Below are 144,179 nucleotides of genomic sequence, written 5' to 3'. Positions count from 1 at the left end.
CAGACATCTATTGTTTTAAAAATATTGCTTAATTACAAAAATATCTTGTATCAATATATTTATCTCTATATTTATCATTTCTGGTATTCTTCCTTCCTTTTGTATATCTAATTTTCTATGTAGTATAGCTTTCTTTTTTCTCATAGAATTTCCTTTAACATTTTTTCATAGCAAAGATCTGCTACTTAGTACTTCTTTCAGTTTTGCTTGTCTAATAATGTCTTTATTTGGCCTTTGTTTTTGGAAGTTATTTTCACTGCGTGTTAAATTCCAGGTTGATCTTTTAAAAATATTTTGGTGATATGCTGTCCTCTCCCCAGGAGTCTGCTATCATCTTATCTCTTTGTCTTGAACACAATGTGTCATTTTTCTCTGGTACTTTTAAGAGTTTCAATTTATTGCTGGTGTTCTGCAGTGTGATTATAATGTCTGTAGGTGTAGTTTGCTTTAAGTTTCTTCCAAATGGGGTTTAGCGACCTATCTGGGGTTTACTGACCTGCTTAGATTTATGTGCTGTATTAAAGTTGTTATTAAATTTGGGAAACTTCTGACCTTTATTTCTTTACCTTTATTTTCCCTCTCCCCATCTCTTTTATCATTCTGGAACTCCAGTTACATATTTTAGATCATTTGATGTGTGTGTGTGTGTGTGTGTGTGTGTGTGTGTGCTAAGTTGCTTCAGTCCTGTTGGAATCTTTGCGACCCCATGGCCCACAGCCTGCCAGGTTTCTCTGTCTATGGGACTCTCCAGGCAAGAATACTAAACTGGGTTGCCATGCCCTCCTCCAGGGGATCTTCCCAGCCCAGGGATGGAACCCATGTCTGTTATGTCTCCTGCACTAGCAAACAGGCTCTTTACCACTAGCGCCTCAGGGGTGGGATTGCTTGATGTTTCCTCAAAGTCACTAAAGCTCTGCTCAATTTGTTACTGTGTTATTTTTCTTCTTTGCCTCATTTGGATAGTACCTATTGTTGTGTCTTTAAGAAAGGAGTCCTGATTTCTTTTTGTGAAGTATTTTTTTTTTTCTGTTTTTAACCTCCAACACGTATTTTTCACTTCACACATTATATTTTTCACCTCACACGTTGTATTTTTCACCTCTAGAGATACCATTTGGGTTTTTTTTAGGTCTTCTATTACTTTTGTCATGCTTATGTTTCCCTCTACATTTTTTGGAGCATATGTAGATTGCTGATAGGTGTTTTAGTTTTTCTTTGTATCATCTCTTTTATTTTTGGCCAAAAATAATTTCTTCATTTTTCTCCTGGTTATAGGTCTTATTTTCTTGCTTCTTAGTTTTTCTGATAATTTTTTTGTGTGTGTGTATACTGGACATTTTAGATTTTATTCTTCAGGATATTAGATTTTAATGCTTTTCTTTCATTTTAAAATTTTGTTCTGATATGCAGTTTAGTTACTTTGAATCAATTTAATTGATTGACCTTTTGAAGTTTGCTTTTAAGTTTGATTAACATTGATCTGGATCTGGCTTTAGCTTAGGACTGATTTAACCCCACTGTTAAGGTTACACCATGGGGGAATACAGAAAGATTATATAAGCAGTTATATAGGTTTTCAATGTTTCCAGTTATTATCACCATGCAGCAAGTTACCCCCAAACTTAGAAGCTTCAAATAACCATTTTTTATAATGTTCACAAATTTTGTACATACGAGACACAAAAAAGGGGCACAGGAAAAACAACAGCCTCTGTTTTACTATGTCTGGGATCTCACGGGAAGACTTGGCAGTTTGGGGCTAGTTATCATGGGGCATCTTTACTCTAAAGTCTGGTGGTAGACCCAGCTGTCAGTTGGAATCTTTTCAAGTGTCCTGTGCTTCTTCATTGGTAGCTTCATTGGTAGCTTCAGGATAGCTAGACTTCTCACATGGAAGTTCAGGTCTCCAGAATGGGTGTCCCAGAAAATAAAACAAATTGAATCATTTTTGATGATCTAGTTTGAGAAATCATGCCTTCACTTTCACTGCATTCTATTGGTTTTATAACCAATGCAAGTCACAAACCCACCCAAGATTCAAGGGATGGAGGCACAATTCCAATCTCAATAAGAGAAGTGTCGAAGAATTTGAGACCATTTATTTGAAACTACCATGACAATCATTAAAGGAGTTAATAATTCAGAGTAATGAAGAAAGAACTTGAAGTTAGATAAGGGTTTCCATTCCATTTCTACCATTTTCTGGACAATTAATTTGCCTTGAGCATGTGTCCTTATCTATGAAAGCAAAGGATAATTGTTGTAATTGAGTCATTGTGGGGATTAAATGAGATTAAACTTACAGAGTGTTTATTAACTTGGTACATAGTTAATGTTCAATAAATAATAGATCTCTGCAACCTAAATTAAATAAAAATATCAATACTTAACTGCTATAATAACCCATGCTACAGAAATATCTTAGAGGGTATAATTTTAAAGTTAGATTTTAAGAAAAGTAAGGACTTTTGGAAGCATCTTGCAAAAAACCCCCAAAATTACTGAGACAGAAAATAAGCTTTATATACTGAAGACAAGAGAAAGGAAGACTAAAGAAGACATTAAACTTCTATCAAAGCAACACTTCCCACCCAGAGTCCCGGGCAAAGTAACAGTGAGAAAAGAGCTCCCTCTCTGCCCAAGTGTAGGTCTCAGGGACATTAGGGGAAAGGGCCCCCAGTGTCTCTTGTGCCAGACTTTCAGACACCACTGTGTGAAATGTCACACTGTTTAAAACACAGACCAGGGTTTTTTGGCAGCCATATTGGCAGAACATTCCAACTTTTGTCTGAAATGCCTTTTAAAGTATTAAGTGTGGTATACATGGGGAAAAAACAGCTCAAATGAGCTGCAGAGCCCAGGAGAAGAAGAATAAGCTGTGAACAGTTCGTTGCGCTCTCTAATTTTGGTCAATGCGCAAAATTAAGTTTTGTCAAACTCAGTGTCTATACTGTTAGGACAGTAAATATTAGATGCACATTGACAATCTTAATGTACACCAGAAATGAAAGGCACAGTGAAATAGGAAGCCTGCACCAAAGAAAGATGATCATGTGTCTAATGTAACATGAAATAACTCTACTCGAGTGTTAGGATTCAGTCACGTCAACATTCTGCTCCAAAAGCATCACGCTATAGATGAGCGGCCAAGTGACACCAACCTGGTAAGAAGGGCGCTGTTATACTCTGGCCATGGTTGCTCTCTTGTTGCATCTGGTGATCCTTTTATGTACATTGCTCAAAATTCTGATACTGAAATGTGCTGTGTGTGCATGCATGCTCAGGCATGTCTGACTCTTTGCAATCCCATCGACTATAGCCCTCCAGGCTCCCCTGTCCATGAAATTTTCCAGGAAAAAATACTGGATGTGTTGTTATTTCCTACTCCAGGGGATCTTCCTGACCCTGGGATTGAAACCTGGTCTCCTGCATTTCCTGCACTAGAGGAGGATTCTTTACCGTTATGTCACCTGGGAAGCTATAAACACCCAAATGTGCTACAAACACCCAGAATTTGAAAACCAATGGCAATCTGATAGTCTTAGGTTTCTGATGAGATTTCCATCACTTGAGAGTTGTATGACCTTGGGGGCCTTGGACTTGTTAATCTTTCATCATATGTAAAATGGGCATAATAATGCTTACTTCCAGGACTCTTGTGAGGGCTAGATGATGACAACTAATAGCTATTATTTTATTAGTGATATATATCTAATAAAACATTGATTTCAGATTCCTCCCTGAGGCATCCTGATTTAGTAAATATAGGGTGAAGCCCAGAGAGACAGTCACCATTTACTTATTTTAAGTTCCTTAGTGATTCTAATTCTTAACTAGGTTTGGAAGTCACCAAAATAAACTTCCAAAGTAGTAAAAGCCAAATGTGTAGGTTATGTTCAACTTTTGAAAGTATCAAGTATAGCTTGTTATATAAACCATATTACAATTCTGTGAGGTGGATATTCATATATTAACATTCCTACTTTATAGATTTCTTTAAAGAAGAGGTATTGCTCTAATTTACACAGATAATAGCAAAAAACTAGAGAGAAATTCTTCTGCCCTATGGTTCAATGCTTTTGCTATGAACAGTGTTTCTAACTGCTTCATTTTTAATGTTTAATTTCTGTTGAAACAGATGGATTTAGCTGTCTTTAAGCAAAGAAGAACCATATGACTGCAAATTATCCATAAATGATAGTCAATATTATAGTCAAAATGTGTCTATATACATTGTGTATGTAAGTTACCTGCTTAGGATAAAACAAGAAAATTATCTTCCACTTTTATCTTCTTGCACTCACTTCAGGATGTTTCAAAGGAATTGAAGATGTTGTTTTAGGGACTTTCATCTTCTCCATACTCCATGAAAATTGCTAAAAAAAAAAAATCCCCTAGTCTAGTTTAGAGTCTTTTTACTTTCTCTATTCTTGATTAATTTTAACAATCACAATGTTTATTAAAAAAGATTCACTGGTTTTAATTAACTGAAGAAATATTGATGAGGATTTTAAAGGGCTAATAGCACTTAGTAAATAAAAGTTATTGGGTTGGCCAAAAAATTTTCTCAGACATTCCATAAGATGTCCTAGAAAAATCCAAATATTTTGACTAACTCAAAAATAAGATGTATTGTAATGTTACAATTCATTATCATGAACTAGAAAGAAAAACATTATTATATAAGCTTCAATCTATTTTTCAACACCTATTATACAAGCTTCAATCTATTTTTTCAACACCTATTATATAAGCTTCAATCTGTTTTTTCAATGCCTATAAAGCAAAACTTGAGTCAGCATCTGAGAACATGAATGTAGAATTTGTGGTGGATTCAATTCTTAGAACCTCTCCCATAATTAGATATGCCATTAGTCATTTGAGAAGTTTGTGCTTTTGACTAAGAAAATAAGACAAGATGAGAAGTTGGAAACAAGAGAGCTGAAGGATTTCCCATAAACTTCAACACCCTTATTAGCATTTTTATTCATTGTGTATCTTCAAACTTTTGATTTCTAAACTCTTTTTGGTATGCTTTCCCCACACATCTAGTGCCAAGTGGGTCCCCACACGGCTGAATGTCAAAACAGCCCTAAGTCAGCATTCGCCTACTTCTCCCTTTGTACCCAAGGATGTGCCTTCTTTGTTTTCTGTTTTAGATCTATTAATACTCATTTTACTTGTGAGTGTTCCTTCACTGTGGAGTGAGGTATGGAGTCAGTAAATAAGCTAGGTGATTTTTGTTTGTTTTGAGATCTTCAATTCTGGGAAATAGTCAGGGAGTAACAGCAACGGCACGATTACAGGGTATTAAGAAGGTTTACCCAGGTCTCACGGTGAAGATACTTGGTCTACAGCTCCTCAGTCCAGTGGGAAGTCCTAATGGCCTCCTGTTCCCTCAAGAGTACTGGAGTTCATCAAGATATATTACCCTTCCCGGAGTACATTTTATCTTGTATCAGCTTTATGTCATTCATCAATTATTGATATCAACTGAATAGATTGCTGGGAGAAATATCAATAACCTCAGATATTCAGACGACACCACCCTTATGGCAGAAACGGAAGAAGAACTAAAGAGCCTCTTGATGAAAGTGAAAGAGGAGAGTGAAAAAGTTGGCTTAAAGCTCAACATTCAGAAAACTAAGATCATGGCATCTGGTCCCATCACTTCATGGCAAATAGATGGGGAAACAGTGGAAACAGTGTCAGACTTTATTTTGGGGGGCTCCAAAATCACTGCAGATGGTGATTGGAGCCATGAAATTAAAAGACACTTACTCCTTGGAAGGAAAGTTATGACCAACCTGGATAGCATATTTAAAAGCAGAGACATTACTTTGCCAACAAAGGTCCGTCTAGTCAAGGCTATGGTTTTTCCAGTGGTCGTGTATGGATATGAGAGTTGGATGGTGAAGAAAGCTTAGTGCTGAAGAATTGATGCTTTTGAACTGTGGTGTTGGAGAAGACTCTTGAGAGTCCCTTGGACTGCAAGGAGATCCAACCAGTCCATCCTAAAGGAGATCAGTCCTGGGTATTCATTGAAAGCACTGATGTTGAAGCTGAAACTCCAATACTTTCGCCACCTCATGCAAAGATTTGACTCATTGGAGGAGACCCTAATGCTGGGAAAGATTGGGGGCAGGAGGAGAAGGGGACAACAGAGGATGAGATGGCTGGATGGCATCACTGACTCGATGGACATGGGTTTGGGTGGACTCCAGGAGCTGGTGATGGACAGGGAGGTCTGGCGGGCTGCAATTCATGGGGTCGCAAAGAATAGGACACAACTGAGCGACTGAACTGAGCTGAACTGAATAGTCAATAAATATTCATTACCATCTCCTATGTGATAGCACTATCCTAGGCACTGTTAGGAAGGGAAAATTGCTCTTCAGATGCTCTTGGATAATCTTCTTTCATCTTCTTTTTTGATAATTTAATTTGATCATCTAGGATTCTAAGATTTTTGGATTTCATATTCCTTTAGGAAAGGTAAACACTTTGGATCATTTCTCAGAAAAATGCACATTCACATGTGCATGACCTTTGCAAACATCCTCAAGAAGTTCATGGACTCTGGATGCCCATCCATGACACCTTGAATAGCCTTGGGTTTCAGATTTAGGACCGTGGGCATGGACATTTTTTTTTTTAATAATTAGCAATGATAATTATTGCAAAAATAATGAGTATCTTTTTTTTTTTAATTTATTTTTTTTTATTTATTATTTTTTTTGTGGACATTTTTGTATATCATTTTCTGAATTCCCAAGAAGAGTTTTGGACCAAAGGAAATAGGGAAAGGGATGAGAAGGAAGAGTTGAAACAAGAAGATGAGGGACAATATATTTTTAAGCATCTGGTTCTGAAGATGGCCCTGAGAATGAGTTGGCTGTTGGAAGCATAGGTAGAGAACATTTTTGTTGTTTCAGAAAATTCTACTAAACAGCACTTCACTGGAGAATCTTGGCTTGGATACAAACTCTATGAGACGTACATACTTGGGAATGAATGTAAACTTGCATTCCTCAGGGACAGAAAGTAAGGAGCCTTTGTGGTGGAAGCCAGAGGGCACAACTCAAGGTTCAAGAAGTGTTGAGACCAGTTAGATTGATGGGTTGATGGTGATTACAATAAGAAATGTAAAATGTGTGCTAATGGTTTTAAATGATTATGAGTTGATTGTAGTCTCAAGTTTTATCCAGCGTCTTAAAAATCCAGCATATTAAAAAAAAAATCCAGCATATTGTAAAGCAATTATCCTCCAATTAAAAAAAATAAATTAATTTTAAAAAAGCAAATGACTTCTGAGGTCAGGAAAAAAACAATCCACCCTTTCTGCCATTTATGCCATGGAACTCTACCACCCACTCCTCCTATTCTCTGCTGTCATCTATTAACCTTCTAGGAGATGGGCACTTTACTCATTCACTGCAGACTTTCCACCTACCTGCGTTATAGTTTTCCTTTGCATCCCACATGTGGGATGGGTTCAATAGCTAAGTGGATGATATGTATAACACCCAGGTTTCTCTATTCCTTGACCTTCTCAGGTACAATGATGTTTTGTATTTCATTTTGCTCACTGATTTCCATAGCCACTCTGTGAATTACCTATAGTTTTCTAAACTCCAAAATAAGTAATTCAGTCATTTCCTTTCTTCAATAAAACCACTTACTCTTCCAGTTTGGTTATTTAAATATGCCTTCTGCAATTCCCTTCAGCTTTTTTGGAAATTCTAGCCCATAGAGAAATACTCCAGTTTATCTTCCTGCCCTCCCTATGCTGTCTTCACCCTTTTTATCCATTCTAGACTCCATGGCATGTTTTTTTTTAATTTCTTAAAAATACATTAACCATCTTTGTTCCTCTAGTCTTTTCACTTCAACACAACTCTTTGTCTTTTTCCTACTTGCACTTGGGCAAAAAGCATTGCGGTTGAAAGTCATACAACCAAATAGATTAATTCGATTGTAAATTCATGGTTACAAATATTAACTGTGTGCTTATTTTTTGATTACATGCATGTCTCACTAGTGAAGACAGAAGTGAGGTCTATATAGAAGGAGAATCAGTTGGTTGAATGTTAGGAAAATAATAAAGACAGTTTACATTTGCTAGATAAAATATAGGAAGCAAGGAAATAGGGTTGCTAGATAAAACGTAAGATGACCAATTAAATTTGAATTTTAGATAAATAATAAATGAACTTTTAGAAAAAAAATATGTCCCAAATATTGCCTGAGATTTATTTACATTTTTTGAGTGACTAATACTTTTATTTAGTAAACTTAGAAATACAAACATAAACAACATATAAACTTAAAAGATATATCAAATACTGTTTTTTTAAATAACATTCAATTTACTGTGTTTGTTAATTTTATATGTTAACTTGGTGAGGCTGTCATGTCAAGATATTTGCAAAATATTATTCTGGATGTTTCTGGGAAACTATTTTTTAAATAAGGTTAATATTTAAATCAGTAGACTCTGAGTAAAGAAGATTATCCTCCACAACATGAGTAGGCTCATCTACTCAATTGAAGGCCTATTTATAGAAAAAGACTGACTTCTTTGAAAAGAGACTTCTGTCCTTAGACGGTCTTCAGAGTTGAAATTCAGCTCTTCTCTGGGTCTCCGGTTTGTACGTCTATTGGGTAGATTTTGGTCTTGATAGTTACCACCACATTGTGAGCTAATTTCTTAAAACAAAATCTATCCCTCTCTCTCTAAAATAGATACAGAGATATTTTATACAAATGCATGTGTGAGTGGCTTCCTTGGTAGCTCAGCTGGTAAAGAATCTGCCTGCAATGCAGGAGACCTGGTTTGATTCATGGGTCTGGAAGATTCACTGGAGAAGGGATAGGCTATTCACTCCAGTATTCTTGGGCTTCCCTGGGGGCTCAGTTGAAAAGAAGCTGCCTGCAATGTTGGAGGCCTGGGTTTGATCCCTGGGTTGGGGAGATTCCCTAGAGGGAGTGGCTACTGACTACAGTATTCTGGCCTGGAGAATTCCATGTATAGTCCCTGGGGTCATAAAGAGTTGGACACGTCTGGGCCACTTTTGCTTTCACTTTTCACTTCCACGTGTGAGTGTATACACATATTCTATTAGTTGTGTTTTCTCTGGAGAACACTAATACAAATACTATTCTTTGCTTACCTGAAATTTGAAGTCAATTTGATGTCTTGTATTTTTACTTGCTAAAGCTAGCAACCCTGATTACCAGGTATAGGAAACTGAGTAGACTAAAGAAGCATCCAACCAGTCCATCCTAAAGGAGATCAGTCCTGGGTGTTCATTGGAAGGACTGATGTTGAAGCTGAAACTCCAATACTTTGGCCACCTCATGCGAAGAGTTGACTCATTGGAAAAGACCCTGATGCTGGGAGGGATTGGGGGCAGGAGGAGAAGGGGACGACAGAGGATGACATGGCTGATGTCATCATCGACTCGATGGGCATGAGTTTGAGTAAACTCCAGGAGTTGGTGATGGAGAGGGAGGCCTGGCGTGCTGCGATTCATGGGGTCGCAGAGAGTTGGACAGGACTGAGCGACTGAACTGAACTGAAAGAAGCATAGTAAAGTTGCCCTAAAATGATGACCTTCACTCTTGTCCTTGCCATATGGGGCTTACGGTCTGGTAGCGGGAGGAGATGTGTAAGAAAAAAGTGCAATGAAATGATAGCTCTCATTGTTATTGAATTGTTTTCTGTGAAAGGAGTTTCAATAGAGGTTAGGTGGAAAGAACATGAGGTTAAAAGAAGTTATCACCAAGGATGCAAAAACAAGTGGCTAGGGCACCAAAATGAAACTTTGCCTACTCTATGGCACATAGAAAACACTGGATGTGCAGCATATAGTAAGGAGTTTAGATTTGCTTAATGAAATAGCCCACACTTTTTAAAAAGATAATAACCAATGGGTTGAAGTTTCTATTGTTGGCAGAAGCTTTGCATTGGAGTGATTCTAGTCTGTTCTTTCAATCTGAGCATGAGTAGAAATTAGGAAACTTATTTTTTTGACCCAAAAGTTCTAAGGGAAGAAGTAAAAGTGTGTCTTCAAATCTCAGAGGTACTTCCAAATCTTTATACATACCTCTGCCTATGTTCGGTTAGGATCTTCAAGAATTTTTGACCGCTCTAGAAATAGGCCTGATTGCAATATACAGTTCAGGATAGCTTTAAAACATTAAGACCATGTATGTGATAATTGTCTCCTCACTAAAAATCTGAGTATTTCATGTCTTTAATATCACCAAGTTGTTGTCTCTTTGTTTTAAATAATTTAACATTGAGGAATAATTTTCTATTAAAGATTTAATTTTCCTGTTATAAAATATAAGCATTAAGGGAGAGTTTCCTATTAAAATTTTATACTTCTATCATAAAAATAACATAATAACATTATAAAATTTTTAGGCATGTGAGAAAAATATCACACACAATTTTACCACTCTAACTTAAAATTAGTAGCATTTTGGTATTTTTATTTCTGTCTTTTTTGTAATGTATTTTAAACCTAGCTGTAAAATTATGTCAATGCATTTTTTCATATGATCATGTGATCCTGCCCAGTTGTTTGGTCAAATGCTCATCTAGAGTCGTTCTGAGGTATTTTTTCAATGTGATTAACATTTACAATTGATTTGCTTTGAATAAAGCAGCTTACATTTCACAAGCTGTGTTGGTCTCACCCAATCAGTTGAAGGCCTTAAGACTGAGATTTCCCCAAAAGAAGAAATACTGCCTCAAAATTGCAAGATAGAAATCCTGTGTGCAGAATTCTAACTGATACAGTTCAGTTCAGTCACTCAGTCATGTCCGACTCTTTGTGACCCCATGGACTGCAGCACACCAGGCTTCCCTGACTGATCCAATTGCATTCTATTGAGTTGTTAAATTTACTTGACTGTTAGGTTATTTTGGATATTTTAGTTTTTACCAAATCAATAAACATATTTATGTACGTCTGCATATTTTGAGTTACTCTATCTTGGAAAAGATTCCTAAAAGTTGAACTATGAACCTTAATAGTATGCCTCATATATGCAGATGGCACCACCCTTATGGCAGAAAGTGAAGAGGAACTAAAGAGCCTCTTGATGAAGATGAAAGACGAGAGTGAAAAGGCTGGATTAAAGCTCAACATTTAAAAAACTAAGATCATAACATCCATAGCATCCTATCACTTCATGGCAAATATAGGTGGGAAAAGGGAAACACTGACAGATTTTATTGTCTTAGGCTCCAAAATCACTGTGGACAGTGACAGCAGCCACAAAATTAAAAGACACTGCTCCTTGGAAGGAAAGCTATGACAAGCCTAGACAGTATATTAAAAAGCAGAGACACCACTTTTCCAACAAAGGTTTGTATAATCAATGCTATGGTTTTTCTAGTAGTCATTTACAGATGTGAGAGTTGGACCATAAAGAAGGCTGAGCACCAAAGAATTGCTGCTTTTGAACTGTGGTGTTGGAGAAGACACTTGAGAGATCCTTGGACTGTAAGGAGATCAAACCAGTCAATCCTAAAGGAAATCAGTTCTGAATATTCATTGGAAGGACTGATGCTGAAGCTGAAGCTCCAATACGTTGGCCACCTGATGTGCAGAAGTACTCATTGGAAAAGACTCTGATGCTGGGAAAGATAGAAGGCAGGAGGAGAAGGGGATGACAGAGAACAAGATGGTTGGATGGCATCACTGACTCAATGAACTTGAGTTTGAACAAGCTCTGGGTGGTGATGATGGACCAGGAAGCCTGGCGTGCTGCAGTCCATTGGATTGCAGAGTCAGACACGACTGAGAGACTGAATAACAACAATAGTATGCCTACATACTTTTGCCAACAATATAGTATTCAACCCATTGATTACCACCTTTTAAAAAATGTGGGTCACTTGAATGAGCACTCCAAACTCTTACCATAGGTTACACATTCAGGGTTTACTGCAAGCAGCCTTTGTCTATGTACAGGGAGCTTGCAAAATAAACAGAAAATTAAAAAGAATCTCCTCCATGCATGCCAGGCAGAGGGAATAGGAAGTGCAAGGCTAAGGCCCTTAAGTGGAAATCAAGTTTAAGTTGATGAAAGAAGACCACTGAGGCTGTTGCAGAGTGAACAATGGAGAGAATGACAGGAGATTGCCTGGACCGAAGGGCCCTGGTAAGGTGTAAGGGTTATATCCCAGGGGTTTTAGAAGCGATTGGAGAATTTTAAACCTACAGTGCTGGCATGATCCAACTTATGCCTTTAAGGATGATTTTGGCTGCTGACTGAAGAAGCAAGAGTAGAAGCAGGGTAGCCAGTCAGGAGGCTATTTCAGTAGGCAGGTGAGGGATGATAGGATTTGAACTAGAGAGGGAGAGATGAAGATGGCAAAAAGTCATTGGATCGGGAAACAAATTTGAAGGTAGACTGAAAAAACTGGCTGTTGGATTGTATGGTAGTGATGATAAAGGAAAGATAGGAGGTATAGTCTGTAGATTTTCTAGCCTCTACTTATCACTAGGCACAAGAAACTACTATAAGATGATCAGCAAGAGAAAAATACCATCTTTTAACCCCCATTATCACACACTGGAGATGAGGCCCGGCCTACTTTTTTCCTGAATCAAACTCATACTTATCAGGCCCTGATGAAGTTTCAAACAATTTTTTATAAAGAGTTTACATAGTCGTTTCCAAGTTGTACAGAGATGGAAACAGGAAAGACTTTGTAACATTATAGTGACTGCTCCTTTATTAAATGACCAGTGCTAAGGTCATTTGTTTTGCATGCTAGTGAGGAATAAAGCTGGGTTTCACGGATATGCTTTTGCTTCCAGCCTCTTCATCCTTTCCTCTGTCCCTACAGCTTTTTCTCTTTAGTACTTTCTCCAAATTATGCTTTCCTCCAGAATCCGCTGCCCCTCATCCTAGAATCAATTCTCAACCTCAACAAGCTCTTCTTTGTGTCTTGATCATTTAATGATACTAGGCACAGACTATCAGTGATTTTTCTTCTCTGTCCAATTACTGTTATTTCACAAAGGGAAGATGATTACCTTTGCAGGCTACTAATTTATGGATGAATGAGAACTCAGTTTTAGCCCTTTGGATAGGCCTAGATGGTGAAGGTAGAAATGATTGTGGAGATTGTGATGGAAGTGTGTGTCTGTGTTTGTGTGACATTAAAGGTAGTTTTCTCCTAGAGGTTTCCTAAAACTTTTCACAAGCTCAGTGATGGATTTCCTTTTCACCTGTTCCCATCTGACCCTTATAAGAGGTATATATTCCTATTATTAACATACCATTAAATAATTTTTTAAAATGAACCAGTGACCCTTGCCTTCTAATCTTGAAAATCTCATTCCTTATCTTGAGTTATCTTGTTAAGCTTTCTGCATTAATTGATAGTGAATGATACCATTCACTTCTTTTTTTAAGTCTTATTTTTAGTTACTTTTTAATGAACAGTTTTCTCCCACCTAAGAGGAGGGGTGAACAATGAAAATTTTGCACATTTTACTGTGTATGGCGTAGAAATTCTCACCTCTGCAGAGAACACAAAATTTTGTGATCTGTATATTGAAATTAAGAGAAACACCATGGAAGTTATTTGTTGTCCCAAATCTCATGCTTGTTAAAATAAGCAAAAGTTTGCATGGCATGCACGTAGAGCAAGAAAGAAACTGAATTTGGCTTCTGCCTGTTCTTGGTGCAAGAGCTAGACAAAGTGAAAGCCAGAACTTATAGGCGTAAACTTCTTAAATATCACAGAGAAGAAATGATGAAGAGACAAAGCTGGGAGTTTCCAATTCCAGTTCTTTCCACTCCCAATTCAGACAAAGAATTACTGAAGTGATTGTGTATTTTTTAAAAAAACATATCCTTTTGCTTTCTTTTCTGATCTAAATCTTAAGAATTCAGACACTTTCCCTTCAAAATCTTAGACAGTAGACATGTCCATTTAATTATAATCCAATACTCAGTGTGGCAGAGAGATATATTTATTAACCCAAATCCATTTACCAGTTCATCTTTAAATATTCCCAAGTTTTAGATGGATACATGATTTACCTGACTACAGATTCCATTTCCCAGCTAGATGTATCCGTGAGATTAAATTCTTTCTAATTGGATGTCACTGAAAGTGATGGATGCCAGTTCCTGGCTGTATCATTAAAGAGAATAAGCAAGTTGTCCTCAATTCTTCCCTTCTTATAAGATAAATTTATGAGATCTATACAAAATACCCTGGAGCCAAAAACAAAATTCATGTTTGGAACTGTTTCTTTGACTTACTTTTCATTGCTTTTGCTATTATTATCATCCATGATGGCCTGCCTCTGAGAATTCTGCCCCTCTGCCTGACTGTCAAACTAAAATGGCTTTGTTCAGGACACTGTCCACCTGTGGATGGCAGGAAGGAAGAAACTGATATATCCTCTGCCTGAGGCTTTCCATTAAAGGAGGTATCTGCAAGATTAATGGCCTTTTAACTTTGTATCTTCAACTCTGCCCATCTCTGTTTTACAAAAGAACTTGGCATCCAGACCCAGATAAGATGTTTATTTTGAGACATTAGTCTGCTATCTTTTTGGTCAACCAGCTTTCCAAATAAAGTAAGATTCCTTGCCTCAGCACCTCGTCTCTTGGATTTATTGGCCTGTTGTGTGATGAGCAGAGCAATTTTGGACTCAGTAACAATTATACTTATTTAAACCACCCTGTTCTGGAATCTCATTTTAAAAGCAGGTTAAATTGTACTTTAATTCCTTTATAAGGTAGTTACTACCATTGCAAACACCTAAAATTTGAAGACACTGGCTAGGTGATTGGGCAGGGAACAATGAAAACATATGTATTGTGACTGAAAAGCATATGATCCTTATACAAATAAGAGCAAAATATTTGTTAAAACTGTCATCTATGATACCTTGGAAGGATAATCATGTTCTTACTCAGCCTTCAGTTATAGAAAAAGTCATTGGAAAATATAGCAATTTATTGGATTTCTTTTCTGTCTTTCTTTTTTTTTTTTTTTGCCTTTGCCTTTTCAATTAAAATTCTTCAACAGAGAGCTCAGACAAAAATTAGCTATTTTTCAAGCAAAAGGAAAAGATACATGCTTTTCCTGGAACCAAAAATTTAAGTGGCTGTTGCCTTCCCACCCAAGCTGTTGTTTCAGGTGACTTCAAGATAGGCACCACTGAACAGAGTGAGAGAAGGATGGGGAAGGCACAAAGACCAATGAATATGATGCGAGTCAACAGACTTAAGAATGTGGTCTAGGGAAGCACTTGAATTATGGTTATTTACATTTTCCTTTTTTTTTTTTTTTTCCATTTATTTTTATTAGTTGGAGGCGAATTACCGATCCCCCCTCCTGCCTCCATCCCATCCCTCTGGGTCTTCCCAGTGCACCAGCCCTGAGCACTTGTCTCATGCATCCAACCTGGGCTGGCGATCTGTTTCACCCTTGATAGTATACTTGTTTCAATGCTGTTCTCTCAGAACATCCCACCCTCGCCTTCTCTCATACAGTCTAAAAGTCTGTTTTGTACATCTGTGTCTCTTTTTCTGCTTTGCATATAGGGTTATTGTTGCCACCTTTTTAAATTCCATATATATGCATTGGTATACTGTATTGGTCTTTATCTTTCTGGCTTACTTCATTTTTCTGAACAGGAGCTAATAACCTAAAAGCCTATAAAGGTTTTGAAGAGATTATATTACTGAAGGAAACAAATACATTGTTTATTAAGGGCTGAGACTATTCAACTCCAAAGCATCACTTAGTGTCCCAAACCTGTACCATCAGAAAGTGAGTTGTGGGACTTACCTGGTGGTCCAGCTATTACGACTGCACGCTCCCAACACAAAGAACCTGGATTCAATCCCTAGTCAGGATCCCACATGCCACAATGAAGATCTTGCATGCAGCAACAAAGATCTCATGTGCCACAACTAAGAACCAGTACAGCCAAATAAATAAATGAAAATTAAAAAGAAGTTGTTTAAAAAAAAAAAAAGAATGTGAATAGTGAAATTTGAGAAATGCCTACAGGAGGCATATTATTCCATGCCTACTTTAGACGTAGCTGGGGAGTGCAGTGGAGAAGAGGGTTCCACAGACTGTAGAAGCACGGTCTAAGCAAAACACCTAGTGTCTTAATTTACAAACACTAAATTTGTGGTGTTGCAAATTTCATGCTCATTTGTAGCATGAAAGGTCTACTCTAGTGCAAAAAGCCAATAGTGGATCTCTGATTGTTCCTATTCCCAGCTCCTGCTCATAGATGAGAGATTTCATACCTTGAAAGGCAACACCAGAAAATGGGGCTCCCACCCTCTTATATCTCCAATTGGAATGGTGTGGTATTACTCTTCAAAAGGGAGGCCACGACCTTACCCTTGTTTCCACCTCCTATACCATAACACAGCATATGTCCAAGGAGGAAGATAAGGTAAGAGGATTCAGCAGCATTGCCAAATGAGCTTTATCTTCTTTAGAACAGAGCATGGAAGAATTCGTGGAGCAATTAAGAGAAGGCCAACAGCTTCATGAAGCTAGTAGCAAAAAATGGCAGACCAACCATTTTAGCAGAGAGAAAAAGAGAAAAAAATTGCTAATGAGCCATGCATAGCTCACATTCATCTCTGGGAGTGGGGTGTTTTACAAGGTTGAATGTGTGCAATAAGTGTACCCACATAGGAGCAACTAGGGTGAATCATTGAGAACCTGTCCTTGAAAGAACACACAGATAAGCCTTCCTAACTCAAGGAGCTTAAACATGACTTCTGACCAATCACTGGCTGAAAATGAAACTATGCTAACTCACAGTGATTTCTAGGAGGCCAGGCTTGAAATATAAAAGAAGAGAAAAAACCTGAGCAGTGATGTCAGATGTTGCACACTACAAAGGAAAAAGACTTCATATTATTAGTTCATGCAAGCCACAAGCCAATAAATCAACAAAAAACCCAGAAACATTAATAAGCCTTGTAATGGGAGAAGGAAACTAATCAGAATCCAGACTTCCTACAGTATAATCCCTTAAATGTCAAGTTTTCAACAAGAAATCATGAGACATTTGGAGAAACAAGATAGTATAATCTTTGAATGGGAAATAATAGTAGGCAATAAAACTACCTTTAAGGTGACCCAAATGTTAGACATAGCAGACAAAGACTTCAGTGCAGCAATAATAAATGCATTTGAAATGCATGATTTCAAACCATGATTTGAAATCAAATGCATGCTTAAAGAATTAAAGCTAAGTATGGTAATTCCAAAGAATAGCCAGGAGAGATAAGAAAGCCTTCCTCAGTGATCAATGCAAAGAAATAGAGGAAAACAACAGAATGGGAAAGACTAGAGATCTCGTCAAGAAAATTAGAGATACCAAGGGAACATTTCACACAAAGATGGGTTCGATAAAGGACAGAAATGGTATGGAACTAACAGAAGCAGAAGATATTAAGAAGAGGTGGCAAGAATACACAGAAGAACTGTACAAAAAAGATCTTCATGACCCGGATAATCACAATGGTGTGATCACTCACCTGGAGCCAGACATCCTGGAATGTGAAGTCAGGTGGGCCTTAGAAAGCATCACTACAAACAAAGCTAGTGGAGGTGATGGAATTCCAGGTAAGCTATTTCAAATCCTGAAAGATGATGCTGTGGAAGTGCTGCACTCAATATGCCAGCAAATTTGGAAAACTCAGTAGTGGCCACAGGACTGGAAAAGGACAGTTTTCATTCCAATCCCAAAGAAAGGCAATCTCAAAGAATGCTCAAACTACCACAGAATTGCATTCATCTCACATGCTAGTAAAGTAATGCTCAAAATTCTCCAAGCCAGGCTTTAGCAATACGTGAACCATGAACTTCCAGATGTTCAAGCTGGTTTTAGAAAAGGCAGAGGAACCAGAGATCAAATTGCCAACATCCGCTGGATCATCAAAAAAGCAAGAGAGTTCCAGAAAAACATCTATTTCTGCTTTATTGACTACGCCAAAGCCTTTGACTGTGTGGATCACAATAAACTGTGGAAAATTCTGAAAGAGATGGGAATACCAGACCACCTGACCTGCCTCTTGAGAAACCTGTATGCAGGTCAGGAAGCAACAGTTAGAACTGGACATGGAACAACAGGCTGGTTCCAAATAGGGAAAAGAGTACGTCAAGGCTGTATATTGTCACCCTGCTTATTTAACTTATATGCAGAGTACGTCATGAGAAATGCTGGGCTGGAAGAAGCAGAAGCTGGAATCAAGATTGCGGGGAGAAATATCAATAACCTCAGATATGCAGATGACACCACCCTTATGTGATTGCCGCCATGAAATTAAAAGAAGCTTACTCCCTGGAAGGAAAGTTACGACCAACCTAGATAGCATATTAAAAAGCAGCAAGGGAAGACTGACTCATCACAACACGCGGACACCAATAAGATTATGTTTCACCAGAACAAGCTTATTTTTCATCAGATATAATCAAGGGTGAAGGCAATGAGATAATATATTCAAAGTGCTTAAATTAAAAAAAAAAAAAAAAAGGTCCACCAAGAATCCTATGTTCAGCAAAACTATGTTTCAAAACTGAAAGTGAAATAAAGACATTCTCAAATAAGGACTGACAAAATTGTTAGCAGGCAAATTATTTTATAAGAAATACTAAAGAATATTCTTCAAACTAAAAGGACATGATACCAGATAGTGTTTTGAATCTATATGAAAAAAAATAAAAAATGCCTCTATAGGAAATTATGTGAAAATAATAAAAGACAATATTAAAAAAAAGAAGTGGAGAGAATAACACTATAATAGGGCAAGGAAGTGACATTGATTATAACTTGAATCCACAAGAAGAATGAAGAGCACTAGAAATGGTAAATAAGAAGGTCAGAATAAAAACTTTAGAAAAATATCTTTCCTTCTCTTAGTTTCTTCAAAGACATAAGATTATGTTAAACAACAATTACAGCATTGTATTGTTGGGTTTGGAACACATATAGACATATATGACAGTAACAGCATAAAGAAGGGGATAGGGAATGGAGTTATAGTAGCATAAGTTTTCTAAATTTCAGTCTAATTAAGTAAGCATAAAATCTGAAGTTGGATGTACCTTTCCCTTTCTCCCTTTCTTTTGACTTCTCTTCTTTTCATCAGCTATTTGTATAGCCTCCTCTGATAACCCCTTGGCCTTCTTGCTTTTCTTTTTCTTTGGGATGGTTTTGTTCACTGCCTCCTGCACGGTATTACGAACCTCCATTGATAGCGCTTCAGGCATACTGTTAACTAGATCTTATCCCCTGAATCCATTCGCCACAGCCACTGCATATTCATAGGGAGTTTCATTTAAGTTATACCTGGCTGGCCACGTGGTTTTCCCCATTCTCTTTAATTTAAGCCTGAATTTTGCTATGAGAAGCTGATGATCTGAGCCACAGTTATCTCCAGGTCTTGTTTTTGCTGGCTATATACAGTTTCTCCACCTCCAGCTACAAGGAATGTATTCAATTGGATTCCAGTATTGACCATTTGGTGATGTGTATGTGTAAAGTCATTTCTTGTGTTGTTGAAGAAGGGTGTTTGCTATGACCAGTGCATTCTCTTGGCAGAATTCAATTAGCCTCTGTCATGTTTCATTTTCTTCTCCAAATCATAGGGAGAAAGGGAAAAGTACATCCAACTAAATGCAGAGTTCCATAGAATAGCAAGGAGAGACAAGAAGGCCTTCTTCAATGAATAGTGCATAAAAATAGAGGAAAACAGCAGAAGGGGAAAGACTAGATAGCTCTTCAGGAAAGTTGGAAATATCAACGGAACATTTCAACCAAAGATGGCACAATAAAGGACAGAAACAGTAGAGATCCAGTAGACACTGAAGAGATCAAGAAGAGGTGGAAAGAATACACGTTTGCTGATACAGTGGGAGACCTCCAGCTAGAAGCGCTATTCCAGGAGCCAGGGACAGGAAATTCGCAGGATGGGGGAAATGCGAGCCTCCTTCAGGGAAGAAGAGATCAAGGATCTCAAGGGAAGGGGAGATACATGGCCCTGCCCCTGGAACTTCGTCCTCTGAGCAGAACTGGAGTTCCCTCTTGTATCAGCGAACTTCTTGCTTCAAATAGACGCTGGCAAACACACAGCAGCTTGCTGTTTCTTCTTCCCCGAAGAAGGCTCGCTTTTCACGCATCCTGCGAATTTCCTGTCCCAGCCTCCTCGAAAAGTGCATCTTAGATTTCCTTTCTAGGGTCAGTTATTCCTGAGCCTGGGGAAATAGGGAGTAGCCCCACTCTCAAAAGGAAAGGTACAGCCACTCAACACATCTCTTGCGTCCCCTTTACTCTGTAGGAGAGGTCTAGTGAGCCAAGGTCACATACAGACCTCCAGTTCGGCCCTGAGGACTGAAGTTCCAGAGGCAAGGCCATGTATCTCCCCTTCGCTTGAGATCCTTGCAACACATTTCTAGCTGATAGCAGTACTGCCCATGAAGAAGCAAGCAGCAGGAGAGTTTTTGGCATGACTGGGTGCCTTCCTGGGTGCAGCTCTTCAAAGGGGCCTTTCCTCTCCAAGTAGGCCCCAAGTCCCTCTGGGGAGGGGCTTTGGCCTTCTTCCTTCCACATTGCCAATTGGTGGAAGAAAGCTGGCTCTGTGAGAGGTACGAAAAGAGAAATTGGGTGTATTTTCAAGCTCTTGCTAGTCTGAACCACTTCTGGGCCCACTCGAGAAATCAGTCGCCCTGGAGCCCCTAGGTCGGGTATGCTGGTTAACAGAGTGTATTCCCATCAAAGCCCAGAATTTTCCAGAGAGATCTTGGCTCTTTATAGCTCTCCTACAAAGCAAAGGGGACGCAAGAGATGTGTGCATGTGGCTGTATCTTTCCTTTTGAGAGTGGGGCTACTCCCTATTACCCCAGGCTCAGGGATAACTGCCCTTAAGAAAGGAACTCTAAAAAGCGCTTTTCCAGGAGGCTGGGACAGGAAATTCGCTGGATGCAGGAAAAGTGAGCCTCCTTCAGGGAAGAAGAGACAGCAAGCCACAGTGTGTTTGCCAGCCTCTGTTTGAAGCAAGGGGTTCGCTGATTCAACGGGAGCCCTCCAGTTGTGCTCAGAGGACCGAAGTTCCTGAGGCTGGGCTGTGTATCTCCCATTCCCTTTGCGATCCTTGGAAAGACATTCCAAGCTGAGATCAGTACTGCCAAAGAAGAAGCAAGTAGCGGGAATGCGTATGGCATGACTGGGTGCCTTCCTGGGCTCAGCTCTCCAAAGGGGCCTTTCCTCTCTATGTAGGCCACAAGTCCCTCTGGGGAGCGGCTTTGCCCCTCTTTCTTGCACACTGCCAGTGGGTAGAGCAAATCTAGCTCTGTCAGATGTCCAAAAAGAGCAATTGGATGGATATTTAAGCTCTTGCTAGTCTGCAGTGCTTCAGGGCCCACTCGAGCAACATGGGCGCCCTGTAGCCCCTAGGTCTGGTATGCAGTTTCACACACTGGGTGTTTTCCCACTAAAGCCAACAGTCTTCCTGACAGGGCTCACTAGAGCTCTCCAACAGAGCAAAGTGTACACAAGAGATGTGTGGAGGTAGCTCTACCTTTCCTTGCAGTCCAAGGGACTCTCAAGAGTCTTCTCCAACACCACAGTTCAAAAGCATCAATATTTCAGTGCTCAGCTTTCTTCACAGTCCAACTCTCACATCCATATACAACCACTGGAAAAATCATAGCCTTGACTACAGGGACCTTTGTTGGCAAAGTAATGTCTCTGCTTTTTAATATGCTATCTAGGTTGGTCATAACTTTCCTTCCAAGGAGTAAGCATCTTCTAATTTCATGCTTGCAATCACCATCTGCAGTGATTTTGGAGCTCCCCAAAATAAATCTGACACTGTTTCCACTGTCTCCCCATCTATTTGCCATGAAGTGATGGGGCCAGATGCCATGATCTTAGTTTTCTGAATGTTGAGATTTAAGCCAACGTTTTCACTCTCCTCTTTCACTTTCATTGAGAGCCTGCTTAGTTCCTCTTCAGTTTCTGCCATAAGGGTGGTGTCATCTGCATATCTGAGGTTATTGATATTTCTCCAGGCAATCTTGATTCCAGATTCTGCTTCCTCCAGCCCAGCGTTTCTCACGATGTACTCTGCATATAAGTTAAATAAGCAGGGTGACAATATACAGCCTTGACGTACTCCTTTCCCACTTTGGAACCAGTCTGTTGTTCCATGTCCAGTTCTAACTGTTACTTCTTGACTTGCATACAGATTTCTCAGGAGGCAGGTCAGGTGGTCTGGTATTCCCATCTCTTTCAGAATTTTCCACAGTTTGTTGTGATCCACACAGTCCAAGGCTTTAGCGTAGTCAATAAAGCAGAAGTAGATATTTTTCTGGAACTCTCTTGCTTTTTCGATGATCCAGTGGATGTTGGCAATTTGATCTCTGGTTCCTCTGCATTTTCTAAAACCAGCTTGAACATCTGGAAGTTCATGGTTCACGTACTGTTGAAGCCTGGCTTGGAGAATTGTGAGCATTACTTTGCCAGTGAGATGAGTGCAACTGTGCAGTAAACCAGGCAAATCAACTGGAATGGAAAAGGGAGCCCAGTGATCTGGCTTTCACTGGGACTCCTTTTCCAGTCTGGGGCCACTGAATTTTCTTCAAATTTGTACTTGATTTTATGCCTCCAGCTGCTTCAAAGAAGACACATCTCTATCTGTTACCTCCTCCTTTTATTACAATGTATTGATTACAAAATATTAAAATATACAAAAAAAGAACAAAAAAACTTAAGTAAAAAATCAAGAAGTTTGGTGTGTATACTAATCTTTATTTAGACTAAATATATGTAGTCTATAAAACCAATTTTAAAACTTTCTATAGCTTTTAAAATCTATAAGCTATTATTTTTACACCAGTTCCACAAAAGAAGCTTTCAGGCTATCAAGAGGAGCATGAGATAATGAAAGCAAGGTCATTACATCTTCTAAGAATCCAATCAAGAGCTTTCGGTCTTCTTCCTACAGAGGAAAAAGAATGATAATGAATTTCCAAGCAATCAGGTAGAACTTAAAAACCATCATTTTGTATCTACAATTAGAAAATTTTATCAAATAAGGGAGAAATATCCTAATTTGGAAGCATTTTAATTAAAGATATTTACTAAGCATATCTATGATCACAATGGTATGAGGACAAACACTATTCTGATTCATAGATTTAGACCTGAGCTGTCAAATATGGCAGTCACTCACCACATGTGGTAACTTACACTCAAACTAAAGAGAAGTAAAATCGAAGATTCAGTTCCTGCGCTGCACTAATTACAATTCAAGCTCTTTAACATCCATGTGTGGTTTCCTCACTGGACAACTCAGATGCAGATTACTTGCATCGCTGCAGAAAGTTTGATGAGATAGTTCTGGTTTGAGACATGAAAAGGGTATTTTTTTTAATTAAAATTCATTTTAACAGTTTTACTTCCCATTAATTTTGGCTCTAAATGCTTAAATATAAGCCACTAAAACAGTTATCCTCCTAAGAGTAGAAATTGATATCTGAGAAATTATTAGTGATGAGAAGTCGCACAGTTGCTGAAATACAGACCATTGTGTCCTTAAAAAAATAGTCACACCTTTGATTAAAAAATTACCTTTATTTTTAAGCTTTCTTTGACAAACCATTATTTTAATAATCAGAAAATATTTCTTCCTTTCTTTGTTTACACAGCACACTATTAAGAAATTTGTTAGAAAAAGAAAGTCTGCTCAATAGTAAAGTTTAAAAAGATAATTGTATGTTAAATTAGCCAGAATCTGTAAGGGAAAGAATCTGACATTCTATCAGGAAATAAATATATAATAAATTAGAGTCAAATATTTTGTCTTTAGGGCTATATTATGTCAACAATAAGTGGCTTCTATATATATCAGTATCAAAGCTTCCTGGTGGCTCGGTGGTAAAGAATCCACCTGTCAATCAATGCAGGAGATGCAGGTTTGATCCCTGGGTCAGGAAGACACCTGGAGAAGGAAACGGCAACCCACTCCAGTATTCTTGCCTGAAAAATCCCATGGACAGAGGAGCCTGGCAGGCTATAGTCCGTGGGGTCACAAAGAGTTGGACATGACAGAGTGACTAAAAAGGCACATACATCACTAGATCCATGAGGAAGACTGGGTTACCATCTAACTTTTCCTACATGGTCAGGTTAACTTAGAGTGAGGCAGAAATAAAGAACTGACCAGAGTAATGCTCACCATGAATAAAGGATGGACACAGCAGTTTTATAATATGCTGGTCTGCTTAGTGAAGGACAGAAATACTGACAAGCCACCATCAGAGCTATGGTGGAACGGAGATCTCACTCATTTTTAGTTGCTTACTGTATCAGAGGATCCACAAAATTTGGAAAATAAACTGTAAATCCGAAAAAACTTAGCTGTGAAGTAACAGCTATAAAATATACTGCTAAATGAGCATGAATTCTTTGATTTGAAAATTTACTACAACACGATTTCTCAACTTTGAAATTTCAAAACAAGTAATACTGCTTACGTGCTTGATTCAAAATAGGCTTTGTTTATCAAAGCAACAAGGACAGTTAATTTACCTTAACAGAAAATTTTGTTTAGTAAGAAAGACACTGGCGTGTGCTTCCTTAAGCAGTGGCAATCTACGATAGCCACTCAGTTCTCATTTTGTAAATAGTAGCAAAGCTCTTATCTCTTTAGATATTTGGATTTCACACAGTTACTCAAAAAATACGTCTATATTGATTTATTCAGTAAATCTATTCTGAGGGACTACTATGAGACAAACCTTGTATTTCATACTTTATCAAGCCTTACAATATGTATCTCATATTTATTATGCCTTAAAATACTATTTATGGTCAAAATCAACAGACTTAGCATACTTACTGCCCAAGCTTAAAAATGAGAGAGGAAAATACTGACATCGCCTTTGTTATTCTGCTGCAAGAGCTTCCAAAATTAAAGAGGAAAACGGTGTATTCATGCTGTTGTGCCTGGTAATGTGCTAGGACTTAATCTCCACAAATTGAAGGACAACGGATGCAATCTGTTAAGGTTACATGACTTAAAATATTATAAACACAGATCCTGTGTGTACCTGTATTATGAGGTAGTCTGAGAAACTAGGGTAGAAACATTAAAAGAATACTGCACTACTTTAACTGAGTTGGAGCTTCTACTACAAGATATCTTATGATATTGTAGAACTACAGTTTAATATTATAAGATGGTTCAAATCTGTTTTGGAAGAAGAGTGCAATAAATATGAACGGCTATACTTTGAATTCAAAAGGCAAAAGAAGTTAGGAATTAGTGTGGAAAATTTGGGGGAAAAAAGATTTTCCTCTTTGATTTTCCCATTCTAATCCCTTTTTAAAACTTAATTTGGATTTATTTTATTGTTTTCCTAGGATTACATTCAGATTAATTGGGGGGAGTGGTCAGGAAATACTACATAGGAATTATTGTGTCATGATTTCTAAAAATGCTTTATCTTGAGTCCATATTTTCAACTCACAGGTGGGACTGCCTCACACTTAAAAATGACTGATGTGCCTTAATACACAACGTGTTAATTTAAAGCAATGCTATGTAGAGTGAGGTGGTCTGCTATACTGGTGACCACCAATGAACCACCTCCTGGGTCAGGCTCTCATTCAGTTTCCTCTTTTTTCAATCCGGATTGGACCTGTGACTTGCTTTAACCAACAGAATGCAGTAGTAGTGATGTGCTAATTCCAAAGCCTAGGCTGCAGCCTAGCAAATTCTGTTTTCTTACAATTTTGGGAACCCTAAGCTAGCACAGAATGAGTCTGGCTCTGCCGCTCCTCAGGACGTGCAGACAGAGAGAGGTCCTAAGACCGTGGGGACTGAAGCCCAGCCACGCTTCCAGGAGCCCCACCAACCAACCAGGTGAACGCAGCCACACAGCGACTACCAGCAAGAACAGCGGAAGAGACGCCCAGCTGAGCAAAGACCATGAGCAGTAAAAGAGTTATAACAATCCTTCATGTTTCGGGATTACAAAATACTTTGCTAAAAATGATGAAACAGTATGTTACAGCATTTTGCAGTGTGCTTCAGCTAACACATGTGCTTTGTTTATTAATGAAAAAATTATCATGAAACACAGAGAAACTTCTACATAAGTACAATCTAACACTTTTAAACAAAATATCAAGAAGCACACAATCTCTAATTTTATTTGTTTAACAGAGATAGTCCTCAAGAGACTTTATTAAAATATGCTTTCTACTATAAATTATTTATTGAATAAGAATAAATAAATTTGTTTCTCATTTATGGGTATTATTTTCACTTTTAAACACATTAAAAGACATAACATGAGCTATCTTTCTAAATAGAAAGGGCTTTTACATTTTCCAGGCAAAGAATTTTTCCCTTACCTGAATATAACACTTATGTAAGGACTTCTGTTGTATAAATGGGGACAGTAGCTTTAGTGAGGACCCCATTTCCTGCTGAGGAATCTAAAAATCACAAAAATAATTTTAAATATCTGAGTATGCTTTAAATGTAAAGCAAAAAGTCAAAGTCATAGTACAAATTATATTTTAAACTACAATTGGTTAAAAGGCTTACAAATAAATGTTATCATTACTTTAAAAATACTTTGATCAAAACATATATACACTGGTGGTTGTGAAAATGAAACTGAATACTTTTCAGAGCCATTAGCATACACAATTTTGATAGATGGGAAAAACTTTAATGACCAAAATGAAATGCTACACTGTTATTTGCATAGTCATAAATCAGAGCTTTCTTTTAACACTTTCCCAAGTGGCCATACAAGCATGTTGTATGAATTTTCAGGCTTCTAATTTGCAGTATTCAGTAAAACATCAAGGTACTCAGCTGAAAGGAGACACCTAGATATATATTTAACCTGCTTCTAGACATCGAGACCTAGTTTCTAGTATTAGCCTAGTTCCAGAGCTCTTCCTGCATACTGCACAGGGGTTTTTCAGAAGCCAAACAGAACCCTGACTATTTTCATGGAGTAGGGAGGCTAACTACAGCTTGGGGAGAGGGAAAAGCATCCAGCCACAGCTGAGTGTCCTGTGACGACTCTAAGACATCAGATTTTCTTATGCAGCATGTGTAAATGATTTTTTAAAAACAGGTCCAGAGATGATATGGCAGTTGTGATTTATAGCACCAACAGCTCTCATTTACTGATGTTAGGCATTATTTGAAGCATGTTACATTTGCTTTTATGTACTCAAACTTTTAAAAATTGCTTTTTTCTATTCTTACATGGCTTTAAATTCTTTTCAGAAAGTAGTATATACAGAATTCAGTTAAAAGCATGTATTTAACCATCTTGAAGGTATTTTCACCAAAAAAGAATCTATTTTCATATCAATTACTATTTGAGGTTTTTTTATTCTCTTGGCAAGAGTCATTTTATCTTTTGGGGAGTACTGATGTTGGCTGAGTGTGACTATGGTAGCTGAGAGGTAAATCGGAGGCTACGTACATAAGCTTAGGTTGAATTCATACATATAGACTGTATATAATTACCTCGTAACTAATAATTCTGAAAGCTATCATCATCAGAATGAATAATTAACTAAACAGATAATACCAATTTTTAATTCCAAGTAATTAAACCATTAGAAAGCTATCAAATATAAACTTTAGGAAGCATTTGTCAAAAAACAAAAACAAAAAAACTCACTTGTCAGGAAGCATTTAACAAGAGGCTTCCTGTGTGCTGTTTTGGATCTGTCAGGAACCCTCTGGCCCTTATTGATTCCTGAATATTCAGGAATTAAGAGGAGAGGCACGCCTTTCCCGGGGCTGAGGAATCCATGCATTTCTCATTACAGTGATAAGTACCTTCTTCCTTTTTATGAGCCATATGGTAAAAGGTGATTGTTTGCAACTCTCTCTTTGATAGAGATCATCTTATGTTTTGTAAGTCTGGAATTTTAATCTTTGTCTTTGCTGAGAATAACCACCTGGTAAGACAGTATATATGCCCATGCCATGTTGATTAAAACACCTTTGCTCCATCAGAGCTTTGGTCCCCGTGTCTTTCTTTCTTTCTTTCCTTCTTTCTTTCTATTCCTTCTCTCTTTCTCTCTCTCTATTTCTGGCTAATTCCTTGGAGCGCGGAGGCCCGCTGAGCTCACTTTCTTGCCCAGGCTTCTGAAACCCTCTCCAGAGGGCGCACTGTGCCTTCACCCACTCGAGAGGGCGCCTGGTGCCCACGTGCAGCCGCGCGAGCCCTGAGAACAGGGCTCTATTGGCTTTCCGCGTAAACCAGGGGATGTCAGCCTCTTTCTCTCTCTTACTCTCCGGACCACCAGGTTCCGGTCCACTAAAGGACCAACACTCAGTGACATTTTCAAACTTAAAAGGAATCATTTATTCACTCTCTAATTACCTCTGAGGACAGACAAAAATGGAGTTTTCCAGATGACTCAAATCAAATCACTAAGGTAAGACTGAGATAAGAATTACCTATACATCCAAAACAGCCAAGTTAAAATACAAACCACAGGGACTATACATTTTTGTCCTTAATATTTTTCACAATTCATTCCTAGAAATTCATTCCTAAAAATACACAGGGACATAAGATCCACACATAAAGGAGTTCTTGGTGCTATTACCAGACTTCTTAAGACAGTAATTGAAAACTATGAACAGAGGGGCTGGAGCTGCCCATTAAAGCCTGTAGTTTCTTAAAAATCTCATGTTTCATTACAAAAAATACATGTATACCTTATATTCTATTCAGTTACACCTGTTCTAATTTTTAAAAGTTCTAAGTAACTAATTATGAATTACATGCTCTGTATTTTTTCCTAATTAGTATTTCAGTTGCACCACTTCAAACCTCCAAGGGTACAAGTAAGTACACAGTCTGAGAAGGTCAGGCTTAGGTCAGTTTGATTACAGTGAAGGTAGATATTTACAATAAAACTGATAGAGATCAATCTTACTACTACTCCATGGAAAGGATATTAGATGTAGCAGAGCTGTAAACCCAAGAACTCCATAGTATAAATTTTTCTTTTCAACTGTACTTGTTAGTTTAGTTATACAATTTCAATATAATGAACAAAGTATTTTTCTGGAGTAAAAAGACTTAATTGTTTGTAAAAATAATAATGCACAAACTCACCAATATTTTCTTCAGACAGCCTTAAAATCTCTTGGAACTGAGGTTTTACCTAAGCAACCTGAAGAAAAGATCCAGAAAGTCTCAGGTTCAACAGACCAGTCAATGGTTAAATAAAATGTTTCCTACCGTTGCTACTACTACTGATTTTTAAAGATTCAAGTAGTCAAAAACACAACAGTTCTTAAAAGCCATAGGAAAAAAGAAGTGTCAAGTCTCTGAAAACAACATCTTTTCAGAGATAAAATATTTAAAAAATCAATTCAGGTCAGCAAGTTTTCTGAAGGACCTTAAGATTCCTTCACTAAATTAAAATCATTTCCAAGGTGACTTTAAGTGTTTGAAATTACTACCTCCCAAAACCGAACCTGATGATATAAAGGATACTTAGGCAGATATATGATTAAAACTGTTGAAAGAAAATGTTGTATATAAAAGGAATGAAAATGAAATTCCATTCATTTAGGATATTCAGTGAGTAAGATACTCATTATGCTATATCCATTGGCTTAGTCTTTAACTTTTTTAAAATTTAATTTTAAACACGAAAGACAGAATTTAACATTAAAGTTTTAAGTTAGAGGGAATGCTTGTTTCAATTTTCATTTTTAACATCACAGATTTCAGGCCTCTGAAGTCAACCACTCAAGTGTTAAAGTGAATTCCTAATTGCTTTTGTAAGAAAAAGTAAAATAAATAACAGTTACTTCTTCTGGAGATGTCAAACAGTTTTTGCCAATAGTGATTCCCAGTAAAGTCCAACTATACTTAATAATTAGATGTTAATGAATGATTTGGTTTCTCCTACAGTAACATTAAGCTCTGGTTTTTGCCCTCCTATCAATAGGTCAGGCATATTAATTTGCAAATTCCATTTAAACTGAGATGTAGACCACTGTGAAAAGATTAACCTACAACATCAGATGTACAGGATTAAATTTCATTTCACACATGAAAAGATTAAGTACAGATACATTAAATGATTGATTCAAGGATACACAGAGTCATAACCCATTTTCTGAATTTTGTCAGTCCACTATACCAAACTGTCATGCTCTAAATGTTTCAAAAACTACAGGCTCAGTAAAGAGGTGCCACAAAATTTTTACCTTTTAAATGTCTTAACATATAGCAACTACATCTTTATAAGGTTTTGTTAACGCTCTAAAGAACTGGCTCAACAATCTTGTTATGAAGACAAATGGATTAACAGGATTAAAGAAGAAAGTAGGACCTAAGTACTTTCCAATTTTAATATTTAAACAACAAAATAACCTGGTTAGGCAAATGTGACAGTGATTGAAATATGCAGCATTTATCTCAAGTGTCCATTCTATTCCAAGAGCTCCTATCTTGTAGCAAGTATTCTACACAAGCTGCTTTGTTTCTATAATCACCTGAGTGAAAGTGAAAGTCGCTCAGTTGTGTCCGACTCTTTGCGACCCCATGGACTACACAGTCCATGGAGTTCTCCAGGCCAGAATACTGGAGTGGGTAGCCTTTCCCTTCTCCAGGGGATCTTCCCAATCCAGGGATCTAACCCAGATCTGCTGCACTGCAGGTGGATTCTCTACCAGCTGAGCCACAAGGGAAGTCCAAGAATACTGGAGTGGGTAGCCTATCCCTTCTCCAGCAAAGCTTCCCGACCCAGGAATCGAACTGGGGTCTCCTGCATCGCAGGTGGATTCTTTACCGACTGAGCTATCAGGGAAGCCCACAGTCACCTGAAGTTCTGACCAAAGCATATAGAGGAAACGGGGGCTTCCTGAATCTCTGGTAGATTCAGTACAAGAAGCACGTTCAAGGAATTGCAGTGGAGTCCCCTAGCTGATACTTTCTCTGCTGGAAAGCTCTGAGACATCCACAGTGAGCAGACCTTAGATTTAAATGTGGATACAGACTAAACTTTGGCTAAATCATTTTCTGAAAATCAATCAAGATATGAATATTACAGACCAGAATTTTCTTTTATTATCATAGTTTTCTAAGATATTAAAAGATAATTAGAATAAAGGAAGGGCTCCTGCTTTTACTTACTCTGCCATAGCATTAATTAACACATTACATGTTTATATGTCTTGCATATAAGAAAATATGAAATACAAGTTTTCACCTTAGTGTTTGTAAAAATTTGGCCAAATGTCCGGCAAAGGCACCAGAAAAATCTGGAGAATTCATGGACACAGGCAGTTGAAGTGACATTAATTTTGCCAACTATTTCTATAAGCTGTGGTAACCTGAATAAGAAAGAAAGGAAAATTGGCAGGGGATACAAATAAATGACTGTTTCCTTGCCAATTTCTGAAACAATCCAAATCAAACAATCTCTTCCGCTTTTCACAGCCAGTAAAATTAGAACGCAAAGGAGTTGTTTGGGACCCCTTGAAAAAGTCTTAACTTTATATTCTGTAAACTTCTTACATTTTAATAGATTGTCATGAAATATATGGAACCTTAATGGCAGAGTTCTAAGTGTGGTGTTAATAAGACTTAAGTCAATGGAGGTGATACTTCATACAAAAGCTTGGCTCACATGGCACCATATATTTTAGCCTCAAAAATGAGAAGTCTGGATGTCGTTTACAATCCACTGCCACTTTTAGATACTAAGGGAGCAGACAGGTCTTTCTGCAGTAATACAGACACAGATAAGCACAGATAAGCAACTACATGTCTACAGGTATAAATCTTCTCTCCTGAAGACAGTTACCACAGATGACGCCAAGTTATGTTTTGTTATTTTTAAAAAAATATTTCGCTATACTTTGTCCCTCAGTTCCCAGGCTAAATATCGTGAGCTATCTTCCATTCGAGTAGCTGAGATGTACCAAATGAACATGGAGGTGGTAACTTACAGCTGACTGACAGCCCTCCCAGCCGGTTGTACCCTCGTGTTCCAGCTGGTAGCCATAAAGCTGTAGTGGCAATGCCAGCTGCTCACGACTTCCAATAATAGTAGATACATCTTGAAGAGGTGACACAGGCCGAGGGAACCCACTGTAAACACAGAGACATGAAATAAGTCATGCAGAAAATGGTGGTTTGGAAAGTTAACTCTCTGATCAGAAGAAAAGTAAGGTTCTGCCTCCTAATATCTATTTAGCATATTTTAGACTTCAAATACAAAACTAAAATACATTAAATCACTTTCAGAAAAAAATGAAATGTAGTTGATCCCTGCACAATCAGTATATATAGTCAGACCTTTGTGTCAGAGATTGCTCCACACCCACAAATTCAACCAACCATGGCCCAGGCAGTACTACAATATTAACTACAGAAAACTATCCATATATAAGTGGATGTGTACACCTCAAACTCCTGTTGTCTAAGGGTCAGCTGTAAATTTCTCTTGCATGTGAACAAATTTAACAAATCTCAAAAAATTAAGATTTTATGAGACTAAATAGCTAGTAAACGAATACTGAAATGAAAGAGTTTGCCAGTAAAAAGCAAAACTTTATTTATTTTAAAATTTGCTCCAAAATAAGATCTCAGTTAAAATATGGATTTGAATTTAATCCACCAGACTGCTTATGTCAATAAATAGTAACTACAATAAGATATTTCCTTCATGGAGTAAGAAACTAATAGGTTGAGAGCAGGGAAAAATTGTTTAATATCGGAGAATAACCTAAAATACACTAAAGCTTGAGCTGAACAGGATTCTTAAGTATTTAATCTCCAATATTAAATGCTTTATTTAGCAAGTTTTCCATAGTTTGATAACCATTAAATTAATATAAAGTGTTAAAAGCAGTGACCAGTAAGATAAAGCCATATAAAATAATAATAAAAAATTATTATAAATATTATAACCAGGGTTTCAAATACAAACTTTAAAAGTTTTGGGGGAAAACTGGAAAAATGACTTTAAAGATTGTGTAAATAAATAATGAATATACATTAGTATATTTTCAAATTTGAACATATCAATAAATTTAAGATCCTACTGATTAGATTAGATTATTAGATTCCAGGTCTTAGCTGGCTCTTAAGTGAAGAATGCTACCAACAGCTCAACTGTTGAAGAGAAATTCCTAGTGGCCCAACAGCTCCTGCATAGAGGTTAACACCCTAAAAAGACACAATGAAGGATGCAGCATTTTCTCAAAGCATATGAATGGCTTAATGATAATCATTAAACTTAAGAAAACATGACATAAATTTTAAAATGCTGAAAGACAAAATTAAGGTGGTATTATCTTCCTATGCTTCCTAAAGTACTTAACAATATCTTAAGGACAGGTAAAGTTTGTCCCTTGTTAGTTAAAGTCTCTACTTGCTATCATAATACACAAATAAATGAATTTAGGTAAAATGGTATCCCACACTCTCTGAGCTTTCTGCATGAATCATCATTATCTCAACCTAGGAATCAAACAGATTTGGACAGTGAGGGATAGTTGTACCTCATATTTCTATATCATGTCGAAGCACATCTGATCATTTCAAATAGGATTATATCATTTTGGTCACAATTTGTGATACTATGATGGAATGCATATTATTCCTTAAGAGATATGACAAATTACTGAAAAACAGCGGAAGAGTTAAGAGTCAAATAGATAATGTTAAGATTTATTATAGGAAAAGTGAGGTCCAAAGATTTAAAGCGAGGTCCAAAAGAAGTAAAACAAGAAATAAGCAATTACTTGGATAACTCAGGGGTTCCCTGGGGGCTCAGATGGTAAAGAATCCGCCTGCAATGCAGGAGACTGGAGTTTGATTCCTGGGTTGAGAAGATTCCCTGGAGAAGGGAATGGCTATGCACTCCAGTATTCTTGCCTGAAGAATTCCATGGGCAGAGGAATCTGGTGGGCTACAGTCCATGGGGTCGCAAAGAGTCGGATATGACTGAGCAACTAATACACCATGGATAACTCAGTTGTAAAAGATAAGTAGTCGGAACGGTAAGTTTGAGGTTTAGGAACCTACCCTATCCATTCTCAATTTTCCAAGTAAAACTGGCATTCTTACAGTATATACCATTTTTATGCGATGCTTCACGCATTGTTGGATATACTGCTTCATATCCCAGAGATTACAGGTGGCCCAGTTTACTTTATATGGAAACTGTAACACTAAAAACACTTGCGTTTATACTCCTGTTTATTAGAAGCCCAGAAGAGATATGAATAATTTCACAAATCTGAAAATCTCATACATACTAATAGCTTGTCTATAGCCATTTATCCTGGCGGTTGGGTGCTTTGGGGCTACCACGTGCCATGGATCAAAGGTCACTTACTGGTTAGCTGGACTCTGAGCTAAGAAAATAATGGCTTTTGCTATCAATTTCATTTATTCCTGAAAATAAATTATATTCTTTTTTCTGGGGAAAAAAAAAAACTGTGCTGCATATGCTTATATCCGTATCAAGGACACAGCAGGAAATAGCAATTACACTTTCTTTCCCCTACTGAAAGTAACACAAAACAGCTGAGGAAGAAAAAAAATACAAAGAAAATGAAAAGCTTCACAAACTAGCCCTGGTAACTATTAATTCAGCTCTGATAATAAAAGAAAACACTTCTGACTTACCACACTGAAAAAAAAAAAAAGGCCACAAAAAGGCTCTAGATTAAGAATGGAGAGGAAGAATAAATATTGTAAAATAACACCATGAGGCTTATCCATAAATGATGAAGCCAGGTAGCTCCCCTTACGTATCATACAATCTCTGACCATGCAGTTCCACACATATAACACATTTTAGTAATTATGCTGTCATACAGTGACTTGTGGAGAAGGAAATGGCAACTCACTCCAGTAATCTTGCCCAGCAAGTCCCATGGATGGAAGAGCCTGGTGGGCTACAGTCCTCGGGGTTGCAAAGAGTTGGCCATGATTTAGCAACTAAAACAAAGTGACTTTTACAATTTTAATCAAAAACAATTCTGTGGGAAGCTAAGCTGTCAATGTTCTACAACTCCCTTCCATATATATATATATATATGTTAAAATACTTTATGTTAAGAGTCTGATAAAGATTCTTAAAATCTGGGGGTAGAAAGGGCAACAGTGTCGTTTCAGAGGCTGATATCTGATCCTGGTCCTGTCATTTGACAGCTGTGGTAAGTTAAACAGTTTCCACACCAAAAAAACAAAATATAATTCAAAGAGTTCTAAGAATGAAATAATAGATATTATTTATAAAGTATGGTACATAATGTGTACATAATACACATGAAAGAAATGTTAGTTTTTCTCCTAGACGCTGAGACTTTTAGTACAAAAATTAGTTTCGTTGTATCGACTTTTCTTTTTAGGAAGAACAGAAAACTCATTTTAAAGAAAAAATTTCATTTTAAAGAGTGAGGGCATGAAGGAATGCAGTGAAATAAAGTTAAAACATTTTGACATTGTGTAAACAAGAAACCTTTGAAGGCTCATATTTTAAGTTATCTCTGCATTCTGGGGACTGAAGCTGATACTTTATCTAGAGTATTTAAGTATTCAGAAGAGGTTTGGAAGAGGCAGGGTTGGGAACAGTGTCAGAGTAGGTGCCACAAAGGTGCTATTTTAGCTAACAAAGTCAGATCGTGCCCTTTCTCCTTAGCTTCAGTCAAGCAAAACTTCCTCAAATCTCTCTTGGCTCCAGACCAATAGAATCTTTAACGGGTAATTAATTAGCATGTTCAGCAAAGTGGTACTTTCTATCTTTGTTTCCCCAACATTCTTTCAAGATGCCTTAAAACACACCTTTAAAATTTCTATTAACTGTATAAATAAAGGAAGCATTTACCCTGAGAAGTTTTTCAATCTTGTTCAGCAATGTGGGTATTAGGTGAGGCTGTAAATTTCCAAGTTCTGTAGTCCAGGCAGCATAGGCTGGTAAAAATACTTGATGTGTGGCACTCACTAACCACTCTTTCTGAGGGATCACCCAAGGCTGACAGCAACAGTTCAAAACCCTGCCAAAAGGAAAGAGACACAACACAGATTTAAAACAAAACAGAAGCCTCAAACACACAACAAAATGTAATAAACATCCATTCCAATACATTTAGAAGACATTTTAAGCAAGAAATAAGCCATTCATAAGCCTGCCTTCCTCAATTTCTTTAAAGAAAAATGTCATGTATCCTTTGAGGGAAACCAGAGAGAAAATGGCAAGCTTGTTGCCAATTTCCTGCCACAAAGCTGTGGCAGATACTATAAATGAATCATGCACTTTCTCCTTGAAATTGCAGAATTGAAACCAGGCAGCCAACTTTAACTTGCTCAAGTTGACCCATTTGCCATCCCTACCATAGATTATGGGGTATCTGAATCAGCGGTTTGGGATATTACACCATTTGGAATTTTATAATGGAATAGATGGGATTTATTCTGAAAAGCATACCTGCTGATATTTGTCTGGGTCATCAATGTATCCCATAATGATACCAAGGCTTTTGATCACAGCTTCTCTTACTAAATCTGCCTTATCTTCCATTAACATTTGTTGCAACATTGAAAGAACCAAGGAGCTACGGATCTCTTTCTGAAATAAACAAGAACATGTTTTACTATTTATTTATACTAGCAGCAGAAAAGAATAGAAAAAAATGACAGATAGCCATGTATTCACAATCCAGATTAAATATATATTAACACGTTGCTATGTTTGCTTCAAGTCCTCATTTCTGAAACACAGAAGACATTATAGACACAGCTGAAGTGCATGCCTCTCTTCCACCCTCCCCCTTCCCCTAATTCTCCTCTCTAAAGATAACAATTACCCTGAACTTGGTATTAATCATCTCCCAGCGTATTTTTGTATTTTTACTACGTATGTGCCAATCCCTGAAACCTTCACAGTGTGCTTTTGGCAAATCAACAGTCACCACTCTGCCATAAACAGACTCTTCTGTGTAAAATGACTATTCTTTCTATCACTACGGAACTCAGAAAAGCACTGATAGTCATAACAACAGGAGGGATTACAAAAATCACTCTGGTAATCAAAACATTTGCCTGGGGTAGGAGTATGGAAACTAAAATCCTGGTGTTGCTATTTTTTTTGAAGAACTGAGGGGGAAAAAAAACAGAATGATAAAATGTGAGAGTAAACTTTAAAAGTGCTTACAAAACTGCATGGCTATTTTCAGATGCTACTGTTAAATATAATGTCAACTACTATTGCGTCTTAAGTTTCATACAACTTTTACCCCATGGATTCAGCCTAATTAATGTCTGAGGTTGGAAAAAAGTGTCATTGTTCTCATATTCTTGCTATTCCTTCCCTTTTTTGTACCATTATTGTAACTTGATCAATTTATAAAATTCTTTAAAACCTCAACTTGTTTAGGTCACCTTTACATTTAACAGTTACAATAAAAGGAAATGACCATTTCTATAAATCTCTAGTCAGTGTGATTTGGTATGCAGAGCAAGGTCTGAAAGACATTTTTAAATATCTAGTTTTTGTTTTGATTTTTAAAAACAAAATATATGTAATCATAGAAAAGTTTGGTCACATTTAGGGTGGTGAACATACCTTTTGGTACAGCCTTGTTTATTTATCTTTTAGGTTAAATACTGCTTCCCAACATTTCTTTAAAAGTGTATTAAAAGGGCTTTTGGGTTGATATCTACACAGGCAATAGGACAGAGGTAAGTAAACCTCAGCTGGGTATTTGCTTTGCAGCAATCAAGGCTGAGGTCAACTGTGGCAGTTCCCATATGCTAAGGAAACCCACAGGACAAGTTAGGAGGCTTCACGCCATCTGAGCTATGACTACACTGAGGTTTTATTGCTACCAGTTACAGTGGGGTAATGAGGCAAGTGGAGATTCACGCAGGAAACATTAAGTCCATTATTAATGCTGCTTAGCATTTTAGTACTAGAAGCAGCGTGGAACAGTTTCTTCCTTCTTTGAGAGCATGTCATGTTCAGCTCTCTCTTGGAACAATAAATAATAGGATGCTCAGACTCACTCATGGATATCTACCTATACAATTTATCACAATCATATAATTTTCTCTGAAAAGATAGGAAAACACTAAAACGAAAAAAAGTTTATGCCCAGTTCCTGGTGGAAGTATGGGAAAATAAGAACTTTGATGCACTGCTAATAGGAGTTCAATCTATGATGTCTTGGTTGGGGGCGATTTAACACTGTCAAAATAAAAAATGCACATGTCAAAAGAAGCAAGACACAGAGGTTTTAACAATATGTGAGAACTTAAAATGCATGGATTCCCACACAAGAGATAAATAGATCATTGTACAGTGTGATTAATTCCGAGTAAGAAAAATTTTAAAGATACAAAAATGTAAGCTTGCATATGCATGAATTTTTATTTTCTTAAGTATTCATTAAAAACCATTAACCACAGATGTCTGTCTTTGGAGAGAATGACTAGGGCCAGGGAAGTCTTTAATTTTCATCTGTCTGAAAATTTATTTTCAACAACAACAACATTTCTGGGAGTGGAGATTATGAATTATTCTTGACTTATTCTTTGCATTTTTCTGTATAAAAAGAAAAGATAAATTTTATTTTTTAAAAAGACAGTTGTCTGACTCTTGGGTCTCTCAGTCTTCACTCACCCTCACACTAAAGAATGCGAGGGAATGGCAAATGTAACATGAACAGCTCATGTACTGCTGCACAGTTCCAATTTTTGTTCTCCTTTTAAAGAGCAGTCTTATGGAAATGACCCTTCAAGGCAGGCATCAGCAAACTGGGCCAAAAAGTCTCTGCTGCAACTCCTCAACTTGGCTGTTGCAGTATGGAAGCAGACACAGACAAGTCACAGAAATGGTGTGGCTGCATGCCAATAAAACTTTATTTATAAAAACAGGCTGTGGATTCCATTTGGTCTCCAGACTGTACTTTGCCAAGCTCTGCTTTAACTTACCGTTGTTCAAAGGAAAATGACTCTTGATGTCACCTCTGGCTTCCATCCCCTGTAAGCCCTGGACCCGTCAAGAGACACCTCAGGAGCACAGCGGGCCAGCGTGCTCAGTCTTCTTCCTGGCAGGAACCCCGTGGTCATTTAGAAACTAACAAGCACCTCAAACAGCTTTTGTTTGGGCGGGGAATATCTCCTGACATTTATCATATCAGAAATTAAACACAAGAAATTTCAAATTATTAACTCATGAAAAACAATCCACTTCTTAAAGGTTAACATGACTGATGAAATTACAACTTTAATGGAAATAACTATAGCCAAAAAAACTAGTGAGAGGAATAGTGTTGCTTTATATTGTGTTGCAAATCTCAGTGACAGTGACGTCTGACTTAAAAGAAGACAGGTAGGATCGTCTTATCTGCTCTGCCTTCAACTGTATGTTGCTTGGGTGGGAGTGCATAAGAAAACCTGGCCTCACAGAAACACGTAACTGAGAAAGGGAGAAGTATCTTCACAGCCTCTTCTGATAAGAAAAGACGCTGTCAAGCTCTGAATGGTGAATACAAGTTTTCCAAAATTCTTGTTCTCATTAGAAGTTCTAATTTTATCATTGGCAATGAAAACTGTCTACTTGTTTTCCCTGAAGCAAGGCTCCATGTCACTTATCTTCATGAAAATGTCTGTCACATACCAAGTTTGAATAATCACAGCTTCTTTTTCAGTGACCTGTCAAGCAAAACTGGTGTCCCACGAGAAAAGCAGCTGGTTCAGCTCACAACTCAGACTATCTGAGTGCTTGCTTTCTGCAACAGCCATCATAGTTCAGAATGCAGCAAAAGGGCTTAATATCGGTATCTTCCAGCTGATTATGCAGAATATTAAAAAAGAGGCATACTTAGGGTCAAAATTTAGTAGAATTAATAATTTCTCTGATTCACCAAGTTTATTTTTCAGTGAAGCTGACCTTCTGTGAGTGCCCTGTAGTGAAGAATATGATCATTATCTGTCTATCTGGGGGTCACTGCTTTGATCAGCGCTAATGCACTGCCACTGTTGCCCATTAAAAATTTTGCTTGTACCAACACTGTAACTGTCAACACAGAGAAAAAGACAAAAAATGTTTTAATATTATTATGAAAATAATTTTCATCTCATGGACCTCTTTGAAAGGATCAAGGAACTCCCCAGGGTCCTCCGACCAAACTTTGAGAATTCCTGATGAGGTTTAATATATTTATATTCATGTAAAATCGGTGGCTAATGTTCCCCTGTCTGCAATGTCACATGGTATCAATGTGAGCTTTCTTTATTCAGCTCAACTTCTTCCTTTGTTACGACAGAATGTGGATTAAAACGTATAATAAGACACCTGAAAAAAAAGGTTTCTCTATTGCTAAAAAAAGAAGGAAAAGTTTTTTATTTTTTTTAAGAAAAATTACAATTCTTACAGGAAGGTAAGGTGCCGGCGCTCCACAAGATTCTGCCACAAGCAATCTTCTTTCTAGGTATTTGTGATTACTCTAGAGTAAAAAATAAATAAATCAAACATAAACAACATACCCTCCCTTCCTCCAAAACAGAATTAATTTTCACCACAAATCCTGTTAGGAATGCAATAAGGCTTCTTTCTTTCCACTTCTGAGGATACCTATACCTGGATCAGGATTAAGGGACTCAGGGAGAGCCTAAAAAATGAGATCACAGGGGCTATCTGTTGAAGAGAAAGAGGATAAAGCAAAGATGAAAATATGGCAAGGTGTCTAGATTGTAGGCTTGCCCAAGACCGCTTTCCTTAGGATTTCAGGAGCAACCTTTTCCTTCCCTAGGAACATTATTATATTTTCAAATTTGGAAAATCCAGCTTCTAGATATTTACTGATATGGCCTACAATATGCACCAGGAATGATCCTTCATTCCTCTTTTTACCTCAAGGATTAAGTTGCAAATCATCAGTGATTTAACCAGAGCTCCTGACTGGTGTTATGACTTTGTTTCTAAAGTAAGCGATGTCAATTCATTCCTGCTTGTGTATGTAAGATCATGGGGTTTTACTATTATGTAATGACTACACTGAATCATAACAAAAAAAGGACAAAAACAAAAAAAAATGGCACATACTGGGTTTTGTTCCCATATGTCTTCTTCATAGAATATAAATCTTTCTTTGACTGGAAAAGAAGTATATCTGTTCTCATATTCCCTCTTGAAAAGGTGACATAATTCATTAAAGTACTGGATGCCTAAAATTAAGAAAAGAAATTATGCAGCAATCTACTGGGCAACAAACGAAGCAGGCGGTTGACAGATCGCTGATGTCCATGCTTATTCGGGTTACAGAAGAAACAGGTGGCAGGGGAGCTGTTGGTAACTGAGATCTCCGAGTTAGACTCAACCCAGAAACAGTAACCTCAAGACAAAATGGTTTGAATGTCATAATATGCTACACATAAACTCACACGTTTCTTTAGTCTAGCAGGATGTCTCAAAATTAAAGGTACATACAACAATCAACTGTATTCCTACATACTTTCAATGAACAACCAGAAAAATACAGAAAATTCTATTTACACAACAGCATTAAAAAGAATAAAATACTCAGGAATAAACTTTAAATGTATGTACATCATATTCTGAAGACTATAAAACATTACTGAAAGAAAATTTAAGAGACCTAAATAAACGGAGAAGTGAAGTGAAGTGAAAGTCGCTCAGTTGCGTCCAACTCTTTGCGACCCCATGGGCTATACAGTTCATGGAATTCTCCAGGCCAGAATACTGGAGTGGGTAGCCTTTCCTTTGTTCAGGGGGTCTTCCCAACCCAGGGATCACTCCCAGGTCTCCCACATTGCAGGGGGATTCTTTACCAGCGGAGTAAAAAGCTCGGATTTTACTCTTCACAGTGATTCCAGGTGAAGAAATTCATGCATCATTGCCAAAGTAAATGGAAAGACATCTTAAATTCATGGATTGAAAGGTTCACTATTGGAATGGCAACATTCTCCAGATTGATCTACAGATTCAAGGCAATCCTTACAATTTCAGCTGGCTTCTTTGCAGAAATTGACATGTTGATCTTAAAATTTACACAGAAATTAAAGGGACTCAGAATAGCCAAAACAACCTTAAAATACAAGAACCAATTTAAGAGGTTGGGGCTTCTTTTGTGGGTGATAAAACTGTTCTAAAATTGACGGTAGTGATGGCTGTGTACCTCTGTGACTACTAAAAACCACTGAATTGTAGACTTTAAGTAGGTGAGTTATATGCTATCTGAATTACAATCTCAATAAAGCTTAAAAGAAGATGGAAAAACAATTTTAAAAGACATGTACATATCTAGAACTGTAGAGAACTATAAATTCAAAGTTGTGTATATTGTTTCCAACTTGAGTTTCAGTGATTAGAGTCTCACCCTAAATTAGTGTGCATTACAATCTACAGGTAACATAGGGGCTGTCAGAGAAAATATGAATATATATAATGTTCCCTTTCAAATAATGTCTCTAGATTACTAAATTAGCAGATGACTCTACTAAATTTTAAAGAAAAAAGTGAATATCTGAAGAAAGTGGTAAAAGAATTCTCAAAGACCATATACTTTAGCTGTATTCCAGAGAGTAATATTTTTTCTTAAGCAACAAGTGACAGAGCAGGTATAAATAAGGCCATGAAATCTGTCTTCATAAGTAAGAAATTCATCTTTTTAAGATGGAACAATGAGTTACTTAATGACCTAAATGTCAAGTGTACAAAGTCAAAGATCCTGAATTCTAAAGAAGACAGGAGTATTCAATATAAAACCCAAAGTGTTGTTAGTAAATAGTGAGTTTAATTATAAATATACCGACTGCTTACATCAAAGGTTTACACTTTATATTCTGTATATATTTCTAATATATATAAGTATACAGTATATACAGATACTATGTCTATTATTTACCCCCTTACTTATACATACACAGAACCTCTTGCTTTCCCTGAACTCATTCATTTTTTATATTTTTTTTTGTATTTTGTATCTCACTTGATTCAGAATAAAGCAAAACATCCCAGACGTTTCTTAAGCACTGTTAAACCACCGGGCTGGGCAACAGAAATAGTAGCATAATTTATATCCCACACATTTCCTAATAGCATTTTTAAAAGATAACATGAGCATTTACAATAACCTAGAATACAACAGCTAGAGAAAACCCAATACAGCTATTGACCTGTTCCCAACACTGTGGTAAAAGACCCACCCAACACATGTGGGTCCAACGTGACGTGCAAATGCCACACAGTCCGTCAGTACCATTTGCCTGAAAGACAGAATTAATGCATGTAGACTAGCATTTGCATTAGGAAGCACAACTAGGACTAAGGGTTAAAAAGTCAGCTCTAATTATCATGGAGTACAACTATTTTGTACAATCAAATTTGACTTTTGACTTTTCCCAGTGGATAGGCTGCCCCAAGGGAGTGAGTTTCTTAAGACTAGTCCTTCTAGCAATGGCAACACCATTTGAGAGATGTTGTGAAGAGATTCTCTACTGCTGTAAAGCTGAATCTCCTAAATTAACTTCCCATATATATAACACATTCTGAGATTATGTTTAATGCTTCCATTTCTAATTAATTTGTTTCTAGTCACTAAATCAATCTTTGATTACTTTCCCAGCATTCCTATAATTCAGTTTCCCAGGTGGCACAGTGGTAAAGAATCCACCTGCCAATGCAGCAGACCCAAATGACACGGGTTCAATCCCTGGGCTGGGAACGTCCCCTGGAGGAGGAAATGGAAACCCAGTCCAATATTCTTGCCTGGAAAATTCCATGGACAGAGGAGCCTGGCACGCTACATACAGTCCATGGGGTTGCAAAGAGTCAGACATGACTGAGCAGACAGATTTCTGTAATTAAAAACTATGACACCGTATTAGAAAAATGATACTTAAGTGAGAATTTTTGGTACGGAACCCAAGATAACTGTGGTAGGCAGCTTCTGACGTGACTCCTAATGAGGTCTGTCTCCCGATAGTCATGCCTGTGTGTAATCCCATCTTGGTGAGTGTAGACTGGACCCAATGATTTGCTTCTAATGAACAGAATAATGGCCAAAGTGATGGGATGTCACTTATGAGATCAGGCTACAAAGGCCTGTGACATCCATCTCGTGAGACAGTCTTTTCTGCCTTCTCGGCTGGCATGCTCTGAAGACACCACCACGTTGAATGGTTTCATGTGGAGAGAAACTGAAGGCAACTTCTGGCTCTAAGTCAGTGAAGGAGGACCAAGGCCTGCAGTCCAAAGATCCATGAGAAACTGAATCCCACCAATGACCAACCACGTGAATGAGCTCAGACGCAAATCCTTCCCCCATGGACCTTCAGGTGACCACAGCCACAGACACCTTGACCACAGCTTTATAAGAGACCCAGATGAACTGACTCACATAAATCGTAATGCAAGTGTTACTTTAAACCACTTTCTTTTGGGGTAATTTGTTATAAAACAATATATAAATAATTAATATGATAGTTTCATTTGGTGATAGATTTATAATTCAAAATTTTGAAAAAGATTTTTCACTTTTCAGAATGAAGGTACATTTAAAATGACTCTGAAAGTCAGAAAAAAAAGTTTCTTTTTTTTACTTCTGATTATCTATGACTTCAAAACCAGTAAAACTTGATGGAAAAAAACAGCAGGTTTTCCATAGATGTTTCAAAGCAGCCAACTTTAAGGAAAACCAAAACAGAATGTTTAATTCATATCAACTATAAAAGCAATTACTCATTGCTGTTTCTTAAAATATGTCGATTTAACTGCAAATTGAAGAGTGACTTTATGTTTCTATTTAGTCTATCCAAGTCAGCTACAACTGTTATCTCAGGCTGAGGAGAGCAATGACAGACAATAAGTATATGGGCACTAGGAAAATGTTGAGCCAATATGTCTTCACTGTATACGGCAGCTTCCTTTCACCATAACCTTGTAATTTTTATCTACATGATTTCCCTTTATACTTATGTCATTGTCCTCTCTGATGGCTTCTCAACTTTTCTTTTTCTATTTTCTCCTACTTTAGGAAGGCAAATAAAGTGAATAAAAGAAAGATGGAAAAAGAAATTCCCAGGCTTTAAGATAAGACATTTAGCTTCCCACTACAAATTTCTTCATTTCTGATCATTTCTACCCCTACTAGTCTGTTAAAATAATGAGAAATCATATACATAGGTTTCAGAAATATTTGATAATTATAATAAATGACCTGTTGAAATTTAAGCATTTTCAACAAATGTAAGACGTATACACTTGTATAAGACCTTCATGCGAAATAACTTTAAATCGTGGGTCACCATCACTATGTGAAACATGTACATATTTGTTCAAAAAATGTTAAGCCCCTCAAAATAAACTTCTTAGTCAACAAAATGAAGAGTCATAATTGTAAAAAGTAGGTCAGTTTTGAAATATACTTGAAAAACAGAAAAGATCAGATGGCTACAGATTATTAATAGCATTGGAAACAGACTCCTGTGATAGTAAAAATACTATTTCTACTTGTGGGAAATCATAAATACTGTTCCTACTTGTGAACTTACTTGACTGGCATTTGACACAATGGGCTTCCCTTGTGGCTCAGCTGGTGAAGAATCCTCCTGCAATGCAGGAGACCTGGGTTTGATCCTTGGGTTGGGAAGATCCCCTGGAGAAGGGAAAGGCTACCTATTCCAGTATTCTGGCCTGGAGAAATTCCATGGGCTATAGTTCCAATACTTTGGCCACCTGATGGAAAGAACTGACTCACTGGCAAAGACCCTGATGCTGGGAAAAGATTGAAGGCGGGAGGAGAAGGGGACGACAGAGGATGAGATGGTTGGATGGCATCACTGACTCGACAGACATGAGTTTGAGTAAACCCTGGGAGTTGGTGCAGTCCATGGGGTCACACACAGCAGGACAAGACTGAGCAACTGAACTGACACAATAGGTGAAAATATGGTGTTAGTTATGGCTGCTAGCAAAGAATTACCAAAAACACAATATAGCTGACCATAAACTTGGACAGTCCTTGTGTCCTCCTGGACACAAGGAAGCTTGTGATTCAGTAAGTAAAGAAAAGTAATAACTGATTATATGTCAAACTTATGCTAATTTAAAAATTTTGCTTTTTTTTTAGTCATATCAAATATAGTTAACAGTTTAGCTTATTCAAATAAATAACTTTATTTCTGAAAACTGGAAGATCAACTGCGAACATGCGTGTTTAAATCCTGATGTATCTTGACCTGAAGTCACGCTGATAGGTACTTTTAGCCAGCAGGTGGCAGCTGTTTAGCTTTACATGCGGAGTCTGTAAAAAAAAGGCTATGTAAATTGAGCGATTTTTGCCTTGCATTCTAAAAATGACAATGTAATAAGTAGTATGTAATTATTAATTAAGTTTTCAAGATAGCAAATAGCATTTTCAAGGAGAAGATAAAATATTAATTTTCCTATATAGCACCATCAAATTGTCCTCAGAAAATTTTCAGTTTGCAAAGAATGGAACCTGATTGAATTTCCCTTACTTCTATTCAGCTAGCATGTAGATTAATCTTGACTGGATCCTGAAAAAAACATGTCTCTCTGCTTGCTCAGGTATATTTTCATAAGGGTAGGAAAGAGATACGTGTTCACAGAATTTAAAAGTCTACAAGACTTTTTATTCTCATGGTGGAGAGAGATTCCTTGTGTTTTAAATTTGGGGCTTGATTTGTCTTATGGTTCACTTTATGATTTTCCAACATTCTCAGAAGAGACAAAAACTTTAACAGTCAGTAAAACAAGAACTAAAATGATATCAAGTTACCTAATCTTAATGTACAATTCTATTGTTTTGTGAACATATAAGCAAAAATTATCTGCTTATTAAGATAGAAAATTACAATGTGGAAACATTTCAACAGCTTAGTCTTGTCCAGCTGGTGCTTAGTCTGCTTACCCTCCACTAGGATATTCTGTTCACATTCACACTTGCACAGCTTCTCCTAGTATTTAAAAGTCTACTTTCTGGGGAGATATCTATCATGATTGCCTGAGCAAAAATCCCATTCCCCTTCCTTGCAGAAGTCTCTTGGCTATGTGTCTTGTCCCCCTGCCCCCACCACTCTCATGCCCCTCACCACCCCCAAGTACAACTCATTTCTCCACTCAGGCATCCTTGATTGTGGGCGTTTTGAATCAGGACTAAGCAAAACACTGTATCCCTCTAGCCATACCGAAGCTGCTTTACAGACAGCTTGGTGATGCAGATATTCCTATGTTAAATATTTTATTTCTGGTAAAGCATAACTATTAAGAGGCCATGCTGTATCTAGTTCATCTGTGGGGGGGGGGCGGGAAGGGAAATATTTAGGAGTTCTTGGAAATCAAATGTGAAAGAGAAAAGCAAAAACTTAATGGAATAATTAGCAGTCCAAAGATAACTAACACAAAAGTGCAGAAGTTCAATGTAAGTAGTTGGAATGACAAGAAGGCAAACACTGTAGGGCACTGTGAACAAGGTCAGTGTTTCCTTTATTAAAAGAGACCTTAGACAGAAAAGATGGCATGAAGATTAAAAAGGTAATTATGATGCCAAATTAAAACAATGAGCAAGTCAACATTATACTTATTTCCCAAAGAAGTAGTCAGATTCCACAACTGCTCATCATCTGGCCTCTTGATCAAATTGAAAAGTATGTGGAGAAGCTGGTCTCCCTCCTTAGGCTCAGAATGCAGGCAGGCTGTACACAATATGAGGGGGATCAACTCCTAAAGAAACACGAAGGTGGAAAAAGTCAAAGTAAAAATGCATTGCAGAATATTCTTTACCCCCCAAAGTATTCATAAATGGAAGTTTTAAATGAAATAAACCTCAACACAGAGAGGAGCTTATTTTTATTTTGTAAGGCTGATAATTCAAGAGAAAAACATAAACATAGTTATGGAGTGATTGTGCAGAAGGTGCACATCACAATGCAATAAAGTAACTTATGATTGAACTCACCTTGTTTTCTCATCCAATACTTCCCAAGGGTCTATTACCTTTTACACTAAGTAACATTTTATCTTACTATAAGCTGATATAGTAGTTTAAGTTTTGAAAGTGCTTTTACATAAAAACTTGCAGAAGTTAACTATATTTTAAAATCTAAAATGAAAAACAGAAAATAAAGATAACCCTTCATACTTCCATAAGCACAGTAGGATCAGAAATAATTAATAATTTTATACCCTTAGCATCTAACCTAGTGGCTAATTAAAAAGACCATCTTCACAGGTATTGAAAGCTGTCCATAAAAGCATCTGCAGAGGGGGAGGAGCCAAGATGGCGGAGGAGTAGGACGGGGAGACCACTTTCTCTCCTACAAATTCATCAAAAGAATAACTGAATGCAGAGCAAACCTCACAAAACAACTTCTGATCGCTAGCTGAGGTCATCAGGCGCCCAGAAAAGCAGACCATTGTCTTCGAAAGGAGGTAGGACAAAATATAAAAGATAAAAAGTGAGACAAAAGAGCTAAGGACGGAGACCCGTCCCGGGAAGGGAGTCTTAGGCGGCCTTGCTTGGGCTAGGGTCCGGGCCTGAGTGCCCTGAGGACAATCGGAGGGAGCTTCTGTGAGGGGCCAACTTGAACTGTGGGAGACCAAAAGAGAGAAAATTAACCGGCGGGAACACACTGCCGGCCGTTCGCAGAACAAAGGGACGGAGAAAGTCCCAAGAAGAGGTCGCAGGCTGCGGACCCGCCCAGCCCCGCCGGAGGCAGGAGGCAGGGGGGAGGGGAAGGTCGCGGCGAGACACAGGGCGCAGGCACCCGACCGGCACCGGCGGGGACTGGGGCTGGGGACGCGGAGGGCGGAAGGCGCGCGCACCCGACTGGCGCCAGCGGAAACTGAGACTGGGTCCGCGGAAGGGAGTGAGTGCGCCACACCTGGGGATAGTGCGCCCATCAAGCCCCTCGCTGCCTGGACCGCTCTGACGGGGAAGGCACAGAGAGCAGGCGCAGCTTTTCCTTCCGCGCTTTTGTGTAACACCCGAGGGCTGGAACCTAGCGCAGCGCGGGGAGCGCTCCATATAGAACAGCCGGGAGCCTGAGCAGCGCAGACGGAGAAAGCAGCGTCAGCCCCTCCCGGCAGCGCCAGCCCGCCCCCGCAGGGCCAGCCCCTCCCCGCAGCGTCAGCCCCTCCCCGCAGCGTCAGCCCCTCCCAGCAGCGCAACGGAACTAGCTACCTGAATAAGAGTCCACCTCCGCCCGCCTGTGTCAGGGCTGAAATGAGGCTCTGAAGAGACCGGCAAACAGAAGCCAAATAAACAAAGGGAACCGCTTCAGAAGGGACCGGTGCAACAGATTAAAATCCCTGTAGAAAACACCGACTTCACCGGAAGGGCCCTGTAGATATCGAGAAGTGTAAGCTGGAACGAGGAGCTATCTGAAACTGAGCCGAACCCACACTGACCGCAGCAGCTCCAGAGAAACTCCTAGATATATTTTTACTTTTTTTTTTCTAAGTAAGGAAAAAAAAAAAATTTTTTTTTCTTTTTATATTTTTTCTTTTTTATTTTTTCTCTTTTATTTTCCTTTAAAATTCCCTATTACTCCCCCATTACTCCTTAACTTTCATTTACATAGATTTTTATGATTTTTTTAATTAGGGGAAAAAAAAATTTTTTTTTTCTTTCTTTTTTTTTGTTTTTTTTTCTTTTTTTTCTTGTTCTTTTTTTTCTTTTTTCTTCTTTTTTTTCCTTTCCGTTTTCTCTTTCATTTTCTATTTTTCTTTTTCTCTTATTTCTTTTAAAGTCCTCTAGTACTCCTCTACTACTCTTCATTTTCATTTTCACTACACTATAACCTTACCAAAAAAAAAAAAAAGAGAAGCCCTATCTTTAAACCGAAGATTATTCTCTCCCAATCTTGACTCTCTGTTTTCTACCTCAGAACACCTCTATTTTCTCCTTTCCCCTTCTCTTCCCAATCCAATTCTGTGAATCCTTGTAGGTGTCTGAGATACGGAGAACACTCTGGGAACAGACAGCTGTGTAGATCTGTCTCTCTCCTCTTGAGTCCCCCTTTTTCTCCTCCTGCTCATCTCTATCTCCCTCCTCCCTTTTCTCCTGTTCATGTAACTCTGTGAACCTCTCTGGGTGTCCCTAACAGGGGAGAATCTTTTCGCCATTAACCTAGAAGTTTTATTATCAGTGCTGTATAGTTGGAGAAGTCCTGAGACTACAGGAAGAATAAAACTGAAATCCAGAGGCAGGAAACTTAAGCCCAAAACCTGAGAACACCAGAAAACTCCTGACTACATGGAACTTTAAGCAATAAGTGACAGTCCAAAAGCCTCCATACCTACACTGAAACCAACCACCACCCAAGAGCCAGTAAGTTTTAGAGCAAGACATACCACGCAAATTCTCCAGCAACACAGGAACATAGCCCCGAATGTCAACATACAGGCTGCCCAAGGTGACACCTAACACATAGACCCATCTCAAAACTCATTACTGGGCACTCCATTGCTCTCCAAAAAGAAGAAATCAAGTTCCACGCACCAGTACACTGACGCAAGCTTCCCTAACCGGGAAACCTTGACAAGCCAATCGTCTAACCCCACCCACTGGGTAAATCCTCCACAATAAAAAGGAACCACAGACCTCCAGAATACAGAAAGTCCACTCCAGACACAGCAATCTAAACAAGATGAAAAGGCAAAGAAATACCCAACAGGTAAAGGAACATGAAAAATGCCCACCAAGTCAAAAGAGGAGGAGATAGGGAATCTACTTGAAAAAGAATTTAGAATAATGATAATAAAAATGATCCAAAATCTTGAAAACAAAATGGAATTACAGATAAATAGCCTGGAGACAAAGATTGAAAAGATACAAGAATTGTTTAATAAAGACCTAGAAGAAATAAAAAAGTCAATTAAAAATGAACAATGCAATGAATGAGATCAAAAACACTTTGGAGGGAACCAAGAGTAGAATAACGGAGGCAGAAGATAGGATAAGTGAGGTAGAAGATAAAATGGTGGAAATAAATGAAGCAGAGAGGAAAAAAGAAAAAAGGATCAAAAGAAATGAGGACAACCTCAGGGACCTCTGGGACACTGTGAAACGCCCCAACATTCGAATCATAGGAGTTCCAGAAGAAGAAGACAAAAAGAAAGGCCATGAGAAAATACTCGAGGAGATAATAGCTGAAAACTTCCCTAAAATGGGGAAGGAAATAGCCACTCAAGTCCAAGAAACCCAGAGAGTCCCAAACAGGATAAACCCAAGGCAAAACACCCCAAGACACATATTAATCAAGCTAACAAAGATCAAACACAAAGAACAAATATTAAAAGCAGCAAGGGAAAAACAACAAATAACACACAAAGGGATTCCCATAAGGATAACAGCTGACCTATCAATAGAAACCCTCCAGGCCAGAAGGGAATGGCAGGACGTCCTGAAAGTAATGAAAGAGAATAACCTACAACCTAGATTACTGTATCCAGCAAGGATCTCATTCAGATATGAAGGAGAACTCAAAAGCTTTACAGATAAGCAAAAGCTGAGAGAATTCAGCACCACCAAACCAGCTCTTCAACAAATGCTAAAGGATCTTCTCTAGACAGGAAATGCAGAAAGGTTGTATAAACGTGAACCCAAAACAACAAAGTAAATGGCAACGGGACCACACCTATCAATAATTACCTTAAATGTAAATGGGTTGAATGCCCCAACCAAAAGACAAAGATTGGCTGAATGGATACAAAAACAAGACCCCCATATATGCTGTCTACAAGAGACCCACCTCAAAACAAGAGACACATACAGACTGAAAGTGAAGGGCTTGAAAAAAATATTTCATGCCAATGGAGACCAAAAGAAAGCAGGAGTCGCAATACTCATATCAGATAAAATAGACTTTCAAATAAAAGCTGTGAAAAGAGACAAAGAAGGACACTACATAATGATCAAAGGATCAATCCAAGAAGAAGATATAACAATTATAAATATATATGCACCCAACATAGGAGCACCGCAATATGTACGGCAAACACTAATGAGTATGAAAGAGGAAATTAATAGTAACACAATAATAGTGGGAGACTTTAATACCCCACTCACAACTATGGATAGATCAACTAAACAGAAAATTAACAAGGAAACACAAACTTTAAATGACACAATGGACCAGCTAGACCTAATTGATATCTATAGGACATTTCACCCCAAAACAAGCAACTTCACCTTTTTCTCAAGTGCACACGGAACCTTCTCCAGAATAGATCACATCCTGGGCCATAAATCTAGTCTTGGAAAATTCAAAAAAATTGAAATCATTCCAGTCATCTTTTCTGACCACAGTGCAGTAAGATTAGATCTCAATTACAGGAAAAAAATTGTTAAAAATTCAAACACCTGGAGGCTAAATAACACGCTTCTGAATAACCAACAAATCATAGAAGAAGTCAAAAAAGAAATCAAAATATGTATAGAAATGAATGAAAATGAAAACACAACAACCCAAAACCTATGGGACACTGTAAAAGCAGTGCTAAGGGGAAGGTTCATAGCATTACAGGCCTACATCAAGAAACAAGAAAAAAGCCAAATAAATAACCTAACTCTACACCTAAAGCAATTAGAGAAGGAAGAAATGAAGAACCCCAGGGTTAGCAGAAGGAAAGAAATCTTAAAAATTAAGGCAGAAATAAATGCAATAGAAACTAAAGAGACCATAGCAAAAATCAACAAAGCTAAAAGCTGGTTTTTTGAAAAAATAAACAAAATTGACAAACCATTAGCAAGACTCATTAAGAAACAAAGAGAGAAGAACCAAATTAACAAAATTAGAAATGAAAATGGAGAGATCACAACAGACAACACTGAAATACAAAGGATCATAAGAGACTACTACCAGCAGCTCTATGCCAGTAAAATGGACAACTTGGATGAAATGGACAAATTCTTAGAAAAGTATAACTTTCCAAAACTGAACCAGGAAGAAATAGAAGATCTTAACAGACCCATCACAGGCAAGGAAATCGAAACTGTAATCAAAAATCTTCCAGCAAACAAAAGCCCAGGACCAGATGGCTTCACAGCTGAATTCTACCAAAAATTTAGAGAAGAGCTAACACCTACCTTACTCAAACTCTTCCAGAAAATTGCAGAAGAAGGTAAACTTCCAAACTCATTCTATGAGGCCACCATCACCCTAATTCCAAAACCTGACAAAGATGCCACAAAAAAAGAAAACTACAGACCAATATCACTGATGAACATAGATGCAAAAATCCTTAACAAAATTCTAGCAAACAGAATCCAACAACATATTAAAAAAATCATACACCACGACCAAGTGGGCTTTATCCCAGGAATGCAAGGATTCTTCAATATCCGCAAATCAATCAATGTAATACACCACATTAACAAATTGAAAGATAAAAACCATATGATTATCTCAATAGATGCAGAGAAAGCCTTTGACAAAATTCAACACTCATTTATGATTAAAACTCTCCAGAAAGCAGGAATAGAAGGAACATACCTCAACATAATAAAAGCTATATATGACAAACCCACAGCAAGCATCACCCTCAATGGTGAAAAATTGAAGGCATTTCCCCTGAAATCAGGAACAAGACAAGGGTGCCCACTCTCACCACTACTGTTCAACATAGTGTTGGAAGTTTTGGCCACAGCAATCAGAGCAGAAAAAGAAGTAAAAGGAATCCAGATAGGAAAAGAAGAAGTGAAACTCTCACTGTTTGCAGATGACATGATCCTCTATATAGAAAACCCTAAAGACTCTACCAGAAAATTACTAGAACTAATCAATGAATATAGTAAAGTTGCAGGATATAAAATTAACACACAGAAATCCCTTGCATTCCTATATACTAACAATGAAAAAACAGAAAGAGAAATTAAGGAAACAATACCATTCACCATTGCAACAAAAAGAATAAAATACTTAGGAGTATATCTACCTAAAGAAACAAAAGACCTATACATCGAAAACTATAAAACACTGATGAAAGAAATCAAAGAGGACACAAACAGATGGAGAAACATACCGTGTTCATGGATTGGAAGAATCAATATTGTCAAAATGGCTATTCTACCCAAAGCAATCTATAGATTCAATGCAATCCCTATCAAGCTACCAACGGTATTTTTCACAGAACTAGACCAAAGAATTTCACAATTTGTATGGAAATACAAAAAACCTCGAATAGCCAAAGTAATCTTGAAAAAGAAGAATGGAACTGGAGGAATCAACCTGCCTGACTTCAGACTCTACCAGAAAGCCACAGTCATCAAGACAGTGTGGTACTGGCACAAAGACAGAAATATAGACCAATGGAACAGAATAGAAAGCCCAGAGATAAATCCACGAACCTATGGACACCTTATCTTTGACAAAGGAGGCAAGGATATACAATGGAAAAAAGACAACCTCTTTAACAAGTGGTGCTGGGAAAACTGGTCAACCACTTGCAAAAGAATGAAACTAGAACACTTTCTAACACCATACACAAAAATAAACTCAAAATGGATTAAAGATCTAAATGTAAGACCAGAAACTATAAAACTCCTAGAGGAGAACATAGGCAAAACACTCTCCGACATAAATCACAGCAAGATCCTCTATGACCCACCTCCCAGAATATTGGAAATAAAAGCAAAACTAAACAAATGGGATCTAATGAAACTTAAAAGCTTTTGCACTACAAAGGAAACTATAAGCAAGGTGAAAAGACAGCCGTCAGATTCGGAGAAAATAATAGCAAATGAAGAAACAGACAAAGGATTAATCTCAAAAATATACAAGCAACTCCTGCAGCTCAATTCCAGAAAAATAAATGACCCAATCAAAAAATGGGCCAGAGAACTAAACAGACATTTCTCCAAAGAAGACATACAGATGGCTAACAAACACATGAAAAGGTGCTCAACATCACTCATTATTAGAGAAATGCAAATCAAAACCACAATGAGGTACCATTACACACCAGTCAGGATGGCTGCTATCCAAAAGTCTACAAGCAATAAATGCTGGAGAGGCTGTGGAGAAAAGGGAACCCTCTTACACTGTTGGTGGGAATGCAAACTAGTACAGCCACTATGGAAAACAGTGTGGAGATTCCTTAAAAAACTGGAAATAGAACTGCCATATGACCCAGCAATACCACTTCTGGGCATACACACTGAGGAAACCAGATCTGAAAGAGACACATGCACCCCAATGTTCATCGCAGCAATGTTTATAATAGCCAGGACATGGAAGCAACCTAGATGCCCATCAGCAGATGAATGGATAAGGAAGCTGTGGTACATATACACCATGGAATTTTACTCAGCCGTCAAAAAGAATTCATTTGAACCAGTCCTAATGAGATGGATGAAACTGGAGCCCCTTATACAGAGTGAAGTAAGCCAGAAAGATAAAGAACATTACAGCATACTAACACATATATATGGAATTTAGAAAGATGGTAACGATAACCCTATATGCAAAACAGAAAAAGAGACACAGAAATACAGAACAGACTTTTGAACTCTGTGGGAGAAGGTGAGGGTGGGATGTTTCAAAAGAACAGCATGTATACTATCTATGGTGAAACAGATCACCAGCCCAGGTGGGATGCATGAGACAAGTGCTCCGGCCTGGTGCACTGGGAAGACCCAGAGGAATCGGGTGGAGAGGGAGATGGGAGGGGGGATCGGGATGGGGAATAAGTGTAAATCTATGGCTGATTCATATCAATGTATGACAAAACCCACTGAAATGTTGTGAAGTAATTAGCCTCCAACTAATAAAAAAATTTAAAAAAAAAAGCATCTGCAGAAATGTTCTATTTTGAAGTGAAAATTTTAAATATTTTGTTCCACTTTCAACATACAGAGGTAAATTTAGTATTTTCAAGGAAACAGACAAGAGTTTATTTCTCTTTTACAAAGTATTTGAAAATTAAAGTTTTTTCACATTTTAATTAAACCGAGGCAAAATCCTAAAATACATTTAAAAGATATTAATGTTTTTCACTTTTGAAGTAGATTTGCAAATCTAATGAAATAAAAGCTCAAAAGTGATAAAGTATTTTTTGGAGAGAAATCCTCTAGGTGATTTTGCAGATATTTTAAAGAAATCACTGTGATGTAATAAAAAGGGTAGAATGATTATTTTCATTTATTTTTCCCATCTACCTCCCTACCCACCAAAAAGTACTAGCAGATTCAAAATAGGAATCAATCACTATGTACGAATGCATGACACTTTAAAGAAAAGTCTACATTATTCTGAAGATGCTCCCTTAGAAACAGTTGATATGCTTTTAGAGAAGTTGAGACTGAAACTAAGGCATGACTAGAAGTCCTTTCCATTATTTCTAATGTCTTACACATATTATGTTAAATTAGAATTACTCGATATAAACCTAAATTCAAAGCACAAAGATGTAGATAAGAAGAGGAAAAACAAATCTGAGAAGCAAAAACAAATTTAAAACACTTATTCTGCCAATCAATGGCAACCCACTCCAGTGTTCTTGCCTGGAGAATCCCAGGGACAGGGGAGCCTGGTGGGCTGACGTCTATGGGGTCGACTGAAGTGACTTCGTAGCAGTAGTAGTAGGTTGTAGATTAGTGAATAACTGAAAAGTGGGGAAAATAATTTTGCACTGGGAATGGAACAGTATATGTATGGATCCTTGTACTTTGATGTTTTCCAAAGATGCTTACTCTGAGGCTTGATGGGTGAGGACCATTAATACCAAGGATCCTAGGAGAACTCCACTGAGATTGCGAAGGGCCAGTGATATTAGTGAGAGGACTGGGATGGCACATAAGCAGATTCCACTGAGAGTAAAAGTTTAAGGATGAAAAGGTAGTTATTCTAGAAAGTACTAACAAAAAGAGAAAATGTTTTAATGCCTGAAAAATCAAAAAGGCCCTAAATATTTAACTTGTACTTTTCCCTCATGGCCGATCTTTCTCTCCCATGGGTTTTCTTGCTTTCTCCTAACCCTTCTTCCTGCTTCCCAATCATCTCCAAACATTCACTCTTAAACTATCTCACTCTACTCTCTTTCTATTGCATTACTCTTTAAAGAAATAAAGTTAGTGTAGGTAAGCTATCTGCTCTAACTGCAAGTACATGCATACACCCTCTATTTAAAATACAGAATAATAGTTCATTTCTTTATCTCAAAAACAGGTATACCAAAATAACTGTGTTACTGTTTACTTTTGGTGCCTTACATTTTCTTTTCCTTTTTTCTTTTTTTTTAAACCACGAGGCTTAGTGATCCTTATTCAAAGAGGAATTTTATGTTATACATTACTGTAATGAATCTTTTAACTGGAATGTGGCTACAGATGTGCCAAACCAGGAACGCTAAACTCGGAGTTTGAAGAGCTCCTGTCTCAAAACCCCTAAGTACCAAAGAACCCAATGAAAACTGTGAACCTGAGTTTTTGTTTCCTCAACTGAAACATATAGGAATTAAGCTGAGTACAGAAATCAAAAATACATATATTTTATCATTTTCTTATCTATTGCTAATAAGATTGTTAATTTTCCTTTCTGAGGTCAAAGCTGGCCTCAAAACCCTTCTCAACACAGCAGCCATTACCAACCAATCCAAACGGACACATAGGGAAAAAAAAAAAAAACCTGTCAGTCCTTGTCTCCTTAAACTCTAAAATTCTGTGAACTTAGGACTTCAGAGAAATATTCTTCCACTTTTCTCAATCACAGTTAGTAATAATTTACACTGCCATCTGTTTTTATTTCTTGCTGGCTAAAATAGCAAATGTGGGAAGTCAGTGCCAATACACTTTGGTTGATACTCTACGCCAAGGAGAACTGGGGACATCCTGGCACCTTGATGGCTGTGGCAGTTATGAAGTGTGCCAGATGGCTTCCTCTTCCTGAGCATCGCTGAGCTGAGAAGAGGTCCAGAAGGTGATGGTAGGAAAAAGTGGAAGCTGTAGTCTGTTTGTGACAGAGCCATCAGGACTTTAATTGCTAACTTATGACCAACTTCAAACATCCTAATTTCCTCTCCCTCTATCATTCATTTAATCACAACTTCTAGTTATACCACTCTTCAAATAATGAATTCTGTAAGTACATTATCTGCTGTGCTGCCTATCTTACTCCTTGTAAATTCACCGTTTTCAAGCCTCTGACGTACTAGTCTATCCATGAGACTCTATTTAGGATTTTCACACTACAGTTGACCCTTGAACAACACAGGTTTGAACTGTGCTGTGGGTCCACTTATATGAAGTGTGTGTATGCTTAGTCACTCAGTCGTGTCTGACTCTTTGCAACCCCACAGACTATAGCCCGCCAGGCTCCCTTGTCCATGGGGATTCTCCAGGCAAGAATACTGGAGTGGGTTGCCACACACTCCTCCAAGAGATCTTCCCAACCCAGGGATCAAACCCAGGTCTCCTGCATTGCAGGCGGATTCTTTACGGTCTGAGCCACCAGGAAAGCCCAAGAATACTGGAGTGCATAGCCCATCCTTTCTTCAGGGGATCTTCCCGACCCAGGAATTGAACCAGGGTCTCCTTCATTGCAGGCGGATTCTTTACCAGCTGAGCTACCAGGGAAGCCCACTTATATGCAGATTTTACCCCATAAACATGTACTACATTACTACAAGGATCTGTGATTGGCTGAATGTAAAGTTATACTTGGATACTGAACTGTGCGGCGGTCAGCACACATAATCTGTGCACTGTTCAAGGAAGGGTCAATGCTACGCATAAATGTATAGATTTGAATCAATATTCTCCCATTGGTATCATCATCTCCAACTGAAGAAATCTAGTGTTTAAAATAGTTTCCTTATAATTCTAAATAAAATATTTAAAAACTGGCATCTAGATTTTCAGAAGAAAATGTGACAGTGGTTTTAAAAATGTCTTTGAATAATAACCATGGCAAAATAATAAAGCTTTGATAAACATGATATCCAAAAGGAATCCCTTGCCTACCCTGCATAAAAACGTTACTGAGTTCGTATTTCAAAGCAACAGAAATTTTAGATATTTTCAAACATGCTTTATCAGTTAACGTGTACTGAAGTGAAATATAAAACGGATCTCCTACTGATCTTTAGAGAGGAAATCAGTGTAGTAATCCAATTACAGAAGGTATTCCAGCAGTTTCTTACCACGGACACTAGGAAAGATATTTCTAAGGCCTTTAGAATTCATTACTCTAAAAGACTTAGTAATCTGCACTTTACTCAAGTAAATGAGTTTTGCTTCAACTGGTTTTGAAGCAAATAGTTTCTGCCATTTTGACAACACTAGTTCCCTCCATATGAAGGACCTCCCACCCTTCCTGTGAAATTTTGTACAGAATTAAACAGGAAAGGCTTCCAGTATTTTTCTTTCACTTTGACAAGTAAAACAAAATAAATTCTAATGATAATAAAGAAATCATTTTCAAGGTAGTAAATGTTTTCAGAGATGATTCCGTTTGATTTAATGAATACTTTACTTGACTTTCTCAGTCTTTAAAGATTAGTATGTGTTCAGACTACAAAAACAGAAGAAAAATAGTACCTAAACAGGATCTAAAACAATGTGAGTGATCAGATGTTAAAGGGAAAAGATATGAAGTAGGAAATGAGATCAGGCGCAATTTAAAATTTTAAAAAGTATGGGAATGTTGATATGATAATGACTCCAAGATCTGAAAGGAATCTAAAATACAAAAGGAAGTATTGCACTTAGATCACATGCCAATGAGGAAATGTTTTTCAGGTCAGGAAGCAAAAATTCTACAATTCTAGAAAGGTGATATCAGTCCAATTAATTATAGGTCACCACTTGCTTTCATTATTCCACTGGAAATATTTCCTATAACCTAAGCTTCGAAAAAATTTTAGATGGCTGTTACTAAATTTTTTTCATCTAGTCTTTTGCCTAGGAATTAAGCAATAATGAATTACAATTTAAATTCAAATACTGATAAGTATACACCCTTTGATTTGGATTTTCGGTTGAAATTTGTCATGATGTTGGTAGTAACATACAAAGAAAAAAACATTACAAAGACTTATATATGGAAAAGGCAAGATTACTCACCTCTGGAAAAGTTTTATACATCAAGGGCAGCTAAAATACCTATTCTTAGAATTACTAATATCTATAATTCCCAGGTCTCAGCCTTTAGGAAGCCTAACTGAAATACTTAAGTGACTTTTAAACTCTGATACTCCTAAAGAGCATGTGATTTGCTCTGAAAATTACAAGATACACACACACAAACACAACATGGGTGAAGAAGGTGGACCAAGCTTATGCAACTTACTATTTACTTTACTATACTTGTACTACTACATTACACTCATACAATTATAAGTTATATTACTCTTGAGTTAAAAATTTACCATAAAGCAACCACAAATGGTAATGTAAAAGAGTAAAGTTTGGTTTCTTAGAAGATGAACGAGTCTTTAGAGTTACTAGCTAATTTTTAAGGCTTTTAGGGAATTGGTGCTCTCCTTTATCTTTTTTCTTTTTATAGCTTTAATGATACACATTTTACACAACACACTCTAAAACAACCAGTGGCTCAAAGGAATCACTAGGAAATTAAAATACTTTGAGATAAATGAAAAACAGAACATATCAAAACATGTGAGATGCAGCATAAGCAGAACATAGAGGGAAATTTATAGCCATAATCACCTACATTTAAAAAAAAAAAGAGATTCCAATTCAACAACCTTGCCACAAAAGGGAAACTAAACTAAAGGCCAGCAGAAAGAAGAAAATAATAAAGATTACAGCAGAGATAAGTCCTAAAGGACTGAAAAAAAACAAAACAAAACAAACCAGAATCAACAACATCAAAAGCTGGCTCTTTGAAAGGATCAATACAATTGACAATCTTTTAATTTGACTGACTAAGAGAAAAATAGAGAAGATGCAAACAACTGGAATCAGAAATAAAGGAGAGGATATTAGTAACAAACTTAAAAAAATTAAAAGGATAATAAGTGAATACCATCAACAATGGCCCACCAACAAGTTAGATAATAAATGAATTAATTCCTAGAATCACATAAATGACCAAAACTGACACAAGAAGAAACAGAAAATCAAAACAGACCTATAACAGGCAAATAGATTGAATCAATAATTTAAAAACCTCTAGGATCAGATGACTTTGTGAATTCTAAAACACATTTAAGGAATTATTAATACTGGTCCTACTCAACTCTTTGAAAGTACAGAAAAGGAGGAACAATTCTTAACACATTCTGTGTGCAAATCCTATAAAGAATTTCCTGTTCATAAACTACAAGAGTTAATGCTGTTTGAATGTCAATATTCCTCAAAGTGATCCACAGATTCAGTGCCATGCCTATCAAAATTCAAATGACTTTTATGGCAGAGACCAAAACTGAGCATCTCATCATGTGGAACCAAAAGGGGCCCTAAATGGCTAAATGATACTGAAAAAGAGAACAAATCTGGAAGACTCATACTTCCTAATTTGAAAACTTACTGTAAAGCTACAGTAATCAAAATAGAGTGGAACAGCCATAAAGATAAACATAAAGACCCATGGTACAGAATTGAAAGTATACAAATGAATCCAAACGTCTACATCAAACTGATTTTTGACAAAGGTGCCATGACCATTCAATAAAGAAACAACTGTCTCTTGAACAAATGGTGCTGGGACACCTGGGTAACTACATGAAAAGAATACAGTTCTGAACTCCTGCCTCACTCCATATATTAACAAAAAACAAAACAAAACCATGGATCAATCACCTAAATATAAGAGCTAAAGGTAGAGAACTATTAGAAGAAAACATAGGGGTAAATCTTTCTGACTTCAGCTTTGGCAATGGATTCTTAGATGGATACCAAAAACATAAGCAACAAAAGAAAAAAATAGAGAAATCAGATTTCACAGAAATGAAAAACATCTGTCCATTTAAGGACAACATCAACTACAGGATGGAAGAAAATACTTGCAAATCAGATATGAGGTCAGAGTTTAATATCCAGAATTGTAAGACCTCTTACAATTCAAAGACAAACAATCCACTTAAAAAATGGGCAAAGGATTTACTAAAATTTACTGCATGTGAGATGATAGCTCAGGGACAGGGGAAGAAAAGCTCTTATTGTACCTCTTTTCAAATTCAAAAGATGTTAAACCATGAATATACATTATTTAATCAAACCTTACACTCTGTTTTTAATGCTTTATTTTGTAAATTATCTAGGATATTGCTATGATCAATCATACAAATGGACATTTTAATTGTATTCACATACTGATAAAAAGGCTTACACTGATAAAAGAACACAAAAAACTTGAGAAAAAAGAAAAAACAAAAATATTAATCCTTAAATCATAAGACCTTTTAAAAAATATAAATTTATGGAACTAGGGTAAAATATGAAATACAAGTAATCCAATATCAAAGGATAAAATCAAATAAAAGTTTTGTGCTTCTATACCCTGGGATTAGTTTCAAAGAAAGGCAAGATAAACCTCATTATTTACCAATTTAATTTTGAGGGAATACAACTCTGGTACATTAGAAATGGTAAATTTTCTGGTAAAACAAAATACGATACAAATAATCTTTGCGACCCCATGAATCACAGCACGCCAGGCCTCCCTGTCCATCACCAACTCCTGGAGTTTACTCAAACTCATGTCCATCGAGTTGGTGATGCCATCCAGCCATCTCATCTTCTATTGTGCCCTTCTTCTCCTGCCCCCAATCCCACCCAGAATCAGGGTCTTTTCCAGTGAGTCAACTCTTCGCATCAGGTGGCCAAAGTACTGGAGTTTCAGCTTCAGCATCAGTCTTCCAATGAACACCCAGGACTCATCTCCTTTAGGATGGACTGGCTGGATCTCCTTGCAGTCTAAGGGACTCTCAAGAGTCTTCTCCAACACCACAGTTCAAAAGCATCAATTTTTCAGCGCTCAGCTTTCTTCACAGTCCAACTCTCACTCACATCCATACATGACCACTGGAAAAAACCATAGCCTTGAGTAGACAGAACTTTGTTTGCAAAGTAACGTCTCTGCTTTTTAATATGCTGTCTAGGTTGGTCATAACTTTCCTTCCAAGGAGTAAGCGTCTTTTAATTTCATGGCGGCAATCACCATCTGCAGTGATTTTGGAGCCCCCCAAAATAAAGTCTGACACTGTTTCCCCATCTATTTGCCATGAAGTGATGGGACCAGATGCCATGATCTTAGTTTTCTGAATATTAAGCTTTAAGCCAACTTTTTCACTCTCCTCTTTCACTTTATATTTACATATATAATATATCTGATTACTGACAATGCAAATTTATAAAGACTTCATGCAGTGCAATCAGATTTTAGTGGTAGAGTTTTTTATGATTAAAAAAGGGAAAATAAAAATTAAAAAAAAGCTTAAACTGCATCTCATAGCAATTAGGTTTCTATGCTATTTTAAAGATTATCTTAAGAAAACATAGTAAAAGGGATGCAAACATTAATGCATTGCACAGATTATGTTACAAGCTGAAAAAGGAAAAAAGAAACTCAAACACCATCCTGCCAGGCAGAACTGCAGAACAATCTGAAAGTGGACACTGATCCTTCAAGACATAGAAAATTTTCATACTTTTTAATATCTCACAACTATTCTTAAATGTTATGTAAAATAAAACCATAAGTAAGAAAACAGTCATGTTTACCATTTTTAAATTAAAAGTACCTATAGGTATAAAAATTATTAAAGCTCTACATATATGTTTTCTTGAGGATCAGTATAAATTCCTTGTGCTAAACAGATAATTAAGGATAAGCTCTCATATGGGTTTTGCCAATGCATTGTGTACCTATCATACTGTAGGTCCCATGAATTATGATTAAAACCAGTGGTAAAGATTAAGAGGATAACAAAAGAAAACTTGTAGGACACGTTCGATAATATTCTTAACCTATTTAAAAAATCTGTGAAGTGCAAATTGATTTCATAAATTGAATAATTCAAATAAATAAACTTGTTTGCATATAAATCATTCACTATTTAAATGAGATTACAGATAATTTTTCCTTAATCTTTTAATGGCGAAATAGAACTCTAAAGAATACTTTCTATAGTATTTATGGCTTATAGTATAGGCAATGTGTACCAAAATAAATCTGCTACTCTATTTTAGACATTTAAAGCATCTGTCAATAACAGGTTAGCTACAAGAAAAATGAAAAAGATACTCTCAAAAGTTATTGCAGACAATATTATAACTATCCTATTCTAAGACAAGTCTAACTACTGCCAAACAAATACAATAAAACTAACATTGACAAGAGGTAACTACAAGTACACTTGAGAAAAGAGTTATATTATTAGTCCCTATTAATGTTCAATCCCAAGACTGTCTATTTCTGTAGGCAAGTCACACATATCATATCAAGAGAGAGGTCAAATAAATTAGTTAACTGGTCATGTAGAGAACGGACAGTGTTCATGGCACATAAATGGACCTATAGTAATAGTTAGTGGTGTAAAAGCTAATGACGCTTTAAGCAAAATTGGAAAACATGAATACCATGCAGTTTTACTGAACTCACCTGACAGAGGTGTAAAACCATTCTCTAGCAGCAGAGATGCATGCACAAAAGTAAGAATATGATTGCAAGTAATAGACTTTAACAAAATAAAAATATAACACTAAACTTCAAAATGACGAAAAATGGACAACATGATGATCTGGGGGATGACAGTACTTCTATGGGTCTCACCTCTCTCTTGGCCAACTGCACGTTAGGGACGATGTGTGGTGGGCAGCGCCCCAGCATTAGCATGATGCTCGTCTCACTGTCTGCAATCTGAGACACCTAGAAGACCACAGGGTTAATCAAAGACGACACTGGAGGCCTCCTGTGCGTGACGGGACTTCAAGGCTATGATTTGGACCCTGTCACTTCTGTTTCAAATACATATTCAAAAGGACAATTTATGATGAGGAGGAAAACAAAAACAACAACCACCTGAGATTCCAAACAGGACAAACATTTTTGTAGACCAGAAATGGATTTAAAACACTAGTAAGAAGCAAGGGAGCAGACAGGGAGGCTTACTAGACTTCAGTTCTGGGAACAAAGAGCAATAACAGAGGACTGGGGCAGCTTTGATGGTTTTTAATCTTTGTTTTGGGGGGAAAGGTACCTGCAAAGTCACGATCTTTGGCTAAGGTGAAAGAGTGGTTTGCATAATGAAAACGCATGCAAGGGGAAGTCCATGGGGGCTGCCCCAGTCTTACAATGAGAACTGCCAGACTGCATTGAGAACTACCAGACTGCATTCAAACCATTCTCTAGCTCTTTCTGGGACAGAAGCCCAGAAGAGGTGAAGTGTAATCAACCACAAGAAAGGTATTAATAGAAAGGGAGAAGTATCAAGAAAGGAGAAAAAAAAACACCCTTTTAAGATAAGCCTGCAACAACCGTTACAAAGGACTTGATGAAAAGAAATCCGAGAGCCAATAAACTTTGCAATCAAAGACAATCAATCCTAGAGAAATTAAAAACGGAGTAATCTAAAAATAACTGAAGTTATAAATAATATATATACCTGACTTGGTTTTCTAAATTACACCATAGAGAGGCATATAATTGTAGATTGGTAGACATAAAAAATTAAAACTAGACTGTAAAGAGTCACTTTCATACTAAACAGAGCTTTAATCCAAAGATAAAAATAATCAACTACTTTTCTTAAAAGCTGAAAACTTTGGAATTATTTCTTAGAGTGTTTGTTAGTTTAAATAACAGATTTGTACTTGAAACAGAGTTGTGTTACAATTATATTGGGGGTAAAATGCTAACAAGAAAAACAGAATGTTTTGAGAAAGTTGCAAGAATCTGGTATAACTTACCTCTGATCCTAAACGACTATCTGCTGACATTCGACAGAAAGAGAGTAGAGCTTGATGGAAAGCAGGAGACAACTTCCTAGAAAAAAACACTGAATGAAAATGGGACAATACCAAATAGTTAAAATGGCGTTTAAGGAGAAAGTAAGTTGCAGGTTATAATTCCCATCATCGCATGAATCCTACCCCACAAATGTTTGAATTCCTCAGCTACACAAGATTTAACGTCACTTCACTGGAGAATCATACAGGGAAAAAGGAATAGCAGTAGCTGCTGATCTTAAAAGAGCTTGATATTATGTGAATGAATGTCTTAAAAATGCTAATGGATTAAACCTGAAGTTGTATGGTAGGTCAATGACTATAGAAAGTGTTTGCAAAACCTGAAATGAGGATTTTTTTTTTTCTTCTTGAATTGTCTCTGGTCCCAGAAAGGTAAAAAGTGGCTGCGAAGGCTAACCTGGAATGTTGCTGCGAAGTTCTGCAGATCTATATCATGATAATGATAACCCTTAATGTCAGAAACCCACACAAAAGAACTAAAAATTAAAAATAAATGAAGTAGAGACTCATTCAACATTCACATATATTTTAAAGGATTTTTTGTAATTGAAAATATTAGCCTATTTATGTTTAATAAAGAAAGTTAAAATATTTATATTTGTAAAATAACACTGGTCTCTATGTAATAGTATTCATAATATTGTAATTATGAGTTGTACTTCATGTGCTTAATCTATGAAAAAAAGAGGTAACATCTAAGGTTACATAACAGAAGTTATTTAGTATACACCACAAAGCAGCCCCCAGTAGTATCTGATTTTGGAGTGTGCCAAAGCTGAAGCCCTGTTTGCTCATTACTTCCCCCCTCCCCTATTCTTTCAGCGGAGGGAGCTACAACGCATCTAACTGCCCAAGCCAGAAAGTCTTTATCCTTCCCTTAGTTTTAAGCTCCTAATCCAATCAATTTTTACCTTCTAACTGTCTTATAAATCTATCTACATCTTTCCAATACAGAAAATTCCACCATTTCTTTCTTGGACTCTTCCAAAAGATATCCCATGAGTCTCCATTTTTGCTACCTTCTAATTACCACTACTCTAGAGGACTCTTTCTAAAACTTCAGTTCAGTTCAGTTCAGTCACTCAGTCATGTCCAACTCTGCGACCCCACGGACTGCAGCACACCAGGCCTCCCTATACATCACCAACTCCCGGAGTTTACTCAAACTCATGTCCATTGAGTCAGTAATGCCATCCAACCATCTCATCCTCTGTCGTCCCCTTCTCCTCCCGCCTTCAATCTTTCCCAGCATCAGGGTCTTCTCCAATGAGTCAGTTCTTCGCATCAGATGGCCTACGTATTGGAGTTTCAGCTTCAATATCAGTTCTTCCAATGAACACTCAGGATGATTGGATCTCCCTGCAGTCCAAGGGACTCTCAAGAGTCTTCTCCAACACCACAGATCAAAAGCATCAATTCCTCAGCACTCAGCTTTCTTTATAGTCTAACTCTTACATCCACACACGACTACTGGAAAAACCATAGCCTTGACTAGATGGACCTTTGTTGGCAAAGTAATGTCTCTGCTTTTTAATATGTTATATAGGTTGGTCATAACTTTCCTTCCAAGGAGTAAGCGTCTTCTAATTTCATGGCTCCAGTCACCATCTGCAGTGATTTTGGAACCCCCCAAAATAAAGTTTGCCACTGATTCCACTGTTTCACCATCTATTTGCCATGAAGTGATGGGACCGGATGCCATGATCTTAGTTTCTGAATGTTGAGCTTTAAGCCAACTTTTTCACTCTCCTCTTTCTCTTTCATCAAGAGGCTTTTTAGTTCCTCTTCACTTTCTGCCATAAGGGTGGTGTCATCTGCATATCTGAGGTTATTGATATTTCTTCCGGCAATCTTGATTCTAGCTTGTGCTTCTTCCAGCCCAGTGTTTCTCATGATGTACTCTGCACAGAAGTTAAATAAGCAGGGTGACAATATACAGCCTTGACGTATTCCTTTTCCTATTTGGAACCAGTCTGTTGTTCCCTGTCCAGTTCTAACTGTTGCTTCCTGACCTGCATACAGATTTCTCAAGAGGCAGGTCAGGTGGTCTGGTATTCCCATTTCTTTCAGAATTTTCCACAGTTTATTGTGATCCACACAGTCAAAGGCTTTGGCATAGTCAATAAAGCAGAAATAGATGTTTTTCTGGAACTCTTGCATTTTCCTTGATCCAGCGGATGTTGGCAATTTGATCTCTGGTTCCTCTGCCCTTTCTAATTCCAGCTTGAACATCTGGAAGTTCATAGTTCATGTACTGTTGAAGCCTGGCTTGGAGATTTTGAGCATTACTTTACCAGCGTGTGAGATGAGTGCAATTGTGCGGTAGTTTGAGCATTCTTTGGCATTGCCTTTCTTAGGGATTGGAATGAAAACTGACCTTTTCCAGTCCTGTGGCCACTGCTGAGTTTTCAAAATTTGCTGGCATATTGAGTGCAGCACTTTCACAGCATCATCTTTTAGGATTTGAAATAGCTTACCTGGAATTCCATCACCTCCACTAGCTTTGTTCATAGTGATGCTTCCTAAGGCCCACTTGACTTCACATTCCAGGATGTCTGGCTCTAAGTGAGTGATCACACCATCGTGATTATCTGGGTGGTGAAGATGTTTTTGTACAGTTCTTCTGTGTATTCTTGCCACCTCTTCTTAATATCTTCTACTTCTGTTAGGTCCATACCTTTTCTGTCCTTTATTGTGCCCATCTTTGCATGAAAATTTCACTTGGTATCTCTAATTTTCTTGAAGAGATCTCTAGTCTTTCCCATTCTATTGTTTTCCTCTATTTCTTTGCAGTGATCATTGAGGAAGGCTTTCTTAACTCTTTGCTATTCTTTGGAACTCTGCATTCAAATGGGTATATCTTTCCTTTTCTCCTTTGCCTTTCACATCTCTTCTTTTCATAGCTCTTTGTAAAGCCTCCTCAGCTAACCATTCTGGCTTTTTGCATATCTTTTTCTTGGGGATGGTCTTGCTCCCTGTCTCCTGTACAATGTCACGAACCTTCATCCGTAGTTCATCAGGTACTCTGTCTATCAGATCTAGTCCCTTAAATCTATTTGTCACTTCCACTGTACAATCCTAAGGGACTTGATTTAGGTCATACCTGAATGGTCTAGTGGTTTTCCTTACTTTCTTTTAAAACTTAGATACCATCATGTTCCAAGTCTCTAAAATGAGTCAACACAGCTTATATGACTTAGTCTCAGCTTAATTCTCCAATTTCCCCTCCTGTTTTCTTCTCATTTGCATGCTTTGCTTCAATCTTCATAAATCCTTCTTAGCTCCCCAAGTGCAGTGTTCTTCCTGCTCCTGTTAGTCCCTCTTAGGGGGAAGACTTCCTCTTATCTCTTTGCCTGTTTCACTGCTACTTACTCCTCAGGTATAAAGTTAGAAAATACTTCTTCCCTGAAACCTTCCCTACTCTGATGAGGAGGTTAGGTACCCTGACTGTGTGTTCCCCAAGCAAGCTGAACTACTCTTATATTACTGCCTTTTACAATATTATAATTGCCTGACAGTCTCTCTCATACTGTAAAGTTTGTAACCGAAGGGTACCATATGTCTGGTTACCGTTACTGTACTCTTCATTTGGGCTTCTCTAGTGGCTTCATTTGGGCTTCCCTAGTGGCTCAGATGGTAAAGAATCTGCCTGCAATGCAGGAGACCCGGCCTGGATCCCTGGGTTGGGAAGATCCCCCGAAGAAGGGAATGGCTACCCACTCCAGTATTCTTGCCTGGAGAATTCCATGGACCTCAAGAAAATTGGCAGCCTATAGTGCATGGGGTCCCAAAGAGTCAGACATGACTGAGCAACTAACAATTTCACTCTTCTTTTAAACTTCATACTCTTCATTAACATTGCCTGACATACAGTTAAGAGCTAAAAAAGTTAGTTGGATAAATTTAACAATCATCTTTCTGCTGAGAGTGGCTTTGGACTATAAAGGAGATATATGGAACTACTAGACATTAAGAACGACTACAAATGCCACTGCATTATTTTTATGACTATATCTTAACCATATTAGATTAAATGCACTTTGAGGACTGGGCGATGTCTATTTTAATCACACACAACCACACACAAAGTTGTGGCATATGAGTAAAAAAAATTTGCTTTGGGAAAAACAAAAATCAAATACTTCTCACTAATAATGAGTACCTTTAAGTCTAAAACAAATTAGTCATGCTTTCCTATTACATCCCAGCACTTGCTCTAATACTCCTCCATTTAATAGGAGGAAGAAGTATGACTGGCTCAGAATGCATCACAAGGTATGTGTGAGGATTAACTAAGCTAGCATATGTAAAGTATTTAGAACTGTGCCTGATATATAAAAAGATCTCAATAAATATTCCTCTCTTAGAGAATATTCTTTTTTCACATTATAATGTAAATACTTTTTGTCTCCTCTACTAGGAAACATAATCATGATGAGCAAGGGACCCTGCTTTAGTCATCTAAGTTCAATCATTGCTATTCAATAAAAATGAAATGAATTAAGATAATATTCATGACACAACATTACTAATGGAGGCAGACACAGGAAAAAGGACTAAGATCAAGAACTAATCGCCATTTTAGTAAAGGCAACTATTGAATATCAAAACTTTCTACTGAATCTGATAATGACTGTAGAACACAGAAAAGATAAAAAAACACTGGGTAAAATACAGCACACAGAACATACATATTATTTATGGGTTTCAGTACTTAGCTAAAATAGGACCTAGTTCATTTATGGTCTATTCCTCTTTAACACAATTTAACTTAGTCATTACTTGTGATTTTTTTGCAGTGATGTGGACTCTGCTATGTGTTAAGTTCATGTCAGACATAAAAATTCATGTATCTGATCTGCAAAATAAGAACTGAAACTCTTCTAGTTTGACAATGTACTAAATAGCTGAAAGATGCATTTCAAAACACAGAACACACACCCACACACAAAAACACAGAACACATACTAACCTATTGGGTTTATCAAAATGGACTGTGTTTTTACTTGATGGAGAAGAAGATGGTATTCCTTCTTTTTCTCTCCTGGGGAAAGAATGTGGGAAATTCTCTTTAGGAACAGTGGAATCAACTTCATCTGATTTTGAAAGATGGACATCCTTGTTTTCTCCCTTGTCCAAACTATTTATAACTCAATTCTTTCCACTGTCTTCAGAGTTTTTGTGGGGAGACTGATCCAAAGAAGGCTGAACAATGTCACAAACTACAGGGCTGGCAAAGTGTTCATTTTTGAGGAAGTCCATTTCACTGTAAAAGAAAGAGAAATTATTAGTGAGGAATTGTATTTTTTAAGACTTTGGCAATAGCATAAACCTCATACTGGATTTAATGCTTTAAAAGTATAACATATTAATAGAAAGGGGTTTGGCAACTAATTATTCTTTTCTGTACCATGTATATTGATGCTTCATATAGAAATATAGCCACAAACTCTTACAAAACATAAAAATGGTTTTATAAACTATGCTTTGGATTATCACTTAGCCTTCTTCATGTGTGAAATGTGGAAAATTCCATCTAACCCACATCATGAGTGTAAGAATTAAATGAAATAATGAATGGAAAATATGTATAACACTAGCACGAAGAAGTTACTTTATTACTACTGATACAACCTAAAGAAGGTAAAAAATATCTTACTCCTTGGTTCTAAGACATATATGACTTAATGATTATTACAGTGATTAACAACTTTTGGGGGGAAAAGAACACATTAAGTGTATAAGCAATTGTAAGATTTTTTCCCCCAGAAGTATTAGGATATGAAAAATTATAGCTTACCACTGAAATATTATCTTATATGTTTATATAATCTGTCAATTTCTTTAATAATTTTAAGAGGTTTTATAGAAATGATGATTAAGTACTAACCTTTCAAGTCTTCTGATTGGTTCCATCAAAGACCATTTCTCACTGTTTAATAAACTAATTTTATCTTCTAATTTCTGCACTAGCAAGGAGTTCTAAAATCAAAATGGGAGAAAAACAGGAACTCAAGATCTCATAGTCTGCTTTGACATGGCTTAAACACTTTTTGTAGACTTGATTATTAATAGCTCTCACCTCTACAGTCTGAGGAGTTTCAAGGGTTGAAGGAAGGTTGCCTAAAACTGGTGTCAGAGCCTCTAATTCGTCTTCTTATACACCACTGGTCACGTCCACAAGGTCTTTCCAGTTACTTGATGATTTCCAAAATATCGGTAGGGCTGTAGTGAGTCTGGAGGTTTTGGAATGTTTAATCCTGCATCATCCCATAGTTCAAAATTCTAAAACATAAAAAACAGTAGCATTCAAAAAATCTATGTGGCTGTTTTATCTTGCATTGTTGAGATGTATCTTTTCCTTGTTGCTAATATCTTGAAAACTCAACATAATTGTGTGATAATGTCAAAGTGTATGTGCCAGGTGAATAAACATCCTGGGAATCAGGAAGTGTCTAGGATTAGAGTGTGAGATGCACCCCCACCTCATACTTGGAAAATAAGGGAAACAGGGTCCTCATTGGAGAGACAAGTTTTTGTTATAGCAAAAAGGATATTCTGGACTTCCCTAGTGGCACAGTGGATGAGAGCCTGCCTGCCAATGCAGGGGACCTGGGTTGCGTCCCTGGTCCGCGAAGATTCCACCTGCCTTGGAGCTACTGAGTGCAAGCTCTAGAACTTGAGGGCTGCAATGACTGAGCCTGCAACCTGCAACTACTGAGACTTATGCACCTAGAGCCTGAGCTTGGCAACAAGAGAAACCAAGGAATGAGAAGCCCATGTACCCCACAGTGAAGAGTAACCCCAGCTCACCACAACTAGAGAAAGCCCGCGTGCAGCAACAAAGACCCATCACAACCAAAGAATTAAAAAATAATAAATTTCTAAAATTAAAAAAAAGTATATTCAGAGAGAAGTTGAAAATAAAGAATGTTTATTTACAATAAGAAAATTTCACATAGCACCACAGAAAGGAAAAATAGGAAGTAAAGGAAAGAATGGGCAAGAGGGAACAAAAAAACAGTAAGACAAGGATTATATGCAGATAAAAATATAAGAAAACTATCAATAAGTGTGTATTGAGTGTTACTGTTCATGCAGATACAGAGATGAACAAGAGATTCGTTTAGCCTCAAGAAGATTATAGGCTAGTCAAGGGAGATAAGAGATAATCTTAGGTAACAATAGAGCCATGAAGATAAATCAGGTCACTAATATAAATGATCAAAAAATAAAATCAGGTAAAAAGTGTTACATTTTAGGCAGAGGCTAAACATGAAAGGAGTGAGAGCTCTAGGATATAACTGCTTTAAGGTCAGTTGAAATGACCATTAAACATCACTTAGTGGTTAAAGAATAAGTAATGATGAGCACTTGCACTGCCATTTATAAAATAGTTTTATTGGGGTATATAATTAATAAATAACAAACCACACAGTTTAAATCCAACTCTTTGTGATCCCCTGGACTGTAGTCTACCAGGCTCCTCCGTCCATGGGATTCTCCAGGCAAGAACACTGGAGTCGGTTGCCATTTCCTTCTCCAGGGGATCTTCCTGACCCAGGGATTGAACCTGGGTCTCCCACCTTGTAGGCAGACGCTTTTACTGTCTGAGCCATCAGGGAAGTCTTAAATCCACAAGCTAATCTAAAATGTACAATCTGCTAAGTTTTGACATCTGAGTACACACCTAAAGAGATCAGTGCAATCAAGAAGATGAACTTGGGGGCTTCCCTGGTGGCTCAGTGGTGGCTGATTCATGTCAATGTATGACAAAAACCACTACAATATTGTAAAGTAATTAGCCTCCAACTAATAAAAATAAATGAAAAAGAAAATAAATAAATAAATAAAGCCAAAAAGAAAAAAGAATCTGCCTCCCAGTGCAGGAGACACAGGTTCGATCCCTGATCTGGGAAGATCCCACATGTCCTGGAGCAACTAAACCTGTGTGCCACAGCTACTGAGCCTGATTGATCTAAGGCCTGGGAGTTGCAACTATTGAGCCCATGTTCTGCAACTACTGAAGCCCACACCCCTAGAGACCGTGTTTTGCAACTACAGAGTAGCCCCCGCTCGCTGCAATTAGCGAAAAGCCAGCACAGCAATGAAGACCCAGCACAGCCAAAAATAAACAAATAAAGCAGAGGAAAAAAAAAGATTAAATACCAAAGCTATGAAAAAAAAAAGATGAACTGTTCACTCCCCAAAGTTTTACTGGCTGCTTGTAATACTTCCCCCTTTTTCCTCACAGATGCCCTGTTCCTAGGCAAATACTGTTCTGTTTTCTGTCACTGTTACAAGTTTACATTTCTTAGAATTTTATATAAGCGGAAGCATACAGCAAGTACTCTATTTGCCTGGTTTCTTTCATCCAGATTATTGATTTTCAGACTAATCTATGTTGTTGTATCTGTCAGAGGTTCACTTTTCTTTATTGCTGAGTTAGCATTTCACTGTAACGATACATCAGAATTTTTTACTCAACTGCCTGCTTTTGGATACTTGGGTTGTCTCCCTAATGTTGGCTATTATAAAGAAAGTTGGTGTGAACACTGTGTAGGAGTCTTGGTATGAACATCTCCCTTCACTTCTCTTGGACTGTAATATCTACGAATGGAATGAGCGAGTCATATAGGTGGTGAAGGTTTTACTTTTTTTTAAATAGGCTGCCAAAAAATGTTCCAAAGTGACTGCACCATATTGGACTCCCAAGAGCAATGATGATATTTCTACTTACTCCACATCTTTGCCAAGATTTGGTACAGTCTCAGTTAAACCTTCTAGTAAGTGTGCTATGGTATTTCATTGTGACTTAATTTTTATCTCCCTAATGACTAAAGATGTAGAACATCTTTTTTCATGCGCTTATTTGATATCCATATATGTTCTTTGTTGAAGCATCTGTATAAATTTTTTGTCATTGATTCATGTCAATGTATGGCAAAAACCACTACAATATTGTAAAGTAATTAGCCTCCAACTAATAAAAATAATTGGAAAAAAATTAAAAAAAGAAAAAAGAAAAAAAATTGGGTCTTCTTTTAAAAATTATTCACTTTAGAGAGTTCTTTAAATATTCTGGATAGAAATTCTTTATCAGATATGTTACTTGAAATATTTTACCTAATCTATGGCTCATATTTTCACTTGTTTAGAGTCGCTTTCAAAGAGGAGAAGTCATTGACTTTGATAAGAACACAGATTTGATGAAGAATACCATACTTTTGGTGTCATACACGAGAAATCTTGGCCTACGTTCCAGGGTTGCAATGAAATTTTCCATGTTTTCTTCTAGGAGCTTAGAATTTACATTTAAATCCATGATCTGTTTGAATTACTTTTTGTATATGGTGTGAGGTATGGTTTGAAGTTTGATTTTGGAGGTATATAGATATCAAAATGTTACAGTACCAACTGTGAAAAAGACTACTTTCTGAATGGAATTTACTTTGTGCTTTGTTAGACATCAAAAGATCATCTATGTGTAAGTTAATCTCTTGACTCTCCACTAAGTTCCAATGACCTGTCTACATTTATGTCAATCAGATACTGCCTGAACTATAATATCTTAAAGTCAACTAGTTGAAGTCCCCTAATTTTGTACTTCTTTATTAAAGTTGTTTTGGCTATACTATGTTATTTCCATAGAAATTTTAGAATAAGCTAACCTCTACAAAAAAAGCTGGTGAGACTCTGATTAAGATTGTGTTAAAAGTACAAATCAATTTTACAGAAACTGACACTTTTTGACAATACTGAATCTTATCTATTAGCACAATATATCTCTTCTTTATGTCTTCTTTATTTTCTTTCAGCATGTATAATAGTTTTCAGTGCATAATCCTTCATCTAAGTATCTCCTATATTTTTTGATACTTTTGTAAATGGTATCTTTAAAAGTTGAATGTCTATTTGTTGCTAGCATACAGAGATACAATTCATTTTTGTTTACTGATCTTGTATCCTACAACTTGTCTGTCATCACTTATTATAGTGTCTTTTTAAATGCAGTCTATAGGATTTTCTATATATATAATCATGTTACCAGTGAAAGTTTTCTTTCTTCTTTTCCAAAATATATGCCTTTTATTTCTTTTTCTTGCCTTGTACTGGCTAGATTCCTCAGTACGGTGTTCAACAGAAGTAGTGAGAGCAGATATTCCTGTTTTATTCCTTATATTCCATCATTAAGTATGATGTTAGTGATAGTTTTTCTGTAAATGTCTTTTATGAATTTGAGGAAATTCCTCACAATTCCTAATTTCTTTAAAGCTTTCACGGGAAAGACACGTTTGATTGTGTCAAATGTTTTCTTTTGAGATGATCATATGATTTCTTTTCTCTTTTGAAAAGTTTCTTAAAATGGTGAACTACAATGGTTGATTTTTGGACCAATCAATCTTATGTTCCTCAGATAAACCACTTGGTCATTGTGTATTAGCGTTTTTACACATTGTTGGATTTGATATAGTAAAATGTTATATAGATTTTCTATATCCATGCTCATGAGGAAAATGAGCCTGTAATTTTCTTTGTTAGCCAGATCTGTATCTGGTTTTGATGTCAGAATTGTGCTGGTCTCATAGAATGAGTTTTCAACAATTCCCTTCTCTGCAATTTCTAGAAGAGTTTGTGGAGAAGTGGTATTACTTCTTCCTTAAATATCTGGTAGGTATCTACAGTGATATAACCTTGTTCATTTACTTTACTTCTTCCTTAAAAGTCTAGTAGATTTCTACAGTGGTATAACTTTGCTCATTCCAGATTCTGATAATTTGCTTCTTGTCTCTTTTTCTTAATAAGTCAGGCTAGAGGTTTACCAATTTCATTACCTCAAATACCCAGTTTTTTGTAGTTATTAATTTTTTTCTGTTGTTCTCTGTTGCCTATATCACTGATACATTCTCATTTTTAATACTTCCTTCCTTTCAATTTATTTGGACTTCAGTTAGTTTTCTTTTTCTACTTTCTTAAAATAGAAACCAATCTTCACCAATTTGAAATCTTCTTTCTTTTCTGTTCAGTATTTTGGTGTTATGGGATTTTACTGTATGTATAACTTTTAAAACAATTAAAGAAGCTAGATAAAAGAGGAAATAAGTATATTATAAATTAGAAAGGAAAAAAAAATTCTTAAAAAAAAAAAAAGGAAACTGTACCTGATCATCATTTTCATCTGAAAACGTCATTGATGTCAGCTTGTAGTTATTCTTCAAAAAAATTCACTGACTAAGAAGTTTAGAGCTCTCTTTTCGAAAGGTTTGCCTGGCTCCTAGAGACGGATAAAAGATGGACACAGCACTGTAAGTCTTCCTCTTTCAATACTTGTGCTACCATTTCACATGGAAGATACTTTTAGATCTGACATTCACCCACCTGAATTTCAGGACTTGATTTGTAATTTTTTCGTTCCTGTAAAGGAACTTCATGTTCTGGTGGAAGAAAAGACAAATAATATTTTACTCTTTTACATTTGAAAATATCTCGGCTACTTCTACATTGTCAAAGTAGAAAAAGTCTCAAAAAAGTTGTATGGACACCACCTGCAGCCTTTGTCAGGTCGGCTCGGAGGACCTGAATGGTCTCCTTGGCTTTCCGTAGTTCAAAGTCCAGGACTGGACAGGGATTTGGAATAAACACACACAGGCAATCCAACCAAGAAAAGGGAAACAAAAATAAAAAATTAAAAAGGGTGGGTATGAAAAAAAAATACAATTTGTATTGAAAACAGAAAGCATGCAATCTTTATGAAACTTGTGAACACACACAGCAGAGCTGATTTGCAAGCAAACTGGTGACTGTTTTCCATAGTTTTAGAATATAGGGGACTACTGATCAAATGTTCTAGCTGTCTGACAAGGAATAGCTCTATTTAAAAATAAAATCTATGGCATATTCTCATTTAGGCAAATAAAAACCTTAGGTGTTGTGCTTCACTCAGGCTAGGTAAGAAATGGAATGGAATGTTTTCAGGTGACATAATTTTAGGGGAAAACACAAAACTTAGATGAAGTCCTAGCAAATACAGTTAAAGAAAATCTTAAGATTACAAAAAATATTTATCTAGAATAACGCTATAAATCAACATACAGAAACAGTGAATATATTCCTTCATTAAGATGTTGAGGAAGTATGTTTTAAGTATCTTACAAATGTGGGATGTCTATCAACTTTTCTACAAAGTATATGTCTTCTATAAACAAGCACAGATATGCTAAACACATATCTAAAAAAAGTTCCAAGGGATTTATTTTAGGTTGCATTTAAAACCAAAGAATAGACATACGTTTGCTTTTTAAGTTACAATTTAAATCATTCTAAGGCAAATGATTGGGTACAATTCTAAGAGTGTAGTTATCTAAGGATACTGAATAAAATTAAGTAGAATTTCAAAGTTTCTGACAACTCTTCAAATAGATATTTGTTCACAGTAAGAGGTACTAATGAAACTTAAAGATTTCTCCTTTTACTGCAGCGTCTAATACAATAAACATGAATACTGAGGAAACATTTTAATGAGGTTTTTGAAATGTTTCATCATGAGCAAGATCTAACTATGTCTTTACTGGGAATTTTCTTTAAAATATATAAATACTGCTATGAAGAAAAAAGTATTGGGGGGGGAAAAAGTCATTTCTGTGAAGTAAAAGCTCTGAGAAAATTAAGTGATCTTTGTCACAACTGTATATTAAAAATATTATTATTTAAATAGCTCTGCATGAAGATGAATAAATTTAAAACTTTAGAGATGCAACTTTTTCCTGATTGACTAATAAACAGAAAAAAGAAGATGGCAAATGAAATGCTATCAGAGACAACAAAGCTATAAAAATATATGGAAAAAACAGAATTCACTCAGTTTGCACATTTTCATTAAAAACTTAAGATATAACTGAATCACATCTAGTACATGAAGGCCAATTATTTTGATGCACAGAATTTCACTGCAGCAACACGGAAGGACAGCTAAAAATCAGATGACGTGTATATGACTATTTCTTTTTTTGGTCCTCAGCAGTATTGATCTGCATACATTTCTGTGCAACAAAGTAGAAACATTTTCCCTAAAAATTACACTTCTGGAAACTCTTAGAGTTTGTACTTAAAGTCAGACTGCACAGATTCGACATGTAAGGTAAGTACAGAAAAGATTTAGTTTTCTTCTATTTCGAAACTCTAGGTTTTGATTTAAAAGCACTTCACTATACCATAAACAAAGGAAGTATACATATCATACATTCAGTATCACTTACAATTTACTAAGACAAATTACAGAACAATTGCAGATCAGAAATGCCCTGCACCAGAATGATAGAATATGAAAAAGAAAAAAAAAAAAACTGGTTAAAACACAAACTGTGGGGGGCGGGGGGCGGAAAACTCAATTCAACTGGTGAAAGTTTAGGTGACCAAGAGCAAAACAATGAATGATCAACGCACAGAAAGCCAGAAAAACCCAAGTCAGACGGGAAGAATTTATATTTTTATGCACATCTACATACACATTGCAAAATGCCATTAAAAGTTACCACTGCTTTTAAAGCTAGTGATTATCAAAATGAATTCACTCTGCTGCCTGTTTCTTAAGACATAATACAGACTATAAAAGACAAAGGCATATCTTTGAAGCTACAGCACATCTCTATAAAGGCACAGTATGATCAAATAATTGCAGTTATGTGAAAAAGTTTTACATGAAAGGTCTGAACAGATGTATTTACACACATATGAATTTGTCACTTCTTTATTAAAAGATATTGGATTAAAACTCAAAACTTATTACTTCGTAAATGATACATTATACCAAGCAATCTCCAAGTCATTTTCAAATGTTATAATTCTTCATAAGAATGTTTGAAGAAGTGAATGTTTTTTAAAAAACACTGTAGGAACCAGCTACCAGCCTGCTCACACCACTACCCCAACCCTCTACCAGCCCAACACTGTTGAATGCAATTTTAGTGGAACTAAAGTAATAACTGCAAAGATATAGGTATATTGTAATACTGCATATTATAATCTTACCAAAAAATTAACGACTAAGTCAGTATCAGCCATTCTAGATTAGCTGAAACAGTTATTTCTCAATCAAGGTTGAATAATACTAGTATTATATCAGGGGTACTTGAGTGCTTAGTTAAAAATCAGGCACTCATGACTTCTAATATATGCAAGTGTGTATCACCACTATCTTAAAATACTTTTTAGTCTTAGTTCTTTTAGCACAAAACTCAAAATAATGGTGCTGTATAAACATATGTTCATTTAGAGATCTTTTCCTCATTTAAGGAACACTGCACAGACTTGAAAAAATAAGCAGATTTTTAAATTTAGGAAAATGATGATGAAAATCATCACATACATATATATATATCACACGCATATATAAATATATATATATATAAACACACATACACACACACATATATATATATGTCAGATAAACAGTTTATTAATGGTTGGAGCAGACCCTACATTTGCATCAAGGGGCAATGGACTCAAAACCTGTGTTATCTATAAACTCCTTCTGCCCAAGACTGGTACAGGAACATCAAACAGAAATTTTTGTTCTTTCTCAGTAAGGTTTACCATGTAATCCAATGACAGATGACACGGTAATTATCTCTTCTCAATTAGCTTCTAAGTTACTACCAATGGTTAGTAAAGAGACAAAAATCTCTTTGGAAATGGGAACTGTGATTAATTTAAAATTTCAGCCACATATCACACACGTGGTTCAACAATAGGCTATGGTAAAAGAGCCCTAAGAGTCAAAAGGCTGTTATCTTGTAATAACATGTATTTTCTTCCTTTTCCCAGTGAAGATGAAAGACTGCATCCATTCATTCATTTATACTGAAGTATCACTGACTCATAATATTGTGTTAGTTTCAGGTGTATAGCATAGTCATTCCATTTTTTTGTAGCCTATATTTCATTATAGGTTATTACAAGATATTAGATATAAACTTTTCTGCTATGAAGTAAACCCATGTTTAGTAGTTCATATCTGTTACTCCTGTACTCCTAACCTGTCCCATCCTCTCCTCTCTCTCCGCTTTGGGGAACTACAAGCTTGTTTCCTATGTCTGTAAGTCTATTTCTGTTTTATATATATATTCACTGGTATTATTTTTAGATTCCACATATAAGTGATATCACATAGTATTTGTCTTTCTCAAGACCACATGTATTTATATATTAGCATTATATAGTAAGCAAGAATTACTTTATTTCCCCAAACTTAAGAGAAAGGGTATAATCTTTAGATTAAAAATATAAGGTCAAAACTAATCGCCAGTCCAGTTTCGATGCATGATACAGGGTGCTCAGGGCTGGTGCACTGGGATGACCCAGAGGGATGGGATGGGGAGGGAAGTGGGAGGGGGGTTCAGGATGGGGAACACATGTATACCCGTGGCGAATTCATGTCAGTGTATGGCAAAACCAATACAATATTGTAAAGTAATTAGCCTCCAATGAAAATAAATAAATTTATACTGAAAAAAAAAGGAAAAACAAAAACCTACCAACTATTTAAAATTTTCATTCTTACTTATGTTTGGTTATAGCATTTTGCTTAGTTATAACATCTTGCTTTTACATCCATGTTTCCCCTAATTAAAAATACCAACATACCTAATAACAAGAATGATGATAAACCTCTTAAATTTGACTTTAGGTTTTCAAATAAAAATTAGAGGAATGAAAATAATTACGTGGTCTATTTCTGGGTTGAAGTTATTTTCAAATACATAACCATTTGAACAATAATACAATATAAAAAACTAAACATATTTGGTTAGTTTCAAAGAAACTAAAATACCATGTATTTAACACTTAATAAATAACATAAAACATATAATATCTAACATTTATGATATAATTAAATATAATGCCATTTAACAAATGATATAATTAGGAGGATGAGCCCTAAAACTATTGAAATAATTCCCACTTGATTTGCTAATTTTCAGATATCACTGATGTGATTTGCTCTTTTGACACAGCTGTCAATTAACAATGCTCACGACTGAACCATGACTATCGAGGAGGCAGCTGCACTGAAGTCTCCCAGTGACTTCCCCCTTCAGCTGATTCTGCTGTTGTTCTCATGGCTCACTCCTCTCTGAGCCTCTGCTGAACTAAAAATGATTACATCATTTTTTCCCCTAAATCATGTAATACTGTTTGAGATTTTTAAACATTCAATAGCTCTTTTCTCAAGCAATAAATGAAAAGCACATATTGGAATGTCATTTTACATAGGTCAAACTTGATCCTTCACCCTAAGAGGTGGCATATGGTACAGAGTCGTGGGCTCTGTTGCTGGGCTATTCTACATTTGAGTCTTGGCTCTGCCACTTAAGTCTTAAGACTCTCTGAGTGCCTCGGTTTCTTGGGGAGTGGAAGATGAGGATAATTCTATAACCTAATGAGTTAACATACATTTACAAAATGTTCAGAAAGGAGCGAGTGCTATATAAAAATTAGCACTCAACGGCACTCATCTTTATTTATGATGACTACGACAAGCAAATATTTGGCAGGTTTTAACAACCCTGTTCCAGTAAAGGGAAAAAAAGAATCAACAGGGTTGGTGAAGAGGGGAAGCTACAGTGTGGATGCTCCCTGACCCCACAGGGCCCTCATGGGCTCCACCTGTCCCATGTGGCATCTTTCCTACGCCGGGTGTGCCCGCCATTCCGGTGGGTTAAAATACGTAGCCGAGGGTGGCTTCCCATCTATCTGAGAGTCAACATCCCGTGAAAACTACAGTTCCTATAAAGATGTTCAGGAACTACTTCAGTAACTGACAGTCACAGCCTGAAGCACCAGAAAGGTACCAGTCACTGGACATCTGAGGAGCCAGGGCTTCTACACTGGTAAGTTCAGGGTGGACCACCAGAAGAATCAACTGGCCTCATCTGATGTGGGCAAATACAGAGGGTACAAACTGGTCTTCTGAAGTCCCTACAGATGCTATGGTGATGCCAAAAAGGCAAAACTGGTGGGGGGGTGGAGAGGGAAGGAGACTGGAATGCGGAACCAAGCAACTAAAAAGGATGCTGGTCTTCTTTTTGGAATGGGCAAAGTCCAGGAAGCCCTGAGTGGGCAGAGCATTGACAACCTCTATTTTCAGGATCACAGGAAAGTCAAATGAAGTTTCCAGAGGGATGTCATGGTGGCCAGGGAGAATCCAAGGAATGAAGACAAAGTTTTGATCACCAATCAGCATGGAAGTATTTAAACCAATTTTTAACCATCAGCAGAGTTGCATTGGTATATACCACGTAAACATTACTTAGCCCTGGTCTGCGGGATAAAAGGAATGAGGAAAGCAAGGTCCAAATAACTTTGCACTAAACCATGGCTGACTTACACCTGCTTTACACCAGTTTTATAATTATATGGCTGTAAACTGTTAGCTGTAAGCAGAACTCAGTAGTTGTAGGCACACATAACCAAAAACTCAGAGCGTCACCAGGAAGAGCAGCTGGGGGTTGCTGAACATTCAGGAATGCTCCCTGAAGCCAATATATTAGTAATATAACTTTGTATGATAACTGTCTGATTCTAGTCACATACTGAACTGTAGAAGAAAGAGAATTTTTCAAGTCATTTCATTATTTCTGCAATGTCAAAAACATCCAAATCTGTCTTTAGAATCTTACCTGCCACTCTCTCATCTGTTTCCCTGTTACCATCATCTAAATATCTTGCAAAGCCTAAAGAATCAAGGGTGCTGATGCTTCCAGCTCTATCTGTAATAAATCAAAAACAGAAAAAAAAAAAAAAACAAAAAACAAAGAAGAAGAAGAATTAAGCAGCTTTTTATTTAAATGTCAAAATAAGGGACTGGAAATCAATTACCTATTACTTTTTTTTCCAGTTAATAAACTATAATTCTAAGGTATAGGAATTCTATTAAAACTATAAGGTAAAAATGCTCATACTAATTAAACTACTTTGAAGTGACTCGAGTTTCCCTGCCCAGATCTCTAACTCCTGAACAAGACACACACAGGGTATAATGCAACCAGCCCAGCTAAGGACAACATAACTGCAAACAATTTGGATTTTATTCCAAGTCCAATGGGAAAACAACAGAAACACATGCATTTTTAGAAACTGGCTGCTGTAAGGAAAGTGGTTTGCAGAGAGACCAGCTCAGAGGCTATTATGTAAATCAACTATACTCCATTAAAAAATAAAAATTAAAAAAGAGAGGCTATTAGAGTCATGTAAGGGCTTCCCAGGTGGCATTAGTGGTTAAAAACAAAACAAAACAAAAAAGCACACAAAAAACAAACCTGACTGCCAATGCAAGAGACATTAAGAGACTTGGGTTTGGCCCCTGGGTCAGGAATATCCCCTGAGGAGGGCATGGCAACCCACTCCAGTATTCTTGCCTGGAGAATCCCAGGGACAGAGGAACCTGTGGGCTACAGTCCATAGGGTCGCAGAGTCGGACACAACTGAACTGACTTAGCACAGCACAGAGGCGCGTAGGTGAGAGATGATCAGATCTGGCCTAGAATAGAGGTACTAGAAATGTGAGAAGTGGTCAGATTTGGGTTATTTTTTGGTGTAAAACTAACATGTCCTGGTAGTGAAATGAATGTGGGTTTAAGTAAAAGAGAGAAAATAAGGTGATTCCTGAAGACTCCATTTACTGAATTTGTAATATGAGATGCAAAAGATGAAGGCAGGGGCTTTAGGAGGTCTGTGTTTTAAGCGCACGGGGGTGGTATGGAGTGTCTTAGCTTTAGGCAGATTTTTAAGTGTCCTAAAGAGAAAAACACACTGTAAAAATTCTCACCTGAAGGAAGAAATCAAAGCTGACACTTATTAAGGGAGATGTATCTAGCTAATGCAAAGAAGGGACAATAGGTCAACTCTTTATTAAATCATGCTACTTACAGAGTACTTACTGTTTATATATTGCTCTAAGGAATAGATTATCTGTTCAGAAAGCACTATCTGGGCAAATAAATGCAGATTACAGAAATATAGATTTGAAATCCACATATGGCTCCCCCACCTCCTTTTAAAACAACTAGTATATGCCAATAATTGAAATGGTTGCCTTTTCAAATAGAGTTACGCTATTATCAATGTACCTCATGTTTAAATTCCTATTAAGGTGAACTAAGTGAAATTCTATATATAGTACTCTTCTGAGAACAGTGTTTGTATTCAGAGAAGCATTTAATTTCTCTGCACTTCAATTATATCTGATAAATAACAACTTACTATTAACTTATGTTGTAAGATAGTATAAACAAATAACAGGAAATCAAGTACACCGTTCATTAGAGCATAATTTAAGCATAAACCAAGAAATATCAAATAACAATATTTACTACAGAAATCTCAAAAGTTCATATTAAAATGGGTTGAAATTAGGAATATTACTCAGCAATAAAAAAACTACTAATATATGCCACATGAATTTCAACACTTTATGATGAATGAAAGAATCTTTATACAGAATACACACTGTGTAATTTCATTTACATCAAGTTTTAGAATAGACAGTAATTTATGGAAGAAAAAATCATTATAGTGGTTCTTGGAGTCGGGGGTTGAAAGGAGTGGGGGTTGACTGACCGGGAAGAGATATGAGGGAACTTTCTGGGGTGACACTAATTGACAGGAGATTGGGTCATCACAAGTGTATTCATTTGTTAAAATTCATCCAATAGGACACTTGAGACATACATTTTACTGTCTTTAAATCTGCCTCAAAAGAAAAAAAGGTGAATTCAAGTCAGTGATATGCTTGCTGAAATATTTAGAGGGAAATATACCGGTACTGAAAAGCTTCTCTGGTAGCTCAGTCGGTAAAGAATGTGCCTGCGGTGTAGGAAACCTGGGTTCGATCCCTAGGTCAGGAAGATCCACTGAAGAAGGAAATGGCAATCCACTCCAGTATTCTTGCCTGGAGACTCCTATGGACAGAGGAGCCTGGCAGGTAACAGCCCATGTGGTTGCAAGAGTTGGATACGACTCAGCAACTAAGGGCTTCCCAGGCGGCGCTAGTGGTAAAAAACCTGCCTACCAATGCAGGAGATATAAGAGATGCAGGTTGGAATCCTGGGTCGGGAATATCCCCTGGAGGAGGAAATGGCAACCCACTCCAGTATTCTTGCCTGGAGAATCCCATGGACAGAGGAGCCTGACTCTACAGTCCATAGGGTTACACAGAGTCAGACACGACTGAAGAGACTTAGCACAAACAAACAGCAACTAAACCACCACCAACACCAATATCTGCAACTTCATTTCAAATGCACAAAAAAATAAGATGAACTTTCGGAGGTAGAGGATCAGAGGGTTGTATAAATCAGAGATAAAGCAATCATAGTAAAAATTTAATTGCATAATCAAGGTGGTAGATATCAGCTGTAAAAATTCTTTCCCACCTTTCTCAAGTTTTGAAATTTTCCACAAAAATGTTGGAAAAAAAAACTGGATGTACAAAGAGGACCAAAGAAAAAACCACATTGAAGTTAAATCCAGGATCCACTGACTCCTAGAATTTAATAACTGAAGTTGTAATACTGGGAAATAGCTATGATTTCTTATTGTCTTACATGACAAAATAAATAATTTTGCTTCACTTCTACTGTTTGAAATGGAACCAAAGTTAGACAACGTGTCACAAAAAGAAAGGAAATAAATTTCAAAATATAACAGATAAACATCATAAGGCTTTATACATCTTTTAAACAAGTAAAAATACAAAATGCTTGACTGGAATAGACCACTGACCTATGAATACATCTGCCTGGTAAATAACTAATATATATTATAAAATGGTGTTCTCAGATCACTATATGTATACTACCTAAAATTTCCTGGTTTTTTTTTTTTAAATAATGACTTTTCTCCAATGATTTGTACCTTACTGCAAATAAAGAGCTCTTTCCTCCAATTATATAAATACACATACTATAAATAATTATAAAAATAGAGGTACATGGAAAAGTAGATAAACCATTCCAATCTTACTAAGATTGGAAACATGATCAGAGATTATTAATTTCCCCCTCCAGAATTTCTAGATATTCTTTTCTGAACTCTTTTTCTCATGTGTAAGTACACATATACATTTCTGCAAAAACAGAATGGATATTTGAATCTTTGTAACATGCTTTGTAAAAATGAAGATCATGTAGTGAGATTTTGATAGGATGATGGATACATATTGCTTAGACTGCTTTCTAAATTAAGTAAGCACAGCAATCTGAGTTCCATCCACAGTATACATAGCAGTTGTCAATGCTTGGTATTATTATTTTTAATCTCACCAATTTAACATATACTATAAAATAGTCTTATTTAATTATGCATTTCTTTGATTCCTGGTGAACTTGAATATTCTTTTAAAGATATAATGGCCATCTACCTTTTTTGGGTGTCTGTGTGCAAATTTTCTACTCACTTTTCTTTGACCATGTAACGAACATCCAGATTTTCCTGGTAAGTTATTTTGCCATTACTGCCGTAATCAGAAACTCCCCTTGAGTACTAGTCCCTCTGCTCACACTCACAAGCACGTTTTAGCTCCTCACTAGCTAGTCTCATGTTTCCAACCTGTGTATTAAAACATCTACACCCAGTAGGATAAATCTTTATCAACCAATATTCTGGTGGTGGTGTAGCAGACCTGACTGTTTGATTCCTGAGTTTCATGAATAGAGAAGTATGATGCTGGCTGTTGATTTCAGATATATATTTTTCTACATGTTAAGTATCTAATGTTAGTTTTCTAAGTATTTCTTTCTCTTTCTGGTATTTTCAATCAGACATACAGGCCTATTAAGTTAGAGCCTATTTGATCATCATACATTATTCCTCCATTATACTATTTCTCCAGAAGTTTGTAATAGGAAAGAGTCTTTGGGGAAAGCAAACACAGTTTCATTTCTGTCTTGGTATTATTATGACCACTGAAAAATATATTTTAACTTTTTTTTTTTAGTTCCAAGTCAACAATTTTATATTCTCCAAGGAAAAAAGCTTTAAAATCTTTTAAACTATAATAACAATAATGTCATAAAAGTAAAAGCAATCTCCTGATGTATTAAAATAATGCCATGTCAGAAAATAATTATTTATGGAAGAAAGTAATTTCAACTTTGATGGAGCTAACCTGTAACAGTTTGTATATAAAATATACTTTGGAATTCAAGACTAATAGGTAAAAATTTTTTCAGTTTTTCCAGTAGTCATGTATGGATGTGAGAGTAGGACTATAAAGAAAGCTGAGAGCCAAAGAATTGATGTTTTTGAACTGTGGTGTTGGAGAAGACTCTTGAGAGTCCCTTGGACTGCAACAAGATTCAACCAGTCCATCCTAAAGGAAATCAGTCCTGAGTGTTCATTGGAAGGACTGATGCTGAAGCTGAAGCTCCAATATTTTGGCCACCTGATGCGAAGAAGTGACTCACTGGAAAAGACCCTGATGATGGGAAAGACTGAAGGCAGGAGGAGAAGGGGACGGCAGAGGATGAGATGGTTGGATGGCATCAGCCACTTGATGGACATGAGTTTGAGCAAGCTCTGGGAGTTGGTGATGGACAGGGAAGCCTGGCGTGCTGCAATCCATGGGGTTGCAAAGAGTTGGACATGACTGAGTGACTGAACTGAACTGAGGTAAGATTACAGCTTCTAGATAAATAAGATTCCTTGGATTCAGCTAGAATTCTTTTTCAGAGGCAAGCACATACGTTTCCAAATACTCTGATATAAAAGAGGAAGAGTTTGGAAAAACTAGCCTCTTTTCTTAAGAAAGAAGCTATTACCACTTTCTACTATAAAGTATACGACAAAGCATTTCTTCAAATTCCAAGATTGTGCAACTTCTTAGTAATTCACTTTGTAACTCAGAAACTGAATGATCAGGGACTTTTGTCATAGCTGGCAAACCAGTAAAACCTGTATGTAAGTTTTAGTAGGCCTGAAAACTAAAACCATTAGACACAGTGTAACTATAAGGCATGCAGACTGATTTCATAAATTATTGTATGAGAGTAGTCTTATTTATATACATTTAATCTTTTAGTACTGATGACAGAATGTGCTTTCACAATAGCTAAAAAAATTAGTTTCAGACTCATGAAAAGCTATCTGTTATAGAAATTACATATCCATAGCACTGTAAAAGAAAAAAGTATCAGAAAAATTGATCAGCTCCTGACTGGTAAAGAGCTTGGTTAATTCAGTGAGCATTCAATGAACAACTACCGTGTACCAGGTTAAAAACAGGAAAATACAATAAAGAATTAAAGAATAATTTTTAAAGGCTATAGATATAACTGATTCTGAAGAACAGACTTAAAATTTCCGAATACTTCTCTCTATACTGTTTACATTTTTTACAATTAATACTTTTTGTTATATGGGCATTTTATAATTAAAAAGTCATTAAAGTACCCAATTACAATTAATGGATTTGAAGAAAAGTAATGTCAAGCAATTATCTTTAAATTTCAATTTGCTTAGTAAAGATGATTTACTGAACTGCACCTGTGTCATGGGTTAGGGTTAAAGCAAAGAAAGAAGTATATAGTTTATAAATTTAGTAAATAGATAACAAATTTACCTTAAAAATAATTATATCTAAATTTGAGGTCATGCATAAACACTTTAGTATATTATCCACCTAAATTAAAAAATGGATCTTAGAAATCTGTCAATGGCAAAATTTACATTTAGATTTCCTGATCTTCAGTTCTTCTCTAACATGGGGACTCATTTCACTCATCCCTGTGTTCAAAATATTTGAGAGTTAGAGGGAATCTAAGAGACAGCCCAACCCCTCATCTTGACTAATAAGAAAACAGAGCTGTGGATTCATTCAGTGCATATTTACTAATCCATGGTGTGGAGGAGAAATGTAAAAATTCAGTAAGACTTGGCTCTAGCCTTAAGTAAGCTTATAAACCACTGGAATTTAGTCAAGTACACAGATAATAATGATACAATTAGACTATGTTAAAGGTTAAGCAAACTAACCTTTGTGAGAAACTCGGGGTATAATTGAAGCCTCCCAGTTTCCAGTTCACTGTCTTTTCTTTGTCACAAGAGTCCACTGAGTTAAACATCAAATTAAAAGACTTACACTTAGGAACAGGCGAAACTTTACTGACTAATTATTCACTGAAGTTAAAATTTCTAGAAAGCCGGATGACTAGACCACATGAACAGCTTGTCAGGTAAAGAAGAGGGTTATTATGAACAGCATTATCTATTATTATATCTGACACTTTCTGACCACTTATTCTGTGCCAGATATTTTTCACAGATAAACAGAAGCTGTTACCTTCTGTATTTTACAGTAAAGGATAAAGAGGCTATCCCAGACTCATGCAACTGGGAAGAAGCAGAGTAGAAATATGAACTCAAGCCCTCGGACAAGCCCTCGGACGCCAAAGCCTGAGCTCTAAACCATTAGTTTCCTTGAACAATGTGTAAAAGCATGCAGGTTCAGGTCTCCTAGACCAGCTAAGTTGGGCTTGATACAGGTCAACCTGGACTCAACTTTTCTCAGGCTACAGAGGGAAAAGCTAATTTCACAAGGAATATTCCAAACTTACATATTTAAAGGATCCCAATACCTAAAGATCACACCATCAACATTTATTCAAAGGCTTATTTGTCAGGCACAATATTAGGCACTGGTGACAAAAAGATAAATAAAATATGGTCTCTTTTTCTATATCCATGCTAAATAATTATTTACAAACTGTCTACTTTAGGCACTTGTGCCAGGTGTGAAAGAAGACAAAGATATATGAGACAGGAACCCCAACAAACACCTTTAAAAAAATCTAGTCAGCTAAAACATCATGGTACAAAAGTAAGAGCAACACTATCCCAGTCACAAGTTTCATAAAAGTAATTTCCATAAGAGAGAGACAAAAAAAGAAAACAAAAAACAAAGAAACCACAAGTTCCAAGGATTTAGAGACTACTTTGAGGAAGGAACATAAACTGGACCTTCCCTTAAAGATAAACAGAATCTGGAAGGAAGAAAAGAATGATGGAGGAAAAGAATATGAAGAGAAGGGAAAAGAATATGGACAAGAGCACGGAGACAAGAATATATAAAACAAGTTCAAGAAACACGAAGTACACAATGTGAGTGCAAGAAAGGCCTGCTTATGACAATGTGGACGGAAAACACAGGAAGAAACAAACTTACAGGGAGAACTTTATGGGGCATATTTATAATAAAATATTTCAAAGTCATTTTTATCATGTACTGTGCAAAAATGGGAAAAATTAAACTCCTAAACAGATTTGTAAATTCTTTTTTCTGCAATATATAATTCTGCTCATAAAAAAAGAGTTCCAAAAAACCGTCTTGGATGAGAGTGATTTTACACAGTTTTAGCTAGAGTGACATGACCAAACTGCTTTTAAAATCAATTAAGGAGGGAGGAACTGATTAAAGGCACAGGAACCAGTGATACGGCTAAAACTGAGGGTCCAGATGTGAGCTGAAGGCCTGAACTAAGGCAGCACACAAGCACAGGGCAGATGGACGGTTAGAAAGAACACAGAAAATAGGATGACACCACCTTGAGCAATATTAGCCACCTAATCAGGACCAGCTGGCTTCAAAAACAAATGAACATCATTTCTGACTGCTGAGGAAATCTGGAAGAAGGTTACACCCATGATGGCAACCACGGTCCCCTCTTATAGGCTCAGTCATCTTCCATGACTAGACCAGAAACTGAGATGTAACCATGCAGCAAAGCTTCGGGATTGAAAAAAATGAGGACATACTAATCCAACCTTCGTGGATTTCCATAGCTGAATTTCATTCAGCAGATTTTTCTCCTTTGTCTTGGTGTGGTGCTACAGTTTATCATTTTATTTGTTAAATGATCAATATTATTCTACCTGACCTGCCCTCTGCATTAAAATGACTGGCTACTCTGAGTCAGTAAGATATACTCTGAATGGTTTACTAAGATATTTTGCCTGGTCACATACTAAAATGATTCGAGAACATTTGCTTAACTGTGCTTTAAAATTGACAAAACAGCAGTTGTGGTGCAATGGAAAGAATGAAAACTTGGAAGCTGATGATCTGGTTTGGAATCCCAGTCTTGACACTTAGGAACTTAAGACATGATATGTAGTAAAATCCAAAGGGTATACAAATAAAAGATCAGCCCATCTTCAACCAGCCATCACCCTATGGGTCACCAATCATTGCTTAGACTCTTCTGTATGTATCCTTTTAGAAATACATTAGGCATAGACCAGTTTCTCCCTTTTTGTACGTCAATGCAAACAATTCACAATATTGCCTGCATCCTAACTTGTTCAATTTATAATATATCTTATATCATTCCACATCAACACATATAGATCATTCTGTTTTAATTAACCAGTCCCCCATTGTTGGACATTCAGGTCGTTTTTAATCTTTGATACCTTTACTTGAATGTAGAAGGTATAAAAAAATCTAGGTTCAATAATTTTGATGCAAACGAGCTGGTCTATAATAAAATATGGAATGGAACTGGATACTAAGGAATATGCATTTTTTAAATGTGCTTGATACCACCAAATTACCAGGAGTATGTAAGTATACATTTTACTTTCCAACCTTAGTATCATACGTATTTTGATCAAAACTACACTCAGAAGACAACATTGTTTACAGGGAAAAAAAAAAAAAGAAAAACCTGTTAGGAAGAGTTCAGTGAGACTGTAGACTCAAAACCCACCTATCAATACAAGCTACCTATTTATTACAGACATCTTATTAGAAGGTTTAGGAGGCAAAAATCAGTATTCTTACTACTGTAACTTCAGTTCAGTTTAGTTCAGCTGCTCAATTGTGTCTGACTCTTTGCGACCCCATGAATCGCAGCATGTCCATCATGTCCATCCCTGTCCATCATCAACTCCCGGAGTTTACTCAGACTCATGTCCATCGAGTCGGTAACTTACCACAATGCAAATATTAAACATTAAGAACATAATAAAATATGACAAATAGATTTTGGTGATACATTCGTTACTCTCATCATCTCATCTTATACTCTTTGGACATTTCTCCTTACTCATAAATCCATTTCTCCACGCCCCCTATCCTCCAACATACACACACACACACACACACACACACACACACACACACACACACACAAGCTTTATTCCTTACAATGATTGTAAAGAATGCCTATAATCAGGAACTACTCTTGAATAAAAAAATCAGAAGCTTTCAAGGCTGCTGCTACATACTTCTCCAATGGTGATTCTACTTCTGCACATATATACAGAATATTTACAAGACTCCCCATACAGCACAATGTGTAGTACAATACACTGTAATACTTAATACAGTGCAATAAGAAGCTATTGATATAGTTGCATCTGCTTGAAACATGTCAAATGTATCCTAAAACAGATCTTTGTCAACACTATAGCAAGAATTATCAACTGAGTCTCAAAACTTCCCTTCCAAATAAAACCCACCTTCAAGGTAAAATATCAATAGGAGACTGAGAACAGAGAAACTGGTACATAGGCACCAATAATTTGTGAGCAAAGAATGACAATTTTTGTGGCTGTCTTGTGCAAATTTAATTAATAGATGATACAAGACAGATATTCAATACAAGGCAACAAAAAAGGCAGACATGTACCAAACACACATGCAGAAATAACTTAATGATGCAGAATATATTCTTTGTGTTCATATACCAGAGGGAAGATAGTATTGGTATTTCACATCACTAGAAACACCAAACTCGGTTTACACTGCACAGTTATAGGATTTGGTGTCAATTAATGGCAGAACACTGGAGCTGTAATTCCCATTACAAATGCTTCTTGTTTTGCTAGAATTCATTACGTGCAAAATTTGACAAAAATACCTTAAATTGACTCAAAAAAGAAAAGTGCAAAGTATACCACCACATAACCACCACCTGATATGAACAACTGCTAATATTTTGCAAAATTTTAAAGGAAATACCTTAAAGTTCATGTCCCAATGTTTCCTTCCTCAAGTGCAATCACAATAATGGATTCAGTGTGACTCTAGCTGTTTTTTAAACCTATAGCACATATCAGTTCAGTTCAGTTGAGTTCAGTCACTCAGTTGTGTCCGAATCTTTGTGACCCCATGAATCGCAGCACGCCAGCCCTCCCTGTCCATCACCGACTCCCGGAGTTTACTCAAACTCATGCCCATGGAGTCGGTGATGCCATCCAGCCATCTCATCCTCTGTCGTCCCCTTCTCCTCCTGCACCCAATCCCTCCCAGCATCAGGGTCTTTTCCAATGAGTCAATTCTTTGCATCAGGTGGCCAAAGTATTGGAGCTTCAGCTTCAGCATCAGTCCTTCCAATGAACACCCAGGACTGATCTCCTTTAGGATGGACTGGTTGGATCTCCTTGCAGTCCAAGGGACTCTCAAGAGTCTTCCCCAACACCACAGTTCAAAAGCATCAATTCTTCAGCACTAAGCTTTCTTCACAGTCCAACTCTCACATCCATACACGACCAATGGAAAAACCATAGCCTTGACCAGATGGACCTTTGCTGGCAAAGTAATGTCTCTGCTTTTTAATATGCTATCTAGGTTGGTCATAACTTTCCTTCCAAGGAGTAAGCGTCTTTTAATTTCCTGGCTGCAATCACCATCTGCAGTGATTTTGGAGCCCCCAAAAACAAAGTTTGCCACTGATTCCACTGTTTCCCCATCTATTTGCCATGAAGTGATGGGACCAGATGCCATGATCTTAGTTTTCTGAATGTTGAGCTTTAAGCCAACTTTTTCACTCTCCTCTTTCTCTTTCATCAAGAGTCTTTTTATTTCCTCTTCACTCTCTGCCATAAGGGTGGTGTCATCTGCATATCTGAAGTTATTGATATTTCTTCCGGCAATCTTGATTCCAGCTTGTGCTTCTTCCAGCCCAGCGTTTCTCATGATCTACTCTGCAAATAAGTTAAATAAAAGCAGGGTGACAATACACAGCCCTGACGTACTCCTTTTCCTATTTGGAACCAGTCTGTTGTTCCATGCCCAGTTGCTTCCTGACCTGCATAGTTTCTCAGGAGGCAGGTCAGGTGGTCTGGTATTCCCATCTCTTTCAGAATTTTCCACAGTTTATTGTGATCCACACAGTCAAAGGCTTTGGCGTAGTCAATAAAGCAGAAATAGATATTTTTCTGGAACTCTCTTGCTTTCTCCATGATCCAGTGGATATTCTCAATTTGATCTCTGGTTCCTCTGCCTTTTCTAAAACCAGCTTGAACACCTGGTAGTTACCCACAAATAATATATTGTTTTGTGCATTTGAAGATGTACATAATGGCACAGAACTGTGTGTGATGCTTCACAACAGATGTGAGATCTGATTAAAGGCTGCTAAGATCTCCATTCTATGAATATACCGTAACTAATGTTTCCATTATGTATGGCCAAAAGAACTGCTTCCAAGATTGTACACACTTCAGTGCGCACCCTCCTAAGTTCCAGATAAATAGTTATATGTGGAAAAGCTGGGTTAACCGGTGTGCACCATCTTCAGTTTTACTGTGTTTTATCAAAACATTTTCCATAGTAGTTGTACTGACACTTCTACTGGTAGCACAAGAGTGCCTGCTTCCTCCATATCAGGAATACTAAGTGTCAGACCTCTTCATATTTTGCCAAAAGATTAGGTATAGGTATTATGCATTTCCCTGATTAGTAGTGAACTTGAGCAACTTTTCATTGGTTTGTTTCTGCCTATTTTTCAATAGGTTATTTTTCTTTCCCTTACTCTGCAGGCATTCTATACAGATTCTATATTTGAAATACTTTTTGACTATTATATATATGTGCCAAATATGTACTCCTAGTCTACGGCTTGTCTTTTACTGTATCTTTTCATATACAGGAAGTTTAATTGTGATACAAATATATCAATCTCTTCAAAGTCTACAATTTTTATGTGTAAGAAATCTTACCTCAAGGTCATAAATATGTTTAATATTTCCTTAAAAAAAGTCTTCAAGCTCCATTTCCAACATTTAGTATTTCAATTCATTTGGAAACTTTGTTTTGATGTGTGTATGTATACGGCAGGAGAGAAAGAAATAACTTCCCTCTAGAAGGAGAAAAATGTATTGAATAGTCAGTCTACCCTTTCCTCCTTTATCTGACTCTCTTTCTTATACAAAAGATTCACTGCGCTTGTTTCGGGCCTATAATCTCTTTCTTCAATCTGTCTACCTCTGTTTGCCTTTGCTTTTAAAATAAAATTTTGTAGATAGCAACATATTTTGGTTTTAAAAAAATCTTCAGTTCAGTTCAGTTCAGTCGCTCAGTTGTGTCCGACTCTTTGCGACAGCACGGCAGGCCTCCCTGTCCATCATCAACTCCCGAAGTTTATTCAAACCCATGTCCATCGAGTCAGTGATGCCATTCAGCCATCTCATCCTCTGTCATCCCCTCCTCCTCCTGCCCTCAATCTTTCCTAGCATCAGGGTCTTTTCCAATGTGTTGACTCTTCGCATCAGGTGGCCAAAGTATCGGAGTTTCAGCTTCAGCATCAGTCCTTCCAGTGAACACTCGGGACTGATCTCCTTTAGGATGGACTGGTTGGATCTCCTTGCAGTCCAAGGGACTCTCAAGAGTCTTCCCCAACACCACAGTTCAAAAGCATCAATTCTTCGGCGCTCAGCTTTCTTTACAGTCCAACTCTCACATCCATACATGACCACTGGAAAAACCATAGCCTTGACTAGACGGACCTTTGTTGGCAGAGTATTGTCACTGCTTTTTAATGTGCTATCTAGGTTGGTCATAACTTTCCTTTCAAGGAGTAAGCATCTTTTAATATCATGGCTGCAATCACCATCAGCAGGGATTTTGGAGCCCAAAAAAATAAAGTCTGACACTGTTTCCACTGTTTCCCCATCTATTTTGCCATGAAGTGATGGGACCAGATGCCATGATCTTAGTTTTCTGAATGTTGAGCTTTAAGCCAACTTTTTCACTCTCCTCTTTCTCTTTCATCAAGAGGCTTTTTAGTTCCTCTTCACTTTCTGCCATAAGGGTGGTGTCGTCTGAATATCTGAGGTTATTGATATTTCTCCCCGCAATCTTGATTCCAGCTTCTGCTTCTTCCAGCCCAGTGTTTCTCATGATGTACTCTGCATATAAGTTAAATAAACAGGGTGACAATACACAGCCCTGACATACTCCTTTTCCTATTTGGAACCAGTCTATTGTTCCCTGTCCAGTTCTAACTGTTGCTTCCTGACCTGCATACAGGCTTCTCAAGAGGCAGATCAGGTGGTCTGGTATTCCCATCTCTTTCAGAATTTTCCACAGTTTATTGTGATCCACACAGTCAAAGGCTTTGGCATAGTCAATAAAGCAGAAATAGGTGTTTTTCTGGAAGTCTCTTGCTTTTTCCATGATCCAGCAGACGTTGGCAATTTGATCTCTGGTTCCTCTGCCTTTTCTAAAACCAGCTTGAACATCTCGAGCCACCACATGCCTGAGGTCAGCGGTGGCGGGAGAGGAGCAACCCCATGTCCACGGAGCGGCAGCTTTACGGGTGCAGGAGGGCAAGAGGAGCTACTCCACATTCAAGGTCGGGAGGGGCGGCCGTGAGGAGATACCTCACGTCCAAGGTAAGGAGCAGTGGCTGTGCTTTGCTGGAGCAGCTGTGAAGAGATTCCCCACATCCAAGGAAAGAGAAGCCGAATTAAGACAGTAGGTGTTGTGAGAGGGCATCAGAGGGCAGATACACTGAAATCATAATCACAGAAAACTAGCTAATCTGATCACACGGACCACAGCCTTGTCTAACTCAAAGAAACTAAGCCATGCTTGGGGCCACCCAAGACAGATGGGTCATGGTGGAGAGGTCTGACAGAATGTGGTCCACTGGAGAAGGGAATGGCAAACCACTTCAGTATTCTTGCCTTGAGAACCCCATGACAGTATGAAAAAAATCTTAGCAAGTTCCAAAAAAGACAAATCCCATTTTCTTGCCATGTGTTGGTTATAAAATCAAGTAACTAACCATTGCCTAAGAGGAACACAAAAAGAAATATTTAAAAATAACTTATATGAATGTAATTTAAAATATCTACAAAAATGGAGGTACAATGCCTTTACAGATATAAAATACAATGAATTAACTGTATGGAGGCAGGTTTTAATGAACCATTACAAAACCTTAAATCCAATGTCTGCCTTCTAATATCAATAATCTATTTTACACTTACATACTTACTGCAAATGATAATAAATATTAATGCAGCTGACCCTCATAACAGCTCTTATCAGGTAGGTACTGTTATCCTCAATTCTCATTTTTAGATGAAGAAATTGAGGCACTGAGAGATTAAAAAACAAGAATAAAAAAGTAGAAACAGGATCAAAGCCAGGACTCCAAACTTTGTGCTCTTAACTCTCTATGCTGCACAGTTTTACTTCTTTAACTTATGGTGGCTACTCAAATAGAAATGCTATCTATTTTCACATGAATTTTCACATGAATTTCAAGTACAGATGTTCCCAGTATGTTTTTTAAATAATTATTTTAATTAGGATGTCACATACTCATTCAGTTCAGTTCAGTCGCTCAGTCATGTCCGACTCTTTGCGACCCCATGGACTGCAGCATGCCAGGCCTCCCTGCCCATCACCAATTCCCAGAGCTTACTCAAGCTCATGTCCATCCAGTTGGTGATGCCATCCAACCATCTCATCCTCTGTTGTCCCCTTCTCCTCCTGCCTTCCTTCAATCTTTCCCAGAATCAGGGTCTTCTCCAATGAGTCAGTTCTTTGCATCAGGTGGCCAAAGTACTGGAGCTTCAGCTTCAGCATCAGTCCTTCCAATGAATATTCAGGTCTGATTTCCTTTACGATTGAATGGTTTGATCTCCTTGCTGTCCAAGGGACCCTCAAGAAAATTCTCCATCACCATAGTTCAAAAGCATCAATTCTTTGGTGTTCAGCTTTCTTTATAGTCCAACTCTCACTTCCATACAGGACTATTGGAAAAACCATAGCTTTGACTAAACGGACCTTTGTGGGCAAAGTAATGTCTCTACTTTTTAATATGCTGTCTAATTTGGTCATAACTTTCCTTCCAAGGAGCAAGCGTCTTCTAATTTCATGGCTGCAGTGTCACCATCTGCAGTGATTTTGAAGCCCAAGAAAATAAAGTCTCTCACTGTTTCCCCATCTATTTGCCATGAAGTGATGGGACCAGATGACATGATCTTTGTTTTCTGAATGTTGAGTTTTAAGCCAGCTTTTTCATTCTCCTCTTTCACTTTCTCAAGAGGCTCTTTAGTTCCTCTTTGCTTTCTGCCATAAGGGTGGTGTCATCTGCATATCTGAGGTTACTGATATATTTCCTGGCAATCTTGACTTCAGCATGTGCTTCATCCACCCCGGCATTTTGCATGATGTACTCGGCACAGAAGTTAAATAAGTAAGATGACAATATACAGCCTTGACATACTCCTTTCCCAATTTGGTACCAGTCTGTTGTTCCATGTCGAGTTCTAACTGTTGCTTCCTGACCTGCATACAGATTTCTCAGGAGGCAGGTAAGGTGGTCCAGTATTCCCATCTCTTTTAGAATTTTCCACAGTTTGTTGTGATCCATGCAGTCAAATGCTTTGGCATGGTCACTAAAGCAGAAGTAGATGTTTTTCCGAAATTCTCTTGCTTTTTCTATGATCCAACAGATATCCATTACTCCTGCTTAACGCTATGAACCAGTACTGTCAGATATCACCTATCTTTCTCAGTCGTTTATCATCAGCAAATATGATCTAGTCTCCCCTCTTTCATATATATTTTCTTACAAACCAAAGAAGTTACTATCAAATGAGTGTTTGTGGTCTTCTCACATATATACTTTCACATGAACATCATTAAATCTCCGTAACCAGCCAGAAATTATTACTGTGCTTTATACAGAATAAGAAAGCTTTGAAAGTCTAAGTAATTAACCCAAGGTAATAGAGCTATAGATGGCAGAGCAGAACTGAAGATCAGACATCAGTACTGCAAGTTCAGTGGTCTTTAAAAAATAGGCCAAGTTCACTTTCACTTTCAAAAGTATAGGTGGTACACACTGGCACAGACATACTACTGTTTTATCAGCCACACAACTTTCCACAGTTACTCTTCTACCAAGCTCATATTTCTCTATTTTATTCACGCCAGTGTGAGAGATCTGTCACATAGCTTGCTGTAATACAAATACATCAGCACTAGGACATTCCTCTTGATCCTGTTGTAGTTACCTTTTGCTGAATCTTAGTAAATACCATTGCTGTATTCAATCATATCAAGTATTCACTTCTCAGATATCCAAAGAATCTATTTTTAAAGTAAATTAGACAATTTACATCCAACTTGTTCAGACTGTTCTGTGCAGATTTCCTTAGTTTGTAGAAACTATATGCACATATGGAATTGGAGAGTTATCAGTTTCCCATGCTCCAGTGAAATGGGGCCAGAACCACTTTTAAATGTTAATCACAGGTACAAACTTTCAACAAGATAAGTCTTAGGAATGCAGTGTACAGCATGGTGGCCATAGTTAACAATATTGCTTTGTGTATTTCAAAGCTGCTCAGAGAGTACATCACAGAAGTTCTCATTAAAGGAAAAAACAAACAAACAAACTGTAACTGTGTGATGATGGGTGTTAACTAAACTTACTGTGGTGATCATTTCAAAATACAGACATGTATCAAATCATCTTGCTGGACACCTAAAACTAGTAAAATGTCATGACGATTACATCTCAAAAAAAAATTAATGGTAATATTGCTACAAACATTCCCATGATAAGGGAGTTGAAACAGATCAATCCTAAACTAATGAAAATCCCCCAAAAGTCAACCAAAGAGGCATCGTGTTCAAAATATGGCCAAACAGTAGAACATAATTTATTTAAGTATCAACAAGTATGTTTTTAGTATAAATAATTTAGAAACCACATTTTATCATCAACTCTTACAGTACAGATGTGTGTGTTGTATGTGTTTAGTTAGTTACAGTACATATATATAGAAGCCAATAAAAACAACTACCCAAAGGAGAAAAAATAGGCTATTAATATTTAAGGCCCTTCTCAGTCGAAATTTACAATTTAGATATAAGCGGACTGTACTTTTAGACCAAGGTAAGTGCTCTTTTTCAGTTAATCATCCTAAAACCATGGGAGTTAAGATAGTAGGCACAGTTAAAAGCCACCATACAAAAAACAAATAACAAAATTTAGTTTTTGACCTAAATAGACTAAATAAAATGAAAACCGCGCCAATCCTGAATGGTTTTTTCCAACAAAGGTGCTTAAAAAACAAGCAAAGAAACAAAAAAGCATACAGTCTGAAGATCATCTCTAAAGTAGAAAGTGTAAACTTAGTTTTTAACAGAAAAAGGCCTGTTCGCTGATTAATACTCTTATCTTGTTTTCTTTTAAACTATGTAGCATAATGGTTTGAAGTGTCACATGCATTTTTATAACACCCAAATGGAATCACTTTATTAATCGTGAGCCAGATAATGGCAAGCATGTTCCCAGATGATGTTTTAAACAAGGAAAAATATAAAATAAATATTATCTTCTCTTTACCCTCACTTCCCTTTCCTCTTCCTCACTCAGGATGAAGAGTCTAAATATGGCCAAATAAGAAAGTTACTGTTTATATTAAAATTTCACTCATACTTGAGCATCACATTAAAATTTTACTTTTTCAACAATTATCACAATCAACAATGATTTTTCTATATCTGAATGCTTACACTATTACCTGTACCACGGAAAACTATTCTGTAGACTTTCAGGTGTTAGTCTTGCCTCTCCATTAAGAACATAATATGCTCAAGGATATGCAGTAAACTTCTTTTGGATTCCTATAATACTTAGCTGATCACATAATTTAATAAATTTACTGATCAATGTAAAATACTGAATACCAACTATATGGAAGTCACTGTTCTAGGCAATGAAAATATCTGACTAAATTTCCACAAGAATTAAAAAGTTGGAAGCTGCTGAAAGGCATGGGTAAAAAATGACAGTCATAAGAGAGAGAAATTTAGGAATCTATACCAATAACCTCAGATATGCAGATGACACCACCCTTATAGCAGACAGTGAAGAGGAACTAAAAAGCCTCTTGATGAAAGAGAAAGAGGAGAGTGAAAAAGTTGGCTTAAAGCTCAACATTCAGAAAACTAAGATCATGGCATCTGGTCCCATCACTTCATGGCAAATAGATGGAGAAACAGTGGAAACAGTGTCAGACTATTTTTGGGGCTCCAAAATCCCTGCTGATGGTGATTGCAGCCATGAAGTTAAAAGATGTTTACTCCTTGGAAGGAAAGTTATGACCAACCTAGACAGCATATTAAAAAGCAGAGATATTATTTTGCCAACAAAGGTCCGTCTAGTCAAGGCTATGGTTTTTCCAGTGGTCATGTATGGATGTGAGAGTTGGACTATAAAGAAAGCTGAGTGTCAAAGAATTGATGCTTTTGAACTGTGGTGTTGGGGAAGACTCTTGAGAGTCCCTTGGACTGCAAGGAGATTCAACCAGTCCATCCTAAAGGAGATCGGTCCTGGATGTTCATTGGAAGTACTGATGTGAAGCTGAAACTTTTTGGCCACCTGATGTGAAGAGCTGACTCATGCGAAGAAAAGACCCTGATGTTGGGAAAGATTGAAGGCGGGAGGAGAAGGGGACGACAGAGGATGTGATAGTAAGATGGCATCACTGACTCACTGGACATGAGTTTGCTGAGCAAGCTCTTGGAGTTGGTGATGGATAGGGAGGCCTGGCGTGCTGCGGTTCATGGGGTCATAATGAGTCAGACACGACTGAGCGACTGAACCGAACTGAATATGGTCCAGACAACCGTAGCAAGTCTCACTCAGCTAGAAGCAGTGAATTTAATACATTTTAGAAATATTCTCTTGATATTTTGTTAGAAGCCAGAGGAAGCACTAAACCCAATTCCAACCTAACGGGGAGGAACTACTTTGTTAAGTGGAAGAGATGGGAATTTTTGGAAGATGGGAATCACAGCACAGTGAGGTAAGTACTCTTTCAGAGTTCTGAGAAAACACAGGTAGGGCAATGAAAGAATATTTTAAAAAGGAGAAAGATGAGTGAAGAAGTCTGTAGGCTCATAAATTAAATTATTAAAGTCAATCATAAATGCCTCCTGATAAGCTGCCTTATGAACATCTGGAAGCATGATAAATACAGAATAAAAGAAATTCATCACTGAAAGGCATAAGTTATTTGACCACTTACTGTCTCTACAGAGCTGACTCATTCTAAGGAATTTTAGTCTGATTTTGATTAGACCTTGAAGACTCAGAGTAGAACAGCATTACTCTAGATAAAATACTGTAATTTGTAAGAAAGTTGTGCCAAAGGCACTGACACAACTTTTACCTTGCAATCTAACTGGAAACCAAACTGGCTCAACTGGCAAAAATACAGGGGAAAATAGATAATTAAGGTGTGTGTATATTCAAGCAAGTAATGTTACATGCAAAAGATCAAATTAGTTTATCAAGTGGACCTAGTAGGAACATCACAAGGATGCTATAATTTATCAAACACTGAGACTCCATGAGAGCTCATTTTAAATTCTTCCACTGAAAACATCAAACTTAAAAAGCAATAGTTCTTTGATATGTTTTATAAATGTGACTTACTCTTTTAGTCAAGGAAAAGAAGATAGTATGAAGACTTCTTAAAGTATTTTATAATTACCACTATACTATTATTTAGATCAACAGACTTTTGGGCAAACAATTTAGTAAATCTTACAAAGTTAAACTGCTTTTGTGTGTGCTTAGTCGCTCAGTCCTGTCTCTCTGTGACCCCATGAACTGTAGCCTGCCAGGCTCCTCTGTCCATGGGGATTCTCCAGGCAAAAATACTGGAGCGGGTTGCCATGCCCTCCTCCAAGGGATCTTCCCAACCCAGGGATCGAACCCAGATCTCCACATTGCAGGTGGATTCTTTAACATCTGATCCACGAGGGAAGCCTTTTAGACATCTTTAAATAAAGAAAACTACTGTTGACTATACATTTATTACTCTGAAGTTTTATGAATTTTCAGACCAGACATACATTAATCAAAAATATATAAAAACAAAAATAATTTAATGTTTTAGATAATCTACACTATCAATCTTTATACTGCTTATAATAAACCAAAAACTACTCATTGGGTATTATAAAGTCATAACCCAACTAGCTACAATCAACAATGTAGAACTGAATACAGAGAACCTTTATAACCGGCAGTAGTCTGGTCCTAAAGAAAGATTCATCCTCAGAGTTTCTAAAATATAATTTGTATATCCAAATATTAGTCAAACTCTTCAAAACATGGTACTAACCACAGATTTACAGACTTATTTTAGCATTTATCTATTTTCTGACTGTATTAAGACATTTAAATATATTGATATTTTGACATACAATGCATTTGGATTTAAATTATACTAAAGTTCATGCTATAAGTGTCTGCATAATTATAGGAGGAATATTTCAGAAATATTTCTTCTTTTTATGTTGCCATCATAGGCCTAAATTTAGAAACAGAAACTATAAAACTTCCAGAAGAAAATACACAAGAAAAATTTTGCAACTTTAGGATACACAAATATTTATTTAGGAAACAAAGACCATGAATCATTAAGGAAAAAACACAATCAACTGGACTTGATGAAATGAAAATCTTTTGCTCATAAGACACATTGTTAAAAAATGAAAAGGCAAATCATGCTGGGAGAAAAAACTTGGAAAACACATATTTGATGGAGGACTTGGGTTCAGAATATATAAAAGAACTACAACTCAATAAAAAGCTATTAACAGACATTGCACAAAAGATATGTAATAGCAGTAGACACATCCCCCAATGGCCAAAAGCTCAAAGAAGGACCTCAGCATTACTAGTCCTCAAGAAATAAAAATTAAAACCACAATGAAATACCACCGTACTCTCACTAGAATGAGTTAAATAAAAAGCCTGAAAATACCAAGGGTTTGGGGAATGTATAGAGATTGAAACTCTCATACACTGCTGATGAAAATTTTAAATGATACAACCACTTTGGAAAACCGGTTTGACAGCTTCTTACAAATTTAAATGTATACTAACTATGTAAACCAGCAATTCTATTCCTAGGTATTATCCAAAAGAAATGAAAACATATGTCTCTGCAAAACTTATACAAGCATGTTCATGGCAGCTTTATTCATATAGGCCAAAAATGGGGAAAAAAATAAATGTCAGATGAATGGAAAAACCCAAAAAGGAATGAACTACTATTACACATAAAAACATTATTTGGATGAATTTCAAAAACATTCGACTGAGGAAAGGAAGCCATACAGAAAAGACTATATGCTCCAAACTGCATTTATATGAAATTTAAAAACAGGCAAAACTTATCCAAGGAAGTGGTTCTCACTTGGGGAATTTTGCCCTCCCTTTCCTCGGACAGTGCTGGTGACATTTCTTGATTGTCACAACTTGGGGAATGGGGGCTGGTGGTTGCTTCTGTTATGTAGTGGACACAGAGGCCAGCAATGCTGTTAAAACATTCTAGAATGTACAGGACACTAACACAACAAAGAATTATCAGGCCCCAAATTCCAATAGTGCCTAGGCCCAGGTTGGAAAACTGTTGTCTATTGTGGTCAGTGATGGTCTTGGGATACTGAATGTAAATGAAAATGAAGGTGTTCTGGGGACAATAAAAATGTTCTATATTTTATTTGTAGTAGTAATTTGTTTTCCAAAAGTCACCACATTGTACACTTCAAATGGGCACATTTTATTGTATGTGATTTTACCTCAAAGTTGATGGTAAAAATTATAGCCTATCAAATAACATAAAGCTACAAAGACAGTTTAATCCAATTTTTGCTTTTAAACATATGCATAGAAAAAACAGAAAAGGCAAGTACTATTGGCTGGATTATGGATAACTGTGATTTTTTTCCCCTATTGCTCATCTGTTTTGTATTCACTTGAAAATATATTATATTATGTAATAACGTACTTTTGAGTTATACCCAAAACAGGTCCAAATAAACTATGGAAGAGCACAATTACACATGAATATTTGATTACAGCTAAACTCTGATTTATGATCACAGGACTGAAGTTAATTCAAGAAACTATAAAAATGTATAATGCAAAGGAATTAGAAGTCAACTTTAAAACACAGCTATGTTTAGAGCCTAAATTATAAATATAACTATTTCTGTACAAAAAAGTATTTAAGAGAAATTTTCACTATAAACAGTGATACCACACCATAATCAGGTAGGCTGAAAAGATTAATAAATTCTTTTAAATGAAATAAAATAATGTTATAAAGGAATAACTTATTTCATTATATCTATACAGTAGAAAAACATAACAGATACAATTCAGTTGTTCAACAACAGGCCAGGGACTATACAAACTGTGAGTAATAAAAAGATGTCCCTCAAGAAGCTGACTATCTAATGGAGAGAAATGATACTGTTAATAAATCAAATAAAAAGAGTTAAAGGCTATGGTTGAGGTTTGAAAGTAGTACAATGAAAGAATCAAACAACTAAGCCTTGGTAGTTTGGGAAGTATTTACAAAGATGACAGTTGAGCTGGGTCTTGAAGTAGTAAGAGCTTATCAGATGAAAATCATAATTAGACACTTCAAAAATCTTAAAACAAACAAAAGCCAACTGCCTAACAATTTTGTTACACTGCTCTTCTGTTGCATTTTATAGTCTTAAAGGTCTGCAACAGAAAAACCAGTTTCAGGAAAAGGAAGATAATCTTGCAATACTGAGCAAGGAAGTTACGCCTGCTAAGAAAATTCCATATTCAAGAGAGAAGACTGCTTTGGATTTACCTTGATGGAAAAAGGCACTCTTTGAAGTTTAACTACATCTAAGTTATATCTAAGTTAGGCAACTGTGGTATTGGAGAAGATTCTTGAGAGTCCTTTAGACTGCAAGGAGATCCAACCAGTCCATCCTAAAGGAAATCAGTCCTGAATATTCATTGGAAGGACTGATGTTGAAGCTGAAACTCCAATACTTTGTTCACCTGATGCAAAGATGACTCACTAGAAAAGCCCCTGATGCCGGGAAAGACTGAAGGTGGGAGAAGGGGACGACAAAGGATGAGATGGTTGGGTGGCAGCACCAACTCAATGGACATGAATTTGAGCAAGCTCTGGGAGTTGGTGATGGACAGGGAGGCCTGGCAGGCTGCCGTCCACGGTGTCACAAAGAATCAGACACGACTGAGGGATGCCAGCAAATATGGAAAACTCAGCAATGGCCACAGGACTGGAAAAGCTCAGTTTTCATTCCAATCCCAAAGAAAGGCAATCCCAAAGAATACTCAAACTACCGCACAATTGCACTCATCTCACACGCTAGTAAAGGAATGCTCAAAATTCTCCAAGCCAGGCTTCAGCAATACGTGAATTGTGAACTTCCAGATGTTCAAGCTGGTTTTAGAAAAGGCAGAAAAACCAGAGATCAAGTTGCCAACATCTGCTGGATCATCGAAAAAGCAAGAGAGTTCCAGGAAAACATCTATTTCTGCTTTATTGACTATGCCAAAGCCTTTGACTGTGTGGATCACAACAAACTGTGGGAAATTCTGAAAGAGATGGAATATCAGACCACCTGACCTGCCTCTTGAGAAACCTGTATGCAGGTCAGGAAGCAATAGTTAGAACTAGACAGGGAACAACAGACTGGTTCCAAATAGGAAAAGGAGTACGTCAGGGCTGTATATTATCACCCTGCTTATTTAACTTACATGCAGAGTACATCATGAGAAACGCTGGGCTGGAAGAAGCACAAGCTGGAATCAAGATTGCCGGGAGAAATATCAATAACTTCAGATATGCAGATGACACCACCCTTATGGCAGACAGTGAAGAGGAACTAAAAAGCCTCTTGATGAAAGTGAAAGAGGAGAGTGAAAAAGTTGGCTTAAAGCTCAACATTCAGAAAACTAAGATCATGGCATCTGGTCCCATCACTTCATGGCAAATAGATGGGGAAACAGTGGAAATAGTGTCAGACTATTTTTGGGGCTCCAAAATCCCTGCTGATGGTGATTGTAGCCATGAAATTAAAAGATGCTTACTCCTTGGAAGGAAAGTTATGACCAACCTAGACAACATATTAAAAAGCAGAGACATTATTTTGCCAACAAAGGTCCGTCTAGTCAAGGCTATGGTTTTTCCAGTGGTCATGTACGGACGTGAGAGTTGGACTATAAAGAAAGCTGAGCGTCGAAGAATTGATGCTTTTGAGCTGTGGTGTTGGAGAAGACTCTTGAGAGTCCCTTGGACTGCAAGGAGATCCAACCAGTCCATCCTAAAGGAGATAAGTTCTGGGTGTTCATTGGAAAGACTGATGTTGAAACTGAAACTCCCAATACTTTGGCCACCTGATGTGAAGAGCTGACTCATGCGAAAAAAAGACCCTGATGTTGGGAAAGATTGAAGGTGGGAGGAGAAGGGGACGACAGAGGATGAGATGGCTGGACGGCATCACCGACTCCATGGACATGAGTTTGAGTAAACTCCGGGAGTCGGTGATGGAGGCCTGGTGTGCTGTGATTGATGGGGTCACAAAGAGTCAGACAGGACTGAGCGACTGAACTGAAGTGAACTGAGGGACTGAAGTTAGACGATCTCAGTCTCTGGCACCACTTAAAAGTACTAACAAAAAACCATCAGTTTGGCTACAATTTTAAATCATGTATTTTAACATGTGTGAGCAAATTTCAGTTGGCCTCATATAACACATTGAAAACCTCATACTGTTAGTAAGGGAAAATCTAAGATGCCTCTTGAGAAGGATAGGTACTGGGACTCCAATATGCATCCTGGGCGGTACCTTTTTTTTTTTTTTTTGGCTACGGATTGGGATAATTTAATGTAATTATATAAGTGTTCCAGCAGAGAAAATGGCTGAGGCTCTATTTTAAAATGTAAGAATCTTCTGAATTAAGGACATGTGCCAAGTTGCACAGTAGTGTCCGACTCTTTGCCACCCCATGGACTGTAGCCTGCCAGGCCCCTCTGTCCATGGGATTCTCCAAGCAAGGATACTGGAGTGGCTTGCCATGCCCTTCTCCAGGGTTGGCAGTAAGTTTTAAAGACATAAGAAATGCTTATAAATATATGATGAATGAGGTAAACGACCACTCTATACAGTTAACAATGATTACAACGAGGCAGAAAAGTTAATTCCTAAACTTACCAAGAGAAAAAAGCCTACAAGGTTCTGAGACCAGGAGACTGCAGGGAGAACCTGCCTACTCTGCTCCTTAGACTTCTTATAATTCTGGACACCCACTGAAATTAAAGAACTGAAAGTGAATGAAACTGAGTTTATTTAAACTGAACAAATTTTATGCAGTAGAAGATGCAACTTTTGAGTAATCAACTCAACCCAAATGTGGTCTTCAAGTGGATCTGGTTTCGGGGAGAGAGCAACATATCCTATTCTTTACTCTCTTGACTTGGAGTCAAATAATTACTGGGAACAACATAAGGAACACTGTTTCCAGGTAGTGGCGGTTCAGGAGACGGGAGAGAATGGAAAAACAATTAAAGCGATAAACCAAGGTTGCAAGGGAGTCTTCTGGAGTCATGTAGTAGCCAGTGAACTAGAAACTCTGGATATTTAATAGATATGGACACCAATAGTGGAACCAGGAGCTGGTGCAAGTCCAGCCAAGGGCTGGAGGCAGGCAGCGAGAGAACAGTCGCTGTCAGATCCTTTGGCCTCCACGGCAAAAGATCACCGCTCGCCCCCCGCCCCAACCCTCTAGCTGAAATGCTCCCAGTACTCAGCACCGGCCCACAAGCACCCCCTCCCCACAATAACCCCCCACCACCCCAAAAGCCCAGCCGGAGGGACAGCGCCATCGTTCACTTACTGAGCTGTCCCCCACCCGACGTCGTACTCGGCTCCCGACCTCCTGCGCCTCCAAGGCCGGTCGCCCCGGGGACTCCCGGCGCCCCCGTCCCCGGCGGGGTCCCGCTCTGTCTCTCGAAGTTGCCAGGGTTGGAGAAGTAGTCGCGCAGCCGAGGGAGCTCGCGCCCGCTCTCTAACAGCTCGGTGTGCGGCTCCAAGGCGGTCAGAAGGTACTGATCGCGCAGCAGCTGGGCCGCGATCGCATCAATTGACAGGTGGGCCGGGGTCTTCCCCAGGGCCCCCCAGGGCCGCCGCCGCCGCCTCCCCGGGGAGCCCAGCTCGGGCACTGCTCCCCAAGGCCACGGGGTCCCGGGGCGACAGCGAGTCCGCAGAGCCCGGATCTAGGCCGCCCCCGGCACCCAGCCGAAGTCCTGCCCGCCCCTTGTCGGTCGCCGAGACTTCGTCCTCATCCTCGTCCGAATCGCTGAGGAAAGGGTTCACGCCGCCGCCGCCGCCACCTCCAGGCGCCATCACCGCCATCCTACACTGTCAGGAGTGTGGGCGCCTCCCTGTTTGGCTCTGACAGACCCCGGCCTGAGTCCCCGCTCAGCCTCGGCAGGCACCGCTCGCTTCCACAGACCCGGCCTTGCCACGTCCGGCCTCCTCACCTGGAGACCAGGCGCAGGCTCGGAAGCGAACCGTCCGGAGGCTGCAGCGGTAGCAGCAGCCACTACCTCAGCCGCAGCTGCAAGCAGCCCGGCTCTACGGGCGTCTTCCTGGTCCCAGGTCTCGCGATTAATGGCACGTGCCCCGCCCCTCTCCCCGCCCCGCCCCGCCTGCTCCCCACGCTTGCGAGCAGAGACTGAGGGGCCCCGCGCCCTGCCCAAAGGCAAAGCCCCACCCCACTCCTTTTTGATTGGTCGCAGGAGGTAGGGGCGGGGATTGGAGTCACGGAGGACTGACCCGTGAATTATCGCGAGAGTAGCTTCTGGCCCGGTAAGTGTCAGCGGCGTTTCGTTGTTGGGGGGGCGGGGTGGTTGTGACGGTGGCCTAGGAGCTTTCTCTTCTGCGCGGGAGGGGAGCTCTGACTCGCAGCCGGACCCCGCCTTCTCGCTGACGAGGCCTCGTTCCCCAGGTCAGGCCTGACCTGCTCAAGCCCAGGTAGAGTCCGGGAGAAGTGGGGGCAGGGGCCGGCCCGACACTGGCGCTCGCCGGGGTGCGCCGCCCCCTCTTCCTTCGCTCCTGCGTTGTGCGCTGCTCGCTGCTGACGCTTTCCCCGCGGGGGTGGCCGGGGCCGGGCAGGGCTGGTGATCAGAAGGGGGCTTGCTTCCTCTTTCTCGCCCTCCCAGCCTCGTGCCTGCGGGACCCGGGGGGCTGGGTGCGGCACAGGGACAGAGCCAATGGAACGTGCAGCGGGGACGTTGGGATCTGCTTGGATCTTCGAATATCCCGACAGTCTCGACTTCGGTAACAAACTATTAGGAGCGCAGTAAGCATTTGTGATTTAATACACAGCTTGCACAATGGGGACGCTTCTAAACGTCAAATGCTGTCCCTCAGAGAGTCCCTTGCAGAGCAAGGAGATCCAGCCAGTCCATCCTAAAGGAAATCAGTCCTGAATATTCATTGGAAGGACTGATGCTGAAGCTGAAACTCCAATACTTTGGCCACCTGATGCGAAGAACTGACTCATTGGAGAAGACCCTAATGCTGGGAGGGATTGGGGGCAGGAGGAGAAGGGGATGACAGAGGATGAGATGGCTGGATGGCATCACCAACTCAATTGACATGAGTTTGAACAAGCTCCGGGAGTTGGTGATGGACAGGGAAGCCTGACATGATGCAGTCCATGGGGTCGCAAAGAGTCAGACACGACTGAGCCACTAAACTGAACTTGGGGTATTTGTTTTGGTTTTGGTAGAAGCTTTTTTGATGCTTTTAATACTAAGAATTGGAAGAATTTTTTTTTTTAACAGAACATTAGCTCCTAGTGTTTAATTCTAAATTTATGTGTGTGTGTATGCGCATGCCGTGTATTGAAGAAAAGCATGGAAAAAAAATCCCAGATCTTAGGAAAATAGTATCAAAAGAGACACCAGTGTTGTTTCATAGTCCTTAGCTAAAAGGATTGCTGATCTTTATTGTAATTGAGTTGCCAGAGAGATTGAAGATGGAACCACTTTCTGGAATGGAAAAATGGGAAGGATTAGGGAATGGCATGGAAAAGGCATGTTTAGAAATGGGTTATTTATATGCAGTATTTCCTCCTGTGTAATGGGAATTGTACACATCTGTTGTTACGGTCCCCACACTTAGGGTCTTCCTCTCAAGGACTGTGCTTATTAGGTTGAAGAGCCTACAGTTCATATCCCCGTCCTGCCAATGATTTGCCTTGAGACTTTTAAAAAGTTGCTTGACTTCTCTCAGCCTCCTCTGTCAAGGAGATACTTAAAGTACACGGACTTAGGAATGTGCTTGTCACAGTACCTGGTACGTAGTACACAACAAATGTTATAATCATTTATCAATTAATGTACTACTCGTATATCTTGAGAATATTTGACAGATTTTTAAAAGTAAAGCAAAACAAACCTGATGTCAGTCATTTAGTAGCATTAGCCAGAAAAAGCTAATTGCTCCAAAGTAGGCCCCAAAGGGAATATCTTTTAGGGTCTGACTTCTAAAATGAAAATTGAAGATAGATTTAAAATATGTTTCCTCAGAGAGTTGTAAGAAGTTGGATATAGAAGTTTTTCCTTGATCAGCAGCTTCCTATGACACATCTGTAATTCCCTGGTTCTACCTCATATCCTGTAATCATGGACTTGTTAATGTGACCTTCCAAGCCCCTAACAAATCAACTGGCCAGTTGTCTCAGTAAGTACCTTTCTCTTCCACAGTGCATAGAGATTTCCTTATCAACTAAAAATGTTGAAGAAATATTAATAGTGCCTACTAAGATATTATTAACAATTGCTGATTTATATTTAATAATAATTTGCCATTAATATTGTTGAGGAATTTTCCTACTTACCAAATTTTGCATTAATCTAGGTCTTTACAGGCAATGTTTCACTGAATAATCTGGATAGTCATTGATGCTTGTATGTTAGTGATAAAAATATAAAGGATCGCTTTTTTCCAAGCACTTGAATTGTTTTCTTGATTAAAAAATTATTTTTTTGTTTTAGTACTCTTAAAATAACCACAAGTAATATTTTCAGTGCAAGTTTTTCATTGATGTAAAGTTTTATAAATATCTAACTTTTTATACATTTTTACATATTCTAATTTTTGACATTGTTTTTCAGTGTGTGGTAAACATCCCAGAGGTATAAGTTAAATGACTTTTATTGATACATGGTTATGTGTATTTTAAACATTTTAGTAGTTATTCATTTTTTTAGGTGATTTCCAAATGATTCATCCATGAAAAAGTTTTTGTTTTTTTTTTTTTTTAAATTTTTTTATTAGTTGGAGGCTAATTACTTCACAACATTTCAGTGGGTTTTGTCATACATTGATATGAATCAGCCATAGATTTACACTTATTCCCCATCCCGATCCCCCCTCCCATCTCCCTCTCCACCCGATTCCTCTGGGTCTTCCCAGTGCACCAGGCCGGAGCACTTGTCTCATGCATCCCACCTGGGCTGGCGATCTGTTTCACCATAGATAATATACATGCTGTTCTTTTGAAACATCCCACCCTCACCTTCTCCCACAGAGTCATCCATGAAAAAGTTTTTTATCACTAAATTTGAATAAAAAGTGATTAAAAAAAAGAGAAATATTAAATGATAATAGTGCTTAATTATATGTGCATAGCTATAATAAAGTAAGTAGCATGTGAAGGATGATATTTTGGAATCACTGAAATTTTATGTATGCTGCTGCTGCTGCTGCTAAGTCACTTCAGTCGTGTCTGGCTCTATGCGACCCCATAGATGGCAGCCCATCAGGCTCCGGCGTCCCTGGGATTCTCCAGGCAAGAACACTGGAGTAAACGACAAATGTGAAAGTTACTGTGGTTGTATTTATCTTGAATCTTCACTGCTCTTGTGTCTGTTCTGGGGGAATAAATAGAGAAGCAAGGCAGCCTCTAGTGGCTACAGTGCGTATCACACATACCATTGAAAGGATAATCCTAGGTTATTTAATAGCCCTGACTAAGTGCCCAGGACTGGGCCGAGTACTGGAGAAAGCCTATCTTGCTGTCCTGGAATCAGCATGAAGTTACAGAGGCAGACATTACTACAAATAGTCAGGGTCATAGCTGTGTAGTTATAAACTGAAGTAAAGGTTTGAGCTTCTGATTTGGACTGAGTAGTCCCTGAGGAAGTGATGCTCGAAAGTGCCGGGGAGGGACCGACTAAGATCCCACTGTTACTATGTGAGAGAGCTAGATTTTTGTGTTAGCTATTACAGCTTCAGGGTCAAAGTTCTCAAATGTTTGTTTTACTACTTCAGTAAGCTTTAGGGTAGTGGAAAATTTGTATTATCCTTTAACACACTTTGATACTTTTGACACTTTGATACTTTTTACAGAAAAGTTGTGTAACAACAGTGGGGAAAAGAAAGAACATAAGTCCAGAGAGTTATTTGTAAATGCAAAATAAAGTGAGAAATGATAAAGATATTTCCTTATTAATGAACATGATAAGGAGGGTACTCAGGTTCCCATGGTAGAGAGGAGTATTTAAGTCAATGGGAGCTTCTCTACATCTAGGTAGATACCATATGTACTTTAGTTGTAAATCGAGTTTAAGATCTTACTGAAATGAATTAAAATGAGTTGAAAAATGAGTTACTTTGCCTAACTAAATATGATACCTGATAGAAGAGTTCTGAGCTAGAGAATAGAAGAAAGAATTAATGAACAGAATATTATGGACAGTTTTGTCATAATAAATTTGACAATTTGGATCAAATGGACAAATGGACAAAAGATACAAGTACCAAAACTTACTCAGCAAGTAGTAAATAATCTTAGTATCTATCTCTCTGGATATGAAGAAATTGAATTTGTAGTTAAAAACCTTCCAACAAAGGAAACTCTGAGCCATTGATATCCTGCTACACAATAAAGGAAGAAATAGTACTAATTCTACACAAACTCCTCCAAAAAATAAAAGGATATAACACTTCCTAATGCATTGTCTGACACCAAAACCAGAGAAAGACATTACAAAAAAAATTATAGTCTAATATCACTAATAAATATTAATTTAAAATGCTAAATATTTTAGCAAATAAAATCCAAGAGTATATAGGAAGGATAATACTTAATGATTAAGTTCAGTTTATTCTGGGAACCCTAGCTTGATTTAACATTTGAAACTCCATCATTGTAGTTCACCACATTAGGAGACACCACATTAGGAGATACCACATTAGGAGACACCACATTAGGAGACCCCACACCAGGAGAGACCCCACACCAGGAGAGGCCCCCACACCAGGAGAGGCTCCACACCAGGAGAGGCCCCACACCAGGAGAGGCTCCACACCAGGAGAGACCAAAAGAGAATAGCCAGATAGCCATGGCCCTCTCACTGGACAGGATCTCACATGATCCACCCCTCTCACTTTTGCTTTTGTCAGAAGCACTTGACAAAATCTGGCATTTTTCATTCACAACTTTAAAACTGCATATTGAGAGTAAAAGAGAACTTCTTTAATGCAACAAAAGGAGTCTATGAAAAAAAAACCTGACAACTTTCAACCTAAGACTAGAAACACTGCAGAATTTCTGTTGTTTCCACACCTACTTGACATTACACTAGAAGTCCTGGCCAGTACAAGCATGAGACATAAATAAAAAGTATATAGATTGATAAGGAAGGAGTCCTTTTATTCACAGGTGACATAATTTTTCTCCTTGGAAAATCAAAAGGCATCTACATAAAAACTACTATAACAGTTTTTCAGTGTTGCAGAATGCAAGGTGAATATATAAAAATCAGTGGTCATTTAAAAACTAATGAGGGGAAACTGAAATAAATGCCATTTACAATAACATCAAAAAGTGAAATATATAGGGATGAGCCACAGGGGCATGAGGAAACTTTTGAGGGTTATGAGTATGTTCACTCTCCTGTGATTATTATATACTTAAATATGTACACAGCTTATTACAGGCCAGTTGTGCCTTAATAAAGCTATAAAAATGCTGTGAAGAACATTACTGGGACACCTCAAAAAGTCGGAGTATAAATGGTAGAGTAGGTAAAATACTGACGTTGAGTTTATTGAAGTTGGTAACCACCGTAGGTACATAAGGGAGTATCATTATTGTCAGAAAATAAACACTGAAGTATACACCTGCTTTCCTCCGCCCCACACCCACACTCACACCCGAGAGGGGTAAGTTAAAGAGACAAGGCAAAGACCAGAGAAAAATGATAATGTTAGAGATATATGGCTAAGGGGTGTATGTATAATTGTACCATTATTGCAGCTTTTCTCTGAACTTGAAATTGTTTTAACATAAAAATATTAAAAGTCTGTACTAGAGAAAGTGTTGTCATCTACAAAAATTCCCTAGGTGGAACACAAAATACAATTGCCAAAAGAAAAGTTAATTCATTGAACTTTCAGAACTTTTAAGTACTGCTCTTTGAAAAACACGGTTAAAAAAATGAAAAGGGGATAAAAGAGGATTAAAAAATGTCCATTACATTCATGTAAAGTAGCTCAACATTATTGATCACCAGGGAAATGTAAATTAAAACCACAATAAGTTAACAGACTATACAAAATTTAACAGATTACAATACCAAGTTTTGGCCAATGTAATGGTTATGGCATTGAGGATATAATGCTCAGTGAAACAAGTCAGTCACAGGAGGACAAATGTGCACATTTCTCTTTGTCTGAGATAATCCAGAAGAGTCAAACTCATGATGGGTGGGGGTGGGGGGGTGATGTTCAATGGCTGTAAAATCTCACTTATGCAAAGTGAATAAGTTGTCAAGATCTGATGTATAACAGTGCCTATAGTTTGAAATACTGTATTTTACAGGTAAAAATTTAAGAGGGTAGATTTTATGTTAAGAACTCTCTTCTCTCTTTTTAAGTCGCTCAGTCGTGTCCAACTCTTCATGACCCCATGGACTAGAGCCCACCAGGCTCCTCTGTCCATAGAATTCTCCAGGTCAGAATACTAGAGTGTGTTGCCATTCCACATCTCCAGGGGATCTTCCCAAGCCAGGGACGGAACCCAGGTCTCCCGCTTTGCCAGCGTATTCTTTACGGTTTGAGCCACTAGGGAAGCCCTCTTAGCCACAACTTGAAAACAATTACCCATGTAGATAAGGCAAGTAGCCGCAGAACAATGAAGCTTATTGAAAGATGGAAGAAATAAAAAGTGTCCACCAAACTAAGATGTTTTTTGAGACTGAAAAATGAGGCAGGCAGCTCTCGTCATCAAATAAGTTGAAAACATACTTGTTTGCGCTAAGGCTTACCAGATTTAGTTTTGCTCCCTCTTTCCAGCTTCTCTTGGAGATTAGTTCCCCTGAATATGCTGCTGTATGTTACTTTGGGCTTGCCATGCACTTCGTGTTCTTTGCCTCCATCTTCGACATGTATTTTACCTCTCCTTTGGTTCATGGAATGACTCCCCAGTTTACACCCCTGCCTCCCCCAGCAAAACGATTAGTGCTGTTTGTCGCTGATGGCCCGTGAGCAGATAAACTTTATGAATTAGAAGAAGATGGAAATTCTAGGGCACCATTTGTTAGTAAGCATGTCAGCTGGTACAAAGACATCTCTGGAAAGTGTTACACTGATACTGTTTATCTCACATTGGGTAGAGGGGTGTTGATGAAAAAGAGAGTAGGGCACATATGCCTCTGCCTTTGTCATAGAATTTAGCAAGTGTGTTTCCTTCTACAGTTACTTCTGTTATTGTGGAAGTTGATACCAGGTAGTCGAAATGCATGACCTTAGCTGCTTGGCCTCACTTGTCCTGATTTCTGAATCCTGGCTTACAACTCAGTATATTATCTTCTTTTCTGTTTTGTAAAGTAAGACTGTTCAATTTTAAGTAATGACAAGCATAAATTTGAGTGAATTGCCAATTACAAAGGTATTTAGCTAAAAAGTATAAATTTCTATTCAAAATATGTTTTCTATAAAATAAAGCCTTTCAAATTTATATCACTATGTAATATGATAATTTTGGATTCTGTTAAGTGGCTTTGAAAAGAAATATTTAATTTTTTGGAACTGTGGGGTTCTTGCAATCAACTATTGTGTTCTTTGTTTTTTTTTTTTTCATTCATAGCAAGCCCCTCAAAAGCCCTTCCTAATGCTACTGTGGAGAGATTAAAACTCAAATTCAAAGGAAGTTTATCTGAAATTGTCTGTCTTTCCCCTATCCCTACCTGTCACCATTGCTTCCTATGCCTCTACCCTGTTTTGATTTTCTTTATAGTACTACTTAGCTTGTACAACTTCCTCTAAGGCAGGGACTTTGTTTTATACACTACATTATCTCTGGTGCCTAAAACATAGTAGGCAGTTAATCAGTATTTGTTGACTGCTAGAAGAATGAATGAACCTGAATTCTATGTCAGATTTCCAGGAATAAATTTATGGTGCGTCAAAGAAATGCAGAATATATTAAAGGATACAAAGAAACAAGCAACTCAGGGCAACAGGAAAATACGAGTAGGAAAATAAGGTTGTCAGGGTTAGGTTCAGTACACAAAAATATGTAGCATAAATTTCTATGACTAGTTTAAAAATTGGGGTGATATATTTGGTTGCATTTCTTAGTTGTCAGAGAGAGGAGAGAAACGTAGTTCACTGCGAAGTTAATGACATTAAAATATACTGGTTGTTCAGGCAAAGATGAGTATCTCTGACAGTGCCTGTTCTTTGTTTTTTTAAAAATACGATCTGATCAAAATGTTTCTCAAGAGAGGTATCCACATTGCTTTATACCTCCCTGTTTTTGCTTGAGTTCAGTTTCCATTATAGAACTGAAGAAGTTAGAAAATATTTCTCTCTTAACATGTGGTTTAATGGTTTTTCAAGCCTTTTACTTTTTATGTATGTATTTTACCAAAGTCTGTTTGTTTATAAGTCAATTAACTTTTAGGTACTTCTCTCCAGAACATTTTGACAGTTGCGAGTTCAGCTTGAAAACTGTTACAAATGAATTCATGTTTCATAACTCGTTGCTCTACTGGCCTTTCACCTGCAATGGCATTACTGTTGCTTTTGCATTTTTCTCCAGATTTTGCAAATCACCCTTAGCTTAAAGAATATGGTGATACATTTTAACAAAACAAACTTTTGACTTGTTTTAATCTCAATAACCTCAGATATGCTGATGACACCACCCTTATGGCAGAAAGTGAAGAGGAACTAAAGAGCCTCATGATGAAAGTGAAAGAGGAGAGTGAAAAAGTTGGCTTAAAGCTCAACATTCAGAAAACTAAGATCATGGCATCTGGTCCCATCACTTCATGGGAAATAGATGGGGAAACAGTGGAAACAGTGTCAGACTATTTTGGGGGGCTCCAAAATCACTGCAGATGGTGATTGCAGCCATGAAATTAAAAGATGCTTACTCCTTGGAAGGAAAGTTATGACCAACCTAGACAGCATATTAAAAAGCAGAGACATTACTTTGCCAACAAAGGTCCATCTAGTCAAGGCTATGGTTTTTCCAGTAGTCATGTATGGATGTGAGAGTTGGACTGTGAAGAAAGCTGAGCGCCAAAAAATTGATGCTTTTGAGCTGTGGTGTTGGAGAAGACTCTTGAGAGTCCCTTGGACTGCAAGGAGATCCAACCAGTCCATCCTAAAGGAGATCGGTCCTGGGTGTTCATTGGAAGGACTGATGCTGAAGCTGAAACTCCAAAACTTTGGCCACCTCATGCGAAGAGTTGACTCATTGGAAAAGACCCTGATGCTGGGAGGGATTGGGTGCAGGAGGAGAAGGGGACGACAGAGGATGAGATGGCTGGATGACATCACCGACTCCATGGGCATGAATTTGAGTAAACTTCGTGAACTGGTGATGGACAGGGAGGCCTGGCGTGCTGCGATTCATGGGGTCACAAAGAGTCGGACACGACTGAGTGACTGAACTGAACTGAATCTCAAATTTAGAAAGATAATTTAACTCCTAATTGAGAGTATAGCTGTTTCCTCTCTTAATTTTTTATTTTGAAAAACTTTTAACTACAGAAGTATTGAAAGGATTATACCATGAATATTCATCTGTATATCCTTAATCTAGATACAACCATTTTAAACATTTTTCATATTTGCATTTTCTGTCTCAATACACACACACACATATACACACTTAAACTTTAATTATTTTTTCCTGAAGAATTTGAAAGCAAAGTATTTTAATGCTTTACCCCAAACACTTCAGTGTGTATCTCCTAAGAACCAGGACTTCAACATGATCACAAAACCATCATCACACCTAATGAAATTTAATATTGACAAAGTAATACTTTGTGTATCAGTGATTTCTTATGTAGCACAGCGTACTTTGTGACTTAGAGCTGTAGCCTGTATTTTGTTTTGTGATTCTGTGCAGTGGTTGGGTGGTTCCTTGTCTAAGAAAGTTCCTTGGACTTTCTTATGCCACAGAATCCGTCTGGTGGGAGGAACTGGGCTGAGCCCAGCGGGGATCAGAAATGTTCCTTCTTAAATTTTGACTCCTTCTTTTGATTGGATTTCTTCTGTGGTGATCTTGTTTTTCTAAAGCCTTACCAGAGCATGTGGTCATAGTGTGCGCTAACTCCTCGTCTATGATACCTTTCAGGAATGTCATAATGAATGAAGGCAGCTGGGGCATCTCTCACACGCGTGTGCCGACCAAGTCTCGGCCCGGGCACGTGGCCATCATTGCAGGGTTTTATGAAGATGTCAGCACAGTTGCCAAAGGTAGTGTCTCTTTAGATGATTTTGTCACATGAAGAGATTGATTGTATAAATATTGCTTCTTTAATACTGAATCATGACACAAAGCGAAGTACGTTTTGAGATCCTTTTGACAAGTCATTTAGCTTGCCTAAGTCACTTAAACACTGGGACTGACTCAAGAATAAAACTTTAATCTTGTATCATCGTGTCCTGTTGATAGAATATGATTGGATGGATATCTGGTTTTCCTAGATGTTAACTCTCAAAAGTTCAAAAGTGATTCTGTATTTTAGTAAGAAGTCAATTAACTGTTGTAAGCTTTTAAAAAAAAAATGTGTAGTATAATACAGATAACAAAATCTGTTGCTAGTTTTGCATTTGTTCTGCAGTTAATCCTCTTTGTTGTTATTTGAAAAATACTTCTTCAGGAGCCATACCGATACTTCACCATCTGAATATTACTATTGTCATTGTTTGTTTTTTTTCTCAATTACCTGAAGGATGGAAGGAATATCCTGTAGAATTTGATTCTCTTCTTAATGAAACCAGGTACACATGGTCCTGGGGAAGCCCAGACATCGTGACTGTTTACCAAAGGTAGGAGTCACTGATTATACTTCCCCAGAGATTAAGTAGGCAATAAATCAGTATGGTAATTTAAAATATATACATTTTACTTATTATGAGAAACATGTTTTGACATATTTAACATCTCTGAAATGAGTGTATATTATAATAGATGTGTGAGTTTGATTTTTTTTTTCATCTTAGTTGTACTTAAAATGTTGAATTATACAGTTTAAATACCTTGGATTCAGTGAAATGGTATATGATTCTAACATCTAACAGCTTTTTAATCTTGGGTAAGTTAGATGACATCTCTAAATTTCAGTTTTCTTTTTTGTAAAATGTGATGATAATAATTTCTATCTTATAGGTTTGTTTTGGGCGTTAAATAAGTTAATTCATGTGAAATATTGACCAGAACGCTTATTAGAATGCTCTCATTGTGATGATGTTCACTTACTTTGATTATTAAGAAGTTAGTATATAATCACATAAAGATTTAAAAATTTAAAATTTATAACTTCTATTTACATGTATTCAAGATCATGCCATTGTGATTTGTTGTATTTATTGTGTTTCTGTGCATGAATCTGCAAGTATGAGAACATCTCTTGATGAGAAAATGTATTTGCATCGTTTTCTAGAATCAGCTGGATTCCACTTGAATTTTATGTTATTAAATGCTTTTTAGTGGGAGCATTGTAGTCATTTCACCTAATGAAAAGGTTTGAACCTTTAGCCATGGGTATAATTATACTATAAATTATAACAATCGGATCATTAAAGATTATTCTATATCTCAAAAGCAAAACAGATACTCAGAATTTTCTGTATGATAGTCACAGAACATTATCATGTAGAGCAGGTCCAAAAACTCATACTGCTTGCCATTTATCTACTCCCTTAGTTCAGTTCAGTCGCTCAGTCGTGTCGGACTCTTTGCGACCCCATGGACTGCAGCATGCCAGGCCTCCCTGTCCATCACCAACTTCCAGAGTTTATGCAAACTCATGTCCATTGAGTCGATGATGCCATCCAACCATGTCATCCTCTGTCATCCCCTCTCCCCGCCTTCAGTCTTTCCCAGCATCAGGGTCTTTTCCATTGAGTCAGTTCTGTGCATCTGGTGACCAAAATATTGATGCTTCAGCTTCAGCATCAGTCCTTCCAATGAATATTCAGAACTGATTTCCTTTAGGATGGACTGGTTGGATCTCCTTGCTGTCCAAGGGACTCTCAAGAATCTTCTCCAACACCACAGTTCAAAAGCATCAGTTCTTCGGTGCTCAGCTTTCTTTATAGTCCAACTCTCACATCCACACATGACTCCTGGAAAAAACATAGCTTTGACTAGATGGACCTTAATTGGCAACATAATGTCTCTGCTTTTTAATATGCTGCCTAGGTTGGGTACAGCTTTTCTTCCAAGCAGCAAGGAGTTAAGCTTTTTTTGGTAGTGGTGAGGATGAAGTTGCTATGGTTTACCAAATTCACCTCCCTACTTCTGACTACAGTTCATAGGACAGGATCAATGCCTTAACTGGAGACAATCCAATAGAAGTGTTCCATTTCTTATAGTAACTTGCCGTCTCACTCAGACCTTTACTTGGGATTTGAGGAGTAGAATGGTTGAGGAGTGGAAACAGTATCATTAGAGCTTAGCTTGTCATTATTATAAGAGATTGTCATTATTTTATCTCTTCCTTATGACCTTTAAGAGGCTATCTAACTCAGAAATTCACTAAGTTGATTAGATCCTTAATAAAATCATACAAGTGTATAAGATTAATACATTTGTTGACACTTTCAAACTGTTTGGCAATTATCAATATTTTTTCTCATATATTGAGAAAAATGCATGTATTTTATGAACAAAAGAATTGAAATATTTGAGTTTTCTTCTTGGTTAGGGAATTTTGTAAAACAGATGATTTAATCTGTTTTAGATTGTACCATCCCTAGATGCCCAAATTCTTTGATTAGTTTCATCCTTACTTGAAGACAAACTCTGTTGTTTACTTTTGCGCTATTGTATACTAACTAGCGTTGTGATTTTTTCTCTTAGCATTTCAATTACAACTCACTTGTATCTGTAAAATTGGAAAATGTTACTGTGAGAACAAAAGCAACAGCATATGTTCAAGCATATACCATGGTCCATAGCATGTCATTAAAATCCTCCCCCCAATTTCCTCTTCAGGTGACCTTGGAAACCATATTTTTGCACACACTTACGATGCTTCCAGTGAGGATTTTGGTGCCCACGATGTAACACAACTGGACACGTGGGTTTTTGATCATGTGAAGGTATGTGCTATTGAGTGGCTAACCTGCAACACACTAGATGTAGGTATTTGTCTAATGTGCACTGGTTGTCTAGTACCTGTACCTAATGTATTAGAAGCTGATTTGTTAATACATGCATCTTAGTTTTTTCTGCTTGGATGAATTTGAAAGTTCCATACTGTAGCATACTATTTTTAAAAGACTAGATTCTAAGAAATTGCACATTCTACAATAACCATACAGGTTTTTAAAAAATAATTTGAAAAAGTAAACCCTTTTCACTTCCACGCTTCTGACAGTGAAGTGAGCCCTGGATGGGATTCAGGAACCCCGCATTTCATTCCTCGTTTGCTGAATCACCCCAGAATAACCTTCCTGGTCTTTTGTTGACCACAGAACCAGTCTGTTACAAGCAGTGATGCATGTGAAAGTCTTTTGAATGTTCAAATCTAAGGCATTTATTATAAAATAAGGTAGATAGTTTAAATATTTGTAAAGAAAAATTAGATAAGCAAAAAACAAGTTCATGAGTTAATCGTAATAAAACATTTGAGTCTCTTTAAGAAATAGAGGGGGGTTTTTTGAACCGTTTGTTAGTGACAATCCTCACAGTTTCACCAGGAATCCAGTAGAGTTTATGTTTTCAAAAGTTGCGAGAGAATCTCAGCTCTGGATATTGGCTGACTCCTATCTATCATTCTCTTCTTGCTCATCTCCAAATTAGAACTCATAATTCATCTATTGTAAGAGGCATTCATTGACTGACCTTTAGTGGTTCTTCTGTTTACCAATAGTGTCTCTGGACTGACATTGTGGGCTTCTCCATAACATAGTCATTTTTTATTGTTTGTTTGTAAACAGTCAGTAGGTGTCTACATATTTATCAGGAATTAAGTGCTCAATACGTTCTTTGATAAACCCTATTTCTTTTCTTAGAATTTTTTTCCTTAAGATTATCTTTTCTTACTCAAAATGAAAGTGAAAGTCTTCAAGTTAAATAAAATCTCTTTACAAAAATAGCAAATGATTTTGCTAAGTATCACTTCTTAATATAATCAACTTACGTTAGTGTTTGTTTCAAGGCCCTTGGCTTCTAACTTCATAAATACAGCTAAAAATGTTCAACATCAATGGATTTGATTCATTGTGGATAGGCAGATATAGTTAGTGGCTGGCTTGATTCTATGCCTTTTTTACCTTATTTCAGCACTGCTATTAATCAGAAAAAAAAAATCCCCTATAATTTCATAAGATATGATAGAGTATGTACATTAATCAGGTAACAACGAAAATATGAAATCATCTACAATAAAGAGTGGTGTGAAGGAAAAATATAGGGACTACAAATATATCTTTAGAAAAGTTCAATCTAAGCTGAACAATTAGAGGAAGTCTTTCCTCTGAGTTTTGAGGTAATCTCTGGCGAAGCCTAGGAAACAAAGAAATGGTTGGACCTGGATTGCATATAGAGAAGAGTATCTCAGGCCAACAGCATAATGATAACTTGGGCTCCAAGGAAATTCTGTAATAGAGTAGAAATATTGCTTTAAAGTTTGTCTCTCAATGAACGCTGATGCCAGAAGTAGGCAGCCGAGGACTGATGTAGTCCAAGATTGCCATGGTGGTTCCCCAGTGTCATTAAGACCTGGTCTCTTAAGTGTCTCTTCTGTCCTCAGAGCGTGGCCTTAGCTTCTGAGTTGTCTTACGACAGGAGGTGCTGGCGTTCCAGCCATTATTTCAGTGTTTTAGGTCAACCATACAAGGAATTGAAAAGGACCTTCTCTTCTACTAAATTAAATTTATTTCAAAAAAGGTTTTAACAAATAGTTAAATTTATTTCAGAAGGCACATCATCTTTTGACTGAAGTGTTTGATTTCTGTCTCCTTGGCCATAACCAAAAAAGCACAGACAGGTAGCTGTGGGAGACAATAAGAAATATGTAGGTTTTAAGTTTGAAGCACTGACATGTTCCCATAATGAGAAGTTTTACTTAGAGAAAAAGAGAGAATGCATGCACTCTCCCACAATGCATAGTAAATATTTAAGTACAAAAAGGAACAAGTGCCTTTGAGCTCAGGAAAAAAATGGGAGTTGGTGGGCATAATTATACTAAATATCGGGAGTGGAGAGGAAGCTAGGAGTGTATTTCACCTCTTGTGTGCAAAAGACCAACTTTTTAAAAGGCAATGGGAATCTATCAGGTTGAGCTCTGCAAGATTAGTGTTTCACGGTTTCCCAGATCATGTGTCCATGTTTGAATGAACAGCACTTTTTACAAAGCTGAATAATGTCAGTCATGAAACAGACTGTAAATTCGACTCCACTCAATTGCTAAGTGTTTTTGTTTCTCGTCAGCTTTTCAGTTACATCTTTAGAATATAAGTCCTTTCTCTTGAAAAACTTCCCATTTCTATCTGGATTTAAAGTTTCTTAGGGGCTCATTAGAATGTGTATGAAAACTAGGGGGCATTTCATGCTTTTAAGGATGATTCTGTTTATTTATATTTAATTTATATTTATTCACATTTAATTTCCTTTGTATTCCTTTTTTTTTTTTTTCCTATTCGGAAATAGGTAGTTTCTCTAATGGCACCATTTATATGTTTTTAATGTTTGTAATAATGAAAAGTTAGTTGAAGGAATACTTCAGGCTTTTATTGGAAAGTTAAATACCTTGTTAAAATTAACATCTTATATAGTGAAAGACGTTTATGTGAATAACAATTATATATCTTGGCAGTCAGGTGACTTATTCAAAATAATTTAAAAGTACTTTCCATAGGTACTTGCTTACATGTTCATATGTATGTAAGTACAGGATGAACCCTTTTCTTAGAGGGCTTTATGAATCCAGTTTATCATTGTGAAATTAATCATTTTTGATCTGTATTTCCATTTGTTATGTGGACATTTTTCTATCATACCTTGTGAAGCACAGATTCGAGTCTTGGGACGGTAGAAATAGGCTATTTGCAGTGTTCCGCGTGAGAGATTATGGTTGAACTCGGGTGCTAACACAGGACAAGAAGCAGGAAAACATTTTAAACTCATAAAGCGTTCCTAAATTGTTGCCATTAGTGCTATTTTATTGTTGGCTCCTGTCAAAATAGTTCTCCGGTATTATTAGAACTTCATGAAATTGAGATCCCCTTTCTATCATCTTTTTTCAGCCTAATTATAACACAGAAAATAGCTCACTTGATTTTTGAATGTAGATGCCTGACCTGACAAGTACTTTGTGTTGGTAGGTCCTGAGGACAAATTTAAACAAAATAGGACAATTTAATTTTTTAATTCTTTATAAGCTTAATTAAATGTTTTCATTGGAATTACTTTTTACATAGAATTAATGAACTAAAAATTTTTAACTGATTTGTTACATATAGGAATTCTTTCATGCTGCCAGAAACAACCAATCTTTGTTTTCTAAAGTCAATGAAGACAAAATAGTTTTTTTCTTACATTTATTAGGAATAGACACAAATGGACATGCTCATCGACCATCATCAAGGTAATTTTAACACTGTTTAATTCCATGGTTTTGAGGGAAATACCTGTTCTGTTTGAACTTTTAAAGGACTGTGATGTTTTCTTTGTAATTATCACACAGAACTTATATTTTGAATAACTCTAAAGTAGAATACATTCTAATCTATATGATATGTAGTATGATATTGTGGCTAAAATCACATGTGCTGTGACCACGCTACACATTAATATAAGTAAAATATGTTCTGTATGTGTATTCCATATCACTCATTTATCAAAGCAGAGAGAAAAAGATTATATTTTAGAAGGATTTTAATAAATTTTGAAACAAAAAGCATTTTTATGGTGCTAGTATTTATATCACAAAAAGATGTAACTAGCTGTTCCTTACATTCCATTTAATCAGTGCTATATCTAGCAGATAATAGTATAAAGTTTTGTATACTATATTTCAGTAGCACTCCTTATATAAAACAGAAACTGTTTTTCTCACATTTGCAGAGCATAAGATAGGGAGAATTCGTATTATACTTTTATTTTTCATTTTGGATTAGATTTAGATTAGTCTAACTAACAGTAAAGTCTATGAACTTCCAGTAATGAATACCTCATGCTTCTCTTCTTTAACACAATGCATTGTCTTAAGTAATAAAACTTATACTAAATCACCCCCTTGTTCAATTGTATGGAAAACTTAAATATAGTTTGTTCAAAATGTATTATATCATATCACAAACACACTAAAGAATGAAAATATTCTATAGTTGAAACAGTGATACTTAACCTGTTTGATAAATGTGGCAAGAGCAACATAGTTTACATTATTAGAGACATGAATTTAAAAGTCATCATTGTTGCATTTGAGATTTAAAAAGCATTCATGAAAATCTATTTGCTAATCAATATGCTTTTTTAAAAAATATTTTTGAAAATGATTTCAGATTGTTTTACCCCTTTAAGAGAGGAAAAATTGTTTTTAACAATCTACAGAGCTCTGATTTAAAAACATTAAGGTTGAAACCTAAAAGTATTTTAGGAGTTATTGACTTTATCATAAATTCGTGTCGAATAAATTTGATTTTGCCAAATTAGTGTAATTAATAAAATTTAGTTTGCTCTTCTGAAACAGGGAATATTCAGACAATATTAAATTAGTTGATAAGGAATTGAAAGAAATTGAGTCTACTGTTAAAGATGTTTATGGAAATGATGGGGAAACAGCATTTATCTTTACCGCTGACCATGGAATGACAGACTGGGGTTAGTCTGTCTCTAAGTGATACATACTTTATGATTGAAGTAGTGGTAAATGTAGCTTGCAAATATTTTAGGGTATTGAAGAGGATTAGGTGTCTTAGTATATGCAAAGTGTCTAGCTCATAATAGTATGCATAAAATGTTAGCATAAAAAAGACTGATCTTATATAATCTTTCTTCTAACTATGAAAGGAATGTATTGTCATTTGACTTCCCAGGTGGCACAGTTGATAAAGAACCCGCCTGCCAGTGCAGGAGACAGGAGACACGGGTTCAGTCCCTGGGTTGGGAAGATCCCCTGGAGTAGGAAATGGCAACCCACTCCAGTGTACTTGCCGGGAAAGTTCCATGGACAGAGCCTGGAGGGCTGCAGTCCACAGGGTTGCAGAGTCGGACACAGCTCTGTGTGTGCATGTGTGCACACCCACCCCCCCCCCACACACACACAGAGAAGAACCCTCCCCCCAAACCCACAGTTATCTACCTAGAAGTAACTGTATGTGATGGCATAGTGCGTGAGTTTAAGGTGGTGTTGCTGGGGGACCTAGGGCTACTGACCTTGTCCACTAGAGGAGACTGTCCACTCTGCCAGACTCCCAAGGCAGACACAATGTGTGCCCAGAGAGCAAACCAAGGCAAAGCTGAGACTTGGGTCCCCGAATCACAGTGTAGAATTCTGATGAGGGGGTCCCACTTTATCAGGGGGTTTTGGTTACACCAGCCAGAGTGGCTGGGAAGAAAAGCAGACTGAGACTCTGCTTCCTCTTCAGAGCAGAGCTGGCCTTGACTGCCCACCCCAAACCTGGCGGTTACTCCCCAGAGGAGCCTTCCCTGTGGTTTCTGCCTTTGGTGTCACTCTGGTGGCATCTCCTCAAAGCCTTAGTCGTTATGATTCTTAATCTTCTTTCAACCAGAGTCACTCCACCGATGTTCTGGTTTTTCTTTTAGCCTGTTTGTTGTTGCTGCTCTGACTTGCCTTGAGGATATTTTAAAACTAATTGTTAAATAGAGATGCAACCTTTTGGAAGTGTGGTGGCAGAAATTAGCTCTTTATGGGTCAGCTCTTTACAACTAAGTATTAAAAAATAGTTAGGTATAGGTTAATCAGGTATAGGTTCATCTTTATATACTTACATTGCTCTTTGTGCCTTATTTGTAGGCTCCCATGGAGCCGGTCATCCTTTAGAGACTTGTACTCCTTTTATTGCTTGGGGAGCTGGAATCAGGCTTCCCCAAAAAGTGTCAGCCCCGAAATTTGATGACTCATATTTGCAAGGTAGAAATGCTTATCTTTATTGTATTTATGAATGTGACATTTTTTAAATCAAAGTTTAGTTTTAAAAAATGACTTTTCAAATTGTAGCTTTCATTTTGTTATTTGTGACATTACTAATTCTGTGTATTACTTTTGTATCATTTATATTATTTCATTTATGATATTCAGCTTAAAATACACATTATTATTTGCCTTATGAAAGTTCAAGTATACTATTCTTTTTTCACAAACCTTATTACTCCAGGACTCAGATTAAACCCTTGGCTTAGATCTTACCTGCAAAGACTATCAATCAGATAAGCCACATTTATGTCACAATTTACATTTCAAAACTGAACAGATTTTGCCCTGTCTCTAGTACTTGGGCTCAGCTGGGAAAGAATCTGCCCGCAATGCTGGAGACCTGGGTTTGATCCCTGGGTTGGGAAGATCCCCTGGAGAAGGGAAGGCTACCCACTCCAGTATTCTGGCCTGGAGAAGTCCATGGACTACACAGTCTATGGGGTCACAAAGAGTCGGACACGACTGAGTGACTTTCACTTCACTGTCACTAGTACTTCTGAAGGCCTTCTCTGTTGCACAAGCCCCCTTGTTTCTCAATCCATGCTAAAAAGGAATTTCTTTTTCCTTGGAGCTCTGGTTCTCTTGTAAGGTAAGGGTCTTCTTAGAATTTCAGCGCTTTTACTAGTTGGACAAAATAAATTCCTCCCGAATGTCCTTCTCTGGCTTAGTTGTGTCAACTCATTCAAAGTACTAGTTAAGAATACAGATTTTTGGCACTGGCCCTCGTCTCGGAGCAGCCATGATGGCCTGGACGACGGTCCCAACTTCCTCTCAGAGGAGGACCGCGGACTTAAAAGCAATAAATGTAGATCTTCAGAGTGATGCTGCTCTGCAGGTGGACATTTCTGATGCTCTGAGAGAGACAAAGTAAAATTCACTGTTCACACAAAGAGCTCATTGCCAAATTTTAAACAGAACGAGTTTTCTGTTGTTCAACAACATGAAGAGTTTATCTGGCTTCATGATTCTTTCATTGAAAATGAAGACTATGCAGGTTACATTATCCCTCCAGCACCACCAAGACCTGATTTTGATGCCTCAAGGGAGAAACTGCAGAAACTTGGAGAAGGAGAAGGATCTATGACAAAGGAGGAATTCACGAAGATGAAACAGGAATTGGAAGCTGAGTATTTGGCAGTATTCAAGAAGACGGTTGCAATGCATGAAGTGTTTCTGTGTCGTGTGGCTGCACATCCCATTTTGAGGAAAGATTTAAATTTCCATGTCTTCCTGGAATATAATCAAGATTTGAGTGTGCGAGGAAAAAATAAAAAAGAGAAACTTGAAGATTTCTTTAAAAACATGGTTAAATCAGCAGATGGAGTAATTGTTTCTGGAGTAAAGGATGTAGATGATTTCTTTGAGCATGAACGAACATTCCTTTTAGAATATCATAACCGAGTTAAGGATGCATCTGCTAAATCTGATAGGATGACAAGATCCCACAAAAGTGCTGCAGATGATTACAATAGAATTGGTTCTTCATTATATGCTTTAGGAACTCAGGATTCTACAGATATATGCAAGTTTTTTCTTAGTTTCAGAACTGTTTGATAAGACAAGAAAAATAGAAGCACGAGTGTCAGCTGATGAGGACCTCAAGCTTTCTGACCTTTTAAAATATTACTTAAGAGAATCCCAAGCTGCTAAGGATCTCCTCTATCGAAGATCTAGGTCATTAGTGGATTATGAAAATGCCAGTAAAGCACTGGATAAAGCAAGAGCGAAAAATAAAGATGTTCTGCAGGCTGAAACATCCCAACAGTTACGTTGTCAGAAATTTGAAAAAATATCTGAATCTGCAAAACAAGAACTTATAGATTTTAAGACAAGAAGAGTTGCTGCATTCAGAAAAAATTTAGTGGAACTGGCAGAGTTAGAACTGAAGCATGCAAAGGGTAATCTACAGTTGCTGCAGAACTGCCTGGCAGTGCTCAATGGAGACACATAAGCCACACTCTTGCCTTCCAGTTAAAAAGGGCTGCCTTCCTTCAGATTTTATTTTTTCTTAATGATGTTAGGCATTTACTGCTCACTGGAAATGAAAGAAACAGCTGACAGAGTGCATCTCCTCTCCCTTTTTCTGAAAAATAATGAATCGGTGCCACCCACGGGTCTGCGGGCTGCGTGGTGGCACCTGCGCCTTGGACAATTGCCCATCATCACGCCCTCCTCCTCTTCAGAAGTCCAAAGTAGCCTCTATAACTGTGTTTATTTTATGAATAGTATTCCTTTTGGCTGCCAATCTTATTTACCTTTAAATAATTTCTGAAGTTTAACCCTTTCCAAAATACATGGTTTAAACGAAAAAAAAAAAAAAAAGAATATAGATTTTTTAAAAATTACAGATTTCTAGACCTTATCACTAGATATTTCGATTCCATGAGTCTGGGTAAGGCCTGGAAATTTTCTTTTTAAAACCTTCTCCAGGGATGTGAACTCACAGCTGTATTAGGTGTTTCTGCTAGAAGACCTTTGGGTTTGTATAATAAAGTTTTCTTACATATTCTTTCTTTTTTTGAATTTTTTGGACAGGTGATTCTCATACTATAAAATTCATGTTTTAAAAGTGTGTAATTGAATATTTTTTTTAGCATATTCACACGATTTTGCCTCTACTATGCAATTTCGTTGCTCTCCCCCACCCCACAAAAACCCTTATCCATTAGCAATCACTCCTTACTCCTCTCTCCACTGTATGTATATACCATATTTTGTTCAATCATCTTATGGGCATTTGGGTTGTTTCCCACATTTGGGCTATTATTACAATGATGCAGTGAACCTTTGTATAAAATTGTTTGTGTGGATATGTGTTTTTATTTCTCTTGGGTAGATTCCTAGGTGAGTAATAACAGGTCATATGTTCCTTATGTTTTATTTTCTGCAAACTGCCAAACTGTTTTCCTAAGCAGCTGCATCATTTTGTATTCCTATACTCTGTGTTAAGTGGATTGTTTTTGTTGTTTAGTCGCTCAGTCATGCCTGGCTCTTTGTGACCCTATGGACTGTAGCCCTCCAGGCTCCTCTGTCCACGGGGTTTCCCAGACAAGAATACTGGAGTGGGTTGCCATTTCCTTCTCCAGGGGATCTTCCTGACCCAGGGATCAAACCCGTGTCTCCTGCTTGGCAGGCGGGTTCTTTGCCACGGTTGCCAGTTAAATGGATTAGATTGGGTCTAAGTAGAAGCTAGGTTAAATAGGATGTTTGTACTTAGGAAACAGAACTTTATTTTGGCAGCTGATTTCAACCCACTCCAGTATCCTTGCCTGGAGAGTCCCCATGGACAGAGAATCCTGATGGACTGCGGTCCATGGGGTTACAAAGAGTCGGACACGACTGAGCTGCTAAGCACATACTACTTTCACATTTGGGATTAGTGGTGGTAGGAGCCTCAGAGCTAAAAAATTTCATGTATTTTGCAAGCAGCTGCCATTACAAAAAAAAGAAAAGCTTAGAGTGACTAACGGACGGTCGGCCGCCGTAGTGACTCCCTGGAGCGGGACTGTCACTGCAGTCATGTGACGGTTGTTATCATTGTGCCTTTTGCTTCCATCTTTCCTTCCTTAGCCTTTTGGTGTTTTGAAACAATTATCCCCTACTGAGCATTTTGGAAGTTTAATAAACTATTACAGAAAATATCAAATATATATTACTGAGTTACTCTTTTAAAATTCTAGTTTAAAAAAGCTTGCCACTCTGCCTTTTTAGCTCATACTTGGCTTAAAATCGACTGTCCCAATACTTTCTTTTTCCATTGACCACCTGCAGTAATCAAATAACTTCTTTTTTTTTTTTTAATTCTTAACATCAGGACTTATGTTTATTTGTATCTTTCAGAATGGAAGTTGGAGAACTGGAAGAGACAAGATATTAATAAGGTATTCATTTTATTTAATCATGTTCAAATTTAATTTTCTTTCCTATGAGAAGTTTAGAACAAAAAAAATCTGGGCAAGAAAATTGTATTAAAGATGATAAAAGATTTTTCTAAAACATTTCAGCTACTAAGAGAAATCCTGCTAGTGTGAATATTTTCACCCCAAGTAATCTTTCTTTGGGCAAAATAAAGCAGCCTCAAATAAAACCGAAAGAAGACTTCCTCCAAATAACACTGGCTAATTACAGAATTATTGTGCAAATTGAAATGTGCGTGCCTGTTACACTTGTGTGACTTTTTTGTCATGGTTGCCTTGCTCAGTTGCTTTCATCACGGATCTAAGAAAACCCCACTATGGGTTTCCTTCCTGCTAGTGTGTCAGTTACTGTTTCTTCTTTATTAACGCAAGTTTTATCTTTAATTCTACCCCCAAATTTTTACACATGCAGTGGGGAAAAAGTGACAAGAGTATATAGATTAGAAACCTTACATTATAGGAATCCTTACATTGTAGGAAACCTTACATTAGAGGAAAATGCCTGGCCAATCTAATAGAGTTAGACCAGTAGCATCACCTGTAAATATGACGCACAGAATTTTCTTGTTGAGGATATGCTATGTAGACAGCTGTCTTCAAGTGAAAGGCATGGTGTCATTGGTGTGTGTCCTCCAGAATGGCAGGAATATCTTACACCTCCTCCAGGTCACCTCACATGTTCACCTCAGAAGCGGCTTTTCTTACTGTGGAGGATAAACCAAGCTCTGGGATCTCATTTTCAGCTGTGTGCTCACAGAAGCCTTTTCTTTCTCAGCATATTAAGAATGGTCTCATCTCTCCAGATGCATGCAAATGAAAATGTATAGAATGTATAGAATCAGATAGCAGTCTACTAATTTGCAATAAAAATCACTGTCGGGGGATGGGAATATCTTGAAGTTCATAAAATAAGAGCATGTATTATTCATAGCCAGGCTGGATCATAATCAAAAACTGAATGCTATTACTCTCTGAATACTACTTCAGATCTACATTAGGTGAGAATTCTGTATTTATTCCTTCTGCCAGCGTTGTTATGTGTCAGCAGTATGTTTAAGCACTGTGCTAACATTAACACTAACATTCCACATTGAAATATTAACATTAAACTTCGTGTGACAGCTGTCATGGTGAATAAAAAGCAGACACAGTCCCTCCCCTAGGAAGCTTATAGTTTAGGAATAGGATAAATGTTACATTTATCTTTACTTATCATGCAAATAAATGTAAAATTATAGCAGCGATAAGTACAGCAGAAGAGACCTGGGAAGCCATGAGGTCATAGAGCAGATTTAGCTGATGGGCTGTGTGGTCAGCAAAGGCTTCCTGAGAAACTGAGGCTTGAGCGGAGACTGAAGCCTAAGTAGAAGTTGCCAGGCCAGGGCAGGAGGCGGGGAGCTTCTCAGGCCGAGGAGCAGCTTGTGCCCAGAGGTCTGGGAGGGGATACATGGCATTTCAAAGGATCCTGAAGCAGGCGGCTGAACAGAGCACAGACAGCGTGGTTTAATGGGAGGCAGACACTGGACGCACAGGGCCTCGTGGGCCTGTGGAGTTTATCCTTAAGTTTGGGGAAGCCCTCTTAGTGTTTGAAGCCTGGGGAGTGACACGATCTGAGGTTTTACGGCAGGATCTTCTCTATGTTGGAGAATACTTCAGAGGCCAGCAGTGGAGGCTGGGGAAGGAGAGGATGCAATCAGGCGGCCAGGGGTGTTGTCAGTTTTCTGTGAGATGGGGCTTGGTAAAGAGGGCGTAGATGGTGAAAGTGAGACAGACTGAGAGCCTGGGACAAAACTCCAACTTCAAATGAGGGCTTGAGAAATCAGCTCTGAATGCTTACTGGAAGGACTGATGCTGAAGCTGAAGCTCCAATACTTTGGCCACCTGATGTGAAGAGCTGACTCATTGGGAAAGACCCAATGGGAAAGATTGAGGGCAGGGGAAGGGGACGACAGAGGATGAAGTGGTTGGATGGCATCACTGGCTGGATGGACATGAGTTTGAGTAAACTCCGGGAGTTGGTGATGGACAGGTAGGCCTGGCGTGCTGCAGTCCATGGGGTCGCAAAGAGTCAGACACGACTGAGCGACTGAATGAACTGAACTGAGAAAGTAGAGATTGGAGACACTCTAACGGCGGGGTTACAGAGACCCAGAGGGGGTGGTCTGCACAGTGCCGAGTGGTCACATCATTATAATCACAGCAGCATCTGCAGCAGCTGGTTAGTGCAGGATTATTATACACCAGCACTTTATAAATTGTCTCATTGGCTTGGGCCATAATTCTGTAAGGGAGAAACTTTTACTTATTTTTTAACTGACAAGGAAAACTGAAGCATTGGAGAGTTGAAATAACCTGCCCAAGGCCTCAGAGATCACAAGCGAAGTGTTTGAAATTGGGCATTCTGACAGCCAAGCACTTGACCGCCTGAAACATCATCAGGACTGATACAAAAGCAATCAATTAGATGTAGAAAATGGAGGTTATTAGTTCTGTAGTGAGCACACTCTAGAGGATGATAAAGAGTCAGAACAAGTTAGAGCGGCCTGAGGACAGATGGGGAGGTGAGGCCACGGAGACCGGAAGCGTAGCCCGCTCTTCTGGACACTTGGACCTGGAGGGGGCTCTCCAAAGCCGTGCTTGCGGACTTGTGTCTAAAGAGACTCTTATCCTGCTTGATGTCTTTTTCTAGACTCCACTGCCTGGCCGACCAACCTCCTTCTGCTGTATTCTTTCTTTAATTAATATATATATATATGTGTATATGTATAAATCTCATTGAAGTCTACTTTTGCTGTTTATTTTCTGTCTAGTAAGCATCCTTGTCATATTACCCAAAAACTGTTACATTGGGTGGTCAAGCTCTTAGCTTGTATAATAAGTAACTTTTTTGTTTTATATCTTTTACTTTGGCGGCTCCTAGTGGTTTCAGATTTAGTTTTTCATGAGTTCGTGTCCCTCTAGCAAATGACATTTGTTTAGAGATCAGTATCTACTGTGTATGGAATAAGTATTTGATGATAATGGATTAAAATGGATATCATGGTTATCTTTCAAAATCCAGTTATACAAATTAAATTACTTAATGTCCTTGTTGATCTGTCGCCGTCTTAGATTTCACTTCTTCTGTTTGCAGGCTGATGTTGCACCATTGGTGGCAGCTCTTATTGGAGTTCCCTTCCCTCTTAATTCAGTGGTAAAGAGTACAATTTTCTTATCAACTCTCCGAATAAAAGAAAAATTATTGTACAGTAAAATTTACTTTTTATGTGTTTCTGAATCCATTTAAAGAAAATTTATGACAAAGATATTGCTGGTTTGCTAAATCAGTGCTCCAGAGACTCAGGACAAAGAAACTCACTGCGGTTCCGTGGCAGAGCCAGTCTGCAGGGTCACCGACTCGCACTGTGCCTCTTGTACTGTCTGTTCCTTGACCCTGAAGCTTCAGGTTCCAGTGTTTATTAGCATTTGAGTGGTCCAGCCTGGATTACTTGTCTACCCTTCAGTTTGGGAAGGCAGGGGACCTCAGTAGACTCACTGTGCTCCATCTCATATCTCAGCTACCAATGGAAATGTTTTTAAGATGGGAACTGGATGCTGAAAACCTACAAGACAAACAGAATCCATTCCCATCAGCCATTCTTTCTAGTCCTTCAAGTCAAAGTTTAAAAAAACAATATCATCCTCCTCAGAACTCTGACTCATCTGACCCCTGTAGAAATAAATGTGTGTATATGTCTATAACTGAAACAAAAGTTTCACAAAACATCCTCACTTTTAAGTATAGTATAATAGTGTGGAGCTTCCCTGGTAGCTCAGTTGGTAAAGAACCTACCTTCAGTGCAGGAGAACCCGGGTTCGATCCCTGGGTCGAGAAGATTCCCTGGAGAAGGAAATGGCAAACCACTCCAGTATTGCCTGGAAAAATCCCAAAGACAGAGGAGCCTGGTGGGCTACAGTCCATGGAGTCACGAGAGCTGGGCACGATTTAGCAACTAAACCCTAATAGCATACTCCTATTTTTCTTATGTCTTTCTTTTTTTTTTTTTAGTGTGCTCGCTGTGGCCCACCATAGTAGCTTTTTGTGTGTGCAGAGCATTTAGTTCACTGCCTGCTGTATAGTAATCTTTTGATAAATGTTAGGTTTTATTGGACTTAATTCATCTCTTTTGCTTTATTTATTTTTTATATCTATTTTGTGAGACAAGTAATAGAACATTTTTCAGTTACGATTTAAAAAAGATTTTTAAATTATTCCAAGAATGTATTTGTCCATGTCTTATCTCTGTTGCTTCCCTTGTAAGTCTGTTGTGTATTTTAAGAATAACCTGAGCTTTGTTAGTAGTAATATTAAATGAGTGTTTATTATTTACAGGGAATCATTCCTGTGGACATACTTGATACCCCTGATCTCTTCAAAGCAGAGAGCATGTTTGCAAATGCAGTACAGATTCTTGAACAGTTCAAGGTAAAACAAGACCACACACAAATATGGACATGATTCCAGTTTTAAAACTGAATATATCTTGTGAAAATACTTGATTTTACATTTGAAGAAATGATTTTTGTAATGTATTATCTTTAAATTGTCTGTACCTGACTAGCGTCTTGCAGTTCCACATTTCTGAGGTGCAGTTTTCATGAATCAGTTTGAGGGCATAGAATTAGCGCTGAGGAGTGTCCCTAACTGTTAGAGTACCACATATGCTTATAAAGACTGCAAACCAAGTCTCTGTCTATGGAATTTGCCTTGTAAAAGTAGTTTCAGAGACTGCAACATTTCATGTCATTCTGTGTATATTATTATTTACATTAAAAACTTGAAGAAATGATCGTTTAACTGAAACTTTGTTATTCATAATAGTGTTAATGCAGCATAGCTTATTTTGTTTCCTCAGAGTTGAAAAGTATAGCTTAATTCTATGACAGTTTTTTTTTTTGCAGGGTTGATACGCTTCATTCTCAGCTATTGTAATGGTACTATATATCATTAACATTTTCTTTAAATATTTATGAAGTAGGATAGTAACACAAAATTCCATTTATTTCTATCGCCGAAGAACCATTTTAATGGATATTTGTATTTCAAAATGAAATTTGTTTTTTTTATCTTTTCTAATATTTATATTTTATATTTTCACTCTTGGTTCCCAGGTAAAAATGACTCAGAAAAAAGAAGCTACTTTATCGTTTTTGTTTACACCATTTGAGTAAGTCTCTTATGTTTTTTATTAACTTGTAGGAAAGAATTTTTCACTGAATTTGAATGCTTGACACAGTAGATTAGGTACTTAGAAAATTTGTCTTTTTTGTGTCCATTACTGTCATATACCAAATGAAAGCCTCTTCTATTGTTTTACAAATAATGAACCAGATGCTGTCTACCTTTGAGTGGCTCGTAGAGGAGATACAGGGGTGCAGAAAGACAGGAAGCATGAAGGAGATAAACTCAGCAGGGCTTGACTGGGAAGGGGCGCAGGCTCTTAGCCTGGCCAACTGGGGAGATGCTCATGCCGTTCTGGCTTATAGAAAGAGAGGAGAGCTGGTGTGAGAGGTGAGGCTGAAGGCTACTGAGCTCAACTTGCATTTGAAGATACAAGAATTAGTTAGAAATAGGGATTTGGATCTCAAGATAGAGATCAGTCGTGTCTGACTCTGTGACCCCATGGACTGTAACCTGCCAGGCTCTTCTGTCCATGGGATTCTCCAGGCAAGAATACTGGAGTACTTTGCCATTTCCTTCTCCATATAGCACTAGTGGTCAATCCTAAAGGAAATTGACCCTGAATATTCACTGGAAGGACTGATGTTGAAGCTGAAGCTCTAATACTTTGGCCACCTGATGTGAAGAGCTGACTCATTGGAAAAGACCCAGATGCTGGGACAGATCAGGACAGGAGGGGAAGGGGACAATTAAGAATGAGGTGGTTGGATGGCATCACTGATTCAATGAACATGAATTTGAGCAAACTCAGGGAGATAGTGAAGGAGAGAGAAGCCTGACATGCTATAGTTCATGGGGTTAAAGAGTCAGACACGACTTAGCGACTGAACAACGACAATAACATAGCACTAGTGTAATAGTCATGAACTAGAAGCTTTTACCCTCTGAAGCATGTAATTATGATTCACTGTGGCAGCCTGCTTCTGTGTGTGTGTGTAGGAGAGCAAGAACAAAGCAAAATTAGGAGACTGCAAGTCAAAACTAAGTATATAATATAATAATATATAATAATGTTAATGAAATACTATATTAATTATATACATCAAAGGTATAATTATTTGAATAGTGTCCCTAGTTGTAAGATTATCACATATGCTTATAGAGAGTATAAGCCAAGTCTTTATCAATTAGAATTAGACTTCTAATCCTCCAATTAGAATGTGTCCTATATTATAGGACATTTAGATATCATATGCATCTGTTTATTAATAACATAGTAGTATAGTCAGACCATAACAAAATAAAGAAATAAATGAATAAGAAATATTTTACCAATTCTTGGTATGAAGAAGATACACAGGCTGTTGAAAATAACAGTTACCTTAGATCAGCAACTTTATCAGGGAGATGCTCTTCTGCAGGAGGTTCAACCGCGTGTTGCCTGTCTTCTTCCCCTCGGCTGGGAGCTGACCGTGACCCTGCCCTGCTCTGAAGCTCAACACCTGCCTGGGAGCCGCTGCTAGCTTTGTGTCAGCTGGGGGCCCGCCAGAAGGGCTGACTCTCATCCATTGGCTCACCCGTCCTGCCTGCAAACTTGTCTGGCTGAAAAGCACCATTTGTCGAAAGCCTGCAGCATGACCAAAAAAGCCCCAAGATAAAATAAAAAATTAACTTATGAGGAAATAGATAGTTGAAGGAATAGCAAAGGACTAAAAATATTAAAATCCTGAAATCCTCAGAAGTATCTGAGAAGCTGTTTTACCTATAAAACAAAAAGTGGTGCAAACTTTACGAAAGGAGGAGTACAGGGTGCATTGTTTAAAAAATGGGAAATGTGTCTAAAACCTCGCGGAATGATCAATTGTATAGGAGTGAGCCAAAGGGGAGGCCAGTCCTCCAAATTAGAAGAGCAAGTAGACCTCAAATGAGGTGAAATGAGTTTTTAGTAATATATGGATTGATGAGGAGCTAAGGAAACCCTGGAAGGCATCATTTCTTCACCCCTCTTGCGGAGGAAACTTTAGGAAAAGGAAACGTTTCAAACTGTACAAGAAAGCATGCTTGCAGCGTGCAGCAACAGAAGACGTGAACAGAAGACGTGACGCGATTTGGAACAATTGAGGGAGATGGCTTGATCAGAGCAGACACAGGGAGGGGTTCATTTCTGTAATGGCAAGCTGAGAGTTGAGAACGGTGGGGCAGGGATTTACTGGTTGTCATTATGCCCCTCTGTACTGTTTATTATTATTAAAAATTATATCTGTGTGTGTGTGTGTGTGTGTGTGTAAGGCACTTTCAGTTCAGACCAGTCTCTCAGTCGTGTCCGACTCTTTGAGACCCCATGGACTGCAGCACGCCAGGCCTCCCTGTCCATCTCCAACTCCCGGAGCTTACTCAAACTCATGTCCATTGAGTCGGTGATGCCATCCAACCCTCTCATCCTCTGTCGTCCCTTTCTCCTCCTGCCTTCAATCTTTCCCAGCATCAGGGGCTTTTCCAAAGTGTCAGTTCTTTGCATCAGTTTGCCAAAGTATTGGAGTTTCAGCTTCAGCATCAGTCCTTCCAGTGAGTATTCAGGACTGATCTCCTTTAGGATGGACTGGTTGGATCTCCTTGCAGTCCAAGGGACTCTCAAGAGTCTTCTCCAACACCAGTTCAAAAGCATCAATTCTTCAGTGCTCAGTTTTCTTTATAGTCCAACTCTCACATCCATACATGACCACTGGTAAAACCATAGCTTTGACTTGACAGACCTTTGTTGGCAAAGTAATGTCTCTGCTTTTTTTTTTTTTTAAGCAAATTTTTATTTATACCCAATATATAAGACAAAAGATAGACATGTAAGGGAAAGAGTTTTTTTTTTTTCATTTATTTTTATTAGTTGGAGGCTAACTACTTTACAATATTGTAGTGGTTTTTGCCATACATTGACATGAATCAGCCATGGATTTACATGTGTTCCCCATCCTGATCTCCCCTCCCACCTCCCTCCCCATCCCATCCCTCTGGGTCTTCCCAGTGCAGCAGCCCTGAGCACTTGTCTCATGCATCCAGCCTGGGCTGGCGATCTGTTTCAGACTTGATAATATACATGTTTCAATGCTATTCTCTCAGATCATCCCACCCCCGCCTTCTCCCGTAGAGTCCAAAAGTCTGTTCTATACATATGTGTCTCTTTTTCTGTCCTGCATATAGGATTATCATTACCATCTTTTTAAATTCCATATATATGCATTAGTGTACTGTAATGGTTTTTTAATATGCTGTCTAGGTTGGTCATAACTTTTCTTTCAAGGAGCAAGCGTCTTTTAATTCCGTGGCTGCAATCACCATCTGCAGTGATTTTGGAGCCCCCAAAATAAAGTCTCTCAGTGCTTTCATTGTTTCCCCATCTATTTGCCATGAAGTGATGGGACCAGATGCCATGATCTTAAGTTTCCTGAATGTTGAGTTTTAAGCCAGCTTTTTCACTCTCCTCTTTCACTTTAATCAAGAGGCTCTTTAGTTCTCTCTTTCTGCCATAAGGGTGGCAGAGAAGGCAATGGCAAGCCACTCCAGTCCTCTTGCCTGGAAAATCCCATGGACGGGGAAGCCTGTAGGCTGCAGTCCATGGGGTCGCAGAGAGTCAGACATGACTGAGCGACTTCACTTTCACTTTTCACTTTCATGCATTGGAGAAGGAAATGGCAACCCACTCCACTGTTCTTGCCTGGAGAATCCCAGGGACGAGGGAGCCTAGTGGGCTGCCATCTATGGGGTCGCACAGAGTCGGACACAACTGAGGTGACTTAGCAGTGGCAGCAGCCATGAGGGTGGTGATATCTACATATCTGAGGTTATTGATATTTCTCCCGGAAGTCTTGATTCCAGCTTGTGTTTCATCCAGCCCAGCGTTTCTCACAATGTACTCTGCATGTAAGTTAAATAAGAGCATGACCCATATATAGCCTTGAAGTACTCCTTTCCGGATTTGTAACCTGTCTGTTGTTCCATGTCCGGTTCTAACTGTTGCTTCTTGACCTGCATTCAGATTTCTCAGGAAGCAGGTCAGGTGGTCTGGTGTTTCCATCTCTTTCAGAATTTTCTTTAGTCCTGTTCAACTATTTGTGACCCCGTGGACTGTAACCCTCCAGGCTCTTCTGTCCATGGGATTCTCCAGGCAAGAATTCTGGAGTAGGTGGCCATTTCCTTCTCCAGAGGATGTTCCCAACCCAGGGATTGAACCAGTGTCTCTTACATCTTCTGCATTGGCTATTGGCTTCTTTATCACTAGTGCCACCTGGGAAACCCAAATATATATTAATATATATAACTTTTATAAAATATAATTTAAAAAGAAATAAAAAATAGAAAATTTCCTGGTGGTACAGTCGTTGGGACCTGGTGTTTTCACTGATGTGGGCCCAGGGTCCATCCCTGGTTGGGGAACTAAAAGTGTACAAGCTGTGCAATGCAGCAGAAAATAAATTAAAAACAAGATAAAATTTTTAAATATGAAAATAATTTAAAAGATAGATATTTTAATCACTGTCATGAATCATAAAATCATGCAAGCTATGGGCACAGATAAATTCTTTCATATAAATAATAGAATCATCATGTTGTTACATATAAAATTCTTTAGTTATTTTAATATATTTAGGAAGCAATTGGAGAGAGTTGACATTTTTTACAATATTGAACATTATTTACCTCTTCTGTTATATCCCTAAGTAAAATTTTGTCATCCTTCACCCAATATACATTTCTCACTATTTTATTCCTAGATATTTTATTTCCAAATATTCTGAGTAGTATCCTATTTTTCCTATCACATATGCTCAGTATACCAGGAAGAACAGTTATCATCATTTATCATTTGAGTACAATGGGTTCTTTAATTTTCTCTATTCCAATAAGTTCTTGTCATTTCTACACCTCTCTTTTCTTTCAGTCACCTTTATATATTCACCCAATGTCAGCACTGTCCACTTTGAAACTACAATGTAAAGTAATTATTGGCACATAAACATTATAAAAGATGAAAGTATACTGTGGTCACATATTCTTTTTGTACAACAGAGCTTCCCTGGTGACTCAGATGGTAAAGAAACTGCCTGCAATGTGGGAGACCCGGGTTCAATCCCTGGGTTGGGAAGATCACATGGAGAAGGAAATGGCAACCCACTCCAGTATTCTTGCCTGGAGAATCCCATGGATGGAGGAGCCTGACAGACTACAGT

At 37.7% G+C, this 144,179-nt stretch overlaps 1 protein-coding gene, 1 non-coding gene and 2 pseudogenes across 19 annotated transcripts; 2 read left to right on the top strand and 2 right to left on the bottom strand.

Moving 5' to 3' along the window:
- Nucleotides 1-22,817: 22,817 nt before the first annotated feature.
- LOC122678322 lies at nucleotides 22,818-110,805 on the bottom strand (annotated as a pseudogene).
- Nucleotides 41,914-41,985, bottom strand: LOC122678519. The gene has a single exon (XR_006336182.1). It is a non-coding gene; the product is annotated as a small nucleolar RNA SNORD36 (small nucleolar RNA).
- Nucleotides 110,806-110,890: 85 nt separating the features above from the next.
- LOC122677062 (GPI ethanolamine phosphate transferase 1-like) lies at nucleotides 110,891-141,222 on the top strand. Of its 17 annotated transcripts, none has more exons than XM_043876818.1 (12): nucleotides 111,070-111,202; nucleotides 112,765-112,918; nucleotides 120,840-120,961; nucleotides 121,441-121,537; nucleotides 123,708-123,814; nucleotides 127,266-127,305; nucleotides 129,700-129,816; nucleotides 133,720-133,760; nucleotides 136,930-136,989; nucleotides 138,169-138,261; nucleotides 138,948-139,003; nucleotides 140,379-141,222. In XM_043876818.1, exons 6-12 carry the CDS (start codon nucleotides 127,278-127,280, stop codon nucleotides 140,425-140,427), a joined length of 444 nt encoding a protein of 147 aa, XP_043732753.1. In that variant the 5' UTR covers nucleotides 111,070-111,202; nucleotides 112,765-112,918; nucleotides 120,840-120,961; nucleotides 121,441-121,537; nucleotides 123,708-123,814; nucleotides 127,266-127,277; the 3' UTR covers nucleotides 140,428-141,222. The 17 variants fall into 17 exon arrangements, 14 of the variants coding, with proteins under 14 accessions (XP_043732751.1, XP_043732753.1, XP_043732754.1 ...); XM_043876819.1 differs by having other exon boundaries at nucleotides 127,181-127,305; XM_043876824.1 differs by having other exon boundaries at nucleotides 140,307-140,381.
- Nucleotides 130,607-132,186, top strand: LOC122677061 (annotated as a pseudogene). Its single transcript, XR_006335704.1, has one exon. The product of XR_006335704.1 is annotated as a sorting nexin-6-like (transcript).
- Nucleotides 141,223-144,179: the final 2,957 nt, after the last annotated feature.

Source organism: Cervus elaphus, chromosome 20 (assembly GCF_910594005.1).
Source record: "Cervus elaphus chromosome 20, mCerEla1.1, whole genome shotgun sequence".
Classification (NCBI taxonomy): Eukaryota; Metazoa; Chordata; class Mammalia; order Artiodactyla; family Cervidae; genus Cervus; species Cervus elaphus.
This window is presented reverse-complemented; position numbering and strand designations above follow the sequence as displayed.

Excerpts from the sequence above, each read along its gene's own strand:
- LOC122677062 (XM_043876816.1), top strand. The coding sequence starts at position 120,850 with ATGAATGAAGGCAGCTGGGGCATCTCTCACACGCGTGTGCCGACCAAG. Across the intron at positions 120,962-123,707 it reads TGTCAGCACAGTTGCCAAAG|GTGACCTTGGAAACCATATT; the intron begins GTAGTGTCTCTT and ends TTTCCTCTTCAG. Across the intron at positions 133,761-136,929 it reads AGAGACAAGATATTAATAAG|GCTGATGTTGCACCATTGGT; the intron begins GTATTCATTTTA and ends TTCTGTTTGCAG.